Source organism: Podarcis erhardii (assembly GCF_964252035.2).
Source record: "Podarcis erhardii genome assembly, chromosome: 11".
NCBI lineage: Eukaryota > Metazoa > Chordata > Lepidosauria > Squamata > Lacertidae > Podarcis > Podarcis erhardii.
This window is the reverse complement of record NC_138501.1, coordinates 673,045-794,940: the sequence shown is the minus strand read 5'-3', so window position 1 is coordinate 794,940 and position 121,896 is coordinate 673,045. Positions and strand designations below refer to the sequence as shown.

Sequence of the window (121,896 nt, the reverse complement as noted above, 5' to 3'; positions counted from 1 at the left end):
TATTTAAACTTCTAACCTCATAAACATATTTTGGGCTTCCTCTGAGCCCTCCCATCTGAATTTCCTTGTAATTAAAATGCAGCAGTTTTCTGGTATCATTTTTTAAAAACACAGTATTCCAATTAAAATAAAATTTCTTAACTTTCCTTTAGGTTCTAAATCTTATTTATTTAATTAACTCTTAGTTTAATTCTAGGCCTATTCTGGTACTTTCAAGTAATTTCTAATTTTTAATATCACAGTATTTATTCAAATAGTCCTTAAATTTCTTCCACTCTTCTTGGTATTCCACTTCTTTTTGGTCAGATTCCTCCAGTAAGGTCAGCCAGCTCCATATATTCCATCATTTTCATCTGCCATTCTTCCACAGTTGGTAGTTCTTGTGTTTTCCATTTCTTGGCTATTAAAATTCAAGCAGCAGTTGTGGCATACAAAAATAACTTTACATCTTTCTTGGTCATTTCAGAACCTATTACTCCAAGGAGAAAGGCCTCTGGTTTTTCCCCCCAGTATTCTCTCACCTTGGAGCATGTCCACCACATGTGATAAAAGGTACCTTCCTTTTCTTTACATTTCTAACATATATTATCACAACTGTGATAGATCTTAGCTAATTATACCATCTATACATCATTTTCATTATATTTTCCTTTAACGTCGTACATGCAGTAAATTTTACCCCTTTCTTCCATAGCCTCTCCCAATCCTCCATCATTATATTATGTACTACATCTTGTGCCCAATCAATCATGACCGATTTAACTTGTTCATCCTTTGTATGCCACTCCAACAACAGGTTATACATTTTAGACATGTTTTTAACATTAGTATCTAACAACTCCGTCTCCAATTTGTTTTTTTCTGTTGCAAAACCATTTCTCTTATCAATCTTCAATCATTCATTGATTTGATAGTATTGAAGCCAATTCACCTTATGTTTTTTAAAAATGAATTTTATTAGTATTTTTCACACAACACGAAAGCTATCAAAAAATAACAATACACAACACACAGAAATCAACATTCAAAAACAAAACAAAAACAAAAACAAAAAACAAACAAATCCATATCTTACAAGTTAATATTATAAACACTAAAACAACAAGACATTGACTTCCACCAATCCCACAGCACCTCCTTTATCTCTCATTGTGTCTTCCTGTCTTCCTGTTTTCTTTATTCACTCTATCCTAACATCTAGATATAAATCCTTCTTTCATATCCTTTCACTTCACAAGGTTATTCCAGACTCAGCCAGATTTCTGCCCTCGAACCTTGACTTTTGAGGTATTCATTTAGGCACTCCCATTCTTTTTTAACCTCACTTTTTGGTTTTTGTCTTATTATATCTGTCAATTTGGCTAATTCTAAGTTAGCTTACATAGCCACTCTCCCCTAGTGGGTAACTGATTCCCTTTCCAGTACTTAGCCACCAGGATTCTTGCTGCAGACGTTGCGTATAAGAAAAAAATAGTTTTGTCTTTTGGGATATAGTCATTTAACATTCCTAAAAGGAATGCCTCTGGCCTTTTACTATATGATATTCTTAATATTTTCTTTCTTTCTTTGTGGATCATGCTCCAAAATTTCCCAATTTCGGGGCATGTCCACCACATATGGTAGAAGGTTCCTTTTTGTATCTTGCATCTCCAGCACTTATTATTATATGTTTTATTCATTTTTGCAAGCCTTTCTGGTGCCAGGTACCACCTGTGATACATTTTCATATAGTTCTCTCTTATTAAGTAACATGCTGTAAAATTTATATTTTTTGTCCATAGTCTTTCCCATTCATTATATTCAATTGGGTGGCCCAGATCTTGTTCCCATTTTTTAATAGCGTCTCCTTTTTCCTCCTTTTCTACTTTCCCATTTTGTAACAGTTTATATATTTTTGAGAGTCTGAATAATATTTATTGAATTTTCCAGTAAAACATACCAATACAAAACAATTACAATAAAGACAAACACAAACAAAAAACAACAAGTATACTTCCAAAAATTATTTTCTCAACCTAATTTCCCCGACTTCCTCATACCTCACCGTTTTGTATTCTAATTTCATTATCCCGTCAGCAACTCCATTCCCTTATTTCCCAATTTTTTTTAACAAATTCCATTCCTTTTCATACTCTAATATCTCCGAAAACCACCATATTTTTAAATCCACGTCAATCTAACATTCCTTAATCTTATAGTATTTATTAAGATAGTCCTTAAATTTCTTCCAATCTTCTTCCACTGTCTCTTTCTCCTGGTCTCGGATTCTGCCCGTCATCTCTGCAAGTCCCATATAATCTGTCATCTTCATCTGCCATTCTTCCAGGGTTGGTAAGTCTGATGTCTTCCAATACTTTGCAATGAGAATCCTTGCTGCTGTTGTAGCATATAAAAACAAAGTTCTATCCTTCTTTAACACCACATGACTAACCATGCCCAGGAGGAAGGCCTCTGGTTTCTTCAGGAAAGTGTATTTAAACATCTTCTTCTTTTCGTTATATATCATTTCCCAGAAAGCCTTAATCCTTGGGCATGTCCACCAGAGGTGAAAGAATGAACCTTCATTCTCTTTGCATTTCCAACATTTGTTATCTGACAAGTGGTTAATTTTTGCAAGCTTGACTGGGGTTATGTACCACCTATATATCATTTTCATAATATTTTCTCTCAAGGCATTACACGCCGTGAATTTCATGCCGGTGGTCCACAACCTTTCCCAGTCAGCGAACATAATATTGTGACCAATATCTTGTGCCCACTTGATCATAGCTGATTTAACAGTTTCATCCTGCGTATTCCATTTCAGCAGCAAGTTATACATTTTTGATAAGTTCTTAGTATTGGATTCTAACAATTCTGTTTCCAATTTAGATTTCTCCACCTGGAAACCAATTTTCTTATCCATCTTGTAAACCTCCATTATTTGATAATAGTGAAGCCAATCTCTAACTTTGTCCTTTAGTTTCTCAAAACTCTTCAATTTAAAGTTACTACCCTCCTGTTCTAAAATTTCCCAATATTTCGGCCATGTGGACTCCATATTAAGTCTTTTCACAGCTTTTGCCTCCATTGATGAAAGCCACCTTGGAGTTTTGTTCTCCAGTAGGTCTTTATATCTAATCCACACATTGTGCAATGCTTTCCTGACAATATGACTTTTAAAGCCTTTATGAATCTTCACTTTGTCATACCACAAATATGCATGCCACCCAAAAGAGTTGTTAAAACCTTCCAAATCTAAAATGTCTGTGTTTTTAAGAAGCAGCCAATCCTTCAACCAGCAGAAAGCTGCTGATTCATAATAAAGTTTCAAATCTGGCAGGGCAAATCCCCCCCTTTCCTTTGCGTCAGTTAAAATCTTAAATTTTATTCTGGGCTTTTTGCCCTGCCAGATAAATTTAGAAATGTCTCGCTGCCATCCCTTGAAACACTCCATCTTGTCAACAATTTGCAATGTTTGAAACAAAAATAACATTCTAGGCAATACATTCATCTTAATTGCTGCTATTCGGCCAGACAAAGAAAGTTTCAAGTTAGCCCAAATTTCTAAATCTTTTTTCACTTGGTTCCAACATTTCTCATAGTTGTCTTTAAACAAGTTCACATTTTTAGCTGTCATATTAATCCCCAGATACTTTACGTTCTTAACCACAGTTAGACCTGTTTCATCCTGAAATTTTTCCTTCTCTCTTACTGTTAGATTTTTCTCTAATACCTTAGTTTTTAATTTATTTAATTTAAATCCTGCCACTTGACCAAACTCTTGAATTAATTCTAGAACCCTTTTCATACTAGATTCCGGCTCTTGCAATGTAAGTACCAAATCATCTGCAAAAGCTCTCAATTTATATTGTCTCGCTCCGACCTGAACCCCTTTAACCAGCTGGTCTTTTCTTATCATATTCAGCAAAACCTCCAGGACCGAAATAAACAACAGTGGGGAAATTGGGCACCCCTGACGTGTCCCTTTTTCTATCTTAAGTTCTTCTGTAATAACATTATTTACAATTAGCTTTGCTCTTTGTTCAGAATAAATAGCGCCTATACCGTTTTCAAAACCTTGGCCTACCCCCATCCCATGGAGATTCTTCTTCATAAAGGTCCAAGAAATATTGTCAAAGGCTTTCTCCGCGTCCACAAATATCAGAACAGCTTTTGTATTTATATTCACTTCTAGCATTTCCAAAATGTCTATTATGTTCCTTACATTATCTGATAAGTGCCTTTTCGGGAGAAAGCCCGATTGATCCCTATGAATCTCCCCCATCAAAACTTTTTTCAGTCTTTTAGCTAGAATGTCAGCAAAAATTTTGTAATCCACATTTAGTAAAGATATTGGGCGGTAGTTCTTCAGTTGGGTCTTTTCAGTCTCTGTCTTCAGTATAAGCGTGATATAAGCCTCTTTCCACGTATCAGGTGCTTCTTTCCCCTCAAGAATTTCGTTGCAGACTTCCTTCAATGGTTGTGTTAACCATTCTTTTAAAATCTTATAGTATTTGGAAGTCAGTCCATCAGGTCCCGGAGATTTGCCTAGTTTCATATTTTGAATGGCATCTTCTATCTCTTGTTCAGTTATTTTCTGATTCAGAAGTATTTTGTCTTGACATGAAATTTCCTTCATCCCATTTTTCTTCAAGAATTGTTCTATATCAGTCTCTTTTTCTGGCCCTTGTGCATATAGTTGTTTAAAGTATCTCTGGAAGCAGCTTCTAATTTCAATTGGATTGTTAATGTTTTTTCCGTCCACTTCTAAATTTGTCACCGTATTTAGTTTTTGTCTCTTCTTCAATTGCCAAGCCAAGAATTTCCCACATTTATCAGCAGATTCAAACGTTTTCTGTCTCATTTGTTTGATTTTCCATTCTATTTCTTGATTCATCAGTTCCATATATTGAATTTGATATAGTTTAATTTCTCGCAAGATCTCCTGAGACTTTGGTTTTGATCTCAATTTCTTTTCTCCTTCTTTGATCTTTTCTAGAATCTTGTCCTTTTTCTCATTTTGGCTTTTCTTCTTTATTGCATTTTGTTGTATCCAGAGACCTCTCATAACCGCTTTGCTTGCGTCTCAGATTATTCTTTTTTCCACATTTGTCCTCATATTAATTTCAAAGTAGTCTCTTAGTGTTTTTTGGGCTTTTTTGCAAAATTCTTTATCTCTAAATAAAGAGTCATTCATTCTCCATCTAAATGTGCCAGCTGTTGTTTGATTCATTTCCATCTTCACGGCATTGTGGTCGGAGCAAGTCTTTGGGCAGATTTCTACTTTTTTTATCTTCGATGACAGTCCTCTAGTAACCCATATTTGGTCAATTCTAGTCCAGGTCATTTTAGCTTCAGAGAAAAAGGTTCCTTCTCTTTCAAGGGGATTTTTTAATCTCCAGATGTCAACTAAGTCCATATTGTCAGTCATTTCAAAGAATGTTTTTGGTAACCTTCCGTCTTTAGAAATTACTTGTCTCTGCGCTTTGTCCATGTTTGTAGATACAACTCCATTCATATCTCCCATCAAAATTATATTTGAGTCCATGTAATCCAACAAAGTCTCATGTAGCTTTTTAAAGAATTCAGATTTGCCTTCATTTGGTGCATAAATTCCTAAAATCAGAAATTTCTGACCTTGTAACTGAATTTCGATTGCCAGGTATCTTCCTTGTTCATCTTTAAATATTTGTTTCGGCATCAATCTGTCCTTTGCATATATAACCACTCCTCTTTTTTTCACTCTGTCTGATGAGATAAATTCATGTCCTAGTTTTTTATTGATAAGTAGTTTTCTGTGTACTCTTGTCACATGTGTCTCTTGCAAGCAAATCAAGTCCAATTGTTGTTTCTGTAAAATATGAAATACGTTCTTCCTCTTCCGAGGAATGTTCAGGCCATTACAGTTCCAACTCAGTAATCGCAAAGCCATGATGAGATTATTTACTTACTCCTCCTACTGCTCCCAATTGTTGCTCTTCATCTGTTGGTGGCTGTAGTCCAAACGATAAATTTGCCACGTCCAGTAGTCCTTTTCCTGATGTTGCTGGCTCTTCTCCAAGTTCTGCTTCCTTCACTAAGTCTTCTCCGTAGTCTCTCAAGAATTTATCTTTATCACTCGGTGTCTTTATTCTGACTTTCTTTCCTCTGTACTTAAAAGATAAGCCTTGGGGGAATTCCCACCTGAAGAAATTTCTGCTTTTTTTCAGTAGTACAACCAGTTCTTTGTAGTCCTCTCTTGCATCCAAAATGGCCTTTGGGATGTCTTTAAAAATCTCCACATAAGAATCTTCAATTTGCAGTGTATTTTGATAATGCAAGTTTAAAATTTTATCTCTTTCTTCCTTTGATCCCAAAGTAATCAAACAATCTCTTGGTTTGTTCTTTTTCTGTCTTATTCCAAGTCTGAATGCACTCGTGATCTTGAGCTGCTCCCCCTGCAGGCCTTCTTGCCAGTAGTCAAAAAATTCTTTTGTAATAAAGTCCGCCAAATTGTCCTGTTCACTTTCTGGGACAAATCTTAATCTTAGGTTACGATCCCTCCTTTGAAGATCTATCATAGCAAAGGATAAGTCATGGTCCGCCAGTTTCTTTACAACCGGTGGTATTTTTCCCTGTGTTTCGGTTGCAATCTCTCTTGCCTCCTCAGCAATTTTTCGTGTAGTAGCTGATTCCTCAAGAAGCCTTCCAATATTTTGAGCATTGGCAGTAACTTGAGTTCCCAATTCTTTTAAGCTGGAAGTATTCAAGTCCAGTTTTTTTGAGATCTCAACTACTTGTTTACTTGTGTCAGTCCCTTGTTTTGTTAAAAATTCCAGAGATTCATTTATTTTTCCAAGAACTTTTGTCAAAGCATCTTCTGCAGACATAGCTTTAGGTTTTGTTTGCGAGGCTGCAGCTGCTCCTACAACTGAGGCCCTTCTTGACTGTGTAGTACTATATGTTTTGCCGGATCTGAGGTTTTTCTCCTGAGCCTGGTCTATTTTTCCTTTACCATCTGCCATGCCACTATCAACCAGGCCAAGGTCAGTCCCACACTCCTAGAATTGTTTTTACTAGTAAATTTCCAGTGGCTCAGCTTCTAGTTGCTTAGTTGTTTCTCACAATGCAACAAAGTCTCCTCTAGGGGGGGAACTCATAGCTTAGATTTACAGTTCACAGTTCTTGCAACTAATATAATGTTTCAAAGTTCCCCCTCCATCTCTTTTACAAGAGAAAAAATCCCCAGTTCCAGCACTTTTTTTAAAAAAATAGTTTCCATATGTAACAGTCCAGGTAAAGTCCTCAACAATGTATCTTTCCCAGTTATTTTCCAGGCTCACTTCCTTAACAGTTCAAAATTTTTCCTTTTTAAAGAGCAGTCCGCCCCCAGGATAACAAAGGCAGTGGATAAAATTCTATTCTTCCCTTTCATGCAGGTTAAATAGTTTCAGTGACAGTTCTCCCTCACCGCTCCTGCCCGCTGAGGGGGTATTTTGCTTTTAGGCAATGGGTTTGTTATTCAAATATAGTCCTCAAAGGTTTCAGCTTAAAAGTCTCTTTGCTCTCTTGTCTCTACAATGCGGTAAGGCAGACTTCCCTTTTGTGCCTTTCCCGTGGTGGCCAATCTTTTAAACTTTAAGATCCAATTTAAGTCTTTAAATCTTTACTCTTTAAAATCCAATTTAAGCTTTTGATCCTACTCACGAGTAGATGCTTTCGGAGTCAATTTGCAGGAAGAAATCAGCACTCTCCGATAATGGCGACGCGGCTTCGCTCCACAGGCTGGGTAGCGGCTCTCAGCACCGCGCTCCCCCCGACACCGTTCCGTAGCCTTTAAAAAGGCTCTTTCGCAGTTCGGAGGGGTCGTAATGGTACCCGCCGAGCCTCCTTGCTTACAGGCTTCTCCACCTGTAATTTTTAAGGGTCCCCGCTTCGCCGTAGCGGCAGGACCCGAACCCGCGGAGCAGGCTTCTCCCGGAGCTCCGGGAAAAGTCCACCATTAATCGCTGGCACCAACCGGAAGTATATTTTTGAGAGTCTGTTGGTTGTTATATAAAATTTCTTTTTCCCATACCAAGATTTTTTTATCAAACCCCTTAAGCTCACTATCCTTCTCAAATATTGTTTTTAATTGGAAATATTCTAACCAATTCACCCCCCCTCTCTTTTAATTCTTCAAATTTATTTACTGTTGGGCAATCTTTTATCTCTTCTACGAATTCCCTATATGTTAGCCAGCTATCTTTCATATTGCTTCTATGCAAGGCTGATGACTCTATAGGTGATAGCCACCAGGGAGTTTTGGCTACTACTATTGTTTTATTTCTTTCCTAGACTTCGAATAGGGCCTTTCTCACCAAATGATTAGTGAATCCTATATGTGCTTTTATTTTATCATGACCCAGGTAGCCATGCCACCTGAAAACTTTGTCCCAGCCCTCCAGGTCTAAGATTTCGGTATCTGTCAGTAACATCCAATCTTTCAGCCATGTCATGCATGCAGCCTCAAAATACAGCTTGAGGTTTGGGACTGCAAACCCGCCCCTTTCTCTAGGCTCCATCAGTACTTTGAACCTTACTCTTGGCTTCTTACCTTTCCAGATAAAATTAGAAAGATCCCTTTGCCAACCTTTAAAACATTTTGTCCCGATAATTATTGGGATCATCTGGAAAAGGAAGAGCATTTTTGGTAGAATTGACATTTTTATCAAGGATATCCTTCCCCATAAGGAAGAAGAAGAAGAAGAAGAAGAAGAAGAAGAAGAAGAAGAGGAGTAGTTTGGATTTGATATCCCGCCTTTCACTCCCTTTTAAGGAGTCTCAAAGCGGCTAACATTCTCCTTTCCCTTCCTCCCCTACAACAAACACTCTGTGAGGTGAGTGGGGCTGAGAGACCTCAAAGAAGTGTGACTGGCCCAAGGTCACCCAGCAGCTGCATGTGGAGGAGCGGAGACGCAAAGCCGGTTCCCCAGATTAGGAGACTACCGCTCTTAACCACTAACTTAATCAATGGTTCCTCTTCATCCTGGAGAAGAGTGACTAGTGGGGTGCCACAGGGTTCTGTCTTGGGCCCGGTCTTATTCAACATCTTTATCAACAACTTGGATGATGGACTCAAGGGCATCCTGATCAAATTTGCAGATGACACCAAACTGGGAGGGGTGGCTAACACCCCAGAGGACAGGATCACACTTCAAAACGACCTTGACAGATTAGAGAACTGGGCAAAAACAAACAAGATGAATTTTAACAGGGAGAAATGTAAAGTATTGCACTTGGGCAAAAAAAATGAGAGGCACAAATATAAGATGGGTGACACCTGGCTTGAGAGCAGTACATGTGAAAAGGATCTAGGAGTCTTGGTTGACCACAAACTTGACATGAGCCAACAGTGTGACGCGGCAGCTAAAAAAGCCAATGCAATTCTGGGCTGCATCAATAGGAGTATAGCATCTAGATCAAGGGAAGTAATAGTGCCACTGTATTCTGCTCTGGTCAGACCTCACCTGGAGTACTGTGTCCAGTTCTGGGCACCACAGTTCAAGGAGGACACAGACAAACTGGAACGTGTCCAGAGGAGGGCAACCAAAATGGTCAAAGGCCTGGAAACGATGCCTTATGAGGAACGGCTAAGGGAGCTGGGCATGTTTAGCCTGGAGAAGAGGAGGTTAAGGGGTGATATGATAGCCATGTTCAAATATATAAAAGGATGTCACATAGAGGAGGGAGAAAGGTTGTTTTCTGCTGCTCCAGAGAAGCGGACACGGAGCAATGGTTCCAAACTACAAGAAAGAAGATTCCACCTAAACATTAGGAAGAACTTCCTGACAGTAAGAGCTGTTTGACAGTGGAATTTGCTGCCAAGGAGTGTGGTGGAGTCTCCTTCTTTGGAGGTCTTTAAGCAGAGGCTTGACAACCATATGTCAGGAGTGCTCTGATGGTGTTTCCTGCTTGGCAGGGGGTTGGACTCGATGGCCCTTGTGGTCTCTTCCAACTCTATGATTCTATGATTCTAAGCCAGCTCTTTAGCATCTGTTAATAATTTATATTTTATTCTTGGTTTACACCCCTGCCAGATAAATCTAGAAATATCTTTTTTCCATTCTTTGAAGTGTCCTACCCCACTGATCACGGTTATCGACTGAAATAAAAATCAGATTCTTGGCAATACATTCATTTTTATTATTGATATTCTTCCCCATAGCAATAAGTTCATCCTTCCCCAAATCTCTAAATTCTTCTTTCCAAGTGGTTGTGTAATTATCTTTAGAAATATTTATATTCTTAGCTGTCAACCATACACCTAAATATTTGATCCCCCCCATATAGATAAATCTGTAGTTTGTTGTAAATCCTTTTTATATTGCTCTGTCACATTTTTCACCAAGACCGGTTTCATTTTTGTTTAACTTGAATCCCGCTACCTGACCCAATTCCTGGATCCTCTCCAAGACCCTTGGTATGCTGTTTCTCGGGTCTTCCACAGTAATCACAAGGTCATCTGCAAAAGCTTTGATTTTATATGCTTTACTTCCTACCATTATTCCTTTTATTTCCTCATCCTATCTTATATCACTTTCCCCTCTATATTTAATTTATGCCCTTTTTTTCCTTAACTGCCATGCCAATAATTTACCTGGCCTGTTGGCATATTCAAATTTTTTCTGCTTCATCCTTTTTATTTTCCACTCTATTTCCTGGTTTACTATCATTGAACATTGTTTGTTTTATCGACTCCTTTCCAGGTTTTTAAAACCAACATTTTTAATCAATTCTTTCAGTACCCCCCCAATCTTTTTTCTGATAGGCTTATTGTTGTATGAAGAAACCTCTCATTACTGCTTTACTAGCATCCCAGATCGTCTTTCTATCTGTTCCTTGATTTAAATTTAACTCAATGTAATCCCTCACGGCTCCTTCTACTTTTTGTAAAATATTTTGGTAATCTAAAATTCCTTCATTTAATCTCCATCTAAATGAGCTATTTTTTCTCCTCTTATTCAAGCAATACTGGATTGTGATCCGAAAGTGTTCTTGGTAATATCTCTACTTTCAGGGCATACAGTGGTACCTCGGGCTAAGTACTTAATTTGTTCCGGAGGTCCGTTCTTAACCTGAAACTGTTCTTAACCTGAAGCACCACTTTAGCTAATGGGGCCTCCTGCTGCTGCCACGCCGCCGAAGCAAGATTTCTGTTCTCATCCTGAAGCAAAGTTCTTACCCAGAAGTACTATTTATGGGTTAGTGGAGTATGTAACCTGAAGCGTATGTAACCCAAGGTACCACTGTATATAGTTCTCTAGAGATCCATACCAAGTCAAATCTTCTGCTAGACAGATGTGGTTCTGAGAACATAGGTGTTTAAATCTCCATGTCAATCAGATTAAAGTTTTCTACCATTTTGAAATGTTGTAGGTAGTCTCCCTTTCTTGAGTCATTTTTTAAATTGTCCTGTCCATCTCTAGGGATACTACCCCACTTGTGTCTCTGATTATTATCTTCTGATCCATATATTCAAATATTTTGTCTTCTAACATTTTGTAAAATTCCAACTTTTTCTCATTTGGTGCATATATTCCAACTATTACTATTTTCTCACTGTTTTTTTTTTTTTAAATTATTTTTTTTATTCGTTAATCGACACATAAAAAGAGAAAAACACAAACAAGACATAGACAAAGAAAACCTACACAAAACACCGACATAAAAAAAAATAATAATACACAAAACCACTATTCTTACAATACTCCTATAACATAGCTGTTTCTTTCAGGACTTCCTTCAGCTTGGCCGCAAATCATTCGAAGCAATAAATAAAGTTACACGTTCCATCGTTTATATTGTCATTGTATCTAATTTTGTTTTCTATTTACTTTAAACAATAACCCATAATCTTTCACAGTGCATCTTTAAATCCCTTTAGCGTTATTTGACCTTCACTAATACATTCCAGATAATCTACGTACTTTCCCCAATCTTTGATGAACACTTGGTCTTTCCTATATCTAATTTTCCCCGTTAGTTTATCAAGCTCTGCATATTCCGATAATTTAGATCTCCACTCTTCCACTGTTGGAGTTTCTTGCTATTTCGATCTCTGGGCTATTACCACCCTTGCAGCCGTTACCGCATAGTATACCAATTTGCTATCTTCTTTCTTTATCTCTTGTCGTAATATTCCTAATAGAAAGATTTCGGGTTTCTTTAAAAACGTGTGTTTTAGTATCTTTTTTAATTCCGTATAAACTTTCTCCCAAAACTGCTTAACCCTTCCACACTCCCACCACATGTGGTAAAAGGAGCCCTCTGCGTCTTTACACCTCCAGCACTTGTTGTCTACTTTATACATTTTTGAGAGTTTCATGGGTGTCAAGTGCCATCTGTAGAACATCTTCATAACATTCTCCCTTATTACCATACACGCCGTGAAATTCAACCCGTCCTTCCAAAATCTTTCCCAATCCTCAAATTGTATACTGTGCCCTATGTCCTTTGCCCAGCGGATCATCACTGATTTGACCTCCTCATCTCCTAAATTCCAATCTAACAACATCTTGTACATCTTAGATATAGTTTTCGTTTTGCTATTTATTATCTCCGTCTGGAAATTAGAATCTTTATCCGCATAGCCTCTTTCTCTAATGTCTTTGTTAAACATCTGATTCACCTGTTGATGGTGAAGCCAGTCATAAACATGTTCTTTTATTTGTTCATAAGTTTTAGTTCTCCATTTCCCATCTACCTTCGTTACTAGCTGATTGTATGTTGCCCAGTTTTTCCTCATATTGGTGGTTTTTATGCTTGTTATTTCAAGAGGTGATAGCCAGTGTGGTGTTTTTGGCTCTAACACATTTTTATATCTTTCCCACACTTCAATTAGCGGCCCTCTGAAGATATGATTACCAAACCCCTTGTGTGCTTTCATCTTATCCTTCCATAAGTAGGCATGCCAACCAAAAAAGTTATCGAAGCCCTCAAGATCGAGTAGCTCCATATTCTCCAACTTAACCCAGTCTTTTAGCCAACTTAAACATGATGCCTCGTAATATAGTCTCAAATCTGGCAGGGCAAAGCCCCCCCTTTCCTTTACATCTGTCAATAGTTTAAATTGTATTCTGGGTCTTTTGCCCTGCCATATATATCTCGAGACTGTCCTCTGCCATTCCTTAAAGATCTTACTCCCCTTTATTATAGGGATGGTCTGAAATAGAAACATTAGTCTTGGTAATACATTCATCTTAATTATATTAATTCTTCCCCATAATGACAGTTTCAGCCGTCCCCATTTTTCTAAATCTCTCTTTATTTCCTTCCATATCGGCTCATAGTTATTTTTATATAAGTCTATATTTTTAGGTGTTAACCAGATACCGAGGTATTTAACTTTTTTGGCCATCTCCATCTGTGATTGCTGTTGAATTAATTCTATTGTCCTTGAATCTATATTTTTGCCTATCATCTTTGTTTTTGTTTTATTTAGTTTAAACCCCGCTACCTCTCCAAATAATTCTATTTCTTTCAATATCTCTCCTATTGAAGTTACTGGGTCTTCTGTCATTACTACTAAATCATCTGCGAATGCTTTTGTTTTATAAATATTCTGACCTAAGATCGCTCCCTTTATATTCTCATTTCGCCTTATTGAGTTTAGGAGAACTTCTAGCACTGTTATAAATAACAGCGGGGAGAGCGGACATCCCTGTCTCGTTCCTTTCCGTATCTTTATCTCTTCTGTTAACATATTATTCACGATCAGTTTGGCCCTCTGTTCTGTATATATTGCCCTTACCCCATTAAAGAAGTCGTTGCCTACATCCATATGTTCTAGATTTTTTAACATAAACTTCCATATCACATTATCAAACGCCTTTTCGGCATCAATGAACATCATTATAACTTGTTTGTCAATCCTGACAGACAAGAATTCTAGCATATCGATAATATTTCTTGTGTTATCCCTCATCAACCGACCAGGCAGAAATCCTGCCTGGTCCTTGTGTATAATATCTGCTAACACCTTTTTTAGCCTTCTTGCCAGAATTCCTGCAAATATCTTATAATCCGTATTTAATAATGAGATTGGTCTATAATTTTTAACTTGGGTTAAGTCCGCATCCTGTTTTGGGATGAACGTGATGTATGCCTCTTTCCAGGTTTCTGGGATTTCTCCTTCCTTTAAAATGTTATTCATAGTCTTTTTCAGGGGTCCCGCCAAAATAGTTTTCATTTCTTTATAGTATCCGGCAGTGAATCCATCAGGGCCTGGTGCTTTGCCCCTCTTTAGATCTCTGATTGCCTCCTCTATTTCCTCATTTTCAATTGGAGTATTCAGTTTTTGTTTTCCCTCTTTTGGGATTTTTTGTCCCCCTTTATCCTTTACGAATCTTTCTATCTTTCTTGGACCGGCTCTCTCTTGGTCTTTATACAAATTTCTGTAGTAGTTAAGAAATTCGTTCCTAATACCTTTGGGGTCAGTTCTCTCTTCTCCCTCTCTTATTATTTTGTTAATTGTACCTTGCTCTTTCCTTTTTTTTATTTGCCAGGCAAGCCATTTGCCTGGTTTGTTCGCAAATTCAAAGTTCTTTTGCCTAAGTCTTTTAATATTCCACTCTACCTCTCTATTTATTATTATAGCGAACTGGGTTTGTAAAATTTTTATTTTTTCCTTTGTTTTTAAGCAGTTAGGCTTCTGGGATAATTTCTGTTCATTTTCCATTATCTGTCTTAGGATTTCCTCTTTGTTTTTCTCTCTGTTCTTATTTTTAATTACGTTCTGTTGGATAAAGAACCCTCTCATTACCGCCTTACCTGCATCCCAAACTACTTTATCCTTTGTTCCCTTACCACAATTGTCTTTAAAATACTCTGACAGTTTTTCCTTTGCCATTTCCACAACCTTCTGATCTTCCAGAAGGTAGTCTTTTAATCTCCATCTAAAAGCTCTTGCCTCTAAACTTTCTAATTCTAATTCTATTGGGTTGTGGTCTGATATTATTTTTGGTCTTATTTCTGTTAGTTTAACTCTTGGACATAGTTCGTTTGAGATCCAGATCTGGTCTATTCTTGAGAGTGATTGGTTAGGTTCGGAATAGAATGTAAATTGTTTTTCAAGAGGGTGTCTAAGCCGCCATATATCCACCAAGTTGCAGTTCTCTACCATAGAGAAGAAGGATTTTGGTAGCTTTCCTTCTTTATTTACTCCTTCTCTAAGCCTGTCCATCCCCAACGAGACAACAGCATTCATATCTCCCATCAGGATTATTTTTTGATCTGCATATTCCATTAGTATTTCTTCTAGTCTTTTAAAAAACTCGGTTTTGCTACCATTTGGGGCATAGATCCCCACAACCATCAACTTTTCCCCTTGCCAATTGATATTAACCCCTATCATCCTCCCCTCTTCATCCTTAAACACTGTCTTGGCTTCTATTTTGTTTCTGATGTACAATACCACCCCTCTTTTCTTTACCTTATCCAGGGCTTCGAATTCATTTCCCAACCGTTTATTAATTAACATCTTTCTATGTTTTCTAGCGACGTGCGTCTCCTGCAGACAGATAATGTCTAGATTTTTCTTTTTCAAGCATTGTTCAATTTTATTTCTTTTTTTTATTATTCATCCCATTAATGTTCCAGCTCCAAATTTTTAGCCCCATAGTGCTTAGTTTTTCTTTTAGTTATTCTTTGTGATCTTTCCGTCTATTATATGTTCTCTGTATCTTCTGTTTCCTCTTCTTCCTCTTCTCCCGACCCGCTCCCACCCTCCTCCTCCCCCACTGCCACTCTTGATTCTCCTGGTGGGGACCCCTCTGCTCTTCCTGCTCCATATACCTCCACTTTAAGCTCTTTATATTTTCTAAGGAATTTCCCGGTTTCCTCTTGGTTTGTCAGTTTATGTCTTTTACCCCTGTAAACAAATGATATCCCTTCCGGGAATTCCCACCTAAACTCGATCTTATTTTTCTTCAATGTCTGCGTCAAGGATTTGTAAGAATCTCTCCGTTTGAGTAATCTGATTGGGATGTCTTTAAAAATGATTATATAGTTACCATCTATGTTCAGTCTCTTTTCTCTATTCCTCTGGAGTATCCTGTCTCTCATTTGTTTATCTTTGAAGGTAACCAAACAGTCACCTATGAGTTTCTTTGCTTTTATTACATTAGCCCGCATTCTAAATGCGTTCAGTATACTGTTGTCCATTTCTTCTACTGTTAGACCCATCCACTCCGCCAGCTCTCTCGTCAATCTTTCTCTAATATTTTCATTTTGTATCTCTGCTACCGCTCTGAACCTCAGATTCACCTGCCTCTGTCTTAGTTCATTCATCGCTATAATATCTTTCACCTCTTCCTGTGCCTTATTTAACTCCAGCATTTCTAATTTGATCTTTTCTTTATCTCTTTTCATATCCCTTAGTTCCACCTTTGTCTTTTTTAGTCCTTCTGTGAGCTGTGTCCTTCTAAATATTTCTTTTATTTGGCCCTTTAGTTCATTCACTGTTTCCTCCATTTTTTTGTCTATTTTCCCAATCCTATTATCCACCAACTCAAGCTTATGTTCTACATTCGCTTGGCTTTGTTTTATCTCCGCAAACATCTTCAGAATATCTGACTTAAAGTCAATCTCCTGTTTGGAGCCTCTCCTATCTCCAGGGGTCCCCCCATTCGCTCCCTTCTTTCCTGTATATGACATCACGTTTTTTTTGTTTCACTCCTTCTCCCCAATAATTCCTTTTATCCCACGGTTATCTTCTTTTTATACCTCTCGTTATTTCTTTATATTCACTTATTCCTTATCAATATTTACATTCTTTAAATTCACTTATTCCTTATCGATATTTACATTTCCTGCCTCTACTTGCTTCCCTGAATGCTCTAAACAATAATGCTCTAAACAATAATTTCTCCCGACCTTTTAGTCCAATTGTTGATTATTTCAGTTGTAAGGCGGGGTTCAAAGAGTTTAGTAGAGTAGGGGGGCTAAACAGGAAAGAGGGGTAGCACGTAAAAACAAGTTAAGGGGGGAGGAGGAAGGGGGGGGAGCGAAGATCAGTCCGTCTCACACCCGCTCCATTTTGTCCTCAGCGGTCGTCCAATCAGCTCTCTCACACTCCCGCTGGGTCTTTAGAATGTTCTCAAAGTTCTTCACAAATTCCACATTTTTAGTCCCCCGTCCCCACGTATAAAAAAAGAGGGGATGGTCTCTTACATACAGTTCCCAGTGTGAAAATAGCGGAGATCACTGTCTTTTTCTATTTTCCTACTCACTGCCTCCGCACTCCTTATTCAGTCTCTAAATGGCGGCGGGGGCTTCTCTTCCGGGTTTTCTGGCTCGCCGAAATTATATTACAAAAAAGTGAGAAGCGTCCCTTCTTTACTCCACACTCCGTGCTCAGGTTTTAAATGGCGGCGGGGGTTTCTCTTCCGGATTTGAAAAAAAAAAAACAAAAAAAAAAAAAACAGCAAAGCGTCCCTTCTTTACACCTCCTGTTCACCAGAGAAGTCAGTTCTCACTCAGCCCCTGGACCCTGTCCGAGCCCCTCCACCTCTCAAAGTTCACTTTATTCTATGTTTCTCCGGGAGGGATATTCTTGAAAGGGAACCGCGTTACCGCCCGGGCAAATTACTCACTTTCTCCTGCACTGGTTTCCCACCGCGTCATATTTGATTCCGACTATCAGCTGAACTCCGTTGACTTCTCTCTGTTGCTCCGAGGCTCTTTATTCTCTACTCTTAGCTACTAAGTTGCAAGCGTCGGAGTCCTTTTTTTTTGAAAGCGAGCTGCTCTTCCTGCAAGCACAGGGCTTCGCTATCTGAAGGTGAGAAATGGCTCCCCTCGACCCTCTAGACCTCTCCGCCACGCTCTTCGCCTCTTACGAGGTTACCTGGCAGCCGGTTTGGTCTTTTCTTCGGTCATGCCGGGGGCTAGACTCCTTGAACACCCTTCACAGGAGTTTTGGGGGGTCTCCGCGCCCTGGAGTTGCCCCTATCCTTCAGAATAGCTCGGGTTTTCGCCCTCCGGTGAAAACCCTGCTTGCGCTGGGATCGCGGCTCACCGGAAGTCCTATTTTCTCACTGTTGTTATCTGTACTGCTGTTATCTGTACTGCAATCATTCTTCCCTTCTCATCCTCAAATAATTGTTTCGGGTCAAATTTGGGTTTTATGTATAATACCACCCCTCTTTGTTTTATCTAAATTTACAAAGTCAATCCAATTCTTTTATCAAGACTCCTGTCTCTCCTAGCTACATGCGTTTCTTGTAAGCAAATTAATATCTAAATTGTTTCTGTAACACGTTCTATCTTGTTTCTTTTTACTTTGCTGTTCAGCCCATTTACATTCCATGTTAATATTTTTAAGTTCACCATTCTAATTTATTAATTTTTTATTATATCTAATTATGAGTCTTGTTCCTATTCTTCCTCATTTTCCCTCTTTATCCTCAGATATTCCTCCTCCCTCTCCCGCTGGCAAAGGCTTCGCACCTCCTGTTTTTTATATTTTCTCCAAAATTTCTCCGCCTCTGCTGTGTCTCTGCAGCCAACCCAAATTTCACCAAGGAGTCATCTACCTATGACAATGGGGGACAGTCACCTCCCCTCCCCTAGCTAGTCTGATCAGCCTGCACTGGCTGCCCGGGAGTCCTATGCCACAGCCAGATCCCCCCAGCAGTCTGGGGGGGGGGAGGCTTTTTGTTATCCCTTTCCCACCTCACCAGAAGCCTGAACTCTTTTGCCAGTTTTTCAGTTATGAACACAAGCACTTCCCTTAGGGAGTATAGTGCAACATTTTCTTGCAGATCTCACTTGCATCCTTTAAAAAACAAGGTGGCTGACAGGCCAGATCTATGGCTTTCCCTTACAGAGCCCCACAGAGTAGCACAATTGCCTGCACTCAAGGGCTGAAGATTCCCCAACTCCTGCCTGTCTCCTCACAGCATTCCAGCTGCAACAGTTCTTCAAAAGGCACAGATACGCCCCCCAAAACACACTCTTGACCAGATGCAGAGTTGACTGTCTGAAAAGCATTTCCGAACTGTGGAGGATGCACACAGGTTCAAGAGGAAATACACTGTCCGTAATAGCATGGATGGGATTGGCACAAAAATGGGTATTACACCACCACTGTGATCTCTTCGTATTTCCCTTGCTCGTGGACTGCACCACTTGAAGAGGCCAACTTTTAATTTCCTAACATTCTTCTGCAAGACCTCCAAATAATGAAAAAGTAAGCTTTGTAGACCAAAAACATAAGGAATATCTTCAATAATGACTTCATTCCATTCAAACATCTGATATTAATAAACAACTCAATATTCAAGGCATTATTAAAATATTTAATTTGAAATTAGAAAGGAAAAAGGCAACTGTTTGTAGAATATATCCCTTTATTATTTCATGACTCACAAAAAGGTTTAAGACACAGATCATCTGATTTATTTTCTACGTAATTTTCTCAGTTTTGGGGCATCCTTGCCTTGTGGCAGGCAGCCAACAAAGTTACCTTTTTGTATGTACAGCAATTGCTTATGAAAATTTTTATGCTGATCTATTTAAAGTAGAAAAATAACATCCAAAGGGAAAATGTTAGCCATGAAACGTACAAAGTTAGGCAACAGAAACATGATGGCTTTGCAGAAGCATCAGATGTCGGAGATCAGCTCAGGACAGTTTTTGTTAGAAAGGCACTTTTTGTTTTTCTTGCATTAAAACTGTGTTTTTCATCATGCTTCCATCATGTCACAATAATTAAAACAATAGTTAAAAAGGCAATGTAAATAAAGAAGAGAGTGAGTTAAAAAGACATAAATGCCAGGAATTAATGCAAATATTAAAAATAATTTTTTGGTCCTTTTATAAAATAGGCCACAGCGTTCAGGCAATAGTGATTCACTCCCTCCAATACTTATATTGGCCATTCCAGTGTGCAGATACATCTTGAGTTCATCAGTAGCTCCAAATATACATATACTTTTTGAAAGTTACCAGGGCTTCAGTTTGGCCATGCAGGTGTGTCCCAATACAATGGTTCTGTTAGCCAAGAAATCTATAATTCCGTATCCCTGTATCGAGCTGCTTGTCCATAGTATCCACGTTTAGAATTGTCCGCTAGCTGTCGTCGATAGTCCTCCTCTTCTGCATCGCTGCCGTAACTTCCTTGCTTATCTAGGTAAGGTCTACCTGCTGCTTTCTGCGGCTCTGGAGGTCTGGAACTAACATCAAAGCACATTATGTGAATTTAGATACAGCTGGTGCTCAGAAAGAGTGTCTCAAGCAGCTCTATAACCAGTTTAAAAGCAGTCTTATGACTACTTCCAAGGCTGTTTCAAGCTTTATCCCCACCATATAAAATGCTGGCATGGTGCTCTTCCACATGGTTGTGTTTTGCACAAATAACAGTTCTGTTTAAAAGTTCCCTACTGCAAAAATTGGAACCTGACCAGCAGGTGCCTGCCAGGGCCCCATTTACCTTTTGGCACATGAGGAGGAAAATTAAGAGTCAATCCAACATCCCATTGTGACAAAAAAGGCCAACTGTTTACATTATTTGTTTTGTATCAGCAGTCCATTTGCTCGTAAGTGGCTGACCATTCACTGCCATTTCACAGGACTCCTAAATCTACGCCTTGAGCTGAGCTGCTCCGTCCTGCCTAATGGAGCAGGCAGCCTTGCCCAGGACTGCTGCCACGGGGTAAACATGAATCCAGGCAGTTGCCCTGGACAACAGCTTGAAGCCATTACTACTTGCACGGGGAAAAGCTTTCGGGTTGCAAACATTAAATTAGTGTTAACTAAGAAACAATTCTTCAGCATTTCATACACTCCCACTCCTTTAGGTCTCTGCAAATATACAGCCCAATCCTATGCAGAAATAATGACCCACTGTGTTCAACAAAGCTTCCAGAGCAGTGTGCAAAGGACTGCCGTTGTGCATGTGTCAACTTGTACATTTCGGTTACTGTGAACAACAGTCAGTCCAGCCGTCCTCTTCTTTCTCTGTCATACTATCAGAATCTTTTTTCCTCTGGAGTTATCAGTATTAAAATTAGTTAAGGTAACATACTGTTGTGTTGTGTTACTTATTTATTTAGTCCTTCCGTGTGCATGACATTTTACAGTGTTACACAGTTGTGGTAGAGCTGATAAGCCACCCTCTTTATTCCAGCTTTGCTGCGGCTTCCCTACATGGGACTGGGACTGGGTTAAGACCACACAACTGAATGAGTAGGAGAAGCCTCACCACTGCATGGTTCCCGTCAGTGCATCCATGTCAAATGGCCTCCACCTTCCACCACCACCACTGTTCAGGTGAGCAGCAGTGACCCCAGTCTTGAGAGGGAGGCTCTGTGGCTCTGCTCTACCTCAAGCTCTGCTACTGGCCAAAGTCAACATTAATCAAAAGAGGGATGGCACGGTAATGGCAGTCAGGAGCTCTTTCGGCTAAAAGAGCCCCAGCGCTTTGAAGTAGGGGGAAGAGGGGGAAAAAAGATTTTAAAGCCTACAATCCCTGCAAGACTGTGTTAAACAACAATTGGGCTCCTTCATTTTGCAGCAGACCTTCCGGGAGGAAACATTTAATCTCAATGGAAGAAGAAACATTTAATCTCCATTCCTACTGACTTTGTTACTTTGTATCCTGTGGCTGCCCTGAAACATTCTAAACTGGGGAAAAAGTGTCTTCTTTCTTCAGAACTGATTTTAAATGTCAAAAAACATTTAAGAATTTTCTCAGCCTGTTTTAAATCATGGCTTTGAGAATCTATTATTGGAACATCAATGGTTTAAATTCACTTCAGAAAAGGAGACAGGTTTTTCATGTATTGGAAAAACAGAATTTGGATGCAATTTGTTTATAGGAAACCCATATCACGAGATTACATAGAAAAAAATTAATAAATAAAAGACTTGGACAAGAATTCATTTCCTCGGACAAAGTGAAAAAAAGAGGAGTGGTTTTTTTATATAAAGGAAAAATGGAATCCAAAATTGATTTTTAAAGATGAGGAGGGAAGATACATAGCAGTGGAAATTATAGCACAAGGCGAAAAATATTTTTTACTAGGAATCTACGCACCTAATGATGACAAAGCAGAATTCTTTAAGAACTTGGAAACAAGTCTTTTGGAACACTTGGATTATAAATTAATTTTAATGGGAGACTTGAATGGAGTTGCATCTACTTTGATGGATAGGACTCAGAGACAAAAGAATTTGAATACTGGCAGATTACCTAAGACTTTTTTTATATATAACTGACAAATTTGATTTGTCAGACATGAAGAGTTAGAAATCCAACTGAAAAAGACTTCACTTTTTTCTCAGATGCAAACCAATCATTTTTGAGAATCAATCCAGAGACTTGGTTTCTAAAGTATTAAAAATGGAAATTTGCCCTAAAACTTGCTCCGATCATAATGCAGTTTTTATGGACCTGAAAATGTTTGTAGAGGGTTCCTTCAGATGGAGAATGAATGATTTGTTGAGAAGTACTTCAATTGTGAATAAAGCCCCAAAACCCTAAAAGATTATTTTGAACTTGATATGAATCAGGGAACGGAAACTAGGGTTATTTGGGATGCCAGCAAAGCAGTGATGAGAGGATTTCTGATACAGCAAAATTCTATCAGGAGAAAGTCACAGAATGAGAGAAAAGATAAAATTATGGAGCAATTGAAAGATAAAGAGAAGATGCTTAGAGGAAACCCAAAGAATCTGCAGATACAAAAAGAAATTAAGGCTTTACAGATTCAATATTCACAGTTAGTAAATCAAGAAATAGAATGGAAGATAAGAAGGATGAGACTAAGAAATTTTGAATCTGCAAATAAATGTGGGAAATTATTAGCCTGGCAGTTAAACAAGAGACAAAAGCAAAGTACTATCACAAACATAGTAAAAGAAGGAAAATCTTTAAGGAATCCTGCAAGACATAAGAAAATGTTTTTACAAATACTACAAACAGCTGTGTAAAAAACATAAAGATTTGGCAAAAATTGAGCAATTTATCAAGATTAATGGTTTGCAGCAGATTCCGGATGATAAAAAGTTCCTACTAAAAGGTTTAATTACAAGACAGGAAGTTGAACAGGCAATAAATTCAGTGCAACTTGGCAAGACACTGGGACCTGATGGTTTATCAGCGAAATACTATAAGACATTGAAAGATTGGCTTATTCAACCACTAGTAGAAATGTCAGGGAACTGCCATCGGAGAGTCAGGTGGTGGAAGGGCTCAAGGAGGGTAGGAGAGCCTCGGATGCTGAGGAAGGAACCAGCAGGGGGAGAGAGTTCCCACAGAAACTCAGTCGGAGGGATGGCTCCAAGATACTTCCAGTGAGAACAGCGGAGAGGTTTCAGGAACTCCGCTGGGGACGCCTACTCCGCGTAGGAAACTGTCACGCAGAGAATCCAGAAGGAGAGTTTCCGTTAAGGAACTCTTATGTTGGAACAAATTCCGGAAACGCCCACTGACGGATTCTGCCAGCGATTGAGGTAGCCATGCGCCCATGGCTCCGCAGACTGGGAGAGTTTAGAAACTGATTGCATGAGTTGAGAGCTCAACCATTTACGCACAAGCAGCCCCTTAACCCATAACAGCAATCCGTCAGTCTTCGACGCTGCGTGTGCGAAAGAGAGGCATCATGAGCAACCCAACTGGAGACGGAGCAGCAGGAGGAGCTGGAGCGGGACCAACTCTGGAGGAGAGAAACAGAGCGTTGGAACACCAGCTGGCACTGCTAACGGCACGTCTCGAGGAGAGGAGAGCTCAGGATGCACAGGGGAAGCCCACCCCCATCGCAAGGAAGGTACCGGGGTTGGTACAGAAATTCAGGGGTGACCCAAGAAGCTACCAAGCCTTTAAGACAAAAATGCAGTACGCACTGAACCTGCAGTTTGATGACTTTGCCGATGAGGAATCGAGAGTGGCTTTTGTGATTGGGCACCTCGAGGGGGGAGCTAGAGAATGGGTGAGGCCCCTGATGGCATCGAATAATGATGCCCTAAAAGACTTGAGGAAATTCTTTATTGCGATGGACTTGATGTTTTCCAGCCAGATTGAACAGGGCGTGGTACGCAGACAGTTAATGGGATGCAAACAGGGGAATCAGTCCGTCCGAGAGTATTGGACACAGTTTACCATGCTCATACATAAATTGGGATGGGACCTGTCTTCGGAACCGATTCAAATGCTGTTTGAAGAAGGGCTAGCCCCGGCGGTGAAAGATGAACTTTCCCGCGCGCCCCGTCCGGAGTCCATGGATCAGCTGACCAAATCGGCGCTTGCGATTGGAGCGCGCCAAGAGGCAAGGGCTCTGGAGAAGCGGGAAGGGAGAGGAGAGCGTTGGAGTGATTTCCGCATTCCTGAGATGCCGGAGCAACCTTCCCCGCCAGTGGAACCAATGGAGATTGGGACTGCGCGCGCGCGCGGAATTTCAAACATCAGCGAAGGGCGGAAGAAGGAGGGGAAGAGCGCCAAAAAATGCTTCCTCTGTCAACAGCCAGGACATTTTGCCAGAGTGTGCCCACAAAGGAAGGGATGGCGAGGAATGGTGGGAGCTGTTGGGAGTGAGGAGGAGGGGGTTAAGGAGCAGGTAAAAGCCAACGCCTGGCTGCCAGCGACAGGGCACAGCAGCCAGGCCAAGGATCAGTGAACGTGCCCAAGCCTGAACCCCCAAGAGCGGCTCTAGTCGTAGAGGTGCTGCTAGAGCTACCCAATGGACATCCACTCACGATAAAAGCCCTGTTAGACTCAGGCAGCTCCTGCAATTTCATGAGTAAGGAGTTTGCATCAGAGCACCAGATACAGACGCTGCCCTTGAGCAATTCCTTGCAGGTGACCACGATTGATGGGAGGGAACTTCTGGGGGGGGGGGGAGTGAGCCAACAAATGGTCCCCATGACAATGAGGGTGGGAAGGCACACGGAAGTCATTGCATTTCACGTAGCCACCCTGGCGGGGCCACCCATCATATTAGGAATGAGCTGGCTGGCGTTACATGACCCGCTAGTGGGATGGCACCAGCGGGTAGTCTCTTTTGGGTCAGCTTATTGCCTAGAACACTGCAAGGGAAGAGAAACTCAGGAGTTGGCTAGGGCAAGTCTGGCAGGGATGGTGGTGGGAGAAAAGGGAGAAATACCACCACAATACGCAGACCTGAGTGATGTTTTCAGCGAGAAGGAAGCAGATAGACTGCCCCCACATAGACCCTTTGACTGTCAAATTAACCTACTCCCGGGAGCCCAGCTACCAGTGGGCGAACTGTACGCTATGTCGGACAGGGAGATGCAGGAGTTAAGGGAGTTCATAGACAAGAACCTGAAACGAGGGTTCATCAGGGAGTCAAGAGCGGTGGGGGGCAGCCCAGTGTTTTTTGTGGACAAAAGGACTCAAATAAACCCAGGCTGGCCGTGGACTTCCGGGCCGTCAATTCGGTGTCAGAACCAGTGGCCTTTCCCATGCCCAGGATTGACGACATTCTGACCAGAGTGAGGAAGGGAAAGATTTTTACCAAGCTGGACCTGAGGGGGACGTATAACCTGATACGGATGAGGAAGGGGGATGAATGGAAGACCACCATGTTCACCCCCTTGGGGGCCTTTGAGTATCTCGTTATGCCCTTCGGATTACAGGCGGGCTCAGCATGCTTCCAATCCTTCATGCATCACGTCCTGGGACCTCTGCTCTATAAGAACTGTGTGGCCTTCTTAGACGATGTGTTGGTCTACTCAGAGGACGAGGAGCAGCATGTCCGAGATGTCCGGGAGGTTCTAAGCAGGCTGCAAGCAAACCAGCTGTGGGTAAAACTGGAGAAGTGCCAGTTCCATACCAGAGAGGTGGAGTTCCTGGGGTACCGTTTGTCAGACAAGGGATTGGCCATGGATCCCAGTAAAGTCCAAGCGGTACTGGAATGGAAGACACCCAGAAACAGGAAGGACGTGCAGAGATTCCTGGGGTTTGGAAACTTCTATCGGAAGTTCATCAAAAACTTTGCCCACTTAACGGCGCCCATCACCGATTGTCTCAGTAGTAAGAAGAAATTCGCGTGGACGGAAGAGGCGCAGCGAGCGTTTGAACAGCTAAAGAAAGCGTTTGCGTCGGAGGACCAGCTCTTGCACGTAGATCTACAGAAGCCGATGAGGGTAGAGACGGACGCATCTGATCAAGCGGTAGGGGCGGTGCTTCTCCAGCCGGGAAAAGATGCGTCGGACTGGAGACCGTGTGCCTTCTTCTCGCGGAAGTTGAATAAATCCGAAAGGAACTACACAGTGTACGACCGGGAACTGCTCGCCATTCATGAAGCTTTTCGGCGGTGGCGACACCTGCTGATTGGAGCGCAGCACAAGGTCCAGGTGTGCATGGACCACAAAAATCTGGAATATTGGAGAACGGCCCAAGTACTAAACCAGAGACAAGTGAGATGGGCACAGGAGTTCTCCAAATTCCATTTTGAGATTTGCTACGTACCGGGACCAGAGAACGTCAGGGCGGACGCTCTCTCTCGAAAGCCAGAGTATATGGAGGGGGAGGGAGCACCCGAGGAAAGGCATATTATCCCAGAGGACCACTGGGTTTGTGGAGCAGCATTGGTGGGGCAAAGGGAACTGGTAGAAGGGACAGTGAACGATGAATATGCCCAAGACAAGCTCAGAGGGCTCAGGAGAGCCGGGAAGAACACAGGGGGGTTTGAAGAAAGGAACGGGGCGTTGTATTACAAAGGGGCATTGTACATACCGGAAGGGGAATTGAGGGGTAGAGTACTCAAACAACTACACAACAGCCCCACCGCAGGGCACTTTGGGCAACACAAAACCATGTGGTTAGGTACCAGGCAGTTCTGGTGGCCCAAGGTGAGGGAAGATGTACGAGAGTATGTAAGGGGGTGCGACCGCTGCCAGCGAGCAAAGGGGGAGAGGGCGACACCGGCGGGGTTACTGGAACCATTACCCACACCCGAACGGCCATGGGAGGCAGTTTCCATCGATTTTATGACGGATTTACCAAAATCCAAGGGAAAGACTGCGGTAATGGTAGTGGTAGACCAGTTAACCAAGATGTGCCACTTTATAGCTTGCTCACATGCGGTGACAGCGGAAGAAACCGCCAGGTTGTTTATAGAACACATTTTTAGGTTGCATGGCGCCCCCTTGAGGGTGGTCTCAGACAGAGGGAAACAATTTACGTCCAGGTTCTGGAGGAAGCTCATTAGCTTACTGCACGTAGAGGTCAATTTCTCGACCGCCAGACACCCAGAAACAAATGGGCAGGCGGAAAGGGCAAACAGTATTCTGCAACAATATCTGAGGTGTTATGTAAATGACAGAGAGAATGATTGGGTAGAGAAATTGGCTCTGGCCGAATTCGCCTACAATAATGCGGAAAATGTGTCCACGGGCATGAGTACATTTATGGCCAATTACGGGTGTCACCCTAGGGCCTTTCCAGGGGAAGGAGGGGAAAGATGGAGCGTACCGGCAGTGGAACATTTCGTGGAAGAAATGGAAGCCATACATCAACAGCTCAAGATGAATTTGGATAGGGCCAAGGAAGAATACAAGAAGCAGGCAGATAGGAGCAGAAGGGAAGGAGAGACCATAAGGGTGGGGGACCGGGTGTGGTTGTCAACACAAGGGTTGCCATTTAAGGGCGGGTGCAAGAAATTGAGGCCGAAACGACTGGGACCCTTCGAAGTTATACAACAGGTTAATCCGGTGGCCTTCAGACTCAGGTTGCCAGACAACATGAAACTGCATCCAGTATTCCATAGTCATTACTGTCACCATACCGGGAGGGGCGGGAAATTTTGGGACATGAAGGTGAGGTTCCCGCGACACCGGAAGTAGAAGAGAGGGAGAGCAGCAGTCATGTAGTAGAAATACTCGACTCTTGGTGGAAGGGTAAACAGGTGGAGTACTTAGTGGCATGGGAAGGGAAACCGGAGTACGAAAATACCTGGGTACCGGCAGAAACGGTTGATGATGAGGTTTTAGTAGGAACGTTTCATCTCCGGTACCCAAAGAAGCCTCAGCCCTTGGCTAGGTTCTGGGAGGAACACTTCGGCACCACTGACGAAGAAGGGGAGTTCGAGGGGTTCCCAGAATCAGGACAAGAAGAGGAAGAAGAATCAGATGGGGAAGAGTATTCGGGAAGAAGGGACAGTAGTAGGTGGAGGGCGGTTTTTGAGTCATCCGAAGATGAGGAGGATTCTTTCAGGGGATTCCCAGCCTCACCACCCAGAGAAGAGGGGGAAACGGGGGGTGAGGGGGGTCCTGGAGGGGAGGTGGATGTCAGGGAACTGCCATCGGAGAGTCAGGTGGTGGAAGGGCTCAAGGAGGGTAGGAGAGCCTCGGATGCTGAGGAAGGAACCAGCAGGGGGAGAGAGAGAGTTCCCACAGAAACTCAGTCGGAGGGATGGCTCCAAGATACTTCCAGTGAGAACAGCGGAGAGGTTTCAGGAACTCCGCTGGGGACGCCTACTCCACGTAGGAAACTGTCACGGAGAGAATCCAGAAGGAGAGTTTCCGTTAAGGAACTCTTATGTTGGAGCAAATTCCGGAAACGCCCACTGACGGATTCTGCCAGCGATTGAGGTAGCCACGCGCCCATGGCTCCGCAGACTGGGAGAGTTTAGAAACTGATTGCATGAGTTGAGAGCTCAACCATTTACGCACAAGCAGCCCCTTAACCCATAACAAGAAATAACCAATTAAATTCTGCGAGGGGGCAAAGCACCTGAAACCTGGAAGGAAGCGTATATTACTCTGATTCCTAAACAGGGTCAAGACAGATCCAATCTTAAAAACCAATCTCCTTACTCAATGTGGATTATAAAATTTTTGCAAATATATTGGCTAACAGGCTAAAGAAGGTTTTATCTAAATATATCCATAAGGACCAGGCAGGATTTCTGCCTGGAAGACATATGAAAGACAATATTAGGAATGTTGCGGATATTTTGGAAAAATTAGAAGCAAGAAAGAGTTGTAAAGCAATGTTAATGTTTATTGACGCAGAGAAGGCCTTTGACAATGTATCTTGGAGATTTATGCTATATAATTTTGAGAGTATGGGAGTTGGTCAAGATTTTTAAAATGGTATTAAAGCGATCTATCAAGAACAAAAAGCTAAAATTATTGTAAATAATGTGGTCTCGGAGGAAATTAGAATTGAGAAGGGAACCAGGCAAGGGTGCCCACTTCCCCTCTGCTGTTTATTTCAGTCCTAGAGGTCTTGCTAAGTATGATTAGAAAAGATGAACAAATCAAAGGTATTACAGTAGGATCCAAACAATATAAATTAAAAGCCTTTGCTGATGATTTAGTACTGACATTACAGGATCCAGACTCCAGTGCAGTAAAAGCACTGGAGTTGATACAATAATATGGGCAGGTAGCAGGATTCAAGTTAAATAAGAGCAAAACCAAAGTGTTAGAGAAAAATCTGGACAATGAGGAAAGAAAACTACTACAAGAAACGAAGGGCCTAGATTTTGTGAAAAAAGTTAAGTATCTGGGTGTGAATCTGTCTGGGAAAAATCTGAATTTATATAAAGATAACTATGAGAAACTATGGAAAGAAGCTAATAGAGATTTAGAGATATGGTCAAATTTAAAATTGTCATTAATGGGCCGGATTTCAGTGGTTAAGATGAATGTATTGCCAAAGATGCTTTTTCTGTTTCAAGCCCTCCCAATTATTGACAATGTGAAATGTTTTAAAGAATGGCAGAAAGCTTTATCTAGATTTATCTGGCGGGGGAAAACCCAGAATTAAATACAAACTACTTACAGACTCTAAGGAAAGAGGGGGATTCTCCCTGCCAGATCTAAAAATTTACTTTGAAGCAGCAGCTCTCTGCTGGATTAAAGAATGGATACAATTGGAAGATACTGATGTTTTAGACTTAGAGGGATTTGACAATGTATTTGGATGGCATGCATATTTATGGTATGATAAAGTAAGGGCCCATAATGCATTTAAAAATCATGTAATTAGGAAATCTCTATATAATGTATGGATAAAATATAAAGATCTCTTAGAAAGGAAGACACCCAGATGGCTTTCACCAATGGAGGCAAAGGCCCAGAAAAAGTTAAATATGGACATCAAGTGGTTGAGATACTCAGATTTGTTATTGGAGGATAAAGAAGGTTATAAACTAAAACCATTTGATCAAGTAAAAGATAAGATAAATTGGTTACATTGCCACCAGATTAATGAATTGTACAAAGTAGGCAAGAAAAATGGTTTTGCTTCGGAAAAATCTAAGTTGGAAATGGAGTTGTTAAAATATTGTCTAAAATATATAATTTATTGTTGGAGTGGCATACAAAGGATGAACAAGTCAAATCAGTGATGATAGATTGGGCAAGAGATGTGGGACATACTTTAATGTTTGAGGACTGGGGAAAATTGTGGCAGAAAGGGGTCAAGGTCACTGCATGTTAAAGGAAAATACAATGAAAATGATGTACAGATGGTATTTGACTCCGGTAAAACTAGTGAAGATTTACCATAACAGTGATAATTTTTGTTGGAAATGTAAAGAAAAAAAGGGTACGTATTATCATATGTGGTGGACCTGCCCCAAGGTGAAAGACTTCTGGGAAAAGATTTATAATGAACTGAAAAAAATGTTGAAATATACATTTCCTAAGAAACCAGAGCCCTTTCTTCTTGGAATAACAAGTTTGGACTTGCCCAAGAAAGATGTTCATAGAATCATAGAATCCTAGAGTTGGAAGAGACCACAAGGGCCATCGAGTCCAACCCCCTGCCAAGCAGGAAACACCATCAGAGCACTCCTGACATATGGTTGTCAAGCCTCTGCTTAAAGACCTCCAAAGAAGGAGATTCCACCACACTCCTTGGCAGCAAATTCCAATGTCGAACAGCTCTTACTGTCAGGAAGTTCTTCCTAATGTTTAGGTGGAATCTTCTTTCTTGTAGTTTGGAACCGTTGCTCCGTGTCCGCTTCTCTGGAGCAGCAGAAAACAACCTTTCTCCCTCCTCTATGTGACATCCTTTTATATATTTGAACATGGCTATCATATCACCCCTTAACCTCCTCTTCTCCAGGCTAAACATGCCCAGCTCCCTTAGCCGTTCCTCATAAGGCATCGTTTCCAGGCCTTTGACCATTTTGGTTGCCCTCCTCTGGACACGTTCCAGTTTGTCAGTGTCCTTCTTGAACTGTGGTGCCCAGAACTGGACACAGTACTCCAGGTGAGGTCTGACCAGAGCAGAATACAGTGGCACTATTACTTCCCTTGATCTAGATGCTATACTCCTATTGATGCAGCCCAGAATTGCAGTGGCTTTTTTAGCTGCCGCGTCACACTGTTGGCTCATGTCAAGTTTGTGGTCAACCAAAACTCCTAGATCCTTTTCACATGTACTGCTCTCAAGCCAGGTGTCACCCATCTTGTATTTGTGCCTCTCATTTTTTTTTGCCCAAGTGCAATACTTTACATTTCTCCCTGTTAAAATTCATCTTGTTTGTTTTGGCCCAGTTCTCTAATCTGTCAAGGTCGTTTTGAAGTGTGATCCTGTCCTCTGGGGTGTTAGCCACCCCTCCCAGTTTGGTGTCATCTGCAGATTTGATAAGGATGCCTTTGAGTCCATCATCCAAGTCGTTGATAAAGATGTTGAATAAGACCGGGCCCAAGACAGAACCCTGTGGCACCCCACTAGTCACTCTTCTCCAGGATGAAGAGGAACCATTGATGAGCACCCTTTGGGTTCGGTCAGTCAGCCAGTTACAAATCCACTGAGTGGTAGCATAGTCAAGTCCGCATTTTACCAACTTCTTTACAAGAATATCATGGGGCACCTTGTCAAATGCCTTGCTGAAATCATGGTAGGCTACATCCACTGCGTTCCCTTCATCTACCAGGCTTGTAATACCAGGCATGTTAAATTATTTTTGTATGCCACAACTGCTGCTCAAATTTTATTAGCTAAGAACTGGAAAGCACAAGAAGTACCAACAGTGGAAGATTGGCAGATGAAGATAATGGACTTTTCGGAGCTGGCTGACCTGACTGGAAGAGTTCGCGATCAGAAGGAGGAGGAGTATCAGCAAGATTGGTCGAAATTTAAAGACTATGTAGTTAAATATGTTAAGTTAACTTAATTGGAAATGTTTGCAAATACCAGATAGGCTTATGAGTGAAATATGTAATGTGATGAAATAATATGTTTAATGCTAAATTGGAAAGAAAGAAAGAAAGAAAGAAAGAAAGAAAGAAAGAAAGAAAGAAAGAAAGAAAGAAAGAAAGAAAGATGTTAAGTGATTAAGTTAATTTTATAAGAAATTTGTTTTTGGAAAACCGTTAAAATGATATACACTGAAATTCAACCAAGGGGATATGTGGAAATTGCTTAACAATGTTAATAAGATTAATTTTAATAAGGTTAAGATTTTTGTTTGTTTGTTTATTTGTGTGTTTATAAATTTTGTGGAAAATCAATAAAAAAAATGAAGAAAAAAAAAGAGAGTTTTGAGGAAGGATGGAGAGAAAGGGGTGGTGGCGACACCATGAACACGGGGGGAGTACTTCCATGTCTAGGGACCAGCAAAGGGGAATGGTGGAGCCAGTTAAGGAAGCAGAAGATCTTTGGTTGGCTAAGGGCAGGAGGTCACAGCCAAGAATATAAGAAGAAACAAGTTAAGATGGAGGAAGGGCTGTGGGCAGCTTTTAAAGTAAGGGCAAGTGGCTGGTGATGGATGCAGACAGGATTCCGTTCAGAACCACAATGAGCAATAGGAAAGAGGAGCAATTCTGGCACTGAGCAGTCTGAAAATGAGGTAATAAACTTAGTTACTTGTAGATGTATATCAGTTATTATTTTTGGCAGCAAGTAAATTTTGCCAGCTTGTAGACCTCTATCATAACTGAATCCCTAACTCAAAGACACAAAGCCAGTAACATTCACAAATAATTCCATTATTTTATTGTAATCCACTTTGGGATTAGTAATGATGAAGAACAGGCTTGAGATATATTGAACATATATCTGAACATGCAACATTTTACCTGGCAGCCTGGGTCCAGTCTGGTTTTTGTGTCTTGATTGGGACAGCATAAATGTCTGGGTGTCTCTGAGCTATTTCCACCTGTAATAGGAGAGTGTATGATCAAAACATTTTGAAGTTTCCCTTAATGGGTGACTAAACCCAGTGTAACTGTGACATGATAACAAGTTCCATTTCCCCAATTTACAGATTGTCACAGTATTCAAAAAGCATACAAAGCAGCAGAGAATAAAGCTATTAGTACACTGCTACTAGTACCTAAAAACCTACTTGTTATTGGGAAAGATTAAAATATTTCTCTCTTTACCAATGAATCAGCCTAGCCTTCCCACAAGTCGCTGTGCTCTGGAGTTTGCCGCTGACAGAAGGAGAGGCCGTTTGCTCCAGTTCATCCTTCTCCTCAGCAATCTCCAGCTCCACACTCTTCTGGAGAGTCCTTCAACCCCATGGCAGATAGCAGATAGTCAAGGGGAATCAGCCAAAATCACCTCTATTTCTCTTTCTGCAAATGGAACTGTGGCTTGTAGCCAACTAACTTCTTCTCAGAGTAAATGAATGAAGATAGCAATTTCTATTAATTTCAACAGGTCTACTCTGTGATGTACTAGCATTGGGTACAATCCTCTGCTCACAGGATCTCTAGATCTAATCCACTGTTTTTATGATGTTTCAATAGTTTGAGTGGCAATAATTTCTAAAACAGACACAAATGCAAAAAATCAGTTTGTGGTTCACTTCATACCCTGGCATTTTGTGCTTCTTGTAGTTCTTGCATTCGTTGAAGTCTTGCTTTGTGGTCCATTTTCTCAAAAATTTTAACTTTCCCCAGCACAGATTTTGGTGTGTTCCCTGGTTCTTCTATCCCCTCCTCCGATTTCTCCTCCACTTCCGTTGATGGGACAGGTGGCTGAGAGGATTTCAATATGGGGCGCCCAAAAGTAGGTTTGATGGCTATTGGGGGAGGGGCCACTTTCATTGGTACTCCATAAGTTTCACTGCTAGCAGCATTAGGGCTGCCTGTTCTGGCTTCGTAATTCTTAGGGATATCATAGGGATCTTCTCTGTTTTGCAGTTTACCCTGAAAGCATAAGGCAACAGCCAGTACAGCATTAGTATTTACATAGAAGTAGCAGTTTTGGTCTGGAAATGATCAGCCATGAGAAACTGGTTAATATAGTTTGTAAAGCCTAAACTGGTTACTGATATTTTGAGCTAAGGAAAAACAGGTAGTTGGGGCACCGCACTGGGAAAAAGTTTAGCTAAGATGAAAATGTGGAGCTGTGAATCAAGCAGGGAATGTTGAGAGGCCTTCTGAGGAAAATGCTCTTAGTAAGTAACCCTTATTAGCAAATGCAACACTCGACCCCAGTTAGTTGTTCTCTTCCTCTCCAATTACCTTTGGGGGTTCAGGCTTGAATGCTGGAGGTGGGCTGGGATCCCTCAGAACTTCCCTGCTACCAGCTCTTCTCATTTGAGTTCTTGGTTCTGGGCTGGATTTCCTTAAACTCTATGGACAAGTAATAGTAGCTCATTATGCATACAGTCACGCAGTTCTTGACTTGTGGGAGGCATAGTTACAGTCTGCAACTGCTGGGAAAAGTGTTTTGTTTTCTGTTTTTTTCTTCCTTTAAATATAATTCACCAGCAGCACTGCTCTTGTACAGTACAAGGTAATTTGAAGCAGGGAACCCCCCCCCCCTTTGTTAGAGCAATAAAACATCTTCCTTTCTACATAGGAGTGCACACAATAGACACAAACAACTCAAAATGCCACTGAATTTCCCACCCACATCACTTCAGTGAGCATGCGTTGTCAATGTTTTACCACCTAATGCTCTGAGAGAAAAACAGCAGTCTTCTTCTGGATCTCTCACCTCCTCCTGCTGCTGCTGCACGGGCTCGGAGGACCGACTAATGGAGGAAACTCTGGGCTCGTTGATTGGCTCATCAAGCTCGTTGTCTGTGTAAGCCCCGCCTTCTCCATCGGTGTCTTCCATGTCACTGACCAGTCGGCTGTCACAGCTCAGATAGTCAGCGCCCATCGCAGTTAAGTATGACATACGGTCTTCCAGGTCATCATCCATTCCTTCCAGCTGTAAAGGGATTTTGTGAAGAGGTTATGCTCTCCTTGTCACATCAGGGCTCACATTATGTAACACAGTAAGACACAGTATAAAGAAGCTTCAATAGATGGGACTACCATGTACCATTAAAAGCAATGATAGCACTCCATTTTCACTACTAATAGCAACATGAGAAGTTTTCATTAGGTTGCAATTCTCACTGGCAAAGTTTTTTTGCCATTTTCCCCCAGTTAATAATAATAACAATAACAACAACAACAATAATTTTATTATTTATACCCTGCCCATCTGGCTGGGTTTCCCCAGCCACTCTGGACGGCTCCCAACAGAATATTAAAAACATGATAAAACATCGTGCAGAAGAGTCAATTGTGTAGAAGGGGAGGGGGTGCCTGTACTCTGCCTGCAATCTTGGTTGCAGTCTCCTTCTGAATTCCTGTTGCTGGGAGGTACAGGAGGGGAGAGGGCTGCTCTTGTGCTCAGGTCCTGCTTATGAGCTTCCGATGGGCATCTGATTGGCCACTGTGAGAACAAGATGCTGGCCTTACCCAAAAGGGCTGCTACATTCTTATGACCACTGTCAGGGGTTCAGGGAGAGAGGCGCAGATGAGGGAGGAGACAGAGAGCGAGGGGGAAGGATTCCAGGGTGACGAGGAAGAGGACGACAATGACCCAAGATTGTCCATGAGTCCGTCCAGTGAATCGGAGGACTCCCAAAAGGGAGCCCCTCTGGTCAGGCCAAGGGGAGCTAGAGGGGGAAGCAGTCAGGAGCAGGGAAACGAAGGGGGAACCCCCAGTGGGAGTTGGAGATCGGGACCGGCTGCTCCGCCGGAACGGAGTGAAGGGGGTGGAGTGACCAGTGTGTCAGAAGGAGCAGAACAGGAAGCAGAGAGGGGAAGGAGATCAGGGCAAGACGTCCTGCCGGAAGGGGAGGAAAGTAGTATCGAGGGCAGTGTAACTGTCGAAGGGAAGGTCAGGAGCAACGTACGCGCGCCAAGTTCAAAATGGGAGGCGCGCGGAAGTGAAGAGAGTCCTGGGGAGGAGCCTGGTCCCAAAGCCCGAAGGAGGGGGGAGGAGGCGGCAGAGGATTCAGCCTCTGGGGAGTCCCGAAGGGAGAGAACACAGGGGGGCAGAAAGACCCTGCGGAAAAGGAAAGAGAGGAAGAGGTGGACCAGTACAAGCCTCTTAAACTGGTGTAGAGGCGGGACTGACTCAGAGGGGACTTCAGCGGTCTAAGCGTAACAGACGTAGAGTCACGGAGCTCGGCTGTGAAGCTAAGAATGTTCTTCAATAAAAACCTTTGTACATAAGCCGGACTGGACTTTGGTCTCTTGTGAGCTGGGACCACGGGTGACTCTGACAACCACCTACCTTTCCTTCGGAGACCCACACGGCTTCGCCTTGTTGTTGCTGAATAGTATCTTTTAGGCTGCCATACCAACCATCATTGGCTGAATTTAGATCAATAGTAGCTGCAGATATTTTTTTAAATAAAAAATGGTTATATTTTCAAAGCATTAGTCTCATACACAACACTATATTACTTCAGTCATTTTCAAAACAATGGAAACACTCCATATAACACTCCATAGTGTTAATGTTCTCCACTGATTATAAAGTTATTCCAGACTCCCGAAGAAATCATTAATAAGCTTTGCTGCTGTTGCTTTTAGCTGATGAGAATGCCAAGACTATTTTTTATTTTCCTATCACTTCAAACCATTGCTTCTTATCCTGATTTCAGAAGGAACTGTTTCTTTATAGCATCTTTAAAATATTTTGGAAACATGATTGTATATTCTGCTATCTACTGGAAAGATGGAGCAACAGATTCTACCAGTTACGCATTTAATGTGGTGGGCAAGTTGAGAAGTTAAACTAAAAACCTTATTGTATGGATGCTTTAGCTGAGATCCTTGCATTGCAGGGGGTCCCTTCCATTATTCTGTGATGAAAGGAAGTATAGGAAAAAAGCAAGAAAGATATTTCATGCATGGGACTAAGTGACCAGCATGCATTTAAAAAGCATGGGTCATACACCATCCAATACATAATTCCTACTCAACCTCCACTGAAATAAGACTTGCTCTGTGCACTGAGAAGGGCTGTCATGTGAAATTCACTCTGCACCTAGACACGCTTTCAAAGAAAACCAAACAAAGAAGCAAGCAACCTATTTCCACCTACCTGTGAAAAGATGTGAGCAGGTCCTCTTCAGCTTATTTGCTTGGTCATACAACTTCCGTGCGCTCTTGTTGGAGGTGGGAATTAGCCTTTGCCTCATGACTTTCACACCCTGCTTGCTATCTGGGTTGAAAAAAACTACAATTGGGAACCACTGGGTGTAGTTTAACAGATCCACGGCTTTTGGGGTCACATCCAATAGAGCATGTTTATCCTGTTAAAAGTGCAGCAATAGGAAGGTTACAGGTACAAAAAGGACAGCAAAATAACAGCATCCCCATACCCAGTATCTCCTACTTGGCTTCCCAACGTGATAAAAAGCTAAGAGAAACGGCCCAGGGGTGGGTGGGGGGAGTGAATATGTGTACCTGCTCAATGATTTGCCTCACAGTATTTAAACGCACAACGCCGGTGGACTTTTCTGAGCCTGCATCTTTAGGCTCGGTTTCTGCAAGAATAATACAGCTATGTCGTCATGTCCTTAATAATGTTTCCGTGGATCACTAAATGCTGAAGGATTGTGTTAAGAGAGGAGCACTGAAAGACTTACTGGCAGCATGATACATCTCAGGCAAGTCATTGCAAAGTTTCTCCATTGCTACGTCTGCAATGGGACCAAAGATCACCACAGGGCGCCTAAAACCAGCTGAAAATAGAAAGCTGCATATGACTAGTTTCTATTTTATAATGACCAAAACAAAAAAACTGTTTCCTCTAAAATACAGAAATGAATATCCCCCAAATCATCCAATCATCATAATCATCTGTAAAATACGTGAGGACATTTTGTCCTCACAAAGGGAAAAGTTCCTCACAATTCAGACATACTTTCACTGGAAATTGGCAGAGGCCAACAAACAGCAGTGACACACTTAAGAGACAATTACTTGCAGATACCCTTCACACAATATGGCTCTGTGAAACATCTCTCACACGAGTCAGTACAGCAAATGTTCTGTTCTAACGCAGTCCAAAATAATTATTAACTCTACATCTTAGCAGCTATTGCTTCAGTGTGTTTGCTTTTGTTGAAACAATCCCTACATGTCTCTTGAATGTTATTTTAAAATAACATGTCCCTTAACACTTTTGTGCAGTCACAGGTGTGTCATGCTGAGATGCTAACTCACATTTAACCAGAATAAAGTTGGCACACTCCTTGCTAAGCTTTCCACAAGAGATATTGAAAAGAGGTCTCTTGAAAAGAGTTATTCAGATTTGAAGGGCATCATCACTATTTTGTTCCAACAAAGAACATTCAAAGCCTGTTTTTTTGAAAATACCTATTTATTATCCTAACATATACAATAATCCACGCTTATCTATGAGAATGGACTGTATTCTAGCCAATGCAATACTAGCATGACAGCAGATAAGCTACACTTAGAGAAAAAATTAAGCATACATTTTCACAACACAGTTCAACACAACAGCAGCACTGATGGAGAGAGTGCCTTGCCCTGAGTATTTACTAATGAGCCAGCCTGACTTTGAAAACTGACTCACACATTACAGTTATAACAGCAGCACAACAGAAGCTCAATTGTAATGTCTGAAATGCTTACATGTCTTTTTTTAACTTCTCAAAACATTATGAATACACTGTGCGTTAGTATAGTTTGTGTTTCCATATTTTGTATTGTGGACTATTCCATTATTTGGCAGCCCACAATATTCACAGGAGGGGCATGCAGAGGAACTGGTTACTGAAGGGGGGGGAACCCCTCATCTAAACAAATTTAATGTGATGTTTTGGACAGGCCACAACATGGTTGTGACCAGAGACAGACTTTACCATTTGCAGTTAGCCTAGAGATAAAGCCAGTTGGCTTGATTTGTTTAAGTTGCCAGAAAAAATCGCTGTAGCTGTCTTTTACAAATGAGGAAATGAGCTGTCAGTTTTCATATGCTGTCACTCACTCACCCTCCCGGAGCATGACTCGCTCATAGGCTGGAAATTTTGTGCTAACAGATGCAATTGCTGTCAAATCTTCACGGCTCTTCTTTAGATTCTTTTTCATTCCAGACCGTTGGCCACGCATCCGCCAGAAGTCTGCCCTGTCACTGGAGCCATCTCTTTGAGCATTTTGAACACTGGCCATCTGCTCAGCCCTGAAAAAGAAACAGCATTTAGTCCATTTGTAAAAGTCAGCAAGTCAACTTGTGTGCATTTCTGCAGGCAGAAAAGCATATCATAGACACAATTGATGCTATAAAATAGTACAGGATGGCCCCCATCACTATATTCCTATGTATGTACATGTATGTATAGGTAACATATCCAAGTCTTTGGCTGCTTCCCCTAATACCTCCTGACATCAGGAGCAGGGACAGCAGTGTGACACAAAAGCCCCTTTACATGTTAGATGCATGAAGTACCGTAGGTCTTTGCCTCTAAATGTGTCGCTTTCCTCTTCTACATAAGAGTAAAACACAACCATTTATTTATATGAGACCAAATAAAGGGGTGTAACCCAAGGATACCACTGGGGAAGAGGATCCCAAGTGACCCTTGTAAATAAGAACTGAGTTCTGCATGTACTTATTTACATGCTCCATCTGTTTTTGATAACACTAGACAGAGATGGAATAAACTAGAAGAGAGAGTAACATCAATTAACATCATGATCTACAGGTTATTAAGATACCTGCTTTTGTTTGGAATCAGGCCCTTCTCCAACTCGCTCTCAATCCGCACAGCCAGCCAGTGACCCAGTTTTCCATCGTACAGTGTATCGACCACTCGGAAGACCTCCCCTCTGGTGAAGGCTAAGCTTTGTGGCATTTCCTTTTCACATTCAAAATGTGTCCTTATGAAGAAAGAATCTCCTCTGCCGCAGGCCATTATATCTCTGTAAACTAGTGAGAAAGACCAGATCTAGTTCAATTATTTTTCTCAGTAGGTCTATAGCAGGGCTTTGGGGACTCTCTTAGAAGACTGCTGCAGTCAGCACAAAGAAACTACCGGACATTGTAGATTTGCTAATATTTTCCATAAGAATCTGCTGTGTGCAAATGACTGAAGAGCCATTAATACAGGTAATTTTGACTTAAAATCTGCATGGAAATGAGAAGCTTTAATTATTTCTACTAACCCACTTTCTCCAATAAGATGCAGTAAAATCTTTAAATATGAACAGAGCAAAATGCAGCAGCTGACTACTGCTATATTTGCTGTTCACCTACTACACTGAGACACAGCTTGAGCTATAGATAAAAGCAGGAAGTACATAAACAAAAATTACATGCCAGGTGCCTACCATCATATTTGCTCTGGGCCAGAATTGTCACAATATCTCCTTTCGGAATTTCCAACAGGTACAGAACAGCATCCTCTCGAATAATACCTCTGAAATCTTGAGTGTTTACCTGATACAAAACCACCAAACAGATTTTAAGAGAAGATTCCTTTGATACAGACCACCAAAGAGGAAGAAGCTGGTTTTGCCTTTGTGCAAAATATTAATTTTAGCCAACCAACTTTACACATTTCTGGGTTATATTCACTGAGGGCAGGAACATGTCAATCTCGCTCTCTGAACTGACTCAGAACCAACCATTTTTCTACTAGCAAGTACAATCAACTTTTAACCACTATGCTTCTCTTAAAAATAATGTTTTAGATGTGTAATTCGGGGTGATCAGACACCCTTATTTGTTTCAGAACAGTTTGCCTGTTACAAGAGCTAAGTGAATACTGCATTGGATGAGGCAAAACCATTGGATTGTACCCAGAGTAGACCCAATGAATCAATGGACATGGCTAACAGGTTCATTTATTGCAACGGGTCTTCTTTGAGAAGGATTTCATGGGATACTTAACCATGGTCAGCAGCTGCATGCTTTAGAACAGAGGTCGGCAACCTAAGGCCCGCGGGCTGGTTCCGGCCCAAATGGGTTCTGAATCCGGCCCACGGACGGTCCAGAAATCGCTGCATGGTTCTGATTCATATCGTTTGGGCTGCGCCATTTTTTTCTCTCTCTCCCTGATGGCGGCGCCTCATCCCTCCCTCCTCCTGGCTTCTCCCCCACCCTGTGGAAGAAGGGGGCTAGCCTTTGATTGGTGCCAGCAGCATTGTTTCCTTCTCATTGGTTGCAGCTTCCTTTCCTCCTGCCTCCCTCCCTCCCTCCCTCCCTCCCTCTAGAGCCGAGAGGAAGGGGCCTGGGCTTTGTTTGTGCCAGCGTGATTTAAGGCAGCCCCTCTCTGGCTCTCCCCTGGCTCACTGCTCCTTCTGCCACCGCCACAAGTAGTTCTGTTCTAAGACACCCTCCCAGGGGCCTGGGGTGTATGAAGCCTTGTTTCACCCGTTTTTAACTCCGCTACCGAATGCGTCTCCCCCTCCAAGGCGGGAGAGAGGAGAACACGTGTCCTTCTGCAGAAGGAACTGCTCGCTGCAGGACACATGTTCTCTACTTTCCCGTCTTGGAGGGGGACACATGTTCGGTAGCAGAATTAAAAATGGGGAAACAAAGCTTCGCACACCCCAGAACCCTGGGAGGGTGACTCAGAACGGAACAGATACGCTGTGGAACGGAAGTGAGACCTTTGGAACTTTATTATTGTTTTTTGATGGAATCTTTGGATCCTGTAGTAACGAGAGAGTGTGCATGTGCGTGCGCGCTCTGGCCTGCGGCAAGGTTTGAGGGACAGGGATCTGGCCCTCTACTTTAAAAGGTTGCTGACCCCTGCTTTTGAATGCCTGAAGAAGGCTTAAAGTTCTTTTAAAACAAGTGATGCCCAGGAGGCTGCTGGGAGGAACGTGAGCTCAGAAATCAATAGTTCAGATCAGAAGGAATACAGTGGTACCTCGGGTTACAGACACTTCAGGTTACAGACACTTCAGGTTACAGACTCTGCTAATCCAGAAATAGTACCTCGGGTTAAGAACTTTGCTTCAGGATGAGAACAGAAATCACGCGGCGGTGGCAGCAGGAGGCCCCATTAGCTAAAGTGGTACTTCAGGCTAAGAACAGTTTTAGGTTAAGAATGGACCTCCGGAACAAATTAAGTTCTTAACCCAAGGTACCACTGTAGTACTATTCTGTACTGTAAGCCTTCACAAAGATTGGTGGAAAACACAATAGAATGATAACTAGGTAACAATTGCCTCAGCTGGGTTGTCAAGATGCTGCCAGAGGTTTTAACGTAACAAGTTGCTTCAGCAACTGTTTTTAAATTAGGAATCCCATCCAAGGTTTTGAAACAAACACATTTACTAAAATATTATTTTAAAAGAACTTTCATAGCTACTTATATTGAAATACAGCAATTTCTCCACTGAACCATGCAAGAAAACAGCGCTATGCAGAACCATGTATACCTTAAGAATCTGGTCTCCCTCTTGTAGGCCTTCCTGCTCTGCAGAGGTACCTTCTTGAATTCCAGCAACAAATATTCCTACATCATTCCCACCTGCCAGCCTGATGCCCACGCTGTCACCTTTCTTGAACTTCACCATCTTTGTACCAGGACTTGAGAAAGAAAAGGAGTTTTAGAGATGATTTGAGTCGTGTAAGAGCATTTCATGTGTAAGCACATGAAAGCTGAGGCAACGTAGTCCCCATGTGAAGACATCAGCATCGCAAACTTACACATTTAAAGCAGCCATGGGATTACAAAAGTACAGGGATTTCCACCACACTTATGTCATGTGCTATATACTGAAACATAGTGGTAGGGGGAAGGTTGACATAAAACAGTGCACATCATGAGCTGGTAGTCAACTCTGTGGTCACCAATGGAAAAAAGGCAGCCACAATAATGGGAACAACTCTTGTCTCCCTGTGAACACAGTCCGTTGCATCCTAGCCTCGTTTTACACAATTGTGTATTCACAGGTGTGAGCGCTTGGTGGGACTGGACATTGTGAGCAGACACATGAGATCCCAGGCTGCAGTGACCTGTATCTACAGATCTGATCCGAAGCAGATGCCAAGAACTGACCATCTACTGCAGTGCCGCTGCTGCATTTCTTAACATGGTTAGGAGACTAGAAGTGCCTCAGAACCTCCTTCCAACTCAGGTGTGCAAACTCCTTTTTTATGTATCTCCCACTAAGAGATAATTATGATTAATATTACAGCTACTCCTGCAATTTCAACTACCATAGGGTTGGTACCAAACCACAATTTGCAACCCTCTTTGGAAGTTAATTTTGCAAATTGTGGCTTTGGCTAAACTATGATTACACCTAATTTTGATGTATACATGTAATGATGTTGGGAAATCTTAGCAAGTTAAAACTTTGGCTCATGAAAAAGAAGAGCATTATGGGAGAGCCAAATGCTGTAGAATCCTGGGAAAGTGTATCTGGTTCTTTAATTGCCGAATTCTTGTCTTCAGAAGTGTAAATTTGGTGTCTCCTTCCTCTGTAGGAAAGGGAGTTTCTAGGTGATTTGTTTGTTCTTGACACCTGGCTGTTATCTGGCTAATTTACAACTCAAAGAATCTGGTCTGTGTCTGGGAATGCTTTAATCTTCAAGGTCTTTTGATAAACAGGATTCAGCTGTCTCCTAACAAGCCTGAGCTATTGTTCCTCCATGTAACCATTGGCGAATTGCTAATTAATCTAAAGACCTGATTGGATTAAGTTTTGAATCCCCCTGGGTTCAAGAGGGATAAAACCTTAGAAAACTAACTTGCAAAATGCAGACCATCTTGCCAGGCAACCCATCGTCATGCAAAGGGCCTGCCCTGATGCCGGAGTGTGAGTATGTTCTGTAGTTAGTGATACTAAATAATGTTTTTATTTTTTGTTTGGGATTTGTAAGAGATGTGCCAACTTTTATGTTCTGAATAAATTCTGGGAAAAGGACTTTTTCCTGCTTTTGTCTTTTGTGCCTTTCTGCTGGGGAAGCTGAACCAGTACCTGACCACTTAGTTGCCTACCAGAGCCTGTTGGATTTCTGTCTGCCTCACGGTAAAGTGACACAGAGGGGGGCAGCCTGGTAAAGCTGAAGAGTAATCACCTTCCTTAGGTTACTTTTTGGGGGCTGTTCTGAGATAAGGAAGTGGTGGCAGCAAACTACTGTTCTGTTTTTTGTGTTCTGAAAAAGCTTTCGCGTGCCGGTCTCTCTTCCTGCCGGTCCTGCCGGATTTGGAGGACGGCTTGGAGAGGTGGAGAGGGCGCGTGAATGCTACAATACATATTTAAGGTATGAAAGTAATAGGTGAAATATAAAACACATACCCATATATTGCTAGGTCTTCAGGACTTGGCTGAAGGAACGTTCTTGGGGCTGGCTTGGGCTGAACAACTGTATGTATTAAAAAACAACATGATGCACACAAAATCATAGAACTAGCTTCCATTTTGTTTCTAAATAACACAAAAGACAGAAATGAGTAAAAAGAAGAACGTTTAGGGTATCTAAATCTTTTTATTTAGAAATAACTTTCACTTTCTTCCTATTAGTCTGTTTAAGATTGTAATCTATAGGCAGTCAGCACCAAAAGTATTCAATACCAAGAGACAGCTGAACTATAAATTCCAAGGTGATACTAAATATGGCTAAAAAATTATTTTCCAACTATGTAATCCCCTCAACTAGGATTCTCTTAAGTTGGTTTACCTGAATATTACAAATCAGATCTCAAAGGCCAACCAGCCTTTTCTGGTACAAGGCTTTAAATGTCTCTATGTTTAATACATTCTGCCAATATTAATTCTATTATAACAGAGGAAGGAAAATATTTTTCTTTTTACATTTGCATTTATTTCACAAGCTCAGTTTGCTGTAGTGCCCCTCTTTTACGTTTACACAAAGTTTACCAGTAAAAAACAAAGTGTGAGAAACATACAGTTTTATTGGGCTGCCTCCAATGTCTCAGCTTATTTTCTGTTTTAAAACAACAATTGCTAACAGACAAACTGAAAGATAATTTGGTATGCAGTTGGTGTGCTGAAAAAGACAAGCGATCCTCTCTCCCGTCTATAAAAGTAGCTTAGGGGAAGGATTCTTAATGCACCAGAGTAGATTATTAGAAGGGAAAGCCTGGAGCAGCAGAAATGAAATGTACTTCCTAAAAATCACCTGCGTTAACAACTGATCAGGTTTTATATTTCTATGAATGAAGCAAGGCTGCTCCTCCTATTGAAATTAAAGCATTTCAAAGTCGAGAGAGAGTGAAACTGACCTGGAGGATCATCTTGGTACTTGGGTTCACTATTTGTCTCTGGGATTAAAGCAGCAGTGAGATCACCGGTTGATCTAAAAGGCGTAGGCGTTGCTCCCATTTTGGATAGTCTGCTGGCTGGATCTTCTTTTGCACTTAAAACAAAATCCACAAAGTTAATAGAAAAGTTGAGGATCTAGTAACCATAAGAGATGTACGGTAAGTGACACCACGTCCTTCCTACCTCTGTTTTTCCTTTAGCTTTTCGTTGGAAGAATGAGAATCTAAATCTGAATGGTGCAGCCTCCTATCTTCCTGAGGGGAGCAAGACCTGTTTGACTCTATTTCAGAAATATCTGTTGAGAGAGGAGAGCATAAATTTAGCTGCAAAATAAACATTTGAACATCCTTGTTGGTTTTATTGACATTATACTGGAGTGCTCCTCCCCCTTCACATAGAAGAGAGAGCTTTGGCTTCGTTAAAGCAGGACCTGTGAACTTAAGGCAGCCCACAAGAGGTAGATGGGAGCATGAAAGGAACATGCAGGACCAACGCTCATGTCCAGTTACATAAACCATCATTGGGAAGCTGGGAAAGTTACATGCAAAGTGGCCTTCTAGCCACCAGATCCATGACCTCATGATCACTTCATATCTGGCACTGAATACAGTTTTTCCTTCCCAGGAAAAATGCCATGTAAGAAGTGACCTTTAGTGGGCAGCCTGCACATGCTCAGAGGTAGTCTCTTTCCCAGCCAGCCTATGGATACAACAGAACAGCATGACCAATGAATGCAATGGAAGTGAAGAAACCTGGTATGAAAAACACATTCTGTGGCATATTCTTAGCTCATATTGGCCTTGGCTTGGGGCAAAGGAACTCACCCACATGCCTTGCCTTGACTCAAGAAATGTGGTGTCACTTCAGACCACTTACTGGTACAGATTTCCAAGTCTCAAAATCTGTACCACAAAAAACACACAAGCTTTTACACTTAGCAACTTTTGTTTTGTGTCTGAGTACATTTCTGTGAGGGTATATTTTTATTTATTGTCACATACTGCAAATAAATACTTAAATAGGAAAGTGACTTTAGCTCCGCTTCTAAGCTCTCACCTTCTATTTCTGACTCGCTGTCATGCATGGAAGGAATGTTGATTAGGGTTTGTTTTCTGTCCCTTAGGACAACCAACTGGAGTTTTCCTCTTGATTTCTCAATCAATTTTCTGGCATCAAATAAAGACATATTCTCTGTCACTGTACCATTGATCTGGATGTGTGAGACAAACATATTTACTTACACTTTCAGCACAAACGGTTCTGATAGATCAGTTCAGAGCTGAATCTCCATTCACTAATTGCAAATGGACAAGAAAACTTGCAAAGTGTCCATTTCCCCAAAAACATAAGAAATTAAGAGCCCTTAATACAAAAACGTACTTTGAGAATGATGTCCCCTTCGTGCAAATTGCCATCCTTGGTTGCCAGCCCCGTGCTGGTCATTTCTTTGATGAAAATCTGACTTCCAAGTCGAAGGCCATATTCTGCAAGTGGAACAATAAGAGACAGTTTTGCAGCTTGACACATGAAGCATGCTACATGCCACTGGTTTCCAATATATGCAAGTGGAGGGAGCCATCAATGGTATTTTGTCTTTCTCAGTGGATTGGAAGACAAAGGGGGACCTGAGCAATGCAGCTGTGGCACATCAGGGCAAATAGACTCTACTGGTCAGGTAGGGAGGGTCACCAAGATTTTACATATAGCTACTAATCTGGCTGACTGCCTGGGATGCAAAAATAAGAAGTATCAAGTGCCAGGGCAAGGTACCATGCAGGGCTGGCAGGCAAGTTCAGCTTCATGGGTTCCTGATCTGACCGAGTTCCATGCTAGCTTGTGGGCTCCTAATGTTGAGAAAAAGAAGTGCATCAAATTGCTTGCCCTATATTCTGTAAACCAAGGTATACATTTAAATTTAAGGCATCTTTGGGTCCTTCTCAGTAGTTTTGACACCATGGAGTGTGTACCATACGTTCCTCTAGGACGTTTACATGGCACTTTGTCCACAATATATTTGTAAGGTATCCTAAAATTTTTGTCTCTTGTTTAATTCTTTGTGCTTGTGTAAATTTCAGAAAACAATAAGGAAAAAATAAAAACTGTGAGGTGCCAAGCAAACAGAGGTTTGCAATCAATGGGTTAAACGGCCAAGGGGAGAGGAGGTAAAAGCAAGGAGGAGGCATTCCTTTCAACCTCCCACCAAAAGATGCTGGGCACTTGCCTTCGTTTGATCTGCTTTTTGTGAGGAGAACATTAACTGGCCCACTGGGGTCCTGATGTGCTCCATAGTCATACTGAGGCTGCAATTCAGGGGAAAGGCTGCGGGAATTAAGCCGGTCTCTGCTCCCGATCTTGGCTTCCCTCTCACGAGGGGCTTCAAGACGGGTTCCCCAGTCGTAGTCTTGGGGCACACTCCGATCGCCACCATAGCGCCGGTCATATTCATCCTCTCTATCCACGCTCCTGCCTCTGCTTCGGGGTCTTTGGTATTCGTGGTCGAAGCTCCTCTCTCTGTCCATGCTCCGGCCGCGATTTCGATCGCGACTGTAGCTGCGCTCTCTGCTGTGCTGGCGCCCCCGGTCGCGGCCAGTCCTGTAGCCCCGGTCCAGGTGGTCTCCCCAGCTCTGGCTCCGGCCCCCATTCCCACTATACCAACTCCTTTCACTGTAGCCACTTCGAGTGCTTCTGCCATCAAACTCGGCACGACTATCCATAATTTCAAAGGCCCGGTAGTCATTGTCCAGAGAGGGACTTCTCACAGCTGGGAGCTGCACTTGGCGAGGTCTTTTAACTATCTGTTTGCAAAAATGAGAACAATTTTGTATTTCCTTGTAAAAGCCACAATCATTTTACATTCAGCTGCAAAAAATTTATCACTATGTTTATAAAACCCAACTTAGACGCAATGTAGCAGAGCACTTCAGCCAAGCTGGCATTCCATGCAGCTGCTCCACAGTTAAGATGCCAGCAGAATGCCCACCTAAACAGCAGGTCACTGGTGCAGAGAAAAGCCTGTGCACTCACTGAGCACCTTTAAACATGATAATCAGCTTCGCAGGTAAATGCTTTTTACAAGACATCAGCATCTCTACAGCAGGCCTGAGAAATCTCCTCCCTTCCCACCCTTTCCATTTAAAATATTATAGTTTTTGTCTACCAAAGATCAGGTCTTTATACTTCAGACGTATTAATACTTATTTTAAGTGCAGAGTGGCATTAACTTCTCCTTAATGATAGAATGCAAATATTTCTGCAAATACTTGTTAACTTACAATGGTAGCCACTTTCCCACTTTTCCTTAACTGCTGCACAGCAAAAGAATGGGCCACATTTTCCATGGGTGTATTATTAACCATAACCACTCTATCGTTCTCTCTGCAAAACAGAAGCATGTTGTCAATTAGAAAATACTAACATTGATAAAAAGGGTGGGGTTTGCTTATTTATTGCCTTCATATCCCTCCTTTTTCTCCATGGAACTCAAAGTGACTTATGTTATTCTCCCCCTCCTCATTTATTCCCCACAACAACCCTGTGAGGTAGGTTAGGCTGAGCGTGAGCAACCGGCCCCAGGTCACCCAGGGAGCTTTCTGGTTGAGTGGGGACTGGGGTCAGTCCAGCCCTACTGCAGGGGCAGAGATCTCCACATGCTCCCCCACCTCAATCCATTATGGGGAACTGGTTGCCTGCGTTTGCCTCCTCTGCCCCTATCCAGCCCCCTCTACTTAGCTCAGTCGAGAAATGGGGACACGGAAGCCATGAACAGGCCCCCCAGGCCTTTTCCTATGCTGCCATTCTTAGTTCCTGAGACGGGGCTCTGCAATGCCCCATGGAGATCCCTTTGTGTTCTGGCACTGCAGCCAGAGTAGTCCTGAACTGAGCTTGTTTATCTCTACAGTAACATTATGTTTCGTTAAATTCAGTATAAGACAAATGATATTTGCTTAATAACATAAGGAATGTCTCATTATAATTGTAGGTCAACATTGCTGGAAAGTTGAAGATTTCCTCCCTTTGTTGTTTTACATTTAATTGTCCTCACAACATATTCCCAGAGCCTAATCCCATAGACATCAATTTCCAATGACCAAAACACAAGCAAAGAAATGGAACACATGAGGCCTGTCAACATCCTCTCAGTCCTAATGCCCAGGCTCCTTGTTCAGTCTTCACCACTACGGGGCGGAGAGCGACATTTTCATTAGCACACCCTCCTTTATTGAACCAGTGTAGCTTTCATGAATTTGCTACGACCTTTCCCAACCAGGTGCCTCCAGACAGGTGCTACTATCCCATCAGCCTCAGCCAGGACATACAACCAATTCTGAGGTTTGGGATCTAAAGACAGGGATCTGCAGGCCAACGCAGATGCTACAGAAGCAGCTGGGGGCCATGGGTCCAGCATGAACCTTGCTGCCTGCATAACAAACATGCAGCTCCCGTATGGCATTCCCCTGCCCCTGAGATGCTCTTACCTGGATGCATCCCACAGCTGAGCAGGGATTTTGGTCAGGGTCTAGTGTGCTAGCCACCATGCAAGGTTGCCTAAAAGTAAAGCTATCTAGGCTGGATACAGCCTCATAGATAAAAATGGCAGGATCAAATAATTACACAAATTTTGTGAAATCTATGCCTTCCCAATTACCGTATTTTTTGCTCTATAGGACGCACTTTCCCCCTCCTAAAAAGTAAGGGGAATTGTGTGTGCGTCTTATGGAGCGAATGCAGGCTGTGCGGCTAAGCCAGAAGCCAGAACAGCTAGGGGGAGCTCCCTTTAAAGAATTTTTTTTTCTTGCATTCCCCCTCTAAAAACTACGTGCGTCTTATGGTCAGGTGCGTCTTATGGAGTGAAAAAGATGGTATATTTGTGTTTTGCAAACAAATTATCAGAGCAAAGAGAGACAGGTGCTACTGCTACAAGCATGTTTACTTACTGAAGTAATCCATCTGCTGGGCCACCTGCAAGGACATCTGACACAACTATGGATGTTTCGCCATTTTCAAAATGAGGGTTGTCTCTGCCACCAGAAACTGCAATCCCAAACCCTCGCTTTGAGTCCTAAAGGGAAAAGAGGGAGGAAAAACGCTCTTTTTAAAAAAACAAAACAAAAAATAGAGCCACAATAGAATTTGAAATTGTTAGAATACCAAAATAGAGGCATAGTTAGACCAGTGATTCCCAAACTCCCACCACCGCTGACTTGACCTCTTGAAAATTGCTCAGGGACCTCTGGGAGAGAGGAATGATGATTGGGCTGTCTTTCTGTTAGTTGCCACTGACAGAAGATAATTATGTAGTGATTGGTAATAGTCAGACAGATAGTCTGGCCATTAAATGCTTGGATCCAAGCTGCTTTTCTGCTGCCTGAGCCTCGCAGCTTGGATGGGAGTCAGAACAAACTGGCAAGCTGAGGAGTAATGCCATCATGCCCAAACACCACGTAATCACCTTTTTAAACAAACAGTAAGTAAGGTAAAGAATCACACATTTCCTTTTCAAAACATCTCTGGGACAAGGAAACTGTAACGAGACACCCCCCCCCCCCATCTGCTGGGGAAAATCTACAATGCGAAAATCTGTAAGTACCACCTCCTGTTGTTGAGAAAACAGAAAGGAAACTAATTGTTAGAGTGTCTAAAGCAAAGTGAAAGGCCTGATTTATGGTGGACAAGAAGGATTAAAATGGATGATAGGAATCAATATGTGAAAAATCTTTAATCCTTTTTCTGCTTCCTGTCACTAAACTGGAAAAACTGAAAGTTAAGCAGCCGTCATGAGGAAGGTGCTTTGAGACACAGTTGCAGCTGCAGTTTTAAAGGGGAAATTTTAAAGTGGATTGAGGGGCTACTAATATGCAGAACATCAAAAGCATCCAGCATGGCAAAGGTATTGTTGGATCTCCCAGTGATGGTTGGTATTGTTCAACAGTTGGTGGCTGAACAATAAAAAATGATTGGATCAATGTTTGAGCAAGAAAATGAGCCAGAGGGATCTGAAGTGGAAAATGGAAATGGGGAATATTCAGAGGCTTCAGAACAAATGGATAAAATGTTGGCAGGACTAGATCAAGAAATAATTAAATTGAAGGAAGCAGTTGCTGCTGCTGAAATGGAAATGACTTCCATACAAGAATTTGGAGAAGGAGAAGATAAAATCACAAATGGTGATATGGAGAATTATTTTGATATGGTGCTGATGGAGTTGAAAGCAAAAAAAAGCTTGGGGAAAACCTTCAGTCCTGGCCTTTCTTTAGCTCTAGCAGAGAGAAAGTATTTTGCATACAATCTGGAGCAAATTCACAGAAGGATGCTATTAAAATTATGGTGCTGTCTCTGGAAAAAAGAAAAAGAAAATGGAAGGTCCTAGAGGAGATCGTAAACGCAACAGGAAATGAAACTGAAGAAGTGGAACTGGACATGAACCAGTGGCTATACAGTGGTACCTCGGGTTACATACGCTTCAGGTTATAGACTCCACTAACCCAGAAATAGTGTTTCGGGTTAAGAACTTTGCTTCAGAATGAGAACAGAAATTGTGCTCTGGCGGCACGGCGGCAGCAGGAGGCCCCATTAGCTAAAGTCGTGCTTCAGGTTAAGAACAGTTTCAGGTTAAGTACGGACCTCCGGAACGAATTAAGTACTTAACCTGAGGTACCACTGTATAATGAAAAGAAAAATCATGGAACATTGGCCCAATGTAGAGTAGAGAGACTTGTCAAGGATGTAATGATTTATTATTATTCAATATGGAGTAATTATGGGAATTAATGGAGGTAAATTTAAAATAAAAAATATGGTTGACATTTAACACCACCACCACCACCACCACCACCTGGGACCTAGGGATGGGCACTGTATCAATACATTAACCAAAATTGATTGGACGTCCACATCCTGGTAAAAGTTTCATAATTTTCGACATGGTGATACATCGCGAATCATGATGTGCACATGTGCTATGCAAGAAATTGTGATGTGGGAAAAACCGTGAAGCCAGTCATCGCTTCTCTCATGATTCCTGCCCCCCCTGTTCCTCTGTACTATATACAGCTGTAACAATATGTTAAAGGTAAGTAAAAATGTATCAGTTTTACACCCCGAAGTAGTAGAAGATGCCAGGACATTACCCTGGTAACATTACATGGTTACGTCCTTATTTTAGACATTGTCATATATTAGTATATCATGGTGACTAGCTGGTGATATATCGGGATGTTGAAAACCAGACATCGTTCAGCCCTTCTGAATGTGATGTTGATATGAGCTCTGGAATTTTAAATATTTTAATAGTTATGCAGAAATGTATTGCTGTGAATTTAAATACACTGCTGGAGCAAAAATAAAAATGTAAGGGTGGAACGAAACTATTTAGCATAGTTTAACAGTTCTAATTAACAATTTTAAAAATGTCTCACAAGGAAAATTGATCAATAAGGTTAACGGGTTATGTCAGATTAACTAACACAATGGCACATGCAAAAAGGGGGAAAGGGACTATTAGAAAAAAAGGACCAGAAATAACCTCTCACCCTTTGTAAGGTCACTGTATACTGTTCCCATATCAGCTCTTCCATGCCTGGGGCCTGCTGGACAATGAAAAGCAATAATCAATAGAACATCACAACAGAAGACAGTCCTCACAAAATTAAGAACAGACCCTTTTCAAAGTCAGTATCAAACAGCAGTAATGTTTTGCAGTTATCACACTGCAGTGCTTTTAAAAATGGACATTAATTAGCCAGAATCTGAAAATAAACACGTTTGAAGAAAAAATTTTTAGTTGGAGAAGCCTTTTCCGTGTTTTTTATCTGTATGCACAAAAAGGAAACCACACTTGAGAGAAATAGCTCACACCCAGATCTTTATATATTTGTGCCTGTGGTACTTGTTGCCTGACAAAGGACCAAATCTCAGTAGCAGGGGAGCACATGCCTGAATGTAGATCACTTGGATTAAATTGATCATGATGGAAAACCCTAAGAGACCAGAGACCTTGAATAAACTGCTATCAAAATAGATAGGTCACCATTGCCACTCTGGGAAGAAGGGAGGGACAGAAGTTTAATAAATAAACAATATATGCAATGTAATAAAATAACAATATTTTATTAATATTATTGACATGAAATTTTCATGGCTTTTGGCTAGAACAATAAACTTGTTCACTGACTAATAAATGAGATGGCCAGATCTGACACATCCAGTGACTGTCCCCGAAAAGGTCCTGCCCAAGTTACCTCCATCCTGTCTGCAGTGAAGGCAGGTCAATAATGCAAGGTCTCACTCAATGACTAGAAAGCTCATGTAGGAGGTGATCTTTAAGATGTCTAAGCCCTAACCATATAGGGCTTTAAAATGCAATTAATAACTACCAAAAATTGTACCCAAAATTAATCTTAAGCCCCCCTCAAAACCTGGCCACCGCGTTCCGTACCAGTGCTGCTTTCCAAATGCTTTTGGAGACAGCTCCATGCACATAAGACAGCATGTATAGGAGAGAAGGTCTGGATTATATGCATACACCAATTATTGTAAATTACATTTTCAAGCATTTAGAAGACCTGATGCCTAAAGCCAGCTGCTTTGCAGGTGCCTGCACAAAACTTTAGTGTAAGCCCCTTACTCTAAATGAAACTCATGCATTGTGTGAAGCTCCAGCCCTCTTCATGCACTTACTCTACTAACTTCACCCAGAGGGACAATAGGGCTGTGTGTGCTGGCACCCTGCCCCCTCCACTCCTGACCTTCTGCATCAGCCTGGTCTGCATATCACATTACATCACAGTTTTAAACTAGCTATGGTTTAATGTGAGCTAGAAGGCATGCTGTTCAAAAGTTCTCTAGGTGCTCCCCCTAATCCTGCTGCAGCCACGCTGTGGACAACACACATCAGAGTCCAGCTTATTTCATGTCATCCCAACGCAGGTTCAGGGTTTGTTTCTCTCCAAATTAAACCAAAGTTTAAAACAAGCTATAGCTTAATGTGATATGTGAAGGTCTGAAAGGGAATCGCAAGTGCATTTGACCGAACACACTTATAGTCCTCCACACACAATCAGGGTTTCCGACTGCAGGGATGATGGTAAAACATTCTGCTAAGCCATTTTACGATTCTCCTTCAGACCACCCTTCTCATTGTGGGAAGACTGAAGGAGATAAGACATGTAACCCCGCATCCCCTCCCTCACAGATAGTGCTCTCATCCTTACTATGTGCAGCATAACCGAATGCTGCCATGATAGTCTCTTGATGTGTTCCTACAACAGGACCACCATCTATGGTGCCTGGTGAACCACAGGGCAGTCAATCGGATGATTTCTAAGAGCTAAGATGCTGCCCTCTTGGACTACTGCCATGCGCTCTACGTGGGGCGACCTTTGAAGGTGCCTCTGAAACAACAACTAATTCAGAGTGCGGCAGCTAGACTAGTGACTGGGAGCAGCTGTCAGAACCATACAGAACTGGTCCTAAAGGCTCTACACTGACTCTGAGCACAATTCAAAGTGTTGGTGCTGACCTTGAAAGCCTCAAATGGCCTTGGCCCAGGAGACCTGAAGGAGCGTCTCCACCCCCATTCTCCAACCCAGACATTGAGATCCAGCTCTGAGGGCATTATGGCAGTTCCTTTTGGGCAGCAGTAGTAATAATAATTGTAATACAGTGGTACCTTGGGTTACGAACTTAATTCATTCCGGAGGTCCGTTCTTAACCTGAAACCACTCTTAACCTGAGGTACCACTTTAGCTAATGGGGCCTCCTGCTGCCACCACCGCGCGATTTCTGTTCTCATCCTGAGGTAAAGTTCTTAACCCAAGGTACTACTTCTGGGTTAGCGGAGTCTGTAATCCAAAGTGTTTGTAACCCGAAGTACCACTGTAATAATAATTTATTTATTATTTATACGCTGCCCATTTAGCTTGGTTTCCTCAGCCACTCTGGGCAGCTTACAGTGCATATAGAAAATGTAAAACATGCTGTGGAATGCCCTCTCATTAGGTGTTACGAAGATAACTACAACTTTTAAGACATCTGAAGGCAGCCCTGTATTGGGAGGTTTTTAATGTTTGATGTTTTATTAGGTTTTTATATCTGTTAGAAACTGCCCAAAGTGCCTGGGGCATGGTTCAAATAATAAAGATGGGAGTGATACAAATAAAATCATCATCATCATCATTTCAATCTGATCAGAGTTCAGATCCTCAGCAGATTGATTGATGCAATAAAAAAGTCATGCCTCGAGATAAAAAAAACCCCTACATAAATTACAAGTTCAATATATTCTCTCTCACACACAGAGCTACTAAAAACATTTCAGAGATCTTTTTAATTACTATAATTACTACTACTATATGGCAGCTAAAGGTAAAGGGACCCCTGACAATTAAGTCCAGTCGCGGCAGCTACATATATACTAACAGGATATTAGTTATATCCAAGATGAATTTTAACAGGGAGAAATGTAAAGTATTGCACTTGGGCAAAAAAAATGAGAGGCACAAATACAAGATGGGTGACACCTGGCTTGAGAGCAGTACATGTGAAAAGGATCTAGGAGTCTTGGTTGACCACAAACTTGACATGAGCCAACGGTGTGACGCGGCAGCTAAAAAAGCCAATGCAATTCTGGGCTGCATCAATAGGAGTATAGCATCTAGATCAAGGGAAGTAATAGTGCCACTGTATTCTGCTCTGGTCAGACCTCCCCTGGAGTACTGTGTCCAGTTCTGGGCACCACAGTTCAAGAAGGACACTGACAAACTGGAACGTGTCCAGAGGAGGGCAACCAAAATGGTCAAAGGCCTGGAAACGATGCCTTATGAGGAACGGCTAAGGGAGCTGGGCATGTTTAGCCTGGAGAAGAGGAGGTTAAGGGGTGATATGATAGCCATGTTCAAATATATAAAAGGATGTCACATAGAGGAGGGAGAAAGGTTGTTTTCTGCTGCTCCAGAGAAGCGACACGGAGCAATGGTTCCAAACTACAAGAAAGAAGATTCCACCTAAGCATTAGGAAGAACTTCCTGACAGTAAGAGCTGTTCAACAGTGGAATTTGCTGCCAAGGAGTGTGGTGGAGTCTCCTTCTTTGGAGGTCTTTAAGCAGAGGCTTGACAACCATATGTCAGGAGTGCTCTGATGGTGTTTCCTGCTTGGCAGGGGGTTGGACTCGATGGCCCTTGTGGTCTCTTCCAACTCTATGATTCTATGATTCTATGTTTCTATGATTCTATGATTTTCAGTAAGAAAAATGTTTTATTGTACTGGAAATGAAATGAACAAATTTCTTCGCATGTTCAGCTACTTGCAGAATTTAAGAAGTGCAGATTGATGAATATAATGTTGAAATACTTTTAATTTTTACTTGTGAATAAAACTACAAATTATTTGAAAATTAGTTTGAACTACAGTGGTACCTCAGGTTACATACGCTTCAGGTTACAGACTCCGCTAACCTAGAAATAGTGCTTCAGGTTAAGAACTTTGCTTCAGGATAAGAACAGAAATCGTGCTCCAGCGGCACGGCGGCAGCAGGAGGCCCCATTAGCTAAAGTGGTGCTTCAGGTTAAGAACAGTTTCAGGTTAAGAATGGACCTCCGGAATGAATTAAGTACTTAACCTGAGGTACCACTGTATCTGTGCCTCAGAAGAAAACCAGAAAGTCAAATGTTCCTTGGAATGGCATGCATCAAATTGTTACAAAGGGGAGGGGGGGTGCATGCTTGGCTTTTGAATGCTAAGAGGAAGCAGCTCTTAAGGTCACATTCTGTAGGATATAAAGTGCAGCACCAGCAAAGTACTGGAGATTCACCTTGGGAGTTCCCAAGGCACAAAAGCCATCTGCTCTGTCCTAAATCGCTAACTCATAATCTCTTTAACATTATAAAATTTACAGCTGTTTGTTGTTGCAGAGGTACTAACCAATGCTGGCAGATTAATGGAAGGAGCAAAATGAGTGTGGGGGCTGGGTAAGACCACAGATGTTGTAAGTCACCATCTGAAGACTTCAGACTGTACCAGAGAGGGGATTAAATTCTGTCAGAGCAAGCACGAAACTCCAACTACATCAGGCGTCAGTGAACCTGGAACACGTTGCACTAGTGCTGCAAATGCATCAAGAGACAGGTTAAGGTAAGTGTCACCTATTCCTGAGGAGTAATGAGTGTATCATTTTAGGAAATGGCAAGAAATGTAATATGAATACATTAATTGATTGCACTGTCACACAATTAAACGGGTGATATTACCAATAGCTCACTTAGCACATTTTATTAAGCCTACATTAAAAGAAGAATTATTTAATAAACAATCTTCTCAAGCACAATTTTACAGATTTCATGCTAATTCATTCTAATTAGAAGACTAATGTGATGATTAGATCCTAGTGAGACTTGAATGACACAGCAAGCCAGCAAGCTTCCCCCAGACACTCGGAAGGCATGGAAATCAGGGAGCCATTTAATGCTAAACTATTTGAGACTAAAATAAAGTACAACAATGTTGAAGACAGTCAAGAATCATGTCTTCTTCCTCGTTTTAAAACACAAAATCTTAGTATGGATGAGACAATAGGAAATACTAATGGTATATATTTTTCAAAAATTAACTTACATGCCATTTTAAAATCCTCAACTTTTTCACAGCATGTAGCCACATTCGTTGCAGAGCTTGAGCTGTCTTCATTGTGGCACACTATAATCTGTTAAGGGACTCTAACATCCCCGTCTTTTCATCAGTTTCCACCACTCAAACATTGTTATGTAATTCTAATACAATTGTGCCCTACATACTCAGCCAATCCTGCCTTCATTTCACACAATGACATATTAAAACACACAGATGTACAAATGGCAACACATCTACTCCCCAAACAAATGTCAATATCTTAAAACAGAAAATAAATAACCCAGAACCTCAATTTAATTCCTATTTAAGTAACTTGCTGGTGTCACCACTAGGCAAGCATCAACACAAAGTCTCCTCCCCATTCCCAAAGAATATGCAGAAACGTGAGGAACTCGCAGTTACAGGAGAAGTGTTTGCCTGATCTGTAAGCAGCATTTAGGACACAGACTTTGCATATTGGGGCATATGCCATTTGGCTGGCTTCTGCAATCACAGCTGTAAAGCTACTGGCGGAAAGAAATGAGAAAAGGACAACTCTGTACTGTAAACAGTCTCAGCTCCCACGTGTCTTGCTGCTCAGTCCATCCCAGGCTTCCTCTTCTGACCTTCTCCCATCAGAGGTGAGGCAGAGGGGATGCAAACACCTCCAGTATCTTCCTCTCTCCACAGGAGGCTCCCACAGCTGCTGTGCAAACCTATAGCTCAATGATGCCACCTCCTGGCTTTCAAAGCAGGAACTGGAAGAAAGCTGCCTTGCTTACCGCACTAGTTTGCATGAAGAGGAGAAATCTGCACTTCTCACAAAAAAAGTCACAGAGCGAGAGACAGCCTGCCGAATGGTATAGAAGCTACTTCAGATAATATACCACTTGGCAGGCTGTCTCTTGCTCTGTGACTTTTTGTATTTTGTGACACATGCCTGAGAAGAGCAAATGAGGCCACTCAGGAAAAAGGAAAAAGTCTGAATGAAAGGTGTTCAGAATCCCCGATCTTTGGCAAGTTCCTTCCAGAGCTTCATCACACAGGTGAGCCACTGACACAAGTGGCCTCATTTGATGTGCTACTGCTCATATGAGACAACTGTCTGGAATAGTTAACTGTCCCAGAGAGCAGACTGGGGCAACGCAAGAGCTTGATTGTAATGATGAAACAACCAAATGGAACCGGTCAAGAATCTCTCATACAAGACAACTGCAAGCAACTCTTTTTTTTTTTTATAATAATCTTTATTAAATTTTTCAAAAGGTTACAAATAACAGAACAGAAAAAGAAAAAAAAGAGGTAAGAAAAAAGTAAAAAGACCAGAGAAAAAAGAGGGGGGGGGAAAGATAAAAAAGACAAAAAACAACAGAAAAGGTTTCCACCTTTTAAACTCATTTTCTATAACTTCTTTTCAAGACTTCCCCACGCCTCCCCTTATTGTATTCCATCTTCAATTGTTTATTCAAGCAAGTTTTCCACTTAATATCCTAAAACATAGTTTGTTTAAAATCACTTAACCCTAGTTTAATTAAGATAATTTTTTATAATAGAATTAAACTTTGGTTCATTGTTGTACCTTAGCCATCTATTAAAATATATACCTTAGCCCTATGTATAGAAAAGAAGGAAGAAAAAAAAAGAGAAAAAACAAAATAATATACCCTTCCTAAGGTTGCCACTATTTCCCCTCCACCGTTTCCCCATTTTTATAATAATAATAATAATAAAACAGAACAAAAAAGAAACCCATAATTTTTATACTCCTAAAGCAAAAAAAAAAGAAAAAAAGAAAAAAAGAACAGACCCCCTTCAGACTGTTAGGTCCCACCCTTCCCTCCCCGGTTTCCATCCCTATCCAAAATCCATTTAGTCCATCTTTTTAGCCTGGTGATCTTACGTCCAAGGCACGCAAGTCTCTTTCAGTCCCTTTCAGCCGGTTTCTTCGGAAGTCTCTCTTGCTTAACACCCAGGGTCGAAGATACTTTTTCTCGGTGCTGACCATGATTGTTCCAATAAATCCTACTTGTTTACACGTGGTGCTCCAACACTGTTTCCAAGATCTATATGTCCCCACTAGTCCGACTTTCACCTTGGTCAATTTAAGATTCTTCTTAGCAAATCTCCAGTTCTCTTTTCTCTTCTGTAGCATCTCAGCTGTCCCTTCTTTCAGCTCCTGCTGCTTGGCAGATATCTTCTCCTCCTCAATCCTTGGTTCTTTTTCCTGTCCAGCTGCCTGTGTTTTGAGCAACGAGTCTTTTTCCAATTCAATTGGTATATCTTCAGATAACTTCAGGTTTGAGGGGCTCGTAGACAAAACAAGGCCTTTCTCATTCATCTCTAACAACTTTCCCACGAGAGAGATCAGCTTTTTCAAGTCAGCACGTATTTCCTGTATTCCCTGTTTTAGTTCCATTCTTGTAATGTCCAAGGATCCCCTCTAGAGGGATTCTGGTTACTTAATGTTCTTTTCCCCTCCGACCCAAAAGTCAGATTTAGTTGTAACAATCTTTCTTTGTTTTCAATATTTTGTAACGATATAACCGGTTAAAGTTTCAACTTTCAATTCTTCCAACTTTGACAGCTAGTTTGACAGCTGTCAAAGGTTTCTATAAATCCTCAGCAGGCTCTTGGCTCGGGTTACTCCCGGGCTTGAGAAGAATGGTATTTAATTCAAATAAAGTAGACTCTAATCCTCCAGCACATTAGCTTAGTCCTTTTAAATCCTTTTAAATCTGTGGAATTTGTATCTTTATCCAATCCCAGCAACTCTTCCCGCAACCTTAGTTGACAGGTCCTTGCTTTGAGCTGTTTACAATAGGGGGGAGACGGGCTTCCTTTTTTTTTCAGCTCCCCCGCTCGTGCCGAATCCAAAACCAAATATATTGTAATCCAATTTTCAAATTACTCACGGGTTGTTGTTCTTGCTTTTAAGTCCGAATTTAATAGGAAGAAGTCAGCGCTGACCGAAGAATGGCTTGCGGCTTCGCTCGGCAGGGGAAGCGAAGGACTCACAGCACCACGCCACTCCCTGGCACCCGATCCGTAGCCTTTAAAAAGGCTCCTTCACGAGTCGGGAGGGCGCTTATGGTGCCCGCCGAGTCACCATGTCCACGGGCTCCGTACCCGTGGTTTTTAAGGGTCCCCGTGTCGCCGGCACGACAAGACCCAATCCCCTGCTAAGCCGATTCCCTCCGGAGCTCGGAGGGAATCCGCCATTAGCCAGTCGCACCAACCCGGAAGTCCGACAACTGCAAGCAACTCAAGGTGGGGAGGAGAAAGAGGTTAGTCCAGTTTACTTGTGCATTTGTTTATTCATAAAGACAGGCTTATAGCAACACTCTGTTACACCGAGAGCAAGTTGCATTTCATGCACTTGCAGCCTAAGCATCTGAGTCAGAATGGGTCCTGAAGTCAACCTTATATTCCAAGCTTTCAGAATTTATTCTTAATGTAAAATTTACGTTGTCTTGGTACACACACATTTTCTACTTTCCAACCCCCTCAAGCCCCAGGCTAGAAGTATGAGAGTATGTACACATTCCTGGATGCAGCAAGGTGTACCCCCCCAGGCTGTGCTTTGTTGAATTTGCAGAGTGTTGTACCTAGCATTATGCTTTGATGCATTTATTTATATTGATTTTATTTACTGCATTTATATCCCAGCTTTTTCTCCAAAGAGCTCCCTGCAACAGCCCCATGAGGTAGGTTAGGCTGAGAGATTGTGACTGGCCCAAGGTCACCCTGTGAGCTTCATGGCTGAGTGGGGATTTGAACCCTGGTCTCCAGGTCCTAGTCTGACACACTAACCACTAGGCCACTCTAAGGCTGCTAAACAAGGAAATATACTGGTGAACAAAAGGTGGAGACTTAACAGCTTCCCAGGAGGTAGCTCAGTTGACCAGTACTTTGCAGATGCTTTGCAGATAATTCCAGCTTTGTTTCCTCTCTCCCTCCTCAATTATAAGCTCTCACACAAACTAGGAAACTCTTTCAGCTTTACCAGTATCTTTCCACTTAGAACTCAGCTAATTATGCAGCGCCTGCTAACAATCCAGGAGGGACCCCCCCATCAAAGATCCAGTGGCAAGTAAACAAAGAACTGGAAAGCTCTTCTTTCTTCCCTCACCAGTGGAAAAAAGAGATGGAAGAGTTTTTGTTTTTGTTTTCTGGTGGTGTTTATGTTGTTAGTTCCCCTTAAATGGCTTTCCTCCATATTAAAAAGGAAAGTTTTTTTAAATTTAAAGGAGACTATCATTTTGCTTGCTTGCCCTCCCTCCTTCCCTTTGATAAAAAGGAAGAGACTGGTGAGATGAGGGCTTGGCAGGTGGGGAATGGAGGGGAGAAGATTTAGCTGCTGCCTTATGCCGAAATGGGAGGTTGGGTACTGTGTGAGAATGATGAGGAGGGTGTTTTCAGTAAGCAGTGAAAGCAAATGTGTGTCTACTCACAAGCAAGCCCTCCTGAATTCCATGGGGCTTACTCCCAAGAAAGTAGAAGTAAGTTTAGTTGAACTCAGTGGGGCTTCTGCATGTAGGGATTCCACTTAGACCTCTGAGTGGGGAAGCAGATGCAACCTGACTAAATCACTTAAACTACTCATAAATTAGTTGAAAATGTATTAAATATAATGTATGGAAGTTTATTTAATATTTTTATTAAATCTATTACTTCCTTACATTTTAAGGCCCTCCACCACTGCAGGGAGCCCTGTCAAAGCCCCTAGCTGCTGCCGGGAAGCGCAGCGCAGGCTCCACTGCTGCGGGAAGGTATGGCCGGCACCTCTTCTGCTGTGGGGAGGCCTGGCAAGGCTCACCACCACTGCAGATAGATATTGTGATATACTAAGATATCACGATATTTAGCTGGTGATATATTGTGATGCTGAAAGCCAGATATTGCCCAGCCACCCGCTGTCTGTCCATGGTTTTCCCATCCTCCCCAACCCCTCCACCCACCCTCAACTCCTATGGGTGAAGCTTTCATCCCTCTGTCCCATGGAAATCATCTCCCTGCAGCTGTCATTTGCAGACACATTTCTATACATCTTCCAGATGCACTGGGATTTAATCCCAGTAAGAGAGAAATAGTCTAGGTGAAAGCATCCCTTTCCTGGTTATGTCCTTCTTAGCATTTCTAGCTCCTCCTTTGACACAAAGACACTTACACAGCTTCTCCCCATCTCCATTTTAAAAGCTAGCAATAGTTGGTGGTGGGAGAGGGGGCCGCTTGTGCCTTCTGGGCTCTGAATTAGCTAGACTCTCTTAATTCTCTGCAGCAGTCTCTGCTCACTTTATCCTCCAGAGGCCTGCAGCTAGTTCACCTTTTGTTGTTTGCAGATGCTGATGGACAGAGATGAGAATGGATCTCTCCTCCTCTTCACCTCTTGTTTTAAGGCAGCAAAACTTGGAAGTAAGGCCTATTGAAATGAACAAGCCTTTGACTGCAATCCTAACCCGCTTATCAGGGAATAACTTCTGATCTGAAGAAGTGTGCATGCACACGAAGGCTCATACCAATGACAAACTTAGTTGGTCTCTAAGGTGCTACTGGAAGGAATTTTTTTATTTTGTTTCGACTACGGCAGACCAACACGGCTACCTACCTGTAACTATTTCTGAACAGACATTGTTAGGTAGGATTGCAGCCTTAGTTTTGAATCAATGGGATCAGGACAAGTTGGCAGGTGCAAAGGGAGATGCTGCTCTGGGATACCGCCTCCCCCACCCCAAAGTTAGACATATAGGACCACCCCCAATTGGCAAATGTGTCAATTGTGCATCTCATGGCCCAAGGAGTCACCCTACAGTTCTCAAATGGGGTGAAGCTGGATTGGGGGAAACTGCATCAAAACACAAAAGATACCTGTGGATTGTAGGTAATATCCTATGTTAGGGGTCAGCAACCTTTTTCAGCAGGGGGCCGGTCCACCGTCCCTCAGACCATGTGGTGGGCTGGACTATATTTTGAGGGGGGTAATGAACAAATTCCTATGCCCCACAAATAACCCAGAGATGCATTTTAAATAAAAGGACATATTCTACTCATGTAAAAACACGCTGAGTCCCAGACTGTCCACAGGCAGGCTTTAGAAGGCGATTGGGCCGGATCCGGCCCCCAGGCTTTAGTTTGCCTACCCATGTTCTATGTACATGGATTCAAACAAATGGGGGTGGGGAAACACTGAAGCAGAGTAAACAGTAATGTGTCCACAGCCCTAATTTAAGACAAAATGCAGGTTTACAAACTTTGCTTAGGAAGTGTGACAATAAGCTCAAGAAGTAATTGAGGCAATAAATCAAACAAAAATAGGGAAATCCCCAGGGCCAGATGGAATAATGGCAAAATATTATAAAAAAATGAGTGAACAGCTTGTGAATCCCCTGAAAGATACAATGAATGATATTCTGAAAATAGGGGAAGTTCCAGAAACATGGAAAGAGGCCTATATAACTTTGATAACAAAACAGGATTTGGATGTGACATTAGTTAAAAACTATAGGCTGATTTCATTATCAAATAATGATTATAAACTATTTGTATTTGTCATGGCAAATAGAATGTTTGTTTGTTTTTGTTTTTTTTAAAAAGAATTTATTCATCATGACCAGGCTGGATTCCTTCCAGGTAGACAAATTAAAGATAATATTAGAAATGTACTGCCACAGGTATGAAGTTCACGGCATGTAATGCCTTAAGAGAGAATATTATGAAAATGATATACAGGTGGTACATGACACCAGTCAAGCTTGCTAAAATATATCATTTGTCTGATAATAAATGTTGGAAATGTAAAGAGACTGAAGGAACATTCTCCACCTTTGGTGGACGTGCCCAAAGATTAAGGCTTTCTGGGAGATGATCTATAATGAAATGAAAAAGGTATTTAAATATACCTTCCTGAAGAAACCAGAGGCCTTTCTCCTGGGCATGGTCGGCCAATTGGTGCTAAAGAAGGATAGAATTTTTTTTATGTATGCTACAACAGCAGCAAGGATACTTATTGCAAAGTATTGGAAGACACAAGATCTACCCACCCGGGAAGAATGGCAGATGAAGGTGATGGATTATATGGAACTGGAGGAAATGACTGGCAGAATTCGAGACCAGGGAGAAGAGTCGGTAGAAGAAGATTGGAAGAAATTTAAAGTCTATCTACAGAAACATTGTAAAATTAAGGAATGTTAGAAGGATGCTGGAATGAAGCTATGTGGTTTTAGCAGTAATGTTATAAAGGATTAAGTAAAAATGGATTGTTAACAGGTCAGAATGTAAAGTTACAATATATTAAGATAAATTAGTAAGATAAAAACAAAGGAAAGGATTTGCTGAAACAACTAATGAACTAGAATACAAAAAAGGGAGGTGTGAGGAGGTCAAAGAAACAAGCAAATGATAGATAAGATATGGAAAGATGGATTTGTTCTTAATTGTTTTTTATTTTTTTTCCTGTATTTTGTATTTTCTGTTCTTCTTTTTCTCTCTTTTTTATTCTTGTAACTTTTTGAAACACCAATAAATATTATTTTAAAAAAATTAGAAATGTACTGAATATTATCTGGAAATGAGAAATGAGAAAAAAGCAGCATTAATGTTTATAGATGCGGAGAAAGCATTTGATAATGTTTCTTGGAGTTTTATGAAGAAGGTGATGGAGGAGATGGGATTTGGAGAAAATTTCAATAGGGGAAGGCAAGCTGTTTACTCCGACCAAAATGCAAAAATAATCATAAACCGGGTAATAACAGATAAATGTAGTATACAAAAAGGGATGAGACAAGGATGTCCCTTGTCACCATTGTTGTTTGTTCTGGTTCTGGAAGTCTTGAGAAGATAAGACAAGATAGGGAAGTAGTAGGTATTAAAATTAAAAAGAATGAACATAAATTAAAAGCATTTGCAGATGATTTGGTAATAACGGTAGAGGATCCAAAGAATTCTCTTCCAAAAGTAATGAATATAATACAAGAATTTGGTCATGGCAGGATTTAAATTAAATAAAAATAAGACAAAATTGTTACTAAAAATATTAAAGAATCGAAAAAGAAAGAAATAACAGAGATGGTAGGGATAGAGGCATATAAAAAAGTAAAATATTTAGGAATTTGGATAACATCAAAAAATATAATTTTTAAAGATAACTATGAAAAAATTTGGCAGGAAATTAAAAGAAATTTGGAAACATGGAATAGAATGAATCTCTCTTTAATGGGAAGAATTGCAACTATAAAAATGAATGTACTTCCAAGGATGTTATTTCTCTTCCAAACTCTTCCAGTAATAACAAGGAGTGTCAAGATTTGTCTGGAATGGGAAAAAACCAAGGATAAAAACCAAAATTTTAACAGATGTGAAAGAAAGAGGCAGATTCTCACTTCCAGATTTAAAATTGTATTATGAAGCTGCATCTCTAATATGGATCCGAGATTGGATCAAGTTAGACAGGGAGGAAATAACAGACTTGGAAGGACATGATAATAGATTTGGATGGCATGCCTATCTTTGGTATGGAAAAGCAAAAGTACATGTAGGATTTCATAATCATTTAATTAGAAGATCACTGTTTAAAGTATGGGAGAAATATAAAGATTTATTAGAACCCAAAACACCAGGGTGGCTATTGAAGCACTATCACTTAAAATATTGGGGGGGGGGGGAGAGAAGGAGAGTGGCCAAGATATAGAGAACTGTTGGTGGAGCAAGAGGGAAAGTTAAAACTGAAAGAATATGATGAAATAAAGGAACATCTTCAAAGTTGGTTACATCATAGATAATTACAGGAGATATTTAAGGAGGATAACAAAAAAGGCTTCTCATATTCGGCTTCCAATTTCCAAAAGGAAGTGACAGAAGAAAACACAAAATTATTTAAAAACGCATATAACATCCTTTTGGAATGGGAGACCAAAGATGAAGAAGTAAAATCAGTAATGATTAAATGGGCACAAGATGTAGGACATAATATACAATTTCAGGAATGGATAAAACTGTGGAAAGTAAATTTGAAATTTACAGATTGAATCTTATTGAGAGAGATATACAATGAATTGAAGAAAATGTTAAAAATAACCTTTGTAAAAAAACTAGAAGCCTTTTTATTAGGTATTTTAGGTCAAGACATACCAAAAGAAATGAGGACTTTATTTATGTATGCCACTACAGCAGCCAGAATGTTGATTGCACAAAACTGGAAGACTGGAGAAATACCAACTAAAGGACAATGGCAAGAGAAGTTGAGAAACTATGCAGAACCAGCAAAAATGACAGAAAGACTAAGAGAAAAAGACAACAGAGACTTTGAAAAAGAGTGTAATATGAATGGTTATTCATATTATACTTTCAGAAACAAAGAAAGGCAACAGACTTGATGGCAGGATTTAAATAAACATTCACATTATCAGCATTAGAAAATGTTTGGAAGATAGTAAAAAAAGATGATGTATTTAATTTTATTTTTATGTTTTTAAGGCTTGATGTTATGTTATTGATAACTTTTTCTGTTGAGAGACAGCAAAGCAGATGAAAATAGAAACAAACCAGAAACGCAAGTTGGGGGAAGTCTTGGAGGGGAGGGAGGGAGGAATATATAGCAAATGTTAAAAATTTGAGATGTATGTAATGAACGAAAATGAAAAAACTATGGGCTGGTTCACATGCCTGTGCATCACTTGCACCACAATCCTATGGATGTTTACTCAGAAGCAAGTCTCCACTTTTGAGGTGATATGAAATCTTTGTGCTGCTTCAGCTGTAAGGTCTCTGACATCTGCAACTCACTCCTTGTTGAAGCTGCATATGGGAAGTGGCCGAAGTGCAGCTGAGACAGAACCAGTGGAAAGACAAGCCGAGGAGCAGGACCTGTCCTTACAGTGTGGAAGGCCAGCATTCAGCTCCTAACGCTAGACTTCAAAAGAACATCTCTGCCTTTGGGCACATACATCTGAGCTAGAGTAAATAAGATAAACCAAGTTACCCAAACCAATGACAGGCTTTTGAGCACTTTTCACCTGATCCATCTCTCAGGTGCTGCAAGGGAATATAGACTATTCAATATCCAGTTACCTCCCTCCTGCTTAATATTTTCCTTTATTTCCCTCCACCCATTTTTTCTGGAACAAGTGAAGAAGCTTTATGCATATTGTTTGCTGCTGCTTTTTAACAATGGCTCATTTTCCTTCTGCCCTCAAGTTGCAGCTTCATAACTCATTGTTTCTGGTAATGGGATCTGAATGGCTCCTTAATTTAAGCAGCTTCTGAATTTACAGAAACACACTGAAAGGCAAGGAAACAGAACTGTTAGTTTATGACACTAAAATAGATAAACCCTTTAATTTGGTGCTGAATCACTCACTAATGGTCATATCGGCAGTTACTGTGAATTTGGAGTAATGAGAATGGCCAGTATAATTAAATTGATTGGTAGCAGCTGCTACAGAAGTGATGGGTGTTAAAACAGCAAATGACCTATAAACTAATTTTCCACTAGATGGTGGTATTAAGCAGCTATTTGACAAGACAGATGAAAGAAAGGAGCGCGCGCACACACAAACGCACACACACAGATAATTGGAAAGCAAAAAACCTTTTTCCATTCAAATGATTTTTACCAGATTCACCTAAGTCTTAATACAACAGATAGGCAGGCAAACTTCTAAAAGCCACTAGTTTGTATACATTTCCTAGGATTTCTGCAGCTAAGTATCAAATTTAGACTGTTCCTGTAAGTTCTCTGGGGATTCTCTTTAAAATGTGTGTGTGTCTGTGTAAAGCCACCATTTGTACAGTAGTATCACTGCCCACAGCAGATACTTTAGATGGACAAGGTAGATTTCTCCAATTCTTTCATCATTACATAAATAAAGGATGACTAAGCAGGGTCTAAAAACATGGGACAGAAGACTATTTTGTAACTCCTCCTCCTCCTCATTTGAGGGATGCGGGTGGTGCTGTGAGTTAAACCATAGAGCCTAGGGCTTGCTGAGCAGAAGGTCGGCGGTTCGAATCCTTGCCACAAGGTGAGCTCCCGTTGCTCGGTCCCTGCTCCTGCCAACCTAGCAGTTCAAAAGCATGTCAAAGTGCAAGTAGATAAATAGGTACCGCTCCGGCAGGAAGGTAAACGGTGTTTCCGTGCATTCCTCTGGTTCACCAGAAGCAGCTTAGTCATGCTGGCCACATGCTGTACGCCAGCTCCCTCGGCCAATAAAGCGAGATGAGTGCCGCAACCCCAGAGTTGGTCATGACTGGACCTAATGGTGAGGGGTCCCTTTACCTTTTACTTAGAATCATAGAATCATAGAGTTGGAAGAGACCACAAGGGCCATCGAGTCCAACCCCCTGCCAAGCAGGAAACACCATCAGAGCACTCCTGACATATGGTTGTCAAGCCTCTGCTTAAAGACCTCCAAAGAAGGAGACTCCACCACACTCCTTGGCAGCAAATTCCACTGTCAAACAGCTCTTACTGTCAGGAAGTTCTTCCTAATGTTTAGGTGGAATCTTCTTTCTTGTAGTTTGGAACCGTTGCTCCGTGTCCGCTTCTCTGGAGCAGCAGAAAACAACCTTTCTCCCTCCTCTATGTGACATCCTTTTATATATTTGAACATGGCTATCATATCACCCCTTAACCTCCTCTTCTCCAGGCTAAACATGCCCAGCTCCCTTAGCCGTTCCTCATAAGGCATCGTTTCCAGGCCTTTGACCATTTTGGTTGTCCTCCTCTGGACACGTTCCAGTTTGTCAGTGTCCTTCTTGAACTGTGGTGCCCAGAACTGGACACAGTACTCCAGGTGAGGTCTGACCAGAGCAGAATACAGTGGCACTATTACTTCCCTTGATCTAGATGCTATACTCCTATTGATGCAGCCCAGAATTGCAGTGGCTTTTTTAGCTGCCGCGTCACACTGTTGGCTCATGTCAAGTTTGTGGTCAACCAAGACTCCTAGATCCTTTTCACATGTACTGATCTCAAGCCAGGTGTCACCCATCTTGTATTTGTGCCTCTCATTTTTTTTGCCCAAGTGCAATACTTTACATTTCTCCCTGTTAAAATTCATCTTGTTTGTTTTGGCCCAGTTCTCTAATCTGTCAAGGTCGTTTTGAAGTGTGATCCTGTCCTCTGGGGTGTTAGCCACCCCTCCCAGTTTGGTGTCATCTGCAAATTTGATCAGGATGCCCTTGAGTCCATCATCCAAGTCGTTGATAAAGATGTTGAATAAGACCGGGCCCAAGACACCCCACTAGTCACTCTGTGGCACCCCACTAGTCACTCTTCTCCAGGATGAAGAGGAACCATTGATGAGCACCCTTTGGGTTCGGTCAGTCAGCCAGTTACAAATCCACTGAGTGGTAGCATAGTCAAGTCCGCATTTTACCAGCTTCTTTACAAGAATATCATGGGGCACCTTGTCAAATGCCTTGCTGAAATCAAGGTAGGCTACATCCACTGCATTCCCTTCAACTACCAGGCTTGTAATTCTGTCAAAAAACGAGATCAGGTTAGTCTGACATGACTTATTTTTCAGAAATCCATGCTGACTATTGGTGATCACAGCATTCCTTTCTAGGTGCTCACAGACTGTTTGCTTAATGATCTGCTCCAGAATCTTCCCTGGTATTGATGTCAGACTGACTGGGCGGTAATTATTTGGGTCCTCTCTTTTCCCCTTTTTGAAAATAGGGACAACATTTGCCCTCCTCCAGTCTGCCGGACTTCGCCTGTTCTCCAGGAATTCTCAAAGATGACTGCCAGTGGTTCTGAGATAACATCTGCCAGTTCTTTTAATACTCTTGGATGCAGTTCATCTGGCCCTGGAGACTTGAATACATCTAAACTAGCCAAGTATTCTTGTACTATCTCCTTAGTTATTCTGGGCTGTGTTTGCTGAATCATTTGCTCCAAATTTTTCAGGTCGGGCATTGTTTTCTTTATCGGAGAAGACTGAGGCAAAGAAGGCATTGAGGAGTTCAGCCCTTTCTGTGTCCCCTGTTTGCATTTCACCATCTTCTCCTCTGAGTGACCCCACTGTTTCTTTGTTCTTCCTTTTGCTACGAACATACCCATAAAAGCCTTTTTTGTTGCTTTTAACCTCTCTAGCAAGCCTGAGCTCATTCTGTGCTTTAGCTTTTCTGACTTGGTGTCTACACGTGCTGGCTATTTGTTTGAATTCCTCTTTGGTGGTTTCCCCCCTTTTCCATTTTTTGTACACATCCTTTTTTAATCTTAACTCAGTTAAAAGTTCTTTAGATAGCCACCCTGGCTTCTTTAGGCACCTTCCATGTTTCCGTCTCATTGGTATTGCCTGAAGTTGTGCTTTTACTATCTCCCTCTTAACAAACTCCCAGCCATCATGAACTCCCTTTCCTTTTAGTATTACTGTCCATGGGATCTCACCCAGCACTTCCCTAAGTTTTATGAAGTCGGCTTTCTTAAAGTCAAGAAATTGAGTCCTAGTATGCTTGGCTGCTCCTTTCCGCTGTATAGTAAACTTCAGAAGAGCATGATCACTCGCGCCTAATGATCCTTCCACTTCTACCCCACTAACCAGATCATCAACGTTGGTTAGGTGTAGGAATATGGTTGTTTGTGCCTATAGGGAAAATGGGCACATGGGTGGAAATTTACTGCAGCCTGACCTTTTGGCAGGGCAGGCTGTGCTGGGCATGATCAGCGCATGAACACCTCATGCTAAACCAGTGATTGGTCTAAATAGCATAGCCTGATGATGGGGTGATTTCCATGTATGGTATTGTCTTTTACTGCTGAGTTGATACAATGTTGTAAGTTTTTACTGTTCAATAATAAAATGCTAGGCCGCAGCAGCTAGAGGAGAGTTCAGTTGTTGCTGGCTAGGCCTTTTGAATCCATCTTGGTGTGAGACTGATTTTCTTATGACGAGCAGGCCCTCGTCATTTGGTGCCCCGTGTGCCTACCTTCGGACTCCACGTTGTTTCTCATCGTCCAGCGCTCACCACACGTTTTTCATCCGCTTCGGATCCCGGTGAGTGCTCCCTTTCCTTCTGCCATTGTGGGGCAGTCTTTTTCAGACTTTGACTGATTTCGGACTTCGTGACGCTGTGGCCCTCTCAGCACTTACCACGCCTGGCTAGGGTTTCAGGTACCACTCATCCTCTCTTTGGATCCCGGTGAGTGCTCCCTTCTTTTTTCGCTACTTTTCATCCTTTGTGGATCCCGGTGACTGCTCCCCCCCCCCCCCGCTGCTCTCACTATCATGGGGCAATCTCTTTGTGCACCACAGAAGAAATTTTTTGATGACCTTAAGTTCCTACTTACCAGTAACAACCTTGTTGTACTTGATGCCAATCTCAAGGCGCTTATTCAAGCTTTGGACACCCACTGCCCCTGGTTTCCTCAGGATGGCACTTGGGATTTAAAAGACTGGGAAAAAATAGGACATTTTTTCCACAACCATCCTCTAATTGATATCAAAGTTTTGCATGCCTGGTGTAAAGTCTACAAAGCTATGTCAAGCTTAACTCCTGCAAATATCCTCCTGGCTGCCTCATAGCCTGTTTCACCTGTCCTTTTGGCTCCTCCTTCGTCTCTGCATCCCACGTTGCCTTCTTCGAATCTTCCGGTTTATGTCCCTCCTAAGCCACCGGATTTCTCTCCTTCGGCTCCTCCTGTCCCACCACTGCCTCCACCACCTTCTTCGCTTTCTGCACAGCCCACTACCACTCCTCTTCAAGAATCTCTTCGTGCTGCTGTTCCGTTGCTGGCTTTTGATTCTGCCACCCCTGCTCGGGCCCACCCGACCTCCGCGCCTCCGCCTGCCCGACCCAGCTGCACCACCTACAGCCACGCTGCCATGGCTTCGTCTCCATCCCAGGTGCGCCAGAACTACCTCCAGGACTGCGAAGCCGCCATCAATCGGCAGATCAACCTGGAGCTCTACACCTCCTACATGTATCTTAGCATTTCCTACTATTTTGACCGTGATGATGTGGCCCTGAAGAACTTTGCCAAGTACTTCCTTCACCAGTCCCACGAGGAGCGTGAGCATGCAGAGAAACTTATGAAGTTGCAGAACCAAAGAGGCGGCTGCATCTTCTTGCAGGACATCAAAACACCAGATCGTGTTGACTGGGAGAGTGGATTGACAGCAATGGAGTGTGCTTTGCACTTGGAAAAGAATGTGAACCAGTCACTTTTGGAACTGCACAAGCTGGCAACTGACAAAAATGACCCCCATTTATGTGACTTCATTGAGACCCACTACTTGGATGAGCAAGTCAAATCCATCAAAGAACTGGGTGACCATGTGACCAACTTGCGCAAGATGGGAGCACCAAAATCTGGAATGGACTTACAGTCAGTGTACCTGCCCTTCTCCCAGGAAGGATTTATGCATTTGATGATGACAGCTGTTCCTACTCAAATAGCTTTTGCTGACTTCTTAGGAAAAATTACTCACAATCCCCCAAGAGACCCTTGTTTGTCTTTCCTTACAGGGCTGCGATATGTCCTGCGAACTGCCTTGTCCCCCCTACCCTTACCCTCCGCCCTCACTGTTCCACCAGATCCAGGGGGGTGGTCGTGTGGGAAGAGGAGGGGGAATGGAGAAGTTTGTATTCTACTGAGCAGTCCTCAGCACAACGTGCTGAATTGGCAGCTGTAATTTTAGCATTCCAACAGTTTGCTGACATCCCTTTCAATCTCATTGTGTATACTCAGAATTTTACGCCTGCTGAACTTCATTTCAGGAAGGAAGAAGTACTGCAGCGCCCTCTAGTGTCTTATAGGTTGCTTCCAGATCCACAGTGGAAGGGTCCAACTTCTTTGATTTCCTGGGGTCGCGGATTCGCTGCCATTGACGTGGACGGAGAAATACGATGGGTTCCAGCCCGGTGCGTTCGAACTTGGCGCTCTTCTGTTGCCTTGCCTTCGCCCAAGGGGACACCAGCGCCTTGAAATCGTATTCTACGCTGTCTGCCAGTGATGACCTTCCACCTGATCTTAACCCGCACTACAGCTGGAGACATCGCCACATTGATGTGCCCTGGATAAAGTCACTTTCCACAGCTGTTCCAGTGTTTCCTGGCACGTTGAAAGGCCATCTTCGTCCCTACCGCATTGGCCCTCCTCCCCCCTGGGAAGCCACCGTGACTACCAATCACCCCTCGATGGACACTGTGAAGCGCCGTTTTCGTCGTGCTGCTCTTTTGCAGAAGGCCCAGAGACCTGAACCTTATCATCAAATTTGGAACAACAATACGTATGTTAGGGACATAAATCATTTTGCTTCTATACTTAATCTTTCTGAATGTTGGGTGTGTATGCATATTCCTCCCCAATCAAAGAGGTCTGGTATATTATTGCATGGTATTCCAGTAAATGCTTCATATAAGATTAGTAATAATATGAAAGATAATCGTACTAGTTCACCCCCTGTGTTTTTGTCGCTTGTAGAAATAGCGTCTTATTGTTTTCTTTTCAATCATAATAGTAGTAACTTTTTGGGTCATTATCCATATTGTAATTGGACTTATGAGTATGTTAATGGATCTTCTTGTTTTCTTAACGTTACCACTATGAGTGGTAGGCCAAGGGTTTTAGTTAATGTCACGACCAACATGACTTATGAACAACAGGCTGCGTGTAGAGATTTTTATGTTTGGTTTGATTGGATGAAGAAAAGCAGTAAATCTACATGTTTGCTTCAATCTGATTTATGGTTATTTTGTGGCACAAGAGCCTACAAAGAAATCCCCCTTGCCTTTTCTGGAACCTGCACTTTAGGAGTAGTCATACCCCTGGTGTATAAAATGGACAAGCTTCCAGCGGTCCGTTTGCGTAACAAAAGGGAAGTGCATTCACCTATCTCTCGATATACAGGGACAGCCATCTCTAGGTCTCTTCTGCCCTCTTTAGGTGCAGCTATGAATTATCGTGATCTGCATAAATTGGCAAATTGGACTGAAGCCTTGTTTAATTCTACCATCTTGGCTTTAAAATTAATTAACAAAGAAATGTCAGAAATGAGAGATATGGCTCTTGAAAATCGTTTTGCTTTAGATCTAATCCTTGCTTCCAAAGGTGGAGTTTGTGCCTTAACTCATTCCCATTGTTGTATGTATATATCTGATCAATCGGCCAATATTTCTGCTACTATTGATTATATGGAACAAATGATAGCCCATAATCCTTTGAATCCACCCGAAGGTTTTGATCCATGGGAATGGTTGTCTTCCTAGTTACCTAATAGAGCATGGTTAAGAAAACTTTTGCTAATTGTAATTTTGTTTGTTGCAGGATTCATTGTGTTGTGTTGCTACATTCAATGCCTACCCTTTGTTTGCCCAATGCACCATGTGGTGGTACAAACCGCAACCCGCCACAGGGATGACAAGAAGAATTTATGTTGCAAGATATAAGCGTTTAGAAAATGAGACAAATGATTTTGCTTAGGTTTTGTTAAGAAAAATTTTACTTCTCATAAAACAAGTAAGAAAAGAGGGCATGTAGGAATATGGTTGTTTGTGCCTATAGGGAAAATGGGCACATGGTTGGAAATTTACTGCAACCTGACTTTTGGCAGGGCAGGCTGTGCTGGGCATGATCAGCGCGTGAACACCTCATGCTAAACCAGTGATTGGTCTAAATAGCATAGCCTGATGATGGGGTGATTTCCTTGTATGGTATTGTCTTTTACTGCTGAGTTGATACAATGTTGTAAGTTTTTACTGTTCAATAATAAAATGCTAGGCCGCAGCAGCTAGAGGAGAGTTCAGTTGTTGCTGGCTAGGCCTTTTGAATCCATCTTGGTGTGAGACTGATTTTCTTATGACGAGCAGGCCCTCGTCAGTTAGGACCAGATCTAAAATGGCTGTTCCTCTTGTTGCTTCTCCCACTTTCTGGACAACAAAGTTGTCTGCAAGGCCAGTGAGGAATCTGTTTGACCTTATGCTCTTGGCTGAGTTTGACATCCAGCAAATATCTGGGTAATTGAAGCAGCAAATATCTGGGTAATTGAAGTCCCCCATTACTACTATCTCCCTTCCTTTTGCATGCTTGGCCATCTGTTCCAGGAAGGCATCATCTATGTCCTCCGTTTGGCTTGGGGATCTATAGTAAACTCCCACAATGAGGTCCCTGTTATTCTTCTCTCCCTTAATTTTGACCCAAATGCTCTCACTTTGGCTTTGAGGTTCTAAATCTTGGATCTCTTCACAGGTATACACATCCCTGACATATAACGCCACTCCTCCTCCTTTCTTGTCTGGTCTGTTTCTCTGAAATAGATTGTATCCCTCCATTATTACATTCCAGTCGTGGGACTTATCCCACCAGGTTTCAGTGATGCCTATTATGTCATATTTAGTTTGCTGTACTAAGAGCTCAAGCTCATCTTGTTTATTTCCCATGCTTTGCGCATTCGTGTACAGACATTGAAGTCCATTAATCATTCCCCCGTGTCTCTTATTTAAGGATTTTTTCCTCCCACCACTAGGTCTGCGTGCTGTTTGCTCCATTTGGTCTATGACATTTGGATGATCATCTTCATCAATTGATAGACTCCTACCTTCAGGAGCACTGTCTCCCTCCCCCACATTAGTCAGTTTAAAGCCCTCCTGATGAGGTTTCTGAGATTTTTGGCAAAAACTTTCCTCCCAACCGTTGTGAGGTGCAGCCCATCGCTTGCCAGAAGTCCATCTTCAAGAAACTGCAGTCCGTGATCTAAGAATCCAAACCGTTCCTGTTTACACCATTTGCGAAGCCAGCTGTTCACTTCCACTATTTTTCTCTCTCTCCCTGGGCCACGTCGTTCAACTGGGAGGACAGATGAGATGACAATTTGTGCATTTAATTGCTTCAATTTCCTGCCCAGAGCCTCATAGTCTCTTTTGATCTTCTGGAGGCTATTGCTTGCAGTGTCATTGGTTCCCACATGAACCAAGAGGAAGGGGTATTTGTCAGTGGGTTTTATGATTCCTTGCAGTCGTTCAGTTACATCTTGGATCTTAGCCCCGGGGAGACAGCACACTTCCCGAGACATCTTGTCAGGCCCACAGATCATTGCTTCTGTTCCCCTCAGTAGGGAATCCCCTATCACCACTACATGCCTCCTCTTAGGTTTGGTCGGGGTTCTTCCGTGAGCTGTCCGTTCCAAGGTCGCCTGCACATTCCCTGAGGACTGACTTTGCTGCTCGTCTTCATATACCTGATCGACTGTAATGAGGGAGAGATCCTCAAATGGAGTCTGCTCTTCGTCTTCCATGCTAGGGGAGAGGACCTCAAAGCGATTGTGTATTTCTAAACAATGAGAGCGAACCCTGGGCCTCCTACGTCTTTGAGTCACGTTTCTCCATATATCTGGCTCTTGTGTTGGTGAACCAGCCTCCTTCTCAGGGGAGTCCCCTGTCTCCTCCTTGGTGGAGACGGTGTGCTCTGTTGCTTCCAAGAAGAGCTCCAGCTCTCTAATTCTTTGGAGCGTAGCTACACGTTCCTCCAGTTGCTGGACTTTGTCTTTTAAGAGGGCAATCAACATGCAATTGCTGCAGGTAAAGCTGCCTGCAACCTTTGGCAAGATGGCAAACATTGCGCAGGAACCGCAGGCGACTGCAGCTGTTCCCTCACTCTCCATCTTGAGAACGTGTCGTTGGGGGTGGCTACAGCGGTTCTCCATCATAAGAAGCGTGCAGACAGGACAAATAACTCCCCCCCCAAAAAAACCCCTAGGTCTCCCCCAACAAACATTTGAGACTAGCTCCCCTAAATCTAAAAGATGGATCAAACTGCTGCTGCCCTACAAGCTCTGATAAGCTCCTCCCACAGCTAATCACCTGCCTCAACAGAAACCCTGCCCCCTCTGACCTTTGCACAGGGAAAGCAGCTAATCAGCCACAAGAAAGACACACACAAGTAAACCCTTTTTGCTCCTTCTTCAGCTGCTGCCCTCATTTGATGGGGCTTGTACAGGAAAGTGTTTCAGAGAGGCTAATCCTAACACCATCATTCCTGGGATCAACACCTAGACAAGGCTGCCAATAGAGCTCTCTGAAAATATTAGAAGAGACCCATTTACTTGCAGCTCAAGACAACCTGCTACTTCAAAGCTAAGCATCTCTAAGTGCACCTTCAGCCAGCCACCTACAGTCTTGGATGCTCCTTGGCTCAGAACTACTGGTCCTCTCTCACAACCCTCACCATGATGCCATCCCTGCAACTGGGAAGTCCTGGTGCTCAAGAGAAGCTGGCTAGTTCTGCCACTTGAAAGCAGAGGCATAAGGCATGATCCTTTACAGGAGTGTTTCCCAAAGTGTGGTACATGTATCCTCAGCAGGACATGAATGGGGTTCAAAGGGTACACAGCAGAAATTTTAATTATAATTCATCATAGCTTTTTTAGCTGCATAAAACAATTCAAAGCTAAAATAGTATTATTAAAACTACTCCCCAATTATCTTCTTCTAGAAGGGGAATGCCAGTAAGAATAAACTTTCAGAAGGACTACATGATTATTCAAAGTTTGGGAAACACAGCTTTACAGCATAAACAACAGGGTTCCCTGCAGGTGTTGCTGGACTACAAATAACATCAGGCCGAGTCAGCATGGCCAATGGGCAAGGGAATTGTAGTCCAACGGCACCTGGAAGGCACCCAGTTGGCTGCCCCTACTTTACAGGCTCACACTTTGTCGCCCTATTATTAGACAAATGGTTCCTCTTCATCCTGGAGAAGAGTGACTAGTAGGGTGCCACAGGGTTCTGCTTGGGCCCGGTCTTATTCAACATCTTTATCAACGACTTGGATGATGGACTCAAGGGCATCCTGATCAAATTTGCAGATGACACCAAACTAGGAGGGGTGGCTAACACCCCAGAGGACAGGATCACACTTCAAAACGACCTTGACAGATTAGAGAACTGGGCCAAAACAAACAAGATGAATTTTAACAGGGAGAAATGTAAAGTACTGCACTTGGGCAAAAAAAAATGAGAGGCACAAATACAAGATGGGTGACACCTGGCTTGAGATCAGTACATGTGAAAAGGATCTAGGAGTCTTGGTTGACCACAAACTTGACATGAGCCAACAGCAGCTAAAAAAGCCAATGCAATTCTGGGCTGCATCAATAGGAGTATAGCATCTAGATCAAGGGAAGTAATCGTGCCACTGTATTCTGCTCTGGTCAGACCTCCCCTGGAGTACTGTGTCCAGTTCTGGGCACCACAGTTCAAGAAGGACACTGACAAACAGGAACGTGTCCAGAGGAGGGCAACCAAAATGGTCAAAGGCCTGGAAACGATGCCTTATGAAGAACGGCTAAGGGAGCTGGGCATGTTTAGCCTGGAGAAGAGGAGGCTAAGGGGTGATATGATAGCCATGTTCAAATATATAAAAGGATGTCACATAGAGGAGGGAGAAAGGTTGTTTTCTGCTGCTCCAGAGAAGCGGACACGGAGCAATGGTTCCAAACTACAAGAAAGAAGATTCCACCTAAACATTAGGAAGAACTTCCTGACAGTGAGAGCTGTTTGACAGTGGAATTTGCTGCCAAGGAGTGTGGTGGAGTCTCCTTCTTTGGAGGTCTTTAAGCAGAGGCTTGACAACCATATGTCAGGAGTGCTCTGATGGTGTTTCCTGCTTGGCAGGGGGTTGGACTCGATGGCCCTTGCGGTCTCTTCCAACTCTATGATTCTATGATTCTATGATTCTAGATGCAGTCACCACTGTGGCACATGAGGCGGCAGGTTTCCTTCAAATAGCTCATCAAATTGATCTGGAACCATGAAGGGGAAGCTATTGCCATTGCCCAAGCTTTTTTCAGTGAAAAGCTTCAACATCTAACATTAGAGGAGGGACTTTAAAAACAGCACCCAAACTTGTTAGTTACTGACTTTTGCATGCACATTATTTCTTGCAACCACAAAGAACACCAGTGACAATACATTCAAACTTCTCCAACAGGATATAACTAATTATTTAAAATTTGAGCCAGGAACAACTAAACTTATAAAACCACAGATTTTATAACTTATAAAACTTTAGAACTTTTAAAACTTTTAGAACTTATAAAACCACTTTTCAAAGTAAAGTGTCAGAAAACAAAAGCCATTTCTCTGCTCTTAGCAGCCCGCCTCAAGTTCTGTTGCAATTATATACAGTGGTACCTCAGGTTAAGTACTTAATTCATTCCGGAGGTCCGTTCTCAACCTGAAACTGTTCTTAACCTGAAGCACCACTTTAGCTAATGGGGCCTCCTGCTGCCGCCGCACCGTCAGAGCATGATTCCTGTTCTTATCCTGAAGCAAAGTTCTTAACCTGAAGCACTATTTCTGGGTTAGCAGAGACTAAACCTGAAGCGTATGTAACCTGAGGTACCACTGTACTCACTTAAGGAGCAGGGTACACCATATAACAAGCTAACAACTTCTCCATGGAATTTGCTCATCTCTTCCAATGCACCTGGCGACTCCCTCAGCACTAATAATGATAATTTGATTTATTACCTGCCCAAGAGCAGGTCACAACAACTCAAAATACAACATTAAAATCAGTTTTTTAAAAAATTACAATCAAAAGAATATTGTGATCCTCTCACAGCCCCCCCCCCAATATTAAGTGAATATTTGTGTTGTGTAGGATGCATTCACACATTACAGCAGGCCATAATTGGGGAATATTTTTCCACCTAAGGGTCAGACCAAGAACTGACCATGTGGGGCAGGTGGGCATGGGGAGGGAGAACCTGCACCTGCTTTGCTCCCTCCTCTGATGAGCAGCTTCAACAAATCATTATTCTTGGCTTATTTCAACTAGGGATTGTGGTTTGCTTTTTTGGCTATATTTCTGCTGTCACTTGTACTCATATCACCAGCAAAGTGAGGGTGATGCTGGGATCGAAGGGCATGTGGCTATTATTATTATTAATAATAATAATATACTGCCCTATAACTGGAGGTCTAATGCATCTGGCTGTTGCGTTCTTCTCACGTCCTGAGCCGCTCTGAGAGACTGAGATTATCCCAGCCATGCAAAGCAGATTGGGGCTGGCGTCTCATCAGCAGTGAGGGCTGGGCCCCGCCCCCTGGCGCACCTGCCCCAGGCGCAATGAAGACATGCTCTACCAATGAATCCCAGTAGTATCTACCCAACAGATAATTTGGCCCAGCTTCTAAAGAAGTCAATGTTATGAATAATAACTGGCAACCATCTCCCCCACTCTAAAATAGCAAAGCAACAGGGAGGTAGGAATATGGACGTTCTCCACAACTTGGGCGTGTCATTTTAGGGGTGATGCTTAATTTTGCAAATTTATTCAGTGAGGTCTTAAAAATATGTTTTTGGTTGTGAGGAATTCAGTGTTTCAAGCTAACTCTGGAGGACTATCTAGTGGTCTTCAGCTGGTGAATTCTAAATTGGAGTTGCTGGACGCTCCTTCCTTGGAGTTTTTGAAGCAGAGGTGGGATGGTCCTCTGTCATGGATGCTTTAGTTGAGATTTATAGATTGCAGAGGGTTGGACCAGATGACCCTTGAAGTCCCTTCCAAGTCTACAATTCTATGATTCTATAGCGCAACAAAGGGACACCGGTGGCGCTGTGGGTTAAACCACAGAGCCTAGGGCTTGCCGATCAGAAGGTCGGCGGTTCGAATCCCCGTGATGGGGTGAGCTCCCATTGCTCGGTCCCTGCTCCTGCCAACCTAGCAGTTCGAAAGCACGTCAAAGTACAAGCAGATAAATAGGTACCGCTCTGGCGGGAATGTAAACAGCGTTTTCGTGCGCTGCTGTGGTTCACCAGAAGCGGCTTAGTCATGCTGTACGCCGGCTCCCTCGGCCAATAAAGCGAGATGAGCGCCGCAACCCCAGAGTCGGTCACAACTGGACCTAATGGTCAGGGGTCCCTTTACCTTAAGTTTCTATTTGATTCTCAAGCCCATCCATTTAAATGACTACTCTCACTTGATATATCCTTTGTCCTAGTTCTAATAAAACAATTGTTCACCACTTATTCACATACTACTTTTCACTGTATCTGTATCTCACTGGATGATAAAATAGATTAATACACAGCAGGAATTCTCTTCAAAGTCAAATATATTTTAAGGTACAAGATTTTATAAATATAAAATTATATGTGATATATTGCTAAAAGAAATAAAGGAAATAATTTCAACCTGAACTCATACGTTAACCTACTAACAGACTTCGCAGTGTGAGCCTGACTTGTATGCAGACTCTCTGACACCACCAATTAAAACTGAAATAAAGGCTTAAACTATATTCAGCCATTTAACTGAGAATTGAATTAGGACAATTACCGCAAGAAACCTCTTTGCTTAATTCTGAGGATTTTTCCAGACACTGGAGTCTTTGTTCTACTGTATAATCCATTGTAAACTGTTTGTGCTGCAATTGTTAGGTCTGGGCAAGAAAATTCAGGATCTGAATGGAGAGAGTGATGCCCACTGACATAGGCATAACTTTCTTGATACATTTGCAAAAAGGCTTTTTAGTGGAACTGCTAGATGTCATTAGCTAGGGAAGAAAGCATCAATTGATCAGCTACAAGGCCCCATTTAACTGATTTCTTTTCCAGAAAAACTTATCTCTTCCATGGCCTTCTTGTGATGATAACCCAGGAAAACAAGTTGTCCATATGAATCTCTCAGACCTTGCCCTACTTCTATAAAAGCAGCCTGTGCTGGCGTCAGATGCTCCTCCCGGGGCAACTCATTTCAATAATCTCTTTGCAAGTTCTGTCTTGCAATGGGCAGCCTCCTGCCATTCAGGAACCCAAGGGAGGTCACTGGCTGCACGCTGGATAAAATGGGTGCACAGTTCTTGGGTGCAAACGCCAACATTTCTGGGCAGAGAAGTGTCTTACAGGTTTCCCTGCCTCTTTATACAAATGCAATACCTGAACTCTTCACTTCTCTATAGTAAGCTTTAAGTGTTTTTGTAGGATGGAAATGTTGTAGAGGACGGGGAATACCGTATTTTTCGCTCTATAACACGCACCTGACCATAACACGCGTGTAGTTTTTAGAGGAGGAAAATCCGTAGGCATGCCACCCGTAGGCATTCCCTCCATAACACGCACAGACATTTCCCCTTACTTTCTAGGAGGAAAAAAGTGAGTGTTATGGTGCAAAAAATACGGTAATTAACCAAACCAATCCTCCTGGCAAACTGGGAATATCCCTTCACTCACCCAAGTTTAGGATATTCTACACCTTTCCTCAGCAGAGTTTCTTTTTCTCTCAGAAAAATAAGTGGCTCACGTAAATGTAAACTAAGCTTTAATAATAAACTGAGAGAAAACTGTAACAAAATAACAGAATGAGAGAAACTAAATACAGCAGACATGTTCAAGGCGTTGATCGCGATCTACCAGTCAATCCTGGGATGAATTCTGGTTGATCGCCACACCACCTCACCCCTGAGCTCCTCTCGCCTGCGCGCGCCCATGCCTACCCTGTCAGCACGCACGCCCTCCCTGCACCCACCCCGGGGTGGTAGATCACTGCCAGTTTTACACTGGATCGTAGATCACATCCTACTTCTTGGTCCCTCTGAACGGAACCACCCTGAAGGGAGGGGCTGATTCTGGAGCAAAACACTCAAGCCCCGCCCACCAGCCCCAAACATTCTACCATTCAAATGAGGCCCCAGGGTTTTTCTTACAGGGAACACATTATATTTTCACCTTTTGTTGATATTGGTTCAAACACCTCAGGATGGAGCAAAAAAACCACCTTTCAGATTCTAATCCTTCAGAAATTTCACTGTACACAATCTCATTAGAAGATACCCTTCCCCATTTTTCATAACAAGAAAAAGCATCAGAAATTGCTTCTCAGTTATTACTTTAGTTTAGCTAACAACATACTAGCTGTTCAGAGAGAACCAAAAGACAATAGAATTGCAACATTTCCACACTCACACCCTTAGGAAAACAAGGACTGAGGAATAGGAAATTTAACTACAACCAGGCATTTGTTTCAACAGGCTGAAAGCTAAGATTTCAAGGGCTGCCCTCTGCCAAATGCTTTTTTTCTTTCCTTTTAGTGTGAAGAGGACGAAAACTATGAGAAGACTCGGAATCCTCACAGAACTCTAGTCCAATGGTTGCCATTTATCTGATTTGAACTTATTTATAATGAAATGATTTTAGAATGTTGTATTATTTTATTGTTGTTAGCCGCTCTGAGCCCGGCTTTGGCTGGGGAGTATAAATAAAAGAATATAAATAAAATTATTATTATTATTATTATTATTATTATTATTAACCATTTTTCCTAGTGAAGCATGTAAGAGAGGAGGGTGCTTCAAAGTTCACTTCTGCTACCAAATTCCTATCTTTTCCACCTCTCTTCTGACAAGTCACATTAAATATTTTTTTCCAGACAATCTTGTGACTGAAAGGGTTCAGTTCAGCAGTTGACGCAATGGGTAGCCTGCCTTGTTTGTGCAATCAAAGAGGGCGGCTGGCATGCATAAAGAACCTATTTTCCTTTATTTTGGACGACATAAAGGAGAATAAAAACGGGAGGGTAGGCAAGGAGGCAGTTCTTCATACATTTGCCTTTGTAATGCTAAAGAAGATTATGATTTTCTACTGAAGTTGAATTTTACATGTGGATTTTTCTTTTTGTTTTAGCAAAAAGTATAAACAAATCTCATCAAAGTTAATGACAAGCTTGGGAGCGGAACCATTGCCAGTCTTTTCAGTGTAAATCAATAAATACTTTTAGAGGTAGTTTTAAAAGATATGGCACTGCGTCAAACACACAGACACAGCAGTTTGGCCTAATATTGCTTCTGCTGTATCTACCTGCAAGACTGGTGCCACACTCTGGCAGTCCTTCCTCCCCGTCGGGGGAAATTATAGTGATGGCTGATGCTACTTTGTTTAGTCCTTCTCTGCTGAGTGCGGTGCTAAGCTCCACCGCTCAAGCTTGCAAGCCCAGACGGCAGGTCTTGGGGTGGAGTTCAGGAGAGAAGCAGCCACCATCTCTAGTACCCCAAAATTCTGCTGAGCCCAAAGTATACATGTCCACAGGAATTATGGAGATTATAAGAATTGTGGGGTTTAAGGCACCTCTCTCTGCTCGCTGCTTCAGAGTGAGGAGGAAGAAAAAAGAAAGAGGCAAACATATTTAAGGATAAGCCATAAGCCTCTCTGGGGCCTGTGAGTCCTGGTGTTTGTTGATACCAGGAAATAAATCAGCTTGAAGCAGTACATTCTTCTTCTTCTTCTCCTCCTCCTCCTCCTCCCCCCCACCATGGTAGGTACTCACACCAAGCTGATGAACTAGATATCCTGGTCATCTCATAAAGTAGCCCAAATCTGGGTTTGTTCCAGCAGCTTAAGAATCCAATTCAACCTACAAAGACAATATCTTCCAATAACCATCTATGAGTCAAAATGTGGTTCCTGACCATGAGAAATTAGCAAGAAGGTCCCAGTTTGTATGGCAGATGTACCTGAGATATTACTCACTAGCCTAAAAGTCACCCAACTCCCAAGGACACAGAGTAAGGGGGTAGAAGCTTTTCAAAAATGGAGTATTTTCCGCTGCATTATTTTCTGCACACAAAGTAAAAAGGGGTTTCATAAGAATAGGTGCCAACTGCAAATTAGTATTAGGCAAGCTGCCAGTTTCAAAGTTTTTAGCTTTGTTTACTAACTGCAAGTAAAATAAACATGCTAACATCATTTCCAAGGGCATCAGAAAATTTTCTGACACCAACTGAACATTTCCCACTGGAAATTACTTGGTTTTGCATAGGATTTTTTTTTTTCCTAATTCAAACTTTTACATAAAACTGACACCACTGCCAATGTCAAAGGTAGATCAGAGGTGAAGTAAATGACCTTACTTAAAAGTCTTGGGAGTTTTGCCAAAACCAAGGCTTGCTCCTTTCCGTTTTTAGGCTGTGGTGGGAAAAGGTGTAGTGGTATTTCACATTTGGAGGGGGGTCCAAATACTGCTGGTACAATAAACCTCTCCTGAGAAGTTCCTAAACCCTCTCTAAGCTTTAGGTTTCTAACCTGCATGTCCCAGGACAATCCATTGCTCTGCTACAGATCTCAACCTCCATCTAGCTAACAGACAATAGCAGCTAGGGCAGGAAAATAACCAAGATTATCCAAGGTCAGAATTCCAGTACCAGCGCCTTCATTTCATAAGAAATATGGTGCTTGTCACCAGGAATTACTGGATAGGTATTTTATTATTATTATTAATGCCCGCCCATCTGACTCTAACTCAAGGAATAAAAGGGGGGGGGGGAATCTTATAGTGGAGATGTAGCTGCAATGAAGATATTCTAGGATACAGTCATACCTCATGTTACGGTTTTTCAGGTTGGGTCCCATGGCGACCCAGAAGTACCGGAATGGGTTACTTCCAGGTTTCGCTGCATGCGCACAAGGGCCAGATCGTGCCGCGCACCTGTGCAGATACGGAGCTCCAGGTTGTGCGCTTTTCACGTTGCGAATGGGCCTCTGGAATGGATCCTGTTCGCAACCAGAAGTACCACTGTATTTCAAAAACTAATCATGGGGAAATTAGCATTTTGTTAACGGAACACTACCTTGTGTGACGTGAGTGGCGCTGTGGGTAAAACCTCAGTGCCTAGGACTTGCTGATCGCAAGGTCGGCGGTTCGAATCCCAGCAGCGGGGTGAGCGCCCGTCGTTCGGTCCCAGCTCCTGCCCACCTAGCACTTCGAAAGCACCCTTAAGTGCAAGTAGATAAATAGGTACCGCTTTATAGCGGGAAGGTAAACGGCGTTTCCGTGTGCGGCGCTGGTGCAGGCTCGCCAGAGCAGCTTCATCACGCTGGCCACGTGACCCAGAAGTGTCTCCGGACAGCACTGGCTCCCGGCCTCTTGAGCGAGATGAGCGCGCAACCCTAGAGTCGGACGCGACTGGCCCGTACGGGCAGGGGTACCTTTACCTTGTGTGAAGAAATCCAGAATAAGTAGGGACAAGACAAGAAAGAAGATTCCAACTAAATATCAGGAAGAACTTTCTGACAGTAAGAGTTGTTTGACAGTGGAACAGTCAGGAGGTGGCGAATTCTCCTTCCTTGGAGGTTTTTAAGCCAAGGTTGGGCGGCTATCTGTCATGAATGCTTTAGCTGAGATTCCTGCATTGCAGGGGGTTGGACTAGATGACCCTTGAAGTCCCTTCCAAGTCTACAATTCTATGACTCTAAGACTCAGGCTGGTGAACAGGCTGCACCAACTACTTACAACATGAAAAACAGATGTTGTGGACATGCCCTAAGCCACTTTTTCCTAGTACATACAAAACCATCACAGCAAAACAAATGCACATTATGCTCCTCTGACAAAGTTATTCAAGATGGCAAGTCCCCAAGCTGCTCCATAATGAAACTAGTTTACCCATGGAAGTTACTTAGCTGGGCCCAATCCTGTATTTTGACAGAACAATCTTGGATGCTGAATATTTTCGCATAAGCCAGGAAGATAAGCTTTTTGCCAACATTCGAAAAGAGAACAGAGAAAGAGAAAATAAAGCCTTTTGAGAGGAGGGCAGGTCAAGTCCTGTTTATCACTGATCAGCAGCAGATGACCCATCACAAAGCAAAATGATGTTTCAGTCGACACAATCATGTTAAAATCTAAAATGTTTGCATACTTCCACAAGCTCCAATGATCAACATTTTATTGGGTCTATACAAAGGCAACCAGTTCAGATTAAGTAAACTACATTATTTAAACTAAAAATGAATAATAGATATGCATAGCTAGAAGGAATTAGCAAGCAGTACTCTGAAAGGGCCTCTACCGTAATTTTAAGACAACCAAGCAAAACAAACAACAGCTGTACAGTCAAAAGTTTAATACAGGTTTCTATAGCTATTTTTTGCCGTCTGTAGCTCATGTCAAAGGAAACAAATAATACAAAAAGTAGCTGAAAACAAAAATAATCATTTGGCACTATTGTGTACAATTGGTTTCGCTGCCTCATACAGTTGGGCTGCATATCATATTTTTACTATATTATCTTGTTGAACAACATGCCAATTTTATGCTCAAAATTTAAACTAAGTATTTTAAATATGTTAAATAAAACATCCGAGCTTTATACTACAGAAATTATGACAAAGGTTAGATACAAAAGTGATAAAGATAGAATGGCTAAAGGAAGAAAGTTAAGCTGCTTTATACCACAGACATTATGACCAGCAGTAGCAGGTCTATCCTGGCCAGCAGAATTTTTTAACAAATTAATTTAATTTCTTATTCAATCCCTAGCTTAAATCAACCTGCAGCCTTTAACTTAAAAGTATCAGTAGGACTCCTTGTCTTTCAGCATTTTGGCTGGGACAGCTCAGTCAGTAGAACAGAAGACTCTTAATCTCATGGTCGTGAGTTCAAACCCCATGTTGGACAAAAGATTCCCACATTGGATTAATGACCCTCATAAGGTAAAGGTAAAGGGACCCCTGACCATTAGGTCTAGTCGTGACCGACTCTGGGGTTGCAGCGCTCATCTCGCTTTACTGGCCGAGGGAGCCGGCGTACAGCTTCCAGGTCATGTGGCCAGCATGACTAAGCCGCTTCTGGCAGACCAGAGCAGACACAGAAACGCCGTTTACCTTCCCGCTGGAGCGGTACCTATTTATCTACTTGCACTTTGACGTGCTTTCGAACTGCTAGGTTGGCAGGAGCAGGGACTGAGCAACAGCTCACCCCTTTGCGGGGATTCGAACCGCCGACCTTCTGATCGGCAAGTCCTAGGCTCTGTGGTTTAACCCACAGCGCCACCCGCGTCCCATAATGACCCTCATAGTTCCTTCTAAATTTAAGCTTATATGATCCCTACAATGACTTCAAACGCAGACTGCACTTTCTAGGGAGATTTTTCAACATGTACTTATGAAGTCGCCACACCCCCAGCAATTGAGAAATATGTAGTTCTATTTGCAAGTTTTCCCAATGATTCTCTTTGTGGAGTCATCTCCATAAACTCATACACATGGAAATCTCAAGCAGAGTATGTGTTAAACCTGAATATGAATCACGGGGCTTGATGGATGGCTGCAGGCTTGTCACTGCATCTCAGCCTTCATTACTCATAGTTCCAGTTACAGATAGGTAGCCGTGTTGGTCTGCCATAGTCAAAACAAAACAAATTCCTTCCAGTAGCACCTTAAAGACCAACTAAGTCAGTTCTTGGTATGAGCTTTCGTGTGCATGCACACTTCTTCAGATACCAAGAAGTGTGATATCTGAAGAAGTGTGCATGCACACGAAAGCTCATACCAAGAACTGACTTAGTTGGTCTTTAAGGTGCTACTGGAAGGAATTTGTTTTGTTTTCATTACTCATGTTATGCAATCCCAGTAATTGTTATCTCACTTTATGTTATTAGACTATCTTGGTATTAATATAAAGCATTCTTCTCAGTGAAAATCCAAGGTACGGCCAGCTAATGATCAAGGTGAACATAATTTACAGTTATGTTAAATTAATATAAGTGAAAGGAATAAAACAGCATAAAGGAAGATACAAAGGATCTTATTATTTTATGGAAGTATGCCTTTTAAGTTAGTCCATAAAACCCCACCATTCTCAAACCAAACAAAGACGAAAGTTATACATAAAATTGATGCATAAAAAAGAAGTACATAAATTCAAAACAATGCAGCAAAGAGGACACACACCTCAGATTTGAACACTGGATTTTCAGAGTATATGAAAAACGTAAACAGAGTGTCTTGGAGCACTGATGGGGACCTTCGAGCTCCCTTCCTCAGACTCAGGACCTGTTCCTCTCAGGATGGCGAAAGAAAACCGTCGGCAGGGGGCCCAAGGCCTGTGGCATTGCAACTCTTCGGCAGAAAGGTCCACAAAGCGAGTTGCGAAGGCAGCTCCGGGGAAGGCGAGCGCCGCTGCCCGCCCGCCCGGCCCCCTCCCCGCCCGCCCGGGGCGCCTCCGCCCACTCACCCGAAGGGCGGCCGCGCGCAGCAGAGAGCCCCCCCCCTCCGCCTCTCACCGGCATCTCCGCGGTCGCCGCGACGCTTCGCCCGGGACTGGCGGGTCCCCCTGGGAAGCGACGCGACTTCCCCGCCGGACTCCGCCCGCGCCCCGCCCCCGACGCCTCCCCGGGAAGCGGCGAGAGAAGAGCCCAGGCGGCGGCGCCGAGAAGGAAGGCCACGCCGGGCGGGCGGGCGGGCGGGCGGGCGCGCGCTCCGGGGCAGAGCAGGAACCAGGGAAGAGGGCCCGGCAGCGCGCGCCTGTGGACTTGAGGGCAGCAAGCCAAGCGCGCTTAGGAAGCCCACCAGAAACACTTTCAGATATCTTGTTTGGCGAGCCCTCATCCTGAAGAAGCAAAACAATGGTCATTGTAACTACTGTACATTTGTTTTGTCTCCCTTTATGCAATAGATATGCACTGGCCAGAGCAATGCATACACACTGAACGATTGCAGTGCAGTAACTAAGACAACAAAGTGGTATTTTAGCACCTATCCAATGCATGCCCTACATATTTTCCTCCTAAAACCAATGTCAAGTTACTTTCAGAACAGGAAATCAGTATTAGAAGCCAATTATCAAGAAGGAAGTGTCTGAAAACACACACACAATACACACACAAATATGCACGTAATATAAAGTTCACCCACACATACAAGTTCAGCCCCGCTACATACTAAAAAGGCCTTATCCCACAAAGCCCAGAGAGCAAGGCCTCAGTGGCCAATTGTAGAAGATGGGCAGGCTCACCTGGCATGGGGCACACAATTTCTATTCCCAGAATTGGAGACAATAGTTGCTTTAGTTACACTTAACAGGAAATGCAGTAATTTTATTGTGTTGCAAGGTCAAGATCCCATCCTGCATTCTCCAGGGTCCTGGTCCCATTTCACTGCTAAGTCAGCGCCGAGGGAGCCTTTACCTCGTCGTCCTCCTGTGGCTGCAGCCATAGATCTCAGTGCTGTTGCCTCTCAGCGGAGGCACAGGTGGTTCTGGTTTCTGGCTTATCCCTACTATGCTGCTGCCCTCTTTCCCAATGGCCTAAGCTCAGGAAAGGGAGGACTAAAGGATAAGAGGAAGGGCTGACAAGTAGTAGGGGAGTTAGGGATATTATCTGGAGTCATCTTTCCTAAGAAACCGGACAATGAAGAAATCAAACTCGAGAGATAGTATGGCTTCTTAGCTAATGAGGTTTCTTAGGAGAGATAACTCAAAATAACTCTTTTTCATTACTTGTCAACCCATCCTCTTATGCCATAGTCCTTCTTTCCATCTCTCCCTGGGGTCATTCCACATCAGATCAACGCAAAAAACAAGGGTTTCGTCACCCACCACCTCAAATTTTGATGAAACTTGGTCTACACCCTTCTCTTGTGGTTGAAAGAAACCCCCTTAATTTTTTCCCCTCTATCTCAAATGGTTTTAATATCATAGCACTTCAAAGTTTCATGAAATCTACGTTACCCTTGGCACATGTACATTTTACATGTATTAACATAATATCGTATCTGAATAAGTGTGCATGCACACGAAAGCTCATACCAAGAACAAACTTAGTTGGTCTCTAAGGTGCTACTGGACTATTTTTTTATTATATATATATATTTCTAGCATAATATTCGCTGGAATGCGAGTGGCGCTGTGGGTTAAATCACAGAGCCTAGGACTTGCTGATCAGAAGGTCGGTGGTTTGAATCCCCGTGACGGGGTGAGCTCCTGTTGCTCGGTCCCTGCTCCTGCCAACCTAGCAGTTCAAAAGCATGTCAAAGTGCAAGTAGATAAATAGGTACTGCTCCGGCAGGAAGGTAAACGATGTTTCTGTGGACTACTCTGGTTTGCCAGAAGCGGCTTAGTCATGCTGGCCACATGACCCGGAAGCTGTACGCAGGTTCCCTCAGCCATTAAAGCGAGATGAGCACTGCAATCCCAGAGTTGTCTGCGACTGGACCTAACAGTCAGGGGTCCCTTTACCCTTTTAACATAATATTGGATATTATAAGTTTCCCCCCGAAAGTGCATACTGTTATGTTAATTTTTATGATGAACAACTTTGTTTCATTATTTTTTTCTACTACAGCTATGGATTGTAGGAAAGTTGTACCCAGTAGCCATTTTTCCCCACGATGTCCAAAAAAGGTAAAAAAATTGTTAACAGGGAATAAAAAACCCATAAATTTCATTCTTTGTCGAGAAAGAGTATATCTTTGTGATAATTTTCAACATCAAAAACTTTGAGTTCCATCATACCCACATGCTGAAAATTGAGGTTTTCTAAACCTAGGTTTTCCACCAAAAAAAGTACATTAATTATCTATATATTTGGCATTTATAAAATCTTTTGAATGGTGTATTTCTTCCTGAAATCCTCATCCTCTTATTGCGCTCTGTGTAAAATTTCAAAGAGATCTGATCATTGGTTATGGAGAAGAAGATAAAATGTACATGTGCCAAGGGTCTCAAGAGGAACAGACAACAGAGATTTCACGAAACTTTGAAGTGCTATAAAATTAAAACTGTTTGAGATAGAAGGAAAAAATTTAAGGAGGTACACCAAGTTTCATCAAAATCTGAGACGGTGGGTGACATGACCATCTTGACATGACGTGGAATGACCCCCGACCTCAATGGTGTCTCCGAGTATCTTCTGTGAAATTGGTATTTTGTGGTGCCCACAACAGAACAGCGTTTTCGTGTGCTGCTCTGGTTCGCCAGAAGCAGCTTAGTCATGCTGGCCACATGACCCAGAAGCTCCATCGGCCAATAAAGCGAGATGAGCGCCACAACCCCCGAATTGGTCACGACTGGAGTTATGGTCAGGGGTTCCTTTACCTTACAACAGTTTAAGTTTTACTCAGAGTAGACCCACTGAAAATGAACATGATTAAATTAGGTCCATTAATTTCAGTGGCTTTCCTCTGAATAAACATAGCTGAAAACCATCCTTTGATTTCTGAATGTCCCCCATGGCCCAAAAGACTGGATTCCCCTGGTATAAACCTGTGAGGCCAAATGCGTAAACAAAACAGAACCTAATACTAGTTGATAATGAATAGTTATTATTGTGGCTAAATCTGTGCTTACAATGAGCAACACTGGAAGAAAGAGTGTCAACACATCCAGTCTTGCCACAACTCTACATGCCTTATTTCCATTTCAAAATCACAGTAAATATAAATCAAATGTAAACTACTGCTTCTAAGTTATAGGTGAAGGTTCAGTTAATCCACCTGTAGAAGCCTCATGCCAGGTTGGATATATTAAAACTGCAAACAGTGATTACCAGTTTGGAGGAAGTAACAATTTGCAAGTATGATGAAGAATACCATTTGCCCAGAGCTATCCCCTGCAGATGGTACAGCCTTAAAATCCTTGGTAAGGTAAAGGTAAAGGGACCCCTGACCATTAGGTCCAGTCGTGACCGACTCTGGGGTTGCGGCGCTCATCTCGCATTACTGACTGAGGGAGCCAGCATACAGCTTCTGGGTCATGTGGCCAGCATGACTAAGGCAAACCAGAGCAGCGCACGGAAACACCGTTTACCTTCCCGCTGGAGCGGTACCTATTTATCTACTTGCACTTTGACGTGCTTTTGAACTGCTAGGTGGGCAGGAGCAGGGACCGAGCAACAGGAGCTCACCCCGTCGCGGGGATTCAAACCACCGACCTTCTGATCAGCAAGTCCTAGGCTCTGTGGTTTAACCCACAGCGCCACCCGCGTCCCTAAAATCCTTGGTAGTGGGTTCAAAAATAGAATTGACCAGACCTGCCTTCTGCAGGTATGCCTTACTGATAAGAAGACCTGCTGGGGACTGCTCCCATCTGACATCAACACAACCTCTCATCATTGGTCAGTTGCCTGCTTTGAATGCAGTCCTACCCCCTGCCCCCACCAAAGGAGAAGGTTCATCGTCTGGGGGTGTTCTCCATTACCAGAGGCCCAGGTGACCTCAGTGGCTATGTGTGTGGCTAAGCTTCAGTGAGTGAGACAGCTATGGCCGATTCTGGATCAGGTTAGCTTGTCCACAAGCTGCAATGTCCTCTCTGTGGAACTACTCTTGAGGCTGACCTAGACACTTCAGCTAGTTCAAAACATGGCAGCTTGACGGCTCACTCGGGCAGAATATCGCCACTGTATTATGCTACTGCTGAAAGAATTGCATGGGCTGCCAATTAGCTACCAGGCTAGGTTCAAAGTGCTGGTTTTGGTGTGCAAAGCCCTGTACAGCTTGGGACCAGGATACCTGTCCTGTACAGAGCTCTAGGTTCAGGCAGAACTACGTTCTGTGGCCAGGCCTCTCCTTCCACCCATGTCCAGGTTGGCATATCGACAAGCAGAACAGGGAGCAAGAGGAGAGATCCAGAGGAAAGTTTCTTATTTTGGAACAGCAAGATACAAAAAGGAATGGGGAGCTGCGGGGGGGGGGGGGGAGAGAGCAAAGAGCAAAGCTTTATTCTGAAATAATGAGAAGTTTTTCAAACATTAGCAATATTATTCCCTCTGAGTCTTGCAATCCCTTGCAAGAGAGGGATGTACCAGACCCACAATTAACTCACATTAAGCTATCAAATATGTATTTAATTATTATAGTGATAATTAAGAAGTCAATATAGATGTGTTCAACTAATACAGTAACCATTAAGGGTGACATTTTAAAACATCAACTAAGGCTTTATTACAATGCAGATTAAAATTAAAAAATTACCCAGCACCTGCTTCACATCTAACAAAATTTGATTCTCTATTTCAAAACTAGGCAGCAGTATACATTTGCTATGATGCATCTTATTTCAAGATGCACATCCTGTTGATGAAATTACTCAAGTCTTTGAAAATGATTAACTGCAAATTCTTGTGCACTTGAAGATTAATATAGTTCAGAATGTTCTAGGCTAGGCAACAGAAGAAGAGTTTAATGTTTTGAAATTACAATTGTGAAAAATCATTTAGGTGGGACAAAAAAATTATTTTATTTTAAAGAACTAAGTTAAAGCACAACAGTAATATTTCAGAGTTATCTCAAGAGCTGAGAGGACTACATACTCAAAGAAGAACAAAACATCCTGAAGAATGCTAGAAAAAAAAATCTAGTTCGTACTAAAATTCATACTGATACAGTTACCAACTCATTCCATAATTGTTTGCATTGTAATGGAATAATCCCTCATTGATAAGTATGGCTCACATGAGATATAAAATTTTACTTAATATTCCGGATCTTCCAGGTTTTTCATTTACTCTAACTCAGTATGTTAACTACTCCATAACTTGGCATACCAATTTGCAATGGCAAGACCTTCCTTTTTCCAGTGCTGAGTAACTACGAGTCTCACAACCACCAACATAAACCTGAAGAGATCTTTTGCTGTAGTGTCAGTGTTGCCTTCATCAAAGACAGAAAGCACACACAATTTTGGTTCTTTGAAAATAAAAAACCCGAAACAATGCACGAGTAACTGCCCAATCTACAATTCTTCAAAGCAGATTACAAAATAAAACAACAGTCATACTCAGAAAGCACAACGAAAAGACCACAGCACCCACGGGATTGCATGACAGATATTCTGCCACTCACTTAGCCAACCAGATCAAAAGCCTTGTAGCAGCCCTTTCTAAAAGAAAAGCTGTAGATCAAGCCTTCCTCAACCTGGTGCCCTCCAGATGTTTTGGAGTATGATGCCCATCTGCTTCAGCCAGCATAGCCACAGCTGATGGAAGTTGTAGTCCAAAAACCTCTGGCCTGAATATGAGGCACACTTTCCCCCCCAAATTCCGACTGTGAAAAGTTAAAGTGAGGCTTATATTCAGAACCGAGCGCTGCGCGCCCACCTCCTGACACTCCCGCCTCCCGGCACTACTTCCCCAAGCCGGTGCTGGCTGCCCCCATCCCCCATTCAGGGCAGTAGTGCCAGGAGGCGGGCGCACAGCGCTCAGTTCCGGATATAAGCCTCACTTTAGGCTTCCGGAGGCGGCGCCTACCGGCAATGGCGGATTCCCTCTAACCGGAGGGAGAAGCTCCGTAGAAATCGGGTCCACCGCTGCAGCGAAGCGGAGGACCCTTAAAAAACCCGCAGGCGGGAGAAGCCTGGGGCCGTGGGACTCAGTGGGCACGCGGAGCGCACCCCGAACTGTCAAAGGAGCTCTGTAAAGAGCTCCGGAGCGGAGCGGGGCTGCGCTGTGCTGGGAGTCGATCGCTACTTCTACGGAGTGAACCTGCATAGCAGTTGCCGGAGAGCGCTGACCTTTTTCCTGTGAACATCGAATTGAAACATCTACCCGTGAGTAAGACTGGGGGAGCTTTGAAAGGATCAAAGGAAAGGACTTAAAGAACTAGCAACTTGACTTTGACTTTGACACTTTGATCCCTGGACTTTGATCTTGAATTTGAACCTGAAATCGGCAAAGTTTAAACAGGAAGCCTGCTTTGCCGACTTGTAGACAGCTTAAAAGCAAGGGACAATGGAGCTGGGAACCACAGAACTTGAACTTTTATAAAGAGCTAAATCTCATTGCCTGACAGAAGAACCCCCCCAAAAAAGTGGAAAGGGGGGTTTTGAACCTACCACTCAATCCTTGACTTCGGTCTGCCTCAAGTATCTGATAGGTCACTTTGAATGCACCGTTTTATGACATTGTAACTATTATAGTAGACCTCTGCAAAAGATTGGTAATTTTTTGGGACTATCTGAGCTTGCAACTGTTGCTATCTGTGTAACATTATTATACCTATGAAGATACTGTTCTATAGTTGTCATCCATGAAACATTTTGCTACTCTGCTCCCCTAGAGGTATCTTGTGTTATAGCTGGGAATTTTCCACTGCAGCTGCCTTTTTATCATTGCTGAGAAACAATCCTGGGAGCTGTGAGAACTGTGTAAGTGACCTTGACTTCTTGCGGCGCAGGAATGGATCAAGACAAACCACAAGATAAGGCCCAGGAGAAGGCGCAAGAGAAAGCTATAAAATATAAAACTAGACAACAGCAGCAATTCTTGACACAGCAACAACAACACTACAGAAGACCATCTTTAACAGGCCTTTCTGCCCCACAAGTCACAGAAAGAGAAGCAGCTAAAGGACCAGGACCAGCAGGATCAGATTCTGCAACATTGGACAAGATTCTCTCCGCTCTACAAAATTTGTCAACCAAGATAGACTTAAATACCTCAACTATTAAAGACCTTGGACAAAAAGTGAATGACGTGGGGCAGAAAGTACCCAGGCAATTGACAGGCTACTGCAGGAATCCAAGGAGACTAAACAGACAGCAGAGGAAGCGAAAGAGAGGATCTTGGCGGTAGAGGAAAAAATACCGCCAATTAATAGAAAACTGGATGACTACAAGGCACAATTTTCTTTGATTGAACTTAAGGAAAAGCAGGCCAACTTGAGAATAAGAGCAGTCCCGGAAACAGAGGAAGGAGAATTAATAGAGTTCCTTACATTGGAATTTGAGACTTTCTGGGGTCTGGACCCTGAAGAAATTAAGATAGTGAGTGCCTTTCGACTGGGAAGGGTCAGAAGGAAGAACAAGGCGAGGGACTGCTTGATTTCGTTAAGATCAAAAGAAGAAAGAGATAAAATACTGAGCCTACATTACCAGAAAGCACTTGAGATTGGAAGTGAGAGAATTGAAATTTTTAAAGATATCCCAAAATACCTACTAGATCTTAGAACCAACTACAGTGATTTGGTCGACCTACTAAGAAAGAACAACATCCTCTTCAGGTGGGAATTCCCGCAAGGCCTCTCGTTTACATTCAAAGGAAAGAAAATTAAGATAAGATCAAAGGAAGATAAAGTGAGTTTCCTGAAAGATTTTGGTGAAGAACTACGAAGGGAGGCAAGAACAAAAGATCTGGAGGCACTAGGATTGGGACCACCTGACTTGGACAGGCACCCCCTGGGGTTGGACCGGCCAGAGAAAGAGACACAACCATCAGAGGAAGAACAACTTTTAGGAGCAGTCGGAGGAACGTCATAATAACTACAACATGTCTCTGCAGATGTTAACTTGGAATATTCGGGGCCTAAATTCCCCTAGCAAGAGGAAGAGATTTTTTCACATGTTAAAAAAGGAACAATTGGACTTGATTTGTTTACAAGAAACACATATAACCAGACTCCACAGGAAATTATTGATAAATAAGAGACTAGGCCAAGAATTTATCTCATCGGATAAAGTTAAAAAAAGAGGAGTAGTGATATACGCAAAAGAGAAATTGACACCAAAATTTTTGTTTAAAGATGAACATGGACGATTCATTGCAATTGAAATACAATTATATGGAGAAAAAGTTTTAATAATTGGAGTCTATGCACCTAATGAGGGAAAATCAGACTTTTATAAAAAACTGCATGAGACGTTGCTCGATTACATGGACCAAAACATCATTTTGATGGGAGATATGAATGGAGTTGTGTCAAGCTAGCAAAAATCTATCATTTGCCTGATAACAAATGTTGGAAATGTAAAGAAACGGAAGGAACTTTCTTTCACCTTTGGTGGGCCTGCCCGAGGATTAAGGCTTTCTGGGAAATGATATATAATGAACTGAAAAAAGTATTTAAATATACTTTCCTAAAGAAACCAGAGGCCTTTCTTCTGGGTATGGTTGGCCAATTGGTGTCAAAGAAGGATAGAACTTTTTTTATGTATGCTACAGCAGCAGCAAGAATACTCATCGCAAAACACTGGAAGACACAAGATCTACCCACCTTGGAAGAGTGGCAGATACAAGTAATAGACTATATGGAACTGGCAGAAATGACCGGCAGAATCCGAGATCAAGGAGAAGAGTTGGTGGAAGAAGATTGGAAGAAGTTTAAAGTTTATCTACAAAATTATTGTAAAATCTATGAGTGCTAAGGGCAGTGTAAATGAAATGATGGGGTTCTAGCGATTAAGATAAGTAAGAGTACAAAAGGAAAGATAAAGGATGAAAATGAATATGAATGAGCTTGCTGAAAAAACTTTTAAAGTGGAATACAAGAAGGGAAGGTGGGAGGAAGTAAGGAAAATAAGGTTTTGAAGACTATTAAAATGAACCAGAGTTTTCTTTTTAATTTTTTATTACTAGGTTGAATCTTTTTTATGTTTTCTTTTTTTCTCTTTATGATTTTTGATTTTGTTTGTATTTTTGATGTTTGTTGTTTGTTGTCTTTTTACCTTTTGTAAAACTTAATAAATATCATTTACAATCGGATATAAGCCTCACTTTAACCTTTCACAGTCAGAATTTGGGGGGAAAGTGCGGCTTATATTTGGGCCAATATGGTAGATCGATTTCTGCACCTTACTGAGAAGAGCATTCCACAGCTTTAAGTCAATCATTATAGAGGCCTTGTAATGCCTTGTTATCATTGCCTTAGGACTCCTCCCCATTTTCCTTTTCTTTCAGTTTATTTTAAATTTTAACTTGTAGAAATTTATAACATTTTTATGGGCTAATGCTTTATAAACAAACAGAAGAACACTGACCTTTAGTATAAATGTCTGGCCCTAAGTAGGTCCATAACGGAAAAGCTCCTCTAATTTTACATTCAACAGAAGACTGCTGTGCATTTCCCTCCAGGACCTCTTCCCAGGGATCTCCTGCATAGTGCAAGGCTTGGGCTGCATCTAGGGAGAGGTGCCCCTAAACACATTCATTTGTAAATGCCAAATAATCAGAAGCACACCTGAGACCAGGGAACCTGTGGCCCTCCAGATGTTGTTGGACTACAACTCCCCTCACCCCGTTGGCTGTGGCTGATAGAAGCTGGAGCCCAGCAACATCTGGAAGGCAACAGGCTCCCCAGTACCACTTCCGCAAGCTCCTTTGCTCAGACGAAGGGTAGGCAGGAGCTCATCATTTCAAGGGAGGAGCAACACATTTCCCCAATTCTGGCTTCCAGTTTGTAAAGCCTGCTTTACAGCAAATCAGCATTACATCTATAATCTGGAGAATGACACACTTCAGTTCAAACCAAATGCAGTGTAAGAACCAAATTCTATCTCAATGGTTTGTTGTTTTTGTTTTGCTTGATCTGCACAGCTAGTTTGCTGTGTTTCTTCTTCAAGGCACTAGCTTCATTTAAGTGAAATTATGTTCTCTGGCTTTTATAAGCTCCCCTTGCCATCCTGTCATTTGGAGTCAAACTCCAATGACATCCAAATCTCTTCTTTCACAGTAATCAGGGGGTTTATTTAGGTCACAAGCAAAATAAGCAGACACTTTTCAGAACAGAAAAAGTCCTGTTCTCACAGATGTTTGCAAAGCAGTATAAGCATCAGCACATGACCTTGTCCATGAGCAAAACCCTGCTGGTAACAAAGAAATGTGTATCGAGGGGAAGATGCAGGACCACACACACCATTTGCCACGGTGGCCTCTCTGTACCCACCAATTCTCCACCCCACAGGAAGGGCTCACCGTGTGCCCTGGACCCTCCAGATTCCCAGTGACTGGTGCAGGAGGTGTGTGGAAGAGGCCTGCAACAAGATGGCCCCAATACACATGGCAAAAGCTTCTAAACAGTACACGGAAAGCTTCAGTCACCATGGAAAATGGGATGTGGGGGGTGGCAGCGCCTCCATGTCAAACATCATGTGTGTCCCAGACCTACAAGCAACTTAAATCTTGCACTTTTCATACCTTGGCCTGTGTTTCTCAAATACATCCAGCTGTCTCCTTCTTTCCCCAATCCTTCCATTTTCTGTGCCCGACTGACTCCTTAGACTTAAATGCATTCATATGCCTATCTACTCTGAAGCAAATCCTACTGAGTTCAAAGGGGTTTAATTCTCAGGTGTGTACATAGAATTGCAGCCTGCATGCCTCTATCTCCCAGATTATTTCCCGTTACTCCCCCCTGCCCCCCCCACTTATTAGTTTCTGCTTATTTCAGTCTCCAAGCCTCTGTCTCCTCCATAATCTGGACATGGGGCTGGAAATCTACCACAGGAGTTCAGGCCAGGCATCATACATCTCTAGAAAGGAGTGGAACTGATCCACTGACAGAGGCTAGCAGTTTGTCTTTCACCTGGGGTGAGCCCCCCACCCCAAATACAGAAGACCTACAAGCCCTTTTTAGTTTCAAGAAGATCAGCTCCTTATGCAGTGTTGCACACACAACCTGGGTTCTCTTAGTACTGGAAGAATGAAAGAAGAGAAGCAGAAGCAGTGTGCAGCTATGACACTGCAGGTGACTGGAGCAGGCACACAACCCCCCAAAACCTGCTGAATGCCAACAAACTGCCATATATACTACTTTTGCACGTACACCAATCTGGCATATCTCAGGCAGCGTCTGCAAGAGACCACATGCCCCTTAAGCAGAGAACCTCAGAGAAAGCCTCACTTCAGATTTTCTCAATTACTATAAATACATTTTTTGAAGAACAAAATGCAACTTTTTGAGAGCAATGGCCCCAATACTGGGGAATATGTTGCGCCCAAGGAGACCCACCTCAGCATGGGCCATCCTGCTTTCATGAAACTGAGAAAGGCCACTCTGTTTCATAAGCCCTTTGAGGGCTTCACTGCAATGCATTGGGCAAGGTCATCAAACAGAGATTTTGGCTTGTGCGCCGGCAAAATGTGGCACCCCAGCCCTTGTGATGCTTTCCCAAAGGCAGCTAAGGAGGTGTCCATTTTGGGGAAGGAGGTGCGAGGCGAGATCCTAGAGCCCTCTTACCTCCTCCCCAAAACTGGGAAAGCACTAACTAGGCTTTGGGAAGGAGGCAGGAGGAGCCTCACACCTCCTTTCCAAAGCCCAGCACCTCACCTACCAGGTTTTGAGACGGTGCCCCTTGGCTCAGCACCCAGTGTCTGCTTGCATAGCCCTAAATTCACCCGTGCAAAAATTTTAAAGACCAGGGGTAATGCTTATGTGAGCTCTTTAGAGCAGGAGTGGGACAATCTTTGACCGTCTAGATGTTGTTGAACTACATCTCCCATCAGTCTTGACCATTGGCCATGCTGACTAGGGCTGATGGGAGCTCTAGTTTGGCAACATTTGGAGGGCCAAAGATTCCTCACCCCTGCTCTAGAGCAAACTTGCAACTAGATGGGAAATATACATGGAATAATAAATTGTTAGGGGCCAGGATCTCACAGGATTGCTGGCAAAGCTGTGGAAGGAAAGGAGATTTCTTCCATCTTTGGTGGAAATGTCATTTTGTGAAAGATATCTGGGCTGCAGTATTCGCAAAAATATTGGTTATTACATGTCAAACTATTCCACCTAATCTGGCATTAGCTTTATTATTGATTCAACCTTCTAATGACTTTCAAATAATTCATAGAGAATTGTCAGTCTAGAAATACCACTGGGAGGCCACAGAGTTCACCATACAAGGGTAGTTAGACGGAATATGGTGTTATCAGGGCGATTGGTGTATCACGGTTGATGGTTAGAGACATTGCCCCCCAATGACATAATATGGTGGCCCTTCATCTTATATGTAAACAAAGATAGACCCTTGCTCTGACCTCCATCAAATCAGCTGTCAGTGGGGAAGAGTTGCATTCAAAGGATCAATGCAGCGCGAGGAGATCTGTAAGTAACTTTTCTCTACACAATGCAGTATCTTTGCAATAGCTTAACTACAGTACCTTTTGTACAGTGGTATCTCAGTTTCCAAATGTCTCGGAAGTCGAACTTTTCAGTTTCTGAACACAGAAAACCCAGAAGTAAATGCTTCCATTTTCGAACGCACTGAGGTCCCCCCCCCCCATTTTCTCTACTGAATTTGCAGACTGCCCTTTGCGCCTTGGTTTTTGAATGTTTTGGAAGTCGAACAGTCTTCCAGAATGGATTACATTCGAAAACTGAGGTATCACTGTACTGTTCCCTTGTACCTTGCCACTTTCATTTTCTGTCTTTCTGTGGCAAAAATGTCACTAACATAATTTTTAAAATACATGGTCAAAGGTTAGTCACAACGTCTCAAGCATTTTAGCTTTACAGATCTGTTAGCACAAGTACCTGGTGAGGAAGGCCTCGTTTCAGTCCTCTCAGTCTCTTTCCTGCAGGATGTCTTGGGCTGGAGTTACAGCTCTGGTTCCAGTCCCAGTCACACGGGGATGGTGGGATTGTTGTCTGTTCCCTGAGTTGAAAAGGAAAGGAAAGGAAAGGAAAGGAAAGGAAAGGGTAAGTCTAATGCAAGTAACATTAAACCTGAAACACTAAAAACTTAACACTTGGTAGTTACTTTTAAACTGCATGTGGCACATGCAAGGCAACAGTTCTGCATGGCAACTGACACAGCAGACATTACTAGTTTTGATGGAGTCTGAACAAGTTCTTTCACTGTACTTAGCACTATACAATCACTATACAATTCAGAAACCGGCAAATGAAACGATCAAAGGGATGGAGCAGCTCCCCTATAAGGAAAGGTTTTTAGTTTAGAGAAATGTATGAGGTGACATGACGGAAGCTTATAAAATTATCAATGGCATGGAAAGAGTTGATAGAGAAAAGTTTTTCTCCATCTCTTGTAACTTGTGGGCACCCACTGCAGCTGCATGTTGGGAGATTCAGGGCAGATTAAAGAAAGTCCTCCTTCCTGCGGGGTGCATGGTTCAACTATGGACTTTGCTTCCGCAGGAGACCAACTTGGATGGCTATGGAAGAGGGCTGGCTAAGGCGGTCTGTGGCTGCTTGCCATGATGGCTCTGCCCTGCCCTCCATGGCTGGGGGCACTCATGTTTCTGAACTGCAGTTGCTGGAAGCCAAAGGGGGAAGAGGCTCTTGGGCTCAGTCCGGCTTGCTGGCTTCTCATCTGGCTGGCTACTGTAAGAACAGGATGCTGGACTATTGGCCTGATTCAGCAGGCTCATCTTAGGTACTTAAAGAGCAGAAACAGACTTAAAACTCAAACTTAAAAATTCAAAGTTTTAAACAAGCGCTGAAAGAACTACCTGCATTGGCCACTGAAGGAAGGGGGCCTGACTCTACTTGCACATGAATCAATATGTGTTCTCATTTTGTATTTTTATGTTGTGAACCACCCTGTGATCTTCAGATGAAGGTCAGTTTATGAATTTAATAATAAATAAAATGCTTGCCCTCTCATGATCTTGCCTTGGAAGTCAACAGAGCCTGAACGCGGGGAAGATGAAGACGAGAAAACAGGCATTATGCCTCTAACGGCACCTCGTATGCAGTCAGAAGAGTGACTATTACTTTGCTCTGCCACAAACTCTGGCATGGAAAACAGGTTCCAGAAATGAGCTTCATTTCAGAACCAGCTCTGCCACTCCGCCTGGCACATTCTGGGGCCTTGGCAGGCACTCTCTTCAGGGACAGAGTCACCTCTCCTTCGTGCAAGTAGGTCACATTTAATGATCTCGCAGGCAACTCCAAACCCACTAACCTATTCCCCTCAATCACCTAGTCCCCAAGTCCAGCAGGTGCTGCCCCCAGACAGATGTCATTTCATTCCAACCCATAATTAATTCCAAGGCGATGGAGCTTTGTTTTCATGACCCATCCTGGCACACAGCGCCACTCCAAGGACCATTCACCTCCCAGTGCACGTACTCACGACAGCGAGTTGAAAGACAGGCTGACGCACACGAACCCTTCCTTGCCACACCCTCCATCCAAGCACCTTGCTAACAATAAACCTTCCACCTTTATACCTAGGGGAAACCGTGAGTAATCAGACATTTCTAAAATGGTTGTTCAACTCTCCCTTCTGCTTCAGAAGTTTGCCAGAAATTAAAAGACAGTGAAATTAGAGGGGAAACCTTTCAATGTTCTTTTATCTATTTACTTTTCTAGAAATGATTCCTCTTTAACACCAGCCATGCTGTGAAGCAATCTCCCAAAAGAGAACCAAGTTCTATCCATAATGAATTCTAACTAGTTAATATAAATTCTAATTTTCTTATTCTTCGCAAGCTTTATTCTGAAATGAGAATTAACAGAGTTTCTGTAAATGTAAACATGCCCATCAGAAATTCAACAGGCACCAATTTTCCATCACTACATCTCAGCATGGGGGAAGCGGCACCTGTTGAATTTCTGACTATATAATTTGCTATTGAGCTGTTAAAAGACACAGAGATAGTAGCAGGAAAGAGGGTAGAAAGTGGAACATCACTGGAAAGCCAGAAAGAGAAAACAGACAAACATGCAAGCCCAGTTCTCCCACTTTCTGCACCTTGAATTCATCTGTAATCGCTATGTGCACACTCTTGAAACAGACTGCAGAAGAGAAACTGCTAAAACTTGTTTTAGATAAAGTGAGATCAGAAACCAAACCTAGATTCTACATGCTCAGAATTGCACAAGACAAATATTATTTATACTAATTTTGCCTTCTGTAGCAGCAATACCAAGTTTGTGTTTTTTACAGTGGTTTTCAACCAGTGTGCTGTGGCACCCTGGGTGCCTTGAATGGTGGTCAGGGGTGCTGTGGGCAACCCTGGCCTCTGTCCCTCTTTCCTTCCCTCTGTCCTCTGATGCCCTCCCACGTCTCTGTCTCCCAGAGGATTGCACAGCTGTTTGTTGCACCATCCCTGGCTACAAGCTCCCCAGACCATCGGTAGGCAAACTAAGGTCCGGGGGCCGGATCTGACCCAATCGCCTTCTAAATCCAGCCCGCGGATGGGCTGGGAATCAGCGTGTTTTTACATGAGTAGAATGTGCGCTTTTATTTAAAATGCATCTCTGGGTTATTTGTGGGGCATAGGAATTTGTTCTTTTTTTTTTTTTTTTTTCAAAATATAGTCCGGCCCCCAGACCTTAGTTTGCTGACCTTAGTTCACTGTCTGAGGGACAGTGGACTGGCCCCGGCTGAAAAAGTTTGCTGACCCCTGCCCCAGACGAATGGTGCCTCTGGGGCTGTCCGGGGGTGCTTCCTAGGCCCCGGGGGGGGGGCAGTGTGTGGAGGCACCTCTCTTTGGGGCGGCGGGGGGGGGTGTATCTCAGAGACCAGGGGCGGCAGCTGTGGCTGCCCAGAGGACTCTCAAAGGAGAGCAGGCTCCACAAGGGAGGGTGTTCAAAAAGGGGTGAAAGGCCGGCCACTCTGCAGGCAAGGGGTGACCTAACTGGGCTCCTGAGCCCCCCAGGGGTGCCGAATAAAGAATGCAGTTGGTCAAGGGAGCTGTGGATCCAAAAAGGTTGAAAACCTCTGCCCTAAGCAAAGACATTCCATTTCAATGATGGGCAGGCTTCAACTAGGACACAACTGTGTATCAATGGTGTACCAGGGATGTCCAACCAGTAGACCGTGATCCACCAGTAGATCCCGGCTGACCCTGGTAGATCACAGGATCCTTATCATGTACAAAATGTTATTGAAGGGGGGAAGCTTAACAACCCCCCAAAAGCTCAACAACTGTGGGCAATCCACCCACGCCATGCACACTCCTCCTCCCTCCAATGACAGTGGGTAGATCACTGCCAGTATTTTTATACTGGGAGTAGATCACAGTCTCTTGGGAATTGGACATGCCTTGTTTTCAAAGCACCTGTGACTATTATCAAAGAAAATGTTAATGCAAACGTTTACTTAAATTAAACAGACAGTTACAGCATACAGTACTGCTGTCTATATGTGCCTACTCAGAAGTGAGTCCCATTCAGTATAATGGGGCTTAGATCAAGGTAAGTGGGTTTAGGATTACATTTGCAACCCAACACTCGGTCCACTGCAGCACACTGATTCTCTTGCTCCCTGTAAAAATGTTATTGATATTAAAACACAAAAACAGTGCAATTAACAGTAACAGAGTGGGAGTGTAGTGTAGTGGTTAGAGTGTCGGACTAGAACCTGGGAGGCCAGGGTTAAAACCCTCACTTAGCCACAAAGAACATCAGCTGACCTTGGGCCGGTCACTGCCTCTCAGCCTAACCTACCTCACAGGGTTGTTAGGGGGATTAAATAAGAAATGGGGAAACAATGTACACCACCTTGAATTCCTTGGAGAAAAAAAGGTGGGATGGAAATGAAATAAACAAATAAAGTAAAAAAGTAATAAACAGATAAAAGACTACTCAGAAGTAAGACAAATTAGCTCCTCAAGCTTCTACATAACTAGCAAAACCAGAATAAAAATGACTGAAGTCTGCAAAATAATATTTATTTATTTATTTTTGCTTGGACTGCTTGAGCACAGAATTTTACTTTGAATTTAGCATGGAATAAACTCCTTCCTTAATGAAATGGCTACATGCAGTGCAGCAGTTTGGCTGTTGGTCATGCTACTAGTTCTCAGCATGATACTTCAGGGCTCTTAGGAAACAAGATTACTGTACAGTATCTGCAAATAGCCTCATACATTGAATCGTGTCCTGAAGAAGGGGGGGGGATGTGTCTCAGAAACACAGTAGTTTCTGTGTAGTTATCATTCACATTTCACAAAAGATGGAAGGATCGCTACCATTCTTTACACCAATGACGTTTCTCAGATGGCATGTTTACATTTTGGGTGTGTGGCTAAAAAAACAATATCATGGGTGGAGACTCTTCCTCTTACACAGCCCACAGTTAGGCAACACTTAGCTGAACAGAGTCTATAAGGCATTTCAATATAGGAATTAAAGCAAGCAGCTCTGTTAAACTGGAAACTAATGTTTAATTTTTTAAAAAATCAACACTACTCTGGAAAATAATGTAGTTCCTAAAATATCAGGAGAAAGTACGATTATAAAGGGAGAGCTAAAACCTGGCTCATCTATTTGTGGACGAATCAAACATCAAATTCAATGTAGTGCACATTGCAGAACTAGTGTGATGGGCCCTGTGGACTCACTTGGATTTGTTTTCCACAGACTCTCTTATACATGCTACCATCACAGCAACAGCCAGGCTGCAAGTTAAGCCATAGTGCGTCTTGAGCTGCAGCTGAACAAGGTAACATTTCCTAGTTATGTATTTCAGCTGAAAGAGTCTTTACAGTAAACCCGCAGCTAAAATCTAAGCCATAAAATAGGACCAGATTGCAACACTACTATAGCCTGTGAGGTGGTTTTGGTTTGGTTTGGAATTTCAGTTGAAGAGTACTGAACACATTAGACACTTAACAATAATGGTGATCAGAATCCAGATTGACATGCAGAATGTTCCATATACACATAGGGGCTTTTCAACCTCCCATTCTGGAGGAAGCCCCTTGCAACAAGTTCTTCCAAAATTGAGGTCCTTCTGAAGCAGCCTTCCCTAAGGGATGAGACGCTACTACCTGCAAGAACAAAAACCAGCTATGCTCATACACACATGCACATGCCTGCATTGCACAGAGGCGAGGACATCTTTACAATCCAGCATAACACATGTGGCTTGCATGTCAGTTGTGCTCCTTGTTTTGCAGCAAAACTTAATTTCTTCTCCAGATTCATCAGCGTCATGAAGGTAAATATGCATGCTGAAGTGGCACATACCGTATTTTTCGCCCCATAGGACGCACCAAGTTTTTTGGGGGGGAAATAAAAAAAAAAAATTATTTCCCCCCCAGGCGCTTGTGGGGCAGGCAGCGGGGAGAAGCGCTCTTCTCCCCACCACCCGCCTTCAGACCAGGTCCGGGGACAGTGGGAAGACGCGCTGCGCCTCCCAGCTGTCCCCGGAGCTTGTGGGGCAGGCAGCGGGGAGAAGCGCTCTTCTCCCCGCCGCCCGCCTGCAGACCAGGTCCAGGGACAGTGGGAAGACGCGCTGCACCTCCCCGCTGTCCCCGGAGCTTGCGGGGCTGGCGGCAGGGAGAAGCACGTGTCTCCCCGCCGTCAGCCTCCAAACCACATTGGGAGACAGCGGGATGGTGGCGTTTCGCCTCCCCGCTGTCCCCCGACCTTGTGGGGCTGGCGCTGCGGCTCTCCTGAAGCCTGGAGAGCGAGAGGGGTCGGCTTCAGCAAAAGCCTGCATTCGCCCCATAGGACACACACACATTTCCCCTTCATTTTTGGAGGGGAAAAGTGCATCCTCTAGGGCGAAAAATACGGTAAGCTTGATTTGGCTATAATAGAAAGGCTTCCTAAGTGACAAAACATATTCTCAGGTACTCTCTAGAGAAAACACTAAAGAGCAACATTTCTTGAAAATGAAAGCTAAGTAAATTCGCCATTTGGCTACTCATATTGTCAGGCAGCTATGCTGAAAGAAGAATTTTTCTAAAGCCTTCTAGGGACATGATCAATATTCTTTCTGGTAGCCAGTTGACAGCGGTGCACTGCCAGCTCATCACCAGTGCAGGACTCCTAAACTGACAAAGGCAAAAACCTATGAAGTGTACCTTTGTGTATATGTCCTTTTGAAATGCCTGAAAGCAGAGATTAGGAAAAAGTGGGATCCTGTTTTATGTGTTGTATGATCCAACCCAGCCCTGCACATATGGATGTGTTTTATGTGCTGGTTATTAATCACAACAATAAAGATTAAATATCTAGAATCTGTTGTTTGTGCTTGTGAAGGGAAAATGAACTGAAAATCTTTTTTGAAGCTTGCCTGACATCAGGGTACTTAACCTGGGCTTTTTTTCCAGAAGGAACTCGCCAGAACTCAGTTCCAGAACATCTCAGGCGGGTTGCCATTCTAAGAGAATGAGGAAGGTGTTCATGGTGAGTTCTGGCACCTCTTTTTTTTTTTTAAAGGATAGTATTGCTGGAGTCCATGAACTAGCAGCAAGGGAGAAAAAAACCCTATGCAATAAAATTAATTGTATGCAAAAATTTGTGTGTATGTGTCTGTCTGAATTTTTCTGGGGAGGGGGTCCATAGCTTTCAACAGATTCTCAAAGAGTTCTATGACCCCCAGAAGGTTAAGAATCACTGCCTTGCACTATCCCATTCAGTAAGAGTATTTAGTTGAAGAGGCTTTTTGGAAAAGGGAGGTGGAAAAAGGAATGCTAAGAATCTTGACTTTCTATTATTCAACAGCACAAAAATCTGTTAGGTTTCCAATACAATGTTAAGAAGTGTATTTTTGAAAATGAGTAGTGGGAAATGTGCTCAGGGAATATCCATTACGTTCCTACTTGATGTGCTATTGCTCTAAGTCTGCATTGTCTTATCTACTAAGTTCTTGTCTCAAAAATTTAGACAGCAGCTTAAAATGCCATTCCTGACAACGCTTTCAATTTATCGCAGCAACCCCTATGTTAGCCAAGGGCATCATGTACATGACCCTCAGAGAACTACTTCAGCTTCTGCAACTTCCTAAATTAATCACTTCTCCCATTTGCAGACAATGTCTGCAGCTTTCTTGCACACAGCTAGAGAGTAAATATTTGCTTTTTACTTTTACTCATTTTCCCAAGAAGCAACTTACCCTGGATGCTGCCAAAGGTTTGCATGTCGGACCACAGGGAGCAGTTCTCTCTTGTTAAGGGGAGTGATCCCAACTGCAGCTTCAAGAATGGTTATGTATTTCTTATACTTCATCCTGCCTCCTTCAATGTGCCACCAAATGAAGTGACAACCTGTGTTCGGCTACAGCCTTTAAAAGCATCTTGCTCCAGCGATCTGACTCAACTACATCCCTGTTTTTCAAAATGGATTTCACACGCTGCAAGCCAGAGTTATAAAAATAACTTTTGGTAAAAGTGTCTTTAAAAATCAAGAAAAGAATTCCTGACAGATTCTCCTGAAACGTCATCGTTACATAATTCCAGCGATATTTGAATAAAGCACTAATGAAAATGAATCAAGAGACAATCATGGTTCTAAGCCTAGCCTGATAATGTACACTCTCCAATTTACTAATCCTCAGCTAAATCTCCAAGGCTTATAATCTTCCAAGTACTAATGGAGTAGCAGGTGACTTGTCTCTCAAATCAAGTGAAAGGCTGCTGAAGATCGGCTTGCTAAACTTTATGTTGCCTTCAGTATTCCCAAATAAAAAACATCCTATGTCCCCAATTTCTATGATCCAAAACGACAGCATCTTAAGGACCTAGTTGCAATTGACAGGGTGGGGAAGGAAATGGTACGTGGGACTCACATTTATTAAAGCAAAATACACAGATTTAGGAGGTAATGAAAAATTGCATTCCTTTCTACTACATCTTATATATGGAGAAGACTGTACAGAGGGTTGTCTCCAGTTAGGAAATGCTGGAAAAAACAATGGGTAACCTCCTCATCTCCACTTTCAGGACAGTGTGTCACAGACAACAAACACAGACAGAGGCAGGGTACTAGAATGTTCTGTGGGCTAACCACATGGGGATTTTATTTGCTGCAGGGCTGATTACAGTGGTACCTCGGCTTACATACGCTTCAGCTTACAGACTCCACTAACCCAGAAATATTACCTCAGGTTAAGAACTTTGCTTCAGGATGAGAACAGAAATCGCGCGGCGGCAGCAGGAGGCCCCATTAGCTAAAGTGGTGCTTCAGGTTAAGAACAGTTTCAGGTTAAGAACAAACCTCTGGAACGAATTAAGTACTTAACCCGAGGTACCACTGTATTAAAAAATTCCTTCCAGTAGCACCTTAGAGACCAACTAAGTTTGTGATTGGTATGAGCTTTTGTGTGCATGCACAAGTTTAAAAATGGAACATATCTAATCATATTAACAAGGAAACAAATGTTGTGCACCATGTTAAAAATCTGATCATGCTTAAGGACTCTCAACAACTACAAATTGCACTCAGAATGTGGCACAAGGCATAGGGGGCAAACTGTGCTGCATAATTAGATAATGTACAAGATATTTTCAAAGGATTCTGCGCAGAACATTATTTACTGATTCTACATGAATAGAAGTATTGTGGCACAGACTAGAGAATTTCATGCAGCTGCATATGGACCATAAAATATACCGTTCCTCACTGATCAATGAGTTTGATCACAACGCAGTTGGCAGTGGGGATGCTCAATGTGAAGCTAGTGCTGTATTCTTCACTAACCTCCAAAGTCAGGCCAGTTTGCTAGCAGGAGCAATCTTAGGCACCAATATTTTTAGAGTCTCCAACAAAAAATGTACAGTCAGAAAGGAACACCCTAAGGTCCCTTTCAATGTCAGAGAGGACACAGGGACATGTATAAACAACTCACACTCCAAAAAGATCCTTGTGTGCATTCTCTTGACTCATGCAATAGTTGGAATGATTAAAAGTCCAGGACCAGTCCTGAGCTGAAGACAGGGTTGAAATCTTGTTAAGCTATGTACAGTCATACCTCGGGTTACAGATGCTTCAGGTTACGTTTTTTCGGGTTACGGACCGCCAAAACCCAGAAGTACCGGAACGGGTTACTTCCAGGTTTCGGCGGTCGCGCATGTGGAGAAGCGCCAAATTGCAACCCGCGCGTGCGCAGACACGCAGCTGCGGGTTGCAAACGTGCATCCTGCACAGATCACGTTCGCAACCCGAGCATCCACTGTATTTCCTTTCACTCTAAAAGTAATATTCCCCAACTGTGAAATTATGACTCTGCTAAAGAAGGACAAAGATACAGAAATTTTATTACTGGACCAGTTCTTACACACTGGAGAAGAAAAAACCTTTCTTCCTGTTAAGTGCACTTATTAAGGCTCTGTCTCCCAGATGACAGTGAAACCACTCTCACTCCTATAAAATATCTCAAGCCAAGGTCAAGACAACTGGAATTAGGATCCTGTACGGTCATATGGATATCACTTGTGAAAGACAATAAAATTATTTCCTTTTCATAATGCCCTATATTCACAATGCTTTCTTACTATAACAATAGTTTTTGACCTACATATTTTTCAGCGTTTGTTTGTTTTATACCAACAGGTTAATTAGATTTCCAAAAACTGTACATTTAAAAAACCTCTGGACAAAAGTGACTTATATCAAAGTGACAAATCTATAAAGACTTTTTAACACCAGATTTATGAAACTAAATACTTTTACTGAGCAGCCAGTCCAGAAAGGAGCATGGAACTCTTGTCATTTTAGAATCAGCAATAGGTGGCAGCATTGTGTCTGGAGAAAGAACATGAAACTTGTTTCCATATTCACAGAGGACTACTTTAAGTGATACACAAGTTCATTCATAAAAAAATTCCTTCCATTAGCACCTTAGAGACCAACAAAGTTTGTTACTGGTATGAGCTTTCGTGTGCACGCACACTTCTTCAGATACACTGAAACAGAAGTCACCAGACCCTTACAGTATATACAGTGAGAGGGTGGGGAGAGGTCTTACTCAGAAGGGTGGTGATTGGCTGGTAGGTGTGGTAAACCTGTTGACAACTGTTAATGACTGCAATTGGTCTTACAGGAAAAAGCAAGGGGTGAGATGGCTAAAAATAGCTTTATCATGTATAATGAGATAAGAATCCAATGTCTCTATTCAGACCAGGTCTCTCTATGGTTTTAAGTTTGGTAATAAGTTGCAATTCAGCAACTTCTCTTTCCAGTCTATTTCTGAAATTCTTTTGTAATAAGACAGATACTTTGAGATCTTGTATAGAATGTCCTGGGAGACTGAAGTGTTCTCCTACTGGTTTCTCTGTCTTGTGATTCCTGATGTCAGATTTATGTCCATTTATCCTTTGGCGTAGGGTTTGGCCTGTTTGTCCAATATAGAGAGCTGAAGGGCACCGTTGGCATTTGATGGCATACAGAATGTTAGAAGATGAGCAATTAAATAGGCCTGAGAAGGTATGTTTGATGTTGTTGGGTCCAGTAATGGTGTTGTCCTGGTGTATGTGGCAGCAAAGTTGGCAACTGGGTTTATTGCAGGCTCTGGTACCGGTGTCCATGTTAAGTCTGGTTGTTGTATTTTTGTGGGTGAGTTGTTTAAGATTGGGTGGCTGTCTGTAGGCAATGAAAGGTCTTCCTCCCAGAGCTTGAGAAAGAGAACTGTCATTGTCTAGGAGAGGTTGTAGATCTCTTAGGATGTGTTGTACTGTTTAAACTTGGGAGCTGTGATTACTAGTGGTGTTGTTATTTTCTTTTTTGGGTCTGTCTTGCAGCAAGTTCAGCCAATCACCCGTTCCCACCACCCTTCTGATTAGTACCCCTCCCCACCCTCTTACTGTATATAAGGGTCTGGTGACTTCTGTTTCAGTGTATCTGAAGAAGTTTGCATGCAGACGAAAGCTCAGACCAATAACTTAGTTGGTCTCTAAGGTGCTACTGGAAGGATTTTTTTTATTTTGTTTTGACTACAGCAGACCAACATGGCTACCTATCTGTAACTGGGTTGATTATAGTTTAGTTTCAAAGTCTCAAACAGCAGTATCAGCAACCGAAGAGAATACGGCCACTATGCTCCTCTTGTGGTCTTGCTGCTATGCTGCTATGATCTTAGCCACAGTTTGGCTTGTCATGCGCACTGTGGTCATTGTTTGTCCCCTCCAGACAAATCATGAGCTGTAAATCAAGAACATATCTTGATGACAGCTTACGGCTTGTCCGGAGCAATACAAACCATAAGCACAGGTCCAGGTGACAAATTAAGCCAAACCATGACTTAGCTCACAGTTGTACAGCAGGACTTGAGCCACTGCCTCCACCCTGGGAGTCTGCATGGTGCACACAAGCATTTGCACTAAACCATGGTTTGGCTTAGCACTATGCAGAAACGAGCTCACTCTCTAGAATTATTTCCCATCAACAGAATAGTTTAATCCTACCTTCTCTACACCCAATGTTAGGCTGGTACAGAGACGGCTTCTCTGCACCAGCCTCTACTGCCAGAAAGCAGCATTGCTGGTGGTGCCACAGAAAACTACCACCGGAGGATGTCAGAGGAAAGCCCTGCAAAGGATATGGCAGTAACTTTAGATCCACTGGATCCAAGAACCTGTGGATCTCACAAGTTCAGGGCTCTCCAGGCTGACATAGAAAGAAACTAGAAAGAATCCTTCCCCACCTTCTGACCAGGCCAGCAGGAGCCAGCAGGGCTTGGGAGGCAGCAGTGGCCCAGTCCCTCCTTAGCACAGTCCTGGCGCTTTGAGGCCAAATAAAAGGAATGAAGTCAGAGGGCAGAAGGAGAACAGAGACCTTGAAGTTAGAAAGGTTCAGGATGAAGCTCAAACATGAATGTTTGTTTTGGAGCTCCCTCTCCTCTTCGGCTCCTCATTAGTCTCTCTTAGTCTCTCCTAATCACCGTGATTGGCTTAGGATGCCAGGTAATCCCCTAGCCTTTGCTTCCAGTACCAAGAGACAAAGAAAAAGGCCCTGTGCACCACCAACCATTGTATACTGGCACTTGCAAGTGTGTTGTTGTAAAAAATGACCAACACTGCTCAGACAAAGCAAATTGTGAAGGTTCTCAGGTTCAGGGCAAAGCCACTGAAACACAGTAAAGTCACACGGCCATGCTAGATATTTATCAGCATGATTTAATTAGGGCATAACTAATGTGTGCAGACATGTCGAGTGGGAAGAACAGCTTTGAAAGTGCAGGCCACATACACAAACACAACTTTTAAGTACCTATGCAAAATATTGCAAGAAATTCAGGGGGGGGGCTACCCAAAAATGTAGTAAAGATAGGTAAAGGTAAAGGTACCCCTGCCCGTACGGGCCAGTCTTGACAGACTCTAGGGTTGTGGCATTTGTAAAAGTCTTTACAAATGCCAATTTGAGCCATCTGATCGGATTGCTCCCAGACTTTAAACAGAATTAAAAGGAATGTTGCCTAAAATCTTACAAAAATACAAACCACAAAAACATCATAGAAAAGGTATTTACAACATTTTCTTTCCAAATAGACTGTTTTCCACAGGCCATAGGCAAATACAACAGAATCCCCAAGAACCATGATTTGGAAGTTAAATGCCACTGAAATCTTTTTGACTTCATCCCAGTTCACACAGGGCTCCATAAAGTACTTTCTACATATTGCAAGGCCCTAGAACAGGGCAGCCCAACTTTCCATACCAAGAGGGCTGCAAGAGTCCTTATTGCAAAATTGGCCACCCCCACCAGCTCTGGTGCTGCCTCCTCGAAGCTGGCTAAGTGAGGTGCTGGGCTTCAGGAAGGAGGCCAGAGGACTCGAAGGCCCTACCAGAGCCCTCACACCTCCTTCCTAAGCCCAGTGTCTTGCTTTCCTGGTTTTGGGGAGGCAGCACAAGGGCAGGGTCAAATGTTGCCAAAAAGGCCTTGAGGGTCGCATGTTGGACCTCCCTGCCCCAGAGTGTCTCTCCCCTCCCAACACACTGGACAACAGACTCAGGTGTCACTGGTGTGGCACATCATTAATTGTGTCGGGTTAACAGAAAACAATACAGTGGTGCCTCGCAAGACGAAATTAATTTGTTCCGCAAATTGCTTCGTCTTGCGATTTTTTCGTCTTGCGGAGCGCGGATTCCCCGGGTATTAACGGCTCTAAGAAAAAGGAAGCAAACCCGCAAGACGTTTTCGTCTTGCGAAGCAAGCCCATAGGGAAATTTGTCTTGCGAAGCACCTCGAAAAACGGAAAACCCTTTCGTCTAGCGAGTTTTTCGTCTTGCGAGGCATTCGTCTTGCGGGGCACCACTGTATCAGACATTATACTCACAGCGGATCCACCAAAATCAGTTAACTTAACTTAGACATCATGACTAACTTAAGCTTACAGGATAGAATCCAAAATGCACAACAGGGCTTCTCCTTCCTTTCCTACCCCCTGTACCCCCAATGCACCCCCAATCTGATTCAGATAACTGGGGGACCCTCCAGAGCAGAACTGTGGTATCTGGTCCTGTTTCACAAGTGCAAAGTTCATTTGCAGAAATGGGCAGACATAACTGGACACCACCACTAAATATCAGTGCTGTGTTCTGAGTACAACTTAGTCGGCTATCACCCTATAGAACTGTTCTCCAGTTTATTTTGTTAGTCAAAAACATACAACTAAATAGATTACAACAGTCTCCATACTGCCTTGGTCCCCAACTCCCTGTCAAAATAACGTTTGTTTGGCTTTACTTTGGCCCGGCCCCTGACTCTGTCAATGATTCAGTCACTGTTCTTGGAACTAATCTCGGCTCTCTTATAAGACTAAACAAGCTGGAAATATGTACCTATTTATAGATGTTTAAATCCTTAATAATACTCTATAACTATGCATGATAAGTGGTTGTTAGTTAATGTGTATAGTCTCTGGGTGAGATCATATGTTTTTAGTTATTAGCTCTGCATGTATTTCTAATTTTTATTTTGTGGCACATTGGATTGCGGTAAATTGACAGCAGAGCTCCATGTGATTTGTGGGGAGCCTTGAATTACAGCCTGGTCCTGCCCATGTGACCTGTGCATCTGTGTGTAGCACACAGGTCACATAACTGAACATGTAACTATGCTTGTATGATCCCCAGTCCAGGCTAAAAATTCTATTCCTGACACAGAAGCTGAGGACCTCCTGCCTCCACCTCATACCTCCAAAACACAAATCCTCAAGCCCCACATGAACCAGCCCTCACTGCTATGTAAATGTGTTTTACATAGAAACATTTTCACAAGTTTATTCAATTATATTCATGGGAAGATATATACCCCCCAATTTATTATAATATATCACCATTTCATAATACAAAAAGAAAGAGGAACATCTGGATGTAATTTTTTCAAGAAGAAATTGTGCTTTTAAAACCCCATGTACTTTATGAAGATGTTGCTATGGATTTAAAATGGAAGAGACTCTTGAGTAGGAGAAAAATGTAAAAAGAATTTTATCTTCAAACAACAAGAATGTGATTCTAAATTGCAGTTTATGTTGCAACCCTCTCTGTATCTGAAACTGCTTGTTCAGCTGAGTTTCATCAACTATGGTTTACTCAAATATAATCTCATGAACTACCATGTAATCCCATTTATCTTACTAAATTTACTCCTTGTCCTACGGGCACCTCTGGCACCTCTGCCCCTTGGTCCCTCCTGCCCTTTGCTTGTTGCATATAATAATTTCCCAGAAGACTCCACATTTTACTATTGGAGACCGTTAGAAGATGGTTCAGCATGAAAGGATAGTGGAAATATATCACAAACAGAGGATCTGTACATTTCAGCTACATGCAACTGAAATAATTGCACACACAAGCAGGGTAGATGTCAAGCCACAATTGTTGAGTTTATCCTTCTTACCAAACGTTCTCATTCTAGAATTACATTTGCACGTGATATCAAATCTTAGTTTTGTGAATGAGCCTCAGTCTGATATATATGCTTTCCCTCCCCCCACTCCCTTCTTCTCTTTCGTGTGGCTCCAACAGCAGAAGCATTTGTTTCAATTGCTATTATGTCCAAAACCAAACTATGGCTTAGTTTTAGTAAAGTAAAATGTAATCCATTGTTTCCGAATCAAATACAGGCAGCAACTGTCACGAACACATCTGCCCCAAGTAGAGAGGCACAGTACAAGTTAAGAAGCAATCAGACAGCTGGGTGCAGTCCCCCTCACTCAAGGAGAGACGTCCGCTCACTCAAGAAGCACTCCCCTGAGCCCAAGGAGTAGACATCTGGGAAAGGTATTAGGAAACAAACCCAGAAACATAAGGGTCATAGATTCAGGATATTCTGCAGAACCAGGAAGCACTCCTCAGAAGGGTCTACTGACACGTAAGGTACGGAAGCTCCAACAGAGTGTCCGAGACTGTTTGTTTTGCAATAAATCTTCAAGCGAATTACAACCTGTGTGCTGTGCTATCAAGACGGCCTGGGCTCCTGACAAGAACCATTTTCGGGGCATCCAATCGACATTCAATCACCAACACACGGTTCCTTTTGGACCCTCAAGAAGGCGGGTGGGGTGTAACAGGGTGGGGTACAATTATACGCACTCTGCCAAAGCATGCGAGGTCCGGGAATGGAACCCCTGTGCAAAATGGTTGCTGCCTGTAACTAAAACACTTCTGTCCAATTTTCCCCATCATGGAACTCAAGGCAGCATTACACAGGGTCCCAGACCATAGGTACTGGCTCCCGGGGGTCAAGGCTCTTTGGGCCCCCTCAATCTTTTTTGTTAGGGGTTCAGTCTCTCTCCCCCCCCCCATTCAGGCTGGGCATGGAGCATTGTGCATGGGGCACCAGGGCGCCTGTTTTTCCGAAGATGGCACCTCTGCCAGGCACTAACCAGACTCAGACCTGCTTAGCTTCAACCAGGTGGCTGCATCCCTTGCCCTCAGACCATGTCCTGAGACTTCATGATCCCGGCTTGTTCAGATGAACCATTGTTAACATTAACCACAATTCAGACATAATGGCTCATTTCCAACCATCATTCCAGGCTTTCAAAAGTGGAGAAGATCTTAGCTTGTTTCAAGCCCAAGTTCCCTGTTTTGTACAAACATGGAAATTGAGGTTCAATGTTAATTAACACACCAGGAAAACATGTGGAACTCTGTGTTTATGGGATGGATTCTTTTTGAGAAGTATTGCCTTGTCATTTTCACTTGGTTTAAGTGAACTAGATTCTCCCATGTTCTCACTACATTTCTGCTTGTTTTTCCCTTCTAAAACGTTCTGATCTGTCATATGGCATCATTTTAGATGAATTACTAAGACAGAACTAAGATATCTGAACATTAACAGGAAAAAACAAGAAGTGAAAACAAAGGAGAAGCCAGTTCAAAGTGTTTGGTCCATTTGGCAAACTTCACAGGAAGCAAGCACAGAAAGAGGGGGAAATACTCTGTTGCACTGTTACCTCTAGTAGTGTTTGAGAAATCGCTTTAAACTAGCACATTAATGACAACAAATGTTTATGCTTTTGAACCAGGGAAGATGAAAGTCTCAGTGCCTGAAGAGAAATCAGTGAACAGTCTTTCACAAAAATCTAAGCCAAGTGCTGAGTAGATGATGTCTGGAAGACAGAGAATTTCAGGGTTGAAGGAAATCAGAAGACAAGAGAAAAGGGTAACAGAATAACAAATAAACTGGAAACGGGCAGAGGGGTGTGTGTGATTTTTTTTGGGGGGGGGGGAGACGACAAGCGGGAAAGGAGAATGGGAGAAGAAATCACAGGAGATGGGCAAAATACTTTGAGAGGCATGTGGGGGTGGGAAGGGGGAAAATATACAACAAAAGCATTCTCCACTTGGTGAGCATCTGGATCAGCCAATTCTGCCTAAAATGGAAAGGCTGGCTCCCAATACCTCCAGAATCAATGTCTGTACTAGCATGAAGATTACATATCAGTAGAAAATGAAATCAGTAATTCCCAAGGGCTTATGCACCTCCACCTGCCTCCATTTTATGGCTTCCGCTTCCCCTGCACCACCATTTTGTGATGGCCTCTATGATTTTCAGCCATCTCATGTGCGTTCTGGGGTAGAAAGTCTTAGAACATCTGCTTTACCATTTTCTTGTAGGGAAAGTATGGCAACCTCTTGATCATTTTGGTTGTCCATATCTATACTTTTCCTAGTTCACAAGGTCCTATTTGAGATGGGGGAACTAGAATTGTGCAACATATTCCAAATGTAATTGCACCACAGATGAAGTGCTGAATCATACTGGAGACAAATCATGTGAAACTCTCTCTTCTGTACAGTCAACTCTGTACCGTACTCCCTTTGTGTTATATGGGGCTTTGTTGTTGTTTAGTCTTTAGTCATGTCTGACTCTTCGTGACCCCATGGACCAGAGCACTCCAGGCACTCCTGTCTTCCACTGCCTCCCACAGTTTGGTCAAACTCATGCTGGTAAGCTTCGAGAACACTGTCCCACCATCTCGTCCTCTGTCGTCCCCTTCTCCTTGGGCCCTCCATTTTTCCCAACATCAGGGTCTTTTCCAGAGAGTCTTCTCTTCTCATGAGAAAGTAAAATCTCTCACTGCCTCCATTTCTTCCCCTTCTATTTGCCAGGAGGTGATGGGACCAGTGGCCATGATCTTCGGTTTTTTAATGTTGAGCTTCAGACCATATTTTGCGCTCTCCTCTTTCACCCTCATTGAAAGGTTCTTTGATTCCTCCTCACTTTCTGCCATCAAGGTTGTGTCATCTTCATATCTGAGTTTGTTGATATTTCTTCCAGCAATCTTAATTCCGGTTTGGGATTTATCCAGTCCAGCCTTTTGCATGATGAATTCTGCATATAAGTTAAATAAGCAGGGAGACAATATACAGCCTTGTCGTACTCCTTTCCCAGGTATGGAGCTTACTCCCAGGTAATTTGGATTTTTGCCATTCTGGAAACAAATTAAGCCATTTTTGAGTTCTATCCAAATGCTTGTATTAAAATTCCAATAGCAAATCCAAGATTTAAAGTCCTTTAAAAAGAATTATTATGGAAGTACTGCAAGGTGAGACTTCAAATCACAATGATTAAAAGTTTTTTAAAAAACACATAGTAGAAAATTATGTTAGCTGAACAAAACAAAAACAAGAAAACCAAAGTGAGAGAGCTATCTTGTACATGGTAAAATATGTAATCATTCCATTTTATGAAGTACTTAACATCTGACTTGGCAGCACTGAGTTTTTTACTCCCTCCATCCAACCCCAAATTAAAGTTGAGAAAAAATAAATCTTTTCCAGACTCCTCTATCAGGATTCCTTTGCGCCATTTACTTATTCAGCCTACCATTAAAAAGCTCAAAGTTCAACAAAGTGCTCTGGGGATTAAATGCAAAGGCCACATTCAATTATCCATAAGCAAGATAGAAATGTCAGACCCAGGACATTTGCACTGCCTGGTCTAATATTGAAGCTTTCTGTCAGAACAAAATTAAAGATCTTGGCAGGTAAGGAAAAAAGAAAAAGAAAAAAGGCCTTGCACATTGGCTTGTCTATTGTTTCTGAGTTTCTGCTGTGGCACCATCATTAATAAATAAGGCAGGAACCAACCCTGCACTATTTCCCCCGTGTTTAAAAAACTGGACAGACCTGTTAGGAAGAACTTAAGATTTCATTCTAATACAGACAGGAATTTCTGGGTTTTTAATGATCTGTTGCATGGTTCATCGTCTCTCCCCTACTCACTGAAAAAGACACATGTACAGCCTCCTCCTTAAAGTATTCTGCTAGCAGAAACTCTG

General features: G+C 42.5%; 1 protein-coding gene and 1 pseudogene across 2 annotated transcripts; one reads left to right on the top strand and one right to left on the bottom strand.

Annotated features, from left to right (window-relative positions):
• Positions 1–19,334: 19,334 nt before the first annotated feature.
• TJP2 (tight junction protein 2) lies at positions 19,335–103,119 on the bottom strand. The gene is made up of 23 exons (XM_081881115.1): positions 102,999–103,119; positions 52,977–53,030; positions 50,382–50,506; positions 48,720–48,822; positions 47,669–48,242; positions 46,828–46,931; positions 46,504–46,657; positions 45,631–45,742; positions 45,408–45,541; positions 44,461–44,527; positions 42,592–42,742; positions 40,531–40,639; positions 39,919–40,129; positions 39,195–39,382; positions 37,821–37,916; positions 37,639–37,718; positions 37,274–37,484; positions 36,458–36,558; positions 34,877–35,095; positions 34,399–34,509; positions 33,745–34,080; positions 33,004–33,083; positions 19,335–20,177 (listed from the first exon to the last, which is right to left on the bottom strand). The coding sequence occupies exons 2-23, from the start codon at positions 53,019–53,021 to the stop codon at positions 20,012–20,014; spliced, it is 3,477 nt and encodes a 1,158-aa protein (XP_081737241.1). The 5' UTR covers positions 53,022–53,030; positions 102,999–103,119; the 3' UTR covers positions 19,335–20,011.
• LOC309352311 (ferritin heavy chain pseudogene) lies at positions 72,809–73,683 on the top strand (annotated as a pseudogene). The gene has a single exon. The product of its transcript is annotated as a ferritin heavy chain pseudogene (transcript).
• Positions 103,120–121,896: the final 18,777 nt, after the last annotated feature.

Excerpts from the sequence above, each read along its gene's own strand:
- TJP2 (XM_081881115.1), bottom strand. The coding sequence starts at position 53,021 with ATGGAAGAGCTGATATGGGAACAGTATACAGTGACCTTACAAAGG. Across the intron at positions 37,917-39,194 it reads GCGAGTCATGCTCCGGGAGG|CTGGTTTTAGGCGCCCTGTG; the intron begins GTGAGTGAGTGA and ends TTCTATTTTCAG. Across the intron at positions 33,084-33,744 it reads AAGAAGCACAAAATGCCAGG|GTGGAAATAGCTCAGAGACA; the intron begins GTATGAAGTGAA and ends CTCCTATTACAG.